This window comes from Chiloscyllium plagiosum, unplaced genomic scaffold, assembly GCF_037043375.1.
Source record: "Chiloscyllium plagiosum isolate Xiang-an unplaced genomic scaffold, Cpla_swu_hap1 HiC_scaffold_26, whole genome shotgun sequence".
Classification (NCBI taxonomy): Eukaryota; Metazoa; Chordata; class Chondrichthyes; order Orectolobiformes; family Hemiscylliidae; genus Chiloscyllium; species Chiloscyllium plagiosum.
The window spans coordinates 29,988,134-30,132,312 of NW_028270164.1; the positions used below are offsets into that span (position 1 = coordinate 29,988,134).

Below are 144,179 nucleotides of genomic sequence, written 5' to 3' on the forward strand. Positions count from 1 at the left end.
TCTGACCACACCATACATATATATGTGAGAGGAGTCGGGCAGCCCAACCACTCATGGGCCAATTATAGCCCTTAAGTGAAAAATTGATCCAGTTGCTGATGGCCATTTGATTGAATTTTCCTCTAGATAGGATGGAAGTCTTGCCTTCAGCTAACTAATGCCCTGTTGAACCTTAACAGTTATGTAATAAACCTGTCTGTCAGATCCGTCACTGAATCTTTCACCAGGAACATGTATCTGTGTTTGTGTGTGTATGGTTGGTAGGGAGACGGAAACCCTCAAAGAATGTAAAATGATGCCAATACATGTACAGCTACAAATGTTCTCTGAGGCTTGGTACTTGGTAGTAAGGAATTCATCTCTTGAATCTTCATGCCTTTGCAATATCTTCAAGAGGGCAATGGAGTATTTTATCGCTTGCCTGAGTGTTTGCAGCTCCAACAATTCTTAAGAAGTTTAATGCTACCCAGAAGAAAGCAAACTCATTGAATTACATCAGATCCACCCTCTAAACATTCACTTCTTCCACCACCAATACATCATAACTGTACTATCCACAAGGTGCACTGCGGCAACTCAATGAGTTCTTTTGACAGAAGGCTAAGGGCAGCAAGTACCTTCATTTGCATATTACCCTTTGAGTCACACGAAGCCAACTTCAAATATAACACTTCCTTTTTCATCACTGGCTCAAACCCCTGAAACTTCCCATGTAAACTGCTGTGTGAGGATATCTTTATCAGTTTGTGGCTCAATAATATGGATGACCTTACCTTTCCCATGGGAAAGATGGACAATAAATGATGGCTCAGTGGTTAGCATCGCAGCCTCACAGCACCAGGGTCCCAGGTTTGACCCCAGACTTGGGCGACTGTCTGTGCGGAGTTTGCACATTCTCCCCGTGTCTGCTGGGGTTTCCTCCGCGTGCTCTGGTTTCCTCCCACAATCCAAGACGTGCAGGTCAGGTGAATTGGCCATGCTAAATTGCCCATAGTGTTAGATGCATTAGTCAAAGGGAGATGGGTCTGGTTGGGTTACTCTTCGGAGGGTCGGTGTGGACTGGTTGGCCTGTTTCCACACTGTAGGAAATCTTAATCGTAATCAATGAAGCCTAAATCCCATGAATGAATAAAGATTATTTTTGTGGTAAAAAGATATTTACATTTTACATATATTTATGAAAAATACAGTTCTGCCTTTCCTAATAAAAGAGACAATGTAGCAAAGTTTTTGTTCTTGCACTTGACAGGATAAATGCAAGAATACCAACTTCCAAAGAGAACAGCAATTTATATTGCATGAGAAATAAGGTGAACATTGTAAACCTGACTGATAATCTTAAACTGAGAGTTAGCAAAATTCATTTTCACACTCCAGGAAGTGTGGTCCAATCATGGAATAACATTTAATATTCACAGAATCCCCACAGTATGGAAACAGGCCATTCAGCCCAACATGTCCACAGTAACTCTCCAAAGAGCAACCCACTCAAATTCACTCTCTTACCCTATCCCTGCAAACCCACAGCTAATCTGCCTAATCTACACTTCCCAGAACACTATGGACAAATTTAGAATGGCCAATCCACCTAACCTGCTCATCTTTGCACTGTGGGAGGAAACCAGAGCACCCGGAGGACACGCACACTGGTAGAGGGAGAATATGCAAAGTCCATATAGACAGTTGCCGAAGGTTGGAATTGCACCCAGGTCCCTGGTGCTGCAAGGCAGCAGTGCTAACCACTGAGCCACCACTTACCTTACACAGCCATTTTATTAATTCATTGGATGAAGGCATCACTGGCTGGCCAGTATTTATTGTCCCTTCCTAATTGCCCAGATGACAGCTTAGAGTTAACTACATTGCTGTGAGTCTGGAGTCACATGGAGTCCAGACCAATTGAAGATGGCAGATTTATTTCCCTCAAAGACGTTAGTGAACCAGATGGGTTTTTCCTGACAAGAGACAATGGATTCATGATCATCATTCGACTCTTAATTGCACATTTTTATTGAATTCAAATTCCACCAACTGCCATGGCAGGATTTGAAGCTGGGTCCCCAGGACATTAGCTGGGTCTCTGAATTGGGTGCCAAGAAATTGAATCCATGCAGGTTTTTGTTTTAAATATATTCCTGTGCTTTTACCCAATGTAGCAAAGTAGTGTTACATTTTCCAGAGAATTTGGCAATATACCTACGGCAAGGACATTAATTACTTCCTAAAATACATCAGTCCAGAGAAATATTGAAAGAGAAAAATGAATCAGCCTCATTGGAAATATCCAACTGGAGTCACTTTGAGCTGAAAATTCTCACTATGACAGACAATACAATATTTCTCCTTCCACAAATTAAAATGTTAACTTTGCGTTGCTCCAAAACTTCCTTAAAAATCAATTTTAAAATGTTTACAGCCCACCAGCTAAGTTTTTGCCTTTTACTAACCCCAGGTGATAAGATCAACTGCAGAATAAATTCTGATGAGCAAGCAATGACTTAGCAATTAGTTCCACTGCCTTAGCATTTCCTTGTAGCTTGTAGTGAATCCACCTTCCTCTTACCCACCAGTCCCCAACCCCCTTGCCAGTCAGCATCACTGCACCATTGGGTGTACCTTTGACTACTTTACACCATCCTGTTCAAATGCACTTTCAGACTCAGTCCATATTTGTCAGTGTAGTCCTGAGGGACTTTCACAGGGTGAGCATGAACACTATAATCTGAATAATTGTAATCTTCAGCAACTAGCTCCTCTAACATCCTGAACAACAGTCACTTTAACTTGGATTTTTACATTAAGTGCTGGTCTGGCTGCCTTTCAGAACTGGGACTAGCACCTGCCACCATGCAGGATGCTCTAGCAGGCACCTGATCATCCAGGCATCTATGTCACATCTGCTAACTGGCTGGACAATATATGATTTTATTCAATTGGCTGCAGCAGACTCACACTGGTATAGTGCTGCTCTCCTGTCGAGGTGTCAGGAGCTACAACACCACAATTAAATTCCACTCCACATTCTTGATGTTATTGAATGTCAGTGTGGGATCAATGGCCAAAATGGAATGACATCAGCTATCCCCCAGTCATCTGGTACTTCAACTGTGGCCAGCAAAGTATTAGTACTGCCTTAGCATCCTCAATTGGTTTGGGGAGGTGCCATGGGGATTGTAAGGGATAGGCAAGTGTAGGATGCTATCCATGGATGCGATCCATGATTCCATGGATTGTGTCATGAGATGCTGTTTCATGGGCAGTAACATAAAAGCTCTTCACAGCTGGCAGTGAGCTGAAATTACCAAGTATCCACTCTGTTATCTAATTTGTTTGGTGTTTTTAGTAAGATAGAAAGCTGCAAATTATTGAGATATGTTGTACAGTTAACCATCCATTCAACAAGCAATAAGTCTCCTTAATAGACAACTCATCAATTCCCAGCAAGAGTCTCACCTCAACACCGAGCACCCAAAGCCTTTCAGTTAGAAAATACTGGGCAAAGTTTCTTTGACACACTTTTGGGGCAATGACACCTTCCTGATACTTTTCTATAGAGATTCCCATATATCACTGCTGCATTACAGTAGAAATACTCCCTTAAATGCCTACCATAGTTATATTTATTTTGATATGTAAAGAATTTAAATTGGAGCCCTTGATATAAAATCTATTACTCCAATTTGAGCACTCAGACTCTCCATTACAAAGGTTGACTGCTTACAGCTCTCTACCATTGCTTGTTTTCACCCATGGCTTGGTCCATTTGCTACCGAAACCCATATCCATGCATTTGTTACTTCCAGGTTTGACTATTCTGATACACGCCTGACCTGTTTTCAATCTCTATGCTGTTAAATTTAGCACACTCAAAGCTTTGCTAGTTCTATACTATACTGGAATAAGTCCCACCTTGACCATGATTCCTGTCATTTCTGTTTCATTTCCTGTCATTTCCTGTTCATTTCTGTTCACTCTCAACCTCACGTTGCCTGCAATTTAAGATTATGATCTTGTGCTGAATTCTTTTCTTGTCCTGACATCCTAAACTCTTACAATCCTGACCCAAGAACTTTTTGTTTCTTAGACTCGGGCCTGCGCCCACTACAACCAGTTTCCCCTCATTGCCTTGCTTTCTGTCATCTGGATCCACATATGTTGGAATTCCCTCTTCATTTCACTCTCTTCTTTAAGATTCTCATTTAACCAATTTATTTAATGTAAGTCTTTGGTCACCTCCTCTTATATTTGTCTGAGTTTTAATATTGCCTGATTGCACTTGTGTCAAGTGCTTTGAAACATTTCTCGGAATTTATTGTCCCATATAAATGCAATGTTTTATTTGTAAGTAAGCATGACCAGAAATTTTGAAAAATGGAAGCAAGGTTTGCAGGCAGGAAATATATGGCCAATACAAAATTTCTAAAATAGTGTAAACTCACCTGTGTTCATTGCATGTTTTCAAAGATGGAGTTAAATATAGTTCTTAGGGCCAAAGGGATCAAAGGGTAATGGGAGACAGTGGGGACAGGGTGTTGAGTTGAATAATCAACCATGGTTGTAATGAATACTGGACCAGGCATGAAGACTGAATACCCTACTGCATCTCTTATTTACCAAGTTTCAATGAATGAATCCCAGTCATCTTAAGCCAAATTATTAGACAATACCTATATTGGAGATTAGTATACGCAGAAGGTTAGCAAAAAGTAGAAAAGTCAATTAAAAGGATTATTTCCACCCAAAAGACAAACATAGTGTGTTTATAATAAATATTGAAAATTCAGCAGTTTTGGAGTATTAATCTGTTGGAAGATAACAGTGAAGGATAAAGATACCAATTAATGTTACTGTTACTGCACTAGTTCTTTTTAATCAATGTTGTCTATTTACTGTAAGTATATAAAATAAACCATGGAAAGAATGTTACATATTGATATGGTCACAATACCAAGGTGAGTATTCACGAGACAAAAAGAAACTTGAGCTTATGCCGTAAATTCAGTCGAACCAAATGAGAAACCATGTTTAAGAAATTTCCGTGCCCTATGGGAATCAACTTTAAAAAGTTTAATACTTAATCTAATTATCCATATTATGATTTTATACTGCAGGATGTGTAAAGCTCCAACTCTAATATTCTGCTCTAATATAGCTCTTGGCTAACTAAACTGTTTACAGCTAACACCTTATCAGTCACACACTTTCCACTATCATGGTTCATCTAATTTTTGTTTATAAATTAGATATTTATTCTATTTCCTGACAATTACAATAGTGTTGAAGCGATATTATAGGGCTCTGATTATGCAGTGGAACTGTAGTGAAGAAACATTAAAAACAACCGTAACTTCGGTTCTTTAAAGCATTTTACTGTAATATTGAGCTGCATAGTGTCCGATTTGGAAATTACAAATATTCTTTAGGAACTGAAATGGCATGTACTGAGTGTATGCACATTTCTGCCAAATTTGTACTGGACACAATCTTAATGAAGGTGCAGCTAACACCAGACAGATACAGAACATTCCAAAACAAGGCCAGGTTGAGTGCTACCCCCATGGTTGTAACATCGCTGGTGAAAGGTTCCTTTGTTTCAGAGGAGAAGGTACAAAAGACCTTGGAGGAAAATATTGAGTATGACTGAGCCTAGAAATCCTGGCTTCAGATTGTAGCATTTCAATACAGACAGCAACGATCTGAGCTGGCTCGAAATCAAAACAACAGCAAGTGTTGACTCGCAGCATTGGGAGTACAGTATGAATGTTGTTATTCTGAAAGCAGACAATAGGTTTATGCCCCTTGGAGATTCTACCACTCTCCAAGACAGCAGATCAAGGATTCAAGTAACCTACTGTGATGTTCTGCGAGTCCCTTTGAATGTTGGTGGCCATCAAGATCAAGGAGATAAATATTGAGTCACTGCTGCTTCTTCTGTTTCTGGGCCCCTCATCTCTCCCTCCGCCTCACATCATTTGGGTGCTCAAAACTGAGAACCATAGTCACAGTTGGGTTGAAATGCTTTTTATACACACACACTCCAACTAGTCCATGCCAAACTAAACACCTCCCACCTTAAAAATATGCCTCCAAGTTTTTAGCTCCCCCATCTCAGGGAAAAGACCTGCTATTCACCTTATCTATGCTCCTCATGATTTTATCAGACAGTTACACACAACTTAGTTGTCCATATTATGCCACCAACCTCTTTTAACCTTATTAAACCTGGCTTAATGTAATATCTGGACAAAATCATCTAAAATACTTTGTCTTATACAAAATCTATGTTTGATAAACATGATAAAGAGATAAATATTTTCCCATTTTGTTAAGATATTAAGAAGGAGGAGGTGTTCGGTGTCTTGAAAAGCACTAAAGTAGATAAGACCCCCCCCCCCCCCGGGGACTGATGGGATCTATCCCAGGATAGAGGAGGACACAGGACAGGGATTGCTAGAGTGTTGACAGAGACCTTTATAGGAGAAAGTAAGGACTCCAGATGCTGAAAAATGTGGTGCTCGAAAGACAAAGCAGGTCAGGCAGCATCTGAGGAGTAGGAGAATTGACGTTTTAGGCATAAGCCATTCATCAGGACTGATCCCACATGGACTCCGGACTATATTCAGACCAACATAATTTGGACCTGAACAGGACAACCACTACTTACTACAAATCCGAAACCTTCAGCAATGATTCTCTTTTCAGATCCTCCGCTCTATGTTAGCAGCCATGCGCCACCACCTAATCTCCCTGCAGTCAGCCCTGCCTCAGCTCAGAACCAGACCTGCAATAGACCTCTGCTGTTCTACATCTTCAGAAGAATTCACACGCTCAACAAACATTTTTTCTCCACCATATCGGACATAAGATTCTGATGAAAGGCTTATACTCAAAATGTCAATTCTCCTGCTCCTTGGATGCTGCCTGACCTGCCATGTCTTTCCAGGATCACACTCTCGACAGAGACCTTTATAACCTCTTTAACCACAGGCAAGGTCACAGAAGACTGGAAATTAGCCAGTGAAGTTTCTTTGTTAAAGAAGTACAACTGGTATTTTCTAGGAAATTGTAAACAAGTGAGTTTACATTCATCATAGTGGAATTATTGGAAAAGATTCTGAGGAACAGGATTTGCTTGCACTTTGAAAAGAATTAGGGATATTTATTAGTTATAGTTAGCAAGGTTTTATGCAGGGGAGATCTTGTCTCACAAACTTAATTAAGTTTTTGAGGAAATGAAGAAGATGATTGATGATGGTAAGGTAGTTGATTTTGTTTACATGTACTTTGCTAGTACATTTGACAAGATCCCTCACAGTAGGCTGGTCCAGAAGATTAGGTCACATGGGATTCATGGTGAGTTGGTAAGTTGGATACAAAATTGATAATAGAAGACAGAGGGTAGTGTGGAGAGGTATTTTCTGAATGGAGGTCTGTAACCAGTGCTGTTCCTCTGTTGTTTGTAATATATATAAATGATTTGGATGAAAATGTAGATGATCTGATTAGTAAGCTTGCAGACAATATGAACATTGATGGAATTGTGGATAGTGATGAAGAATATCAAGGATACAGCAGGATCTAAATCAATTGGAAAGTTGGGTGGAGAAATGGCAGATGGAGTTAAATCTGGATTGGTGTGAGATGATGCATTTTGAGAAGTCAAGTATAATAGGAAATAATACAGTAAATGGTCAGACACTTAGAAGCATTCATATACAGAGGGATCTTGGGATCCATGACAATAGCTCCTGCAAATGGCAACACAAATGGATAAAGTGATAAAGGAGACATTAGGCATGCTTGTCTACATCAATCAGGGCATGAATTATAAAAGTTGTAGTTATGCTGCAATTATATAAGACATCAGACCATATTTGGAGTATCTTGCGCAGTTCTGGTCACCGCACTATTGGAAGGATTTGGAGAAATTTAACAGGATGTTGTCCAGATTGGAGTCTATTAGGTACAGAGAGAGAGATTGGACAACTTGGATTGCTTTTGTTAGAGTTTCAGAGGTTGAGGGGTGACCTGATTGAAATATGTAAAATTATGAGAGGCATGGACAGGGTGGATGATCAGAATCTCTTTTCCAGAATGGGAATGTTAAATACTATGGGGCATAGGTTTAAAGCGAGAGGGGTAAAGTTCAAATGAGATACGCGAGGTAAGTTTTTTTTATATAGAGGGTGGTAGGTGCCTGGAAGACACTGCTACGAGAGGTGGGAGAAGCGGATATGATAGGAACTAATGTGCAAAGGTCAAAAGGGTCTCTGATGGGTGAGGTGAGTGCTTTACATAAGCCCCCCCCAACACTATAGCAGTCTCCAGATAGGTTTACCAGAACAGTCCATGAATCATTACAGAGTAACAAGGGTAAGAGGGTCTAGAGAATCTGGCACATCCTACTTGTCCAATTATTGGGTGATGGCTTTCAAATAAGATTGGCTGCTTTAGATACTAATCAAGCAGATTGATGGCCTGGTCACCATGAGAGGCACAAATACTGATGCCCCACTCTGTCTGTCAGAGTGGCAGCTGTCTGGGCCAACTTGGCAACAAAATGAGCTTGTGAGTCTTCAGTCTGAACTTCCAGTGTAGCAGTGAGACCTTTGGTGGCAGCTTCTTGAAGCTGAGGCATGTGCCATTAGATGGTGAATCTTGGTTTGGTCCACAAGTGTTTTCATAGAGATACCTACCATGTTCAGGCTAGAAATGAGGATCCCCAAGTGCTATACAACTTCCTATGTTAAGTGGCTATTAGACTTCTCCAGGCACTTTGACAAAAAAAGCCAGCTCTGTAGCAGTATGTTGAAAATATCACACTTTGTTATGTAGCCTCATCAGCCACCTTCAGCAGCTAGAAGAATGTATTTTTTGCTTCCCCTTCTAATACACTATGCTTCCGTCCACCCAAGATACAGTGCAGTCTTACCTAGTCCCTCACCATGTGCAGATCCCACCTCTAACCTAATCTCTAGGACTTGTGCAATGTTAATGTCTCAGCTGCCCAGTCTGTGTAGTCATCAGCTGTGCATTTATCTTCACACTCTGTTGGTTTTCTTCCACTGTTTGGTCTGTTTGCAATTATTGAGTATCTGAAAAAAGAAAGGAAGGGCTTTGAGAAGCAAGAGGCCCATACTTACAATGACTGCAATGTATAACTCAGAAGTGATTGTTGGATGAAGGGGAAGTGAGCTATGAGTAGGTAGAGTCGGCATGACAATATCATCAACTTCATTGGTTTCTCCTCCATATCTGGCCATGGCTTCAGACATAACCATTGCAATAAGGCTAGCACCTACCCTTCAATTGGGTTGGGACTTGAATTGTGTCTGTCCTCCTCCAGTTAACTTCTGCTGTCCCTAGTTGTGCATCAGCTTGTCCCGTACAAAAAAGGGGAACATGTCAATCAGTGTTATGAAGTCATTTGAATGATGTGGTTGACATGTTTGAACATGGCAGTATGTGTCAGCTATGTGAGATTTATAGCATTGCTGTATTGTGAGGGTAATGGGGAATATGAAAGTTAGGTATGAGTTTTAATTGATAGGGATTATTGGTAGATAGATAATGGGGATGGGGAATTAAGGAATGTTTGGAGCTCGTGCTCTTATTGGTAGGATAAAGGATTAGAAGATTCACTTGATGATTTGCCACTTGTTTGAGGTCACTGAACTTGCAGGATCACGCCAATTTAAGAAGAGTGGGTTAGCTTTAAACCATTCCACTAAGTTATTTTGGGCTGTCTGCTGATGAGTGCAGCCAACATACATTGTGGGTAAGGCTGGTCGCATGCAGCAATCATGCTAATCAACAGACAGCACAAAAGGGTGATATGTTTCCTGAATTTCAATTAGCAAGGCTGGTTTAACGGTACATCACCCTCCTCGCATTGATTTTAGAAAACTATTCAATTTAGCTTCCTTGCTGTTCATATTTGTGTTTCAATATTAATCCAGCAGATTTATAATAAAACACTCTGTGGGTTCCAAGGCTCTGAAGATCAGTAAATTTGACAGTCTTTGGCAAAATAATGGCTGATATTGGAAATGTGTCAATTTAGTATAGTTGTGACTGTTGTTTTAAAGTTGTAATGTCAATACATTGTTAGAATAGAGAGACTTTTGCTCTACATCTAACTTGTGTTTATTATGATCTGAAGCCATTTCATATTGATACTGGCAGATAATGAGAAATATATTTCATTCTACAAATCTGACAGTTTCACCAGATGATCACAACACCAATGACTGACTATAACATTTCTAGGTCTTGTTTTTACAACCAAGTTTATTTCAAGATGCAAATAGTGTTTTGGATGTTAGGTCAAAAACTATTTCAAGAAGCTAGGACACAAGAGAATAGTAAATGTTCCAGTCTTAGTATCACAACATTCTATTTTTCAAAATGGAAATGTATCAGAACGTGAATTCTAAGGTGAAGCTGAAATATTTAAGTTCTTTAGAATAGGGTCCAACTATCAAGTTTTAAAGAGGACAGATGATTTTTGCCATCCAAATGCTTAGTTCATCTATCACACAGTTTGAAAACCAATTTAAACCGAATTCTTAAGGTTTACATTAGATTAGTCAGGGATATGGAGTTGTACCTTTTTATTGCACATGATTATAAGCTCTTTATGTGTTATGAACGGATTTATAGGAACAGTCACTGAACCACAAATATGAAGACTTTGTACAAATTGATGTGCTGTTCCTTCTTTTTCCTTAAGTTTCTCTCAAATTCATTATCAAAGCATTATCATGTTCAAATTGGACATATTTAAGACCTAGTCCACAATTATTTAATGATTTAAATCAAGGAAATGAATGTACTGTCATCAAGTTTACAGATGACACCAAAATAGATGGAAGGCAAATGATGAACGTAACTCTCAAAAATTTTACAGATGGACAAAGATGGGTTACGCAAATGAACAAAGAGCATGTGGATAAGACATCATGTAGAAAAATGTGAGGTCATGCACTTTGACAGGAAGAACAAAAGAACTCAGTATTATTTAAACAGATAAAGACTGCAGACATTTGTAACAAATTTACAGCACAGAGTTGGGAGTCTTCATACTTAAACCATAAAAAACTACCATACAGGTTCAGCAGGTAATAGTCAAGGCAAATGTATTGCTTATCTTTATTTCAAACTAAATAAATGATGAGGTCTTGTTCAAAGTATAAAAGGCACTAGTTACTCCACACCTAAAATATCATGAACAGTTTTGGTTCCCTTATCTACGGAAAGATATACTGGCATTGCAGGCCGTCCAGAAAAGATTCTCTAATTTGAGTGTGACGATGGAAGAATTTTCTTATGAGGAGAGGTTGAGTAAAGATACTGAACACAATGGAGTTTAGAAGAATAAGAGGTGAACTTACTGAAACATAAGATTCTCAGTGGGCTTGACAGGATAGATGCGGAAAGGTTGTTTCCCCTGGTGGGTGCATATAGAACCAGAAGGAATAATCCTAGTTTAAGGGGTTGACTCTTTAAGACAGAGATGAGGAGGAATTTTTTCTCTCAAATGGTGAATCTGTGGAATTATTTAATGCAGAAACCTGAGAAGACGGGGTTATTAAGTATATGCAGGTCTGAGATAGACCAATTTTTAAATTGGTAAGGAATTCAAGGGTAGGGAGGAAAGGCTGGAAAATGAAGTTGAGGCTTATCAGATCATTGAATGGCAAAATAGAGTCAGTGGGCTGTATGGCCAACTTCTGTTCCAGGGTCTTATGGTCTATAGTCTTCAGCCTTTAACAGGCAAAACTGCCTGAAGAGAAATTTCCATTTTGCCTCAAAGCTCTACTTCAGAAGGCTCCACAACAGGAGATAAAATCTTGAAATGGGCTCATAATAGATAACACAGGAGACTTCATTTTCATATTTAATTTGGCAGGACACAACCGTGTGTGACAAATACACTAAATATCTGGAATGGTAAGCTAGTCTCTGTACGGAAACTTGCAATGATTGTTGTTAAAATGCTTTGAGTTTACTAATGCCCTGTCGGGAATGGAATCTGCTGTTCTGCCGGGATTTGGTCTATGTCTGACACCAGGTCCAGAACAATGTGGCTGAATCTTCATTGCCCTCAGAAATAGTCTGCAAAGCCACTCAGTTCATGGGAATTTAAGGATGGGCAGCAATGCAGTCTTTGCTGAAAATGTGTTGCTGGTCAGGCTGAGCTTCAGGAAAGAAGGGCTCCTGAAGAAGGGCTCATGCCCGAAACGTCAATTCTCCTGCTCCTTGGATGCTGCCTGACCTGCTGCGCTTTTCCAGCAACACATTTTCAGCTCTGATCTCCAGCATCTGCAGTCCTCACTTTCTCCAGCAATGCAGTCTTTGCCAATGATGTTTCTATCCCATAAAAGGTGAAGGTAATGATTGCTAAAATAGCAGCCACTTTATAATGGAGAGTTCAGTGCTGCCATTAATGCTGGTCCAAGCCCAACCATAGAATTGACTTTTATCAAAGAAAACCTTAAAGGAACATTTATTGGGTGCATATTAGAAGCATTCAGCTTGAAATAAATGCGTGATGGTATTACCATTTTAAGACTTCTCTATGGTCATGAATGACAAACAGAATGCAACACTGCAAATTGTGAAAACTTGATCAATTATTGCACCAGAAAACATCAGTTAACAGATTAGCTGTCAAATACAGACTGAACCAAGGTTAATGATGAAAAAGCTATTGTTCCAGACTAAAGATTTAAGCTTGCAGAGCTCAACTTAACATTAAGCTCAGTGTAAACTTTCATTTCATACTCAATGATGCGCATTCTGGTATAAAAAACAAGGCACATTCTGTCATTAACCTCGTACAAAAAATTAATTAATCTTTATTAGTCGCAGGAAAAAGCCAGGTACAAGGTGATGAACAAGCATTAGTTATCTGTATCGTGCGGGAGCTGATTGATAAGGTACATTTACTCACAGTTTTGAGATGGCAGAGACATAGTAATGGAATCATCAAAGATCGATGCTATGTGGATTGTCAGAGCTACTCATTTGGTCCTTTGCTTCATCTCTGGAACAGCTGCAGCTACTGATAGTGCTTTGATGCAAGGATAACAAATCTCTATGTGCATGCATTACAGAAGACAACTAGGTACAAGGAAAGAGAGTTGTTCCTTGCACAAAAAGAGATTTCTGAACCTACATTTATCAATGTCTGCCTTAACCACAATACAGAATTAGAGAGTGGAATCTATAATTTTAAGATGGAAGATTTGTTATTTAATAGAAATATCGTATCAAATAATTTATGTAATAATCGTTCCTGATGTTAAGTTGCTTCACTTTCACTCATCATGAGAGAAATATGTATTCTTCAAATAACACAAATTGTGGAATTCAATGTTTGAGCTGAACTTACCACTCTTTACATTGATGTGAAATCTTAACACTTCAATTTCTTCAATAACTGCTTTTTTAGAAACAACTTGTATGAGTTGTATGAGTGTAAGGCTATCATCTGTGATGTGGAAGAGTGTCTTGTCTTTGAGGAAAAGGATGCTATCATGGGGGCGGCACGGTGGCACGGTGGCACAGTGGTTAGCACTGCTGCCTCACAGCACCAGAGACCCGGGTTCAATTCCTGCTTCAGGCGACTGACTGTGTGGAGTTTGCACGTTCTCCCCGTGTCTGCGTGGGTTTCCTCTGGGTGCTCCGGTTTCCTCCCACAGTCCAAAGATGTGCAGGTCAGGTGAATTGGCCATGCTAAATTGCCCGTAGTGTTAGGTAAGGGGTAAATGGAGGGGTATGGGTGGGTTGTGCTTCGGCGGGGCGGTGTGGACTTGTTGGGCCAAAGGGCCTGTTTCCACACTGTAAGTAATCTAATATCTAATCTAATCTAACTTGGAAAGGTATGCCAAAACTCCTGGCGTTAAGCAACCTCAGTTAAAATGTCAAAGGTTGGAAGTCTCAAACAGAGCTCAAAACAGAATTAGTTGTAACAACTATAGAAGAAAAGAGAAATAAATAAATGTGTGTCAGACCTGAAGGAGAACCTTGTTGCATAATTACTAAGCATTAATTATTCTGTTAAGCACCGTGAAAGAGAGAATATTATTGCCTTTTAAGGATTACTAGGCTTCTGAATGAAGAAAATTAGCTCAAGCTAACTTCATTAAAAATTTAGAACATCGTTTTCAAATTACTGAGATAAATTCCTATTAATAAAACCATCATAAAAGAACAGCTATTGCTGTTAAAAGTACAATGCTGTTTGAGTTGCATTTACAATATAAGAACATGTTAAATAGACAGTATTCAGCAATGTGTGACAAAAGACAGGCAAGATAAGTCAATATTCTCCAGTTACCTTGAAGAAATGGAAGCATATCTTTTCTGAAAGAATTACACGGCTGATCAGCAACTTGTTACTTCATCAGAATTAATGCAGATTGTAAACGAGTTATTTCTGTAATTTACTGCACAGTTCGAGAAATCACTAAGTTATTCACAGATGCAAAACAATCTGAAAATGTGAATGAGGAGAAAACATCCAATGAATACCCGGAAGAGAAAAGCAAAAGAACAGTTTGAGTAAAGCTATTAAAATTCACACGTGAGGAAAGAAGAATTAATAACTTCTCCACAAGAGACATCACCTGATTTCTTCACTTCTCTTTCCTTCTTGGACCCTGCTACTTTACCCAATCTTTTGGTCACCTGTTTTAGTGCTTTTATTTGGCTCAGTGTTATGTTTTATCTGCTTACAATCCCATGAGCCTCTTTTGCAACATTTTGTTCAGTGAAATAGCAAAAATGCAAATTATTATTGCTGATCTACTGTGCATTTCCAGCATTTTCATTTTTATCTATGTGGCATCTAATGGGTTTAATCACCTGTAAATAATTAATGCAAATTATAGTCTTCAACTCTGTTTGAACAGTCATTTCAAGTACATGCCCTTCCTTCCACACAACTTGGCCAGCCAAGCTGAAAGAGTTGTTAATAAGGTTTGCAGGATCCTTGGGTTTATGAATAAACAGGAAGGGAGGTGATGTCACACCTCTATAAATCATTGGTCAGACCACGTTTAGAGTATTATGTTCAGTTCTAGACACTTTATTTAAGGAATGGTGTTAAAGGCTTGGACAGAATGCAAAGAGGATTTATTAGAATGATACCAGGAATAGGGATTTTTAGACACAGAAAGTTTAGACAAATTGGGCTTTTCTCCTTAGAGCAGAGAAGATTAAGAGGTGATTGGATTGAAATATTCAAAATAGGGTAAAGAACAACAGGGTAAAGAAGGAAATTTTGTTTCCATTAGTTGGTGTGTCAGTAACTAAGGGTCACAATTTCATGATTATCAGCACGAGAACTATGAAATGAGATGAGGAGAAATTTCTTCATTCAGAGTTGTTAAGACTTGGAATGCTGGGAGAGTGCCTGGGAAAGTGATGGCAGTTTGCATAAGAGGTTTTGAAAGACAGCTGGATATTTTTTAAAAAGTGATGAATATAGAGGGCCATGGAGATAGAGCTGGAGAATGGAACTTTTTGTGTTGCTCATTTCGGAGCTGGTACAGACACAGTGGCTGAATGACCTCCTTCTGTCTGAAGAATTCTATGCTTGTACAACTTGCACAGTCATTTCATGCAACTAGAATTCTAACCATTCCTGTAACTTGAGGCCAAAAAGGAACCAAGATATTTTTATACATTTTATACATATTACTTCAAAACAGAAGTTTTATATAAGAAATAAAATCCTGATAGACATTTTGATTTGAACTATATGGAGAAGCTGAATAGGCTGGGATTATTTTCCCTGGAGCATCGGAGGCTGAGAGGTGACCTTATAGAAGTTTATAATCTCATGAAGGACATGGATAGGGTGAATGGAATGAAGAGTCCACGTCTGTGCTGTACAGCTCTATGACTCTATGTGCCCATGATATCATCGCTGTATCCTAGCATGGAACCTGATGGTATAAAGGGCTCAGTCTCCATCTTAACTGGAGACATCTGAAGCATACTACTGCTTATAGTCAAACTTACTGTTAGTTCAGATACTGAAATATCTGTGCTTGAAATATATGGAGTGGTGTTAATTGTTAAATCTTTCAGAGGAATGCTACTCATGCCTAGTTCTTGTGTTAACATAAGTTTTGCCTCATCAGGTACAAGTAGTCTGGTGAAGATGAAAACCGACATTGTGGTGGTAGATTATGGTGGCTGCACAGTGAAAAGCTGCACTGGCTATTTCTAAAAGAATCCAAGTTCTCAGTGAAAGACAATTGGAAATGTCACGGAAGATCGGTCAGTCAACAACTCTGGACTTCAAAACATTAGAATACTGACAACACACATTTCTCAGAGTAGAGATCTTCAGACTAAACAGACAGAGCATACAAGTACATTCTTTCTGTTTAAAGGTGAAGTTACATCAAGAGCCAAAAGCCCAATCTTTCTTTCTCTTTCAAAAAAAACCCACCAGCATGCTTTCTTAATTAAAAGTCAAAACACAGCAATCAAAAGGCTTCTTACAGTATTACATGTATCTTTTTAAATGTTACTCTCAGATTGTCTTGAATGAAATGTAATGTTTTAAAATACTTTATGTACTATAAAATAGTTTCTAAACTAATAAAGTTTATCTGTGTGCAGAGGTCATTGTTCTGTCATTTTCTCTCTCAAATTTGGTAGCTTGGCAGAGCAAATCTAAACATAAATGCCATCTAGTGGCTAAGATCTGCCCAGCAGTATATTCATTCATGAAGTAGTCTGAAAGTCATTAAACTTAATAAAGGAATGGCAATATTGAAAAGCAAAGTAAAATGTGAGCAAAAACAGGAAACTAAAAGGACAGAATAGCAAAACAAGATTTAAAGAGAAAGAAACAAACCCTGCACTCTACTTCAAAAAAGCAACAGACTCTCAACCAGAAAGGGAAGGCAAACAGTTAATTATGGATCAGGCACAAAATTATACCTTTACTGAATTTTGAATGTCAGTGGTTAATGATCCCTAGAAAAGATTTCTAAAATTCTTGCTCGCAGTTGGCAAAATTAATCCATCCAGTATTTATTTGGATGATGAGCATGATTCAGAAAAGAACTGGGGGGACAATGCTTGAAAGCCAATTCAAGATAAGAACTAACTTCAGGTTTAACAGATTGCAGGTTGTGACATAGAAACAGCAATCCCAAAAGTCTGTTGACATGCTAATACAAGATGTAGCAGCAAAGGGCATGAGTATGATTTATCCAAAAAAAAAGGCTTATCAAATTGATCTCTGGATCAATTATAGCCTTTGAGAAGGATCTTATGAACAGGACAAAGGGCCATGCCATTGAGATCTTACTTGAAGATTAACAGAATGATGAAGCCATAGAGGCACACTGATGACAATTACATATGTTAAATGCAGCCAAATCTATTTTAGTATTCAACAAAGTACACTAAATGAACATGGGCTCTAAAAGGTGTGGTTTGTTACAACTGCCCAAACACGGTCCATCTTTTCTTTCACATATGCAAAGCACGTAAATACATCAGACATGCCCACAAAATCTGATTTCAATGGCCAAGTCTGGCCTCAGACAAAACACAGGCAGTCAACAAGACTGTACAACACCACAAGAGAAGGTAAGGACTGCAGATGCTGGAGAGTCAGAGTCAAAAAGTATAGCACTGGAAAAGCACAACAGGTCAGGCAGGATCCGAAGAGTAAGAGTGTCGATGTTTTGGGCATAAGCCTTTAATTAGGAATAACAGGAATTACAATAACAAATATCATAACGTCTGAAGAGCTGGGATGATACACCCTAAAAGCTAAAACCAACATGGGAGCTAGAGCCAACATTTTAGCACAGTGCATCTTGAAAGACATGCACCTCAGGAAGTGGCCCTTTACAGTGCAGCCTACAAGAGAACATCTTAGGGGGCTGAGTTGAGTATTGTTGCCATTACAAAAGAGAAAGTGCTAGAAAAGCTAAAGGTTCTTAAAATTGATAAATCTCCTGGCCCTGATGGGTTACATCCTAGAGTTCTGAGGGAGGTGGCTGAGGAAATAGCGGAGGCGTTGGTTGAGATCTTTCAAAAGTCACTGGAGTCAGGGAAAGTCCCGGATGATTGGAAGATCGCTGTTGTAACCCCCTTGTTCAAGAAAGGATCAAGACAAAAGATGGAAAATTATAGGCCAATTAGCCTAACCTCGGTTGTTGTTAAAATTCTAGAATCCATCATTAAAGATGAGGTTTCTAAATTCTTGGAAGAGCAGGGTCAGATTAGAACAAGTCAACATGGATTTATTAAGGGGAGGTCGTGCCTGACAAACCTGTTGGAGTTCTTTGAAGAGGTGACAAGTAGGTTAGACCGGGGAAACCCAGTGGATGTGGTTTACCTAGACTTCCAAAAGGCCTTTGACAAGGTGCACACGGGAGGCTGCTGAGCAAGGTGAGGGCCCATGGTGTTCGAGGTGAGCTACTCGTATGGATTGAGGATTGGCTGTCTGACAGAAGGCAGAGAGTTGGGATAAAAGGTTCTTTTTCGGAATGGCAGCCGGTGACAAGTGGTGTCCTGCAGGGTTCAGTGTTGGGACCGCAGCTGTTCACATTATATATTAATGATCTGGATGAAGGGACTGGGGGCATTCTAGCGAAGTTTGCTGATGATACAAAGTTAGGTGGACAGGCAGGTAGCACTGAGGAAGTGGGGAGGCTGCAGAAGGATCTAGACAGTTTGGAGGAGTGGTCCAGGAAATGGCTGATGGAATTCAATGTGAGCAAATGCGAGGTCTTGCACTTTGGAAAAAAAGAATAGAAACATGGACTACTTTCTAAACAGTGAGAAAATTCATAAAGCCAAAGTACAAAGGGATCTGGGAGTGCTAGTTGAGGATTCTCTAAAGGTAAACATGCAGGTTGAGTCCGTGATTAAGAAAGCAAATGCAATGTTGTCAATTATCTCAAAAGGGTTGGATTATAAAAGCACTGTTGTGCTACTGAGATTTTATAAAGCTCTGGTTAGGCTCCATTTGGAGTACTGTGTCCAGTTTTGGTCCCCACACCTCAGGAAGGACATACTGGTACTGGAGCGTGTCCAGCGGAGATTCACACGGATGATCCCTGGAATGGTTGGTCTAACATATGAGGAACAGCTGAGGATCCTGGGATTGTATTCATTGGAGTTTAGAAGATTAAGGGGAGATCTAATAGAAACGTACAAGATAATACATGACTTGGAGAGGGTGGACACTAGGAAATTGTTTCTGTTAGGCGAGGAGACTAGGACCCGTGGACACAGCCTTAGAATTAGAGGGGGTAAATTCAGAACAGAAATGCGGAGACATTTCTTCAGCCAGTGAGTGGTGGGCCTGTGGAATTCATTGCCACAGAATGCAGTGTAGGCTGGGACGCTAAATGTCTTCAAGGCATAAATTGATAAATTCTTGATGTCACAAGGAATTAAGGGCTACGGGGAGAATGCGGATAAGTGGAGTTGAAATGCTCATCAGCCATGATTGAATGGCGGAGTGGACTCGATGGGCCGAATGGCCTTACTTCCGCTCTTATGTCTTATGGTCTTATGGTCTTATCTCAACATGCAAAGGATCACCAAATCCATGCTTTGGTGCAATCACATCACTATGCCTATGTGCAGGATCAGCTTGGCTTCCTGAAATCTTCAACATGGTAGATATCAATAGACCAGTAGTTACAGGACTACCTGCATGCACAGAACTCAGTATAGCCACAATTTTTATGATTCAAACCATAAACACTGTGTTGAAAGAGAACATGCTTGATATAATCAAATCAATCAACACTGAAAGTCTTCTTAATGTAGATCAGTTAAATTTTTCAAGAGCTGGTGCAAACCGTTGAAATCAGTAGCTACCAAAAATGAGCAACAATAAAAGTTGCAAATATTGCATCCAGAGATGACAAAAGAAGGCCTAACAGAATTAAAGTTCATTCATTTCTGCCATGCAGAGACAAACTTGGTGTATCACAGTAACTCATTTTTAGGGGCAAACAAATCCTAATACCAAAAACACTAACCCAAGATATTATGTCCTTCTTAAACCAGGGATATATGACTATTGAAAACACAAGCCAGCTTCACATAAATCTGCATTAGATCAGGGATAAATCAGGATATTCAATGAATTGTGATAGCTTGTGAGGCGTGCCAAATGTATCAATTCCTTCAGCAGCCTCTTAATCCAGAATACATTTAAACTACTCCATGAACAAAAATAGCAATAGACTTATTCATATAGCATTGGGAAGATTGCAGCATGATGAGTGATTACTTCTCCAAATTTCCCACTTTTTGCAGACTTTGCAGCATAAGCAGTGAAGGTAATGCTAAAATGATGATTGCTATTTTCAGTTTATTCAGCCCTTTTGGAACAGATAGTGCTGGATGCCAAACAGCAGTTCACAGATGAAGTATTTCAACACATGTGCGAAGTCAGGAATGACCCATATTGCATTGACATCCCACCAGCCCTAGCAAAATGTACAAACACAATCAAATTAATGATCATCAAGTATCCAGCAAGGAAACAAGATTTTTGCATTGCACTTCTGGAATTTTGTTCACCACCAAAGAGATAGGATTTGCAGAAGGCAAATGCTAATTATTTTGTCCAGCAACCAATTGCCTAACTATTCGGAGGTACAGGATGTTCTATTTCAATGACAGAAGAAATGAAAGAGATACAAGATCATGAGTAGATAAAGAAGTACCACAAGTAGTTAATGGAGAGATGGCTAGTCAGACATACAAATACTTGGATACCAGCAAAAGTTTCCAAAATGTGCCATCAACTCAAATCATACTAAGTTATTACTGATCAAGGAGTCACATCACAAGGGAACATAAACCAGCTCAGACCAATGCATGACATGTAAATCACACATAAAGAGGGGAAAACATTGATGATTTTAATAATGTTGAATGATAGCAATTAGCAGAAAGACAACTAAATTCTCAATCAAGAACAATTGAATACAATCCATACTTCTCTAGACAGTGTTGCACCTCACTGGGGTAGTGTGCTGGAAATGAAAGCTTATTATTCCTGGAGTTGTCACAAAAGTTAAAGTTTTTTATCAAAAATGTAGAATTTTGCATTTCTCCCATTTGTTTTACACCTAGGTTGACAGAAAGAATGTACCATGTTTCTGTACTTAACAAGAACTACTATTTATTATAAATAAATGATAAGCCGTTGATATATAACTTACTGGTTAAAACACCTTTATAAAACTCCCCCTACACACATATGCAGACAGACAAAAAAAGTATCAGTATTATGAGTAGAGGGAAAAACTGGGAAGGCATTTCAATTGTCACTATCTGGGGTTCTCAAAGATAATCCTTTTGGGCTTGTCAGGATTTGCTGCTTCTCCATCACTCTTTTCCAGACTTAAGACTCCTTGCAGGAGGCACAGAGCAACAGGTTCACAAACTATAAAGTCTCTGGCTTATTGGTTAAAAAGCAACTACAAGCTGTTCAGCTATCTGGAACTAAACACCTAAGTGTTGGCAAACAGAAGGCTTTTGTCATCAACAATTGGTCACCACTGCACATACCAATCAGCTACTGCTTGCTGCTGCTTCTTTCTTTATGCATACTCCCAGTTCCAGCTCATCTTCAGTAAACTCCTCCACCACTTGACCAAGCACAGAACAGCCCCACTCACAATAGGTGTTGGTTTTTAAAAACTGCAGTATTCCTCCATACAGTCTTTGGTTTTCAAATTAGTCCTTGTCCTATTTCAGTTCACAATCAAACATATAGAAAAATAAAATAGATCTGGTCTTTACAACAGGTATATGATCATTAGATCAGATTGAATAGTCAAACCTCCAAAGCATTATATTACAGTTTTAACGCAGTGAAATTTGATTCATTAAATTTAGGGGCTTTGTTTTACCTGTTTGTATAATTATCAAATTGAAAACAATGACCAATGTGCAAACATATATATCTGTTGGGCACTTTCTTTTTCTTTGGAAAAAGGACCATGTTCTGCTATCTCACAGAAAGTATGCAGTACACCCTTAAGAAACATAATTATTACATCATCACCATTTCATACTTATGGCCTGAGGGTACTAAGATCTCAGGCTCCATCTTAACTGAGGCCACTTGAAGCATGACATGCTGACAGAAGCATGTTACTCTTTGTAACCAAATTGCTGAAGTGCCTGTTATGTTAATGTATATGTCTATATAGGAACTGTAATTAATTTTTGTTAAATCTTTCAGTACCATGTAACCCACATAGCTCTTATGTTATGGCAGCTAATATAGGTATTGGCTTATCAGGTATAATACCCTCCTAAAGGCAAAAGCCTACATCATGGTGGCAGAACAATTTGCTTGCATTGTGTTCTTACAAGCGATTTTCACATTTGGTCATTCAAATTACTTATGTGTTTACATTATAAGTGACTCCAAGAATTTCAAATGAGATACTTTAAAGGGAAAGATGACAACTTCCCCTCAGGTAGTCCTGCTACACTGTGTGAGAAAAGGCACATAGGAAAGCTTTTTCATGTATATCTGCTCCACAACAACAGATGCTACAACCAGGTTGCTTGGCTACACTGTCAATGGAATAAAGAAATTTACCACAAGAAGTGGAGACCAATTGTTGATGACAAAAGCCTTCTGTTTGCCAACACTTAGGTGATTAGACCCCCTTTAGTCTTCCTTTGAAATGAAAAATTCAGTACTCTTAATTTTTTTCAAGTTCTAAACATTTTGAAGATTAATGCATTGCAGAAGGATGCAAGAAAAGGAAAGGGAAAATAACTTGCCATAACTAACCAGACTTTGCATCTTTTTGTTGATGCCCAACTCCCAAGGTACTGCCATCAGTGTGATGATAGCTCACACTGAAGTATCAGTCTTTTCTATTAATAAATCAGGGGAGCACTAAAAAGTGGGATAATAATAAGTAAAAGAGATTACTACCCTGCAAATAGCCTTCCATTTCAGACACTTGCAATCACAGCCTGTTGATGGCTCATTAACCATCTAGTCATTTTCTTATTATTAGCAGGTTTAATTCACAACTCAGTTTGCATTAATGAAGACAGCTGCACACAATCCTTTTGATGATTCTGTATATTACAGCTGGATTTTTTTCAATTGTTAAAAAAATGAATATGTTTCCTATTAAAGTAAATGTTCTGTTTCATATCTAAGTTTTCATGACTATAGCACTTTGTTTTTTCTTCAATGATTCCTTAACCTAAAACATTTCAAGACAGGAGGTAGCTTGATGTCAAATTGATATTTCGACTTTATAATCCAAATGTTTTACTAACAAAATGAGGTGCTGGAATGCATTTGATAAATAGGACATTCACAATTCTGAATCTCCAAGTACACAGAAGTAAAAGTACATATGCCTTCCTTGAGGGAGAATGCTATTTCTCAACAAAATTAACAATTTCCCTTTGTAGCACAAGTATATAGTGCGGTGAAGAAGGCATATGGCGTACTGGCTTTTATTGGTAGAGGAATTGAGTTCCGGAGTACTGAGGTCATGTTGCAGTTGTATAAGACTCTGGTGCGGCCACATTTGGAGTATTGTGTGCAGTTTTGGTCGCCATACTATAGGAAGGATGTGGAGGCACTGGAACAGGTGCAGAGGAGGTTTACCAGGAAGTTGCCTGGTATGGTAGAAAGATCGTATGAGGAAAGGCTGAGGCACTTGGGGTTGTTTTCATTGGAGAAAAGAAGGTTTAGGGGTGACTTGATAGAGGTGTATAAGATGATTAGGGGTTTAGATAGGGTCGACAGTGAGAATCTTTTTCCTCGTATGGAGTCAGCTATTACAAGGGGGCATAGCTTTAAATTAAGGGGGGGTAGGTATAGGACAGATGTTAGGGGTAGGTTCTTTACTCAGCGAGTCGTGAGTTCATGGAATGCCCTGCCAGTAGCAGTGGTGGACTCTCCCTCATTATGGGCATTTAAGTGGGCATTGGATAGGCATATGGAGGATAGTGGGCTAGTGTAGGTTAGGTGGGCTTGGATCGGCGCAACATCGAGGGCCGAAGGGCCTGTACTGCGCTGTATTCTTCTATGTTCTATGTTCTATGTTCTCTATATATTTTCAGAGAAGGTAAAGTAATACACTTTCATTAAGGGCTCCCCTGCAGCAGAGTATCTTCATTAAGGTATTCTCTCTCACCAGGTTTACTTAACAAAACAAAATGCACAAACTGTACATGTTGAATCATCTCATAAGTTACTGATAATCCTAGGTTCACAGGACCCCCTTTAGTCTTCCTTTGAAATGAAAAATTCAGTATTCTTAATTTTTTTCAAGTTCTAAATATTTTGAAGATTAATGTGTTGCAGAAGGATGCAAGAAAAGGAAAGGGAAAATAACTTGCCATAACTAACCAGACTTTGCATATTTTTGTTGATGCCCAACTCCCAACAGACTGCCATCAGTGTGATGATAGCTCACACTGAAGTACCAGTCTTTTCTATTAATAAATCAGCTTGAACTGGCAGCTCCTAACTTCTGTCAGTAATCTATCAGATGGAATCTCTTCCATTCTTTGATATTTGGAAATTGGCACAGGTAGAGGAGTTCACAACTACTGTCTACACTAGCTCCAATCAATTCCATTAAATGCTAATAACAACACTGAGAAGGTAGTGGCCTAGTCCTGTAAGGGGGTGTCTGTTATTAGGAATAAAACTGAGTTTGGGGTACAAGCGAAGAAAATCTAGATTCATAGAATGATTCATCATAAAAAGAGGCTATTCAACCCAGTGTGCCTGTACCTGAACTTTGAAAGAGCAGACTAATTTGACTTAACCTTCTGGTCTTTTCACACAGTCCTGTAGGTTCCTTTTCTCTCCTTTCAACATTTACCCAATTCCTTTTTGAAAATCACTATTGAATCTGCTTTGATCACCCTTTCAGGCAATGCATTACGGGATCACAACTTATGTTAATTTTTCTTTCCTCATGCGTCTTCAGTTTCCTTTGCCAAATACATTAAATATTTGTACTGTAGTTAGACCACAATACCATAAGATAGAACAGCAGAAACAGACTATTTGGCCCATCACATCTTCACTATTTAATCATGGCTGATGCATTTTACAACTCTGTTCTCCTGCCTTCTCCCTGTCCCTTCGATTCCCTCACTAATCAAGAAGAAATATATCTATGTCTTAACTACACTCAGTAACTTCACAGCCTTTTGTGACAATGAATTCCACGGATTAATCACCCTCTGACTGAACAAATTCTATCAGTTCTAAAGGACATTCCTTCACTCTGAGGCTGTGCCCTCGGGTCCGAATCTCCTAACAGTGGAAATAGCTTCTCCATGTCCACTCTATGTTGGCCTCTCATTATCCTTCTACCCCCATCCTTCTAGAGATGCCTTCTACCCCCATCCTTCTAAACTGCGTTGAGTACAGCCCCAGAGTCTTCAACCACCCCTCATATGACAAGCCCTTCATCCCCGGGATTATTCTTGTAACCCTCCTCTGGAATCCCTCCAACACCAGCACATCATTCCTTAGATACAGCGCCAACCTCTCTATTGCAGGAAAAGATACTCCTTATTTTATCTATCAGAACCTTTCATGATCTTGAGCACCTATACCACATCTTCTCATGTTGCAGCTGTATTAACCGTTGGTGCGGCTGCACTTCGAGTATTGCGAACAGTTCTGGATGCCACATTATAGGAAGGATGTGAAAGTATTGGAAAGTGAGATTCATCAGGATATTGTCTGGAATGGAGGGAAAGTCTAATGAGGAAAGTTTGAGGCACTGGAGGCTGTTTTCATTAGAGAGAAGAAGGTTGAGAGGCGACATAATTGAGACATACAAGATGATCAGAGGATTAGATAGAGTGGACAATGGGAGCATTTTCCTCGGATGGTGATGGCTAGCACAAGGGGACATAGCTTTAAATTGAGGAGTGATGGATATAGGACAGATGTCAGAGGTAGGTTCTTTACTCAGAGAGTAGTGAAGGTGTGGAACACCCTGCCTGCAACAGTAATAGACTCGCCAACTTTAAGGGCATTTAAATGGTCATTGGACAAACATGTGGATAATAATGAAATAGTGTAGGTTAGATGGGCTTCAGATTGGTTTCACAGGTTGGTGCAATATCAAGGGCTGAAGGGCCTGTACTGCGCTGTAATGTTCTATGTTTCTTCCCTGTTCTCAGGACCACAATCTAAGTTTCTCTACTCATTGATACAGCAGAGGTCTTTCTGCTTTTAAACAGACTTCTCAACTTGGCCTGCCACTTTTAAGATGTATCCTTCTATTTAAATTGTGTCATTCAGTTCCTATTGCTTCAATTCATTCTTCTTAACAACACACATCACTTAGCACATCTCTGATTTGACTTCATCTGCCATCTGTCTTTCCATGTCACCAGCTCCTCAGGTTTTAATATGTTTTCAACAATTGTGTCATCTGCAATTTTTGAAATGATGCCCAATATGCCCAACTCCAGGCCATGAATATATTTCATAAAGATTAGTGGTCTCAACATCAAGCCTAAAGAACACCACTGCACACTTGCTCTGACCTGAAAAACAATAATTCGCTATTCCTGTCTGCTTTCTACCCCCTAACCAATTTTGTATCCCTGCAGCTACTGCTCTTTGGGATTTGATTGTACTAACATGTCAATTGGGTGGTAATAGAAACAGAAATTAATTACAATGAATTGAGCTCAGTAAGCATTATAAAACCCACATCACTACCTGCAAGGTATATCTTTGTATACAGCTCTGCCAGTATCATACCGCTGGGGTTGTGCCTGCTAGAACCATCTGAGATGCCTTGTGTAAATGCAATACCACCCTTCTTTTATTAGTATTTGTCTCATTTACTAATACCAGTTGAGGAAGAATGCCCACACAAAGTCCTCAGCAAAAGATAGGCTCAGTCTTAATAAACAGAATCAGTTTATTATACAATATTTAATAGTACTTTGTTATATCTCCTGGTCAGTTGTGTCATATTACCTTTAATGATAACATCACTGCATCATATTACGTGATCTAAGTTCATAAAGGTCTCATAATTCATCTTACTCTGGGGATCACTTGAAGCATTAAACTCCACTGGACCATACTCCCTAATGTAATCTAATAGCCTAATTTTAGACAAAATATTTTTGTATTTAAAGAATATAACATTTATATATAATAATAGCGTGTAATACACAGCTGATAGATTCATCCATTGAATGATAGTCATGCCGATTTCTTATGTTACAGGAGATAACTTAGGTATTGCCTCATCAGATCATCTTGTGTGTGACAAACTCACACCAAATAGCTAGTTAAATTGTACCTGAAAATCCTTTATAAAATGTCAGGCTGGATTTAGGAATAAGTACACATTACAGTGAGCTACATTGATTTAGCACTTAACTGGAACTGAACTCAAGCACAACAATAATACATTGGTGAGCTCCTTCCAGCAGCAGAATCCTATGTCATGACAGGTAGAACTTATAAAGTTATAACAAAACACTATTAAGTACTGTGTAATAAACTGATTCAGTAAGGAAACAGACTGTCCAGTCCAACCAGTCCATGTCAACCATAATCCCAAACTAAACTAGTCTCACCTGCCTGTACTTGGCCTGCAAACATTTCATATTCATGTACTCATCTAAATGTCTTTTAAATGTTAGAACTGTACTCGCATGTTGTGTTATCAGTTAACCATATCAGGTACTATGTTATACAATATCTCACTCAAAGGTTTTTTTTATTACTAATTTATTTACACAATAATTTCAAACAAGTAGTTTTATTACTATGCCATCTTCTCCTAAATCTATGACTTCACACATAGCTGACCACTTGTATGAGTTGGACATCTGCTACATTCACAAGTAATTTGTTATTATACTGGAACTCTGCTGGCTCTTTAATTTCTTAAAAACCTTTTGAAAAGTACCAGTGTCATTTGTCATTTGTGGTCTTGATAAATTATCTCTCTTGGAGCATCTTTACTTTGCAGAAAAGATAGTTGTGTTTTGAGATTTTAGGGCAATTTTTACAATCAAGGTGACCTTTCAGAGATGAGTTAAGGATCAACCTCATTGCTATGAGTCTGGAGTCACATGTACCCTCAAGACATGGGGTGGCAATCTCCTTCCCTGGTGAATTTCCAATAATCAACAATTTTTAAAATTGAATTCAAATTCTGCTATTGGTTGTGATGGGATTTGAACTAAGGATTGTTAATAGAGTGGTAATACCACTTTGCTATCACCTTTCCTCTATACCTTCACACAGTGTGGCAAGAGAGGCTTCCCAAGGAAGTTGTTATCATGTCTTCATAAGGTACACGTCACCTAATCTAACTGAATATTGCACAACCAACATTTTCTCCATACATTTAGGAGAAAATATTTTGCCATTAAGATTAGATTACAGAGTGGAAACAAGCCCTTCGGCCCAACAAGTCCACACCGACCCGCTGAAGCGCAACCCACCCATGCCCCTACATTTACCCCTTACCTAAAACTATGGGCAATTTAGTATGGCCAATTCACCTGACGTGCACATCTTTGGACTGTGGGAGGAAACCGGAGCACGCAGAGGAAACCCACGCAGACACGGGGAGAATGTGCAAACTCCACACAGTCAGTCGCCTGAAGCGGGAATTGAACCCGGGTGTCTGGTGCTGTGAGGCAGCAGTGCTAACCACCGTGCCACCGTGCCGCCCCCATGATAGCATCCTTTTCCTCAAAGACAAGACACTTTTCCACATCACAGATGATAGCCTTACACTCATACAAATCAGTGTGTGCATGTGATAGATTATCAGCACCCTGAAGTGCTGTTTTCACAGTAATCATTTACTTGGTGACCCAGTCCAGTGAATCCCATCCCCAGACTTGAGATAAAGGATTGAAGTGGGGTGAGAATTGCACTGAGAGAAAGCATGATGATTTGGTGAGGTTGGTGTTATTGTCGATGCCAACAGCTGCAGACAATGGGTCAAGGAGGTAGGTGGCTGTGGAGGATGTAGAGACATTATAGTGAAGACAGAGTTTGATGAAAGCCAATCAGCCAGCTCCAGTGACCAGGTACCTGCTCTGACTTGCGTGTCAGGAATTTCTGCCAATATAGTTTCTCAGGAAAGGAGACAAGAATTAGAAGTGACTTAGAAATAATGTGAGTTGGGCTAATAATAAAGTGCAAATGCATAGGGATAAGGTAGCCCAAGGACAATAGCAGGATTCGGAAATTGCCATTTAAAGCTTAAGGGTAAAACTGGAAAACTTTTATCATGCTAACGAGATATTGAGGTTTTCATTCTTACTACATTTTCCCATTTTGATTGCCATTACCCATACTGCACTGGGGAGGGGAAAATTCTACACATTATCTTGATCCATATCTTATTTAACACCTATTCTCTCAGACAGCCATAAATCAACGTCAAATATTATTTCACTTTTGCAAATTTTTTCCACGAGAAATTAAGCCCCCCTCAGTGTGTGTAGGAGAATCATGGAGCTAGCAAGTCACCCAAAGGGAACAGAGGAGAGGTTTGTATTAAAATAACTAACATGATAACCTCTTTAAAGCAACTGATCTGTACATTTTGATTTCTTCTTTCTTAATGATTTTTCTTTTTTTATTATTTGATCATGCACCATTATTTGAGAAACATAAGGACATAATCTTGACATGATTACTCACTCTCTGTAACATAAGGTGAAAGATAAATTCCTGTGTACAACTCTCTATCTAGGTTTTAACAGTGGCTATTAAATTTGGAAATTCACCAAAACTGTATTATATAAAACCTTTCAGAGCACAAGCAAAACAACAACACACTTCAGAATGATGAATGCCTACAGATTCCAAACACAACAGAAGGTGCATTAAGCCTGGCAGATATTGCATTTATATTGTATTATATATACCATTACCTTTGATTAATGAAGCAGCTGATCGATTCTGATAAAGACTTTATTTAAAAGAATCTAAATAAACTGGATATTATCTGACAAACTGGAAAAACAGCTAAATAATATCTACAAAGGACTATTGTGAAAAGCCTCAGAAGTAAAGGTGCGAGCAAGCCTTTAACTGGAAAATAATAATAAGAAGAACATAGAAGCTGAAATCTGCTGGGTGTTTCTTCAAGGTAAAAGAAAATCTGGTTTCACAGTTTTGATTCGAACTATGTGAATGAGAAAGAAATTGTCCATAAATTGAATGCAACTCTCTACCAGTACAAAATACAATATTTCTCAAATAATAATTATCACTGCATGTGATAAATAAAGATAATCATCACAATGAGCTCCAGCTGCAGTCACTGACAATACAACTATACAACTGACAATGATGATAAAACAGAATATTTAGAACAGAATGAAATCTAAGTTATAATTGTATATTAAAAGCACAAAGTTTGAAAGAAATGAGATTATTTTGTTAGTCTATGCAGTATTATTGTATAGAGTCATATAGTCATAGAGCACGGAAACACACGCTTTGGTCCAACCAGTCCATGCTAATCATGATCCCCAAACTAAACTAGTCCCATCTGCACTGATTAGGCCCATATCTCTCCAAATATTTCCTATTCATTAACTTATCCAAATCATGTAAATAATCCTAAACAACGTCTGTAAAGTATGTTATCACATGAATACATGATGCACATTCATAGTAGGCACTGGAGTGGGTTAAGATGTGAAAGTCAAAAACACAGTAATAATTCAGCACACTGATTTCTTTCTCACTCTGTTTGCATAGTGACCTACCCTTTTGTGCAGAGAAGTAGATTATGCACTGGAAGGAAGCAGGCTCCTGTTTTGAGTATGCAGGTATGTTCCTGTGAAGTGCTTTCTGCTACCTCGTTGTGTTCCTGACTGCCAGTCAGACAATCACTACAGCTTGCTTTTGTGTGTGAGTCTGTGGCATTTCATTTGGCTGAGGTTTGATGTGAAGATTAACAGGCCCTCCACAGTCCAATACTTCTGAGTTTCCCCATTCTCCCATCACGCTGTCCACTTCCCTAGTAATATTGGACCTGTTAATGCTGATAAGATAGCACACAGAGGAACTTAATACAGTTTCATGAATTGTTTGTACAATAATGGCATTTAAAATCATCTACATCCTATAATCTATAAGCTCGGCGAACAGAACCACAACAACGAGCACCCGAGCTACAAATCTTCTCCCAAATTTTGAACCTATAATCTATTTCTGTGAGAAAAAGTACAGTTGAACTAGTTGTGGCCATTCTTGTTTTAAAGTGACAAATAACCGTTAATTAATATGGACTATGCAATTTGAATACAAAATTTAAGGATGTATTAAAATGGCTAAATGATCAAGAATTTAGGTTGAGCCTATTTTGTAGTACTAACCGTCAAACAATTATTTGACAGGTAGCTCTCCTATAACACTGTAGTTGCATTCCAGCAAAACCACGCTTAATAAAAAAATGGGGCCTTTGGGAAAGGTGGGGTGTGATGATGCAGCTACTTTAACAAGATTATGCTGTCCTTGGCAGTTTTTTCAGAGAGGTCGTGAAACAGCACTTTGGAAAAGTCTGGGTTTAACTACTTGACAATGTTTTCAAGTTTTTTAAATAAAACACTTGTACAATTAAAGGAGGTGGCCAGTTCTCCCAGCTCAGCCTTTCTCTGGTTTGGTTTGGTTTTAGCAGTCTGGCTGTTCACTGAAAGCAATCAGTTAATGAGGCTGCTCGTCCAAGAAACAGCTACATGGAAGAAGGTGTTCCACGTTGAATCTCTCTCCGACATCTCTCTCTGTCCTGTAAGACCCTATGTTGATTTTACCTTTTTTGCCAAGGGGTGTTTATGGGGTTTGCTGCATATATTTGGAATAGCAGCTTGAAATTGGGATAATCTGTTGGATTTTCAGATAAATTAAGTTATTCTATATTCTGATCTCTTTTATTTGTGCTTCATTCAGTAATCTTGTAAATAAATTCTGTTTTGTTTAAAACTAAGTAATTTGGCTAGCTGCATCACCCCTGGAATATCTGTTTTACACTTGCTTAAACAAGCAAAGTTAGGGACTGGGCTTATTTCTTGAAATGTTTTGAGGGGGTCTGGCCTTGTCCATAATATGGGTTAGGGACAGAGCAACAAAAAAAATCATTCATGGTCGCTCAAAAATCACCCAAAAGTCTAATGTAAAGTATAGCATAGCCTGAATGAAGGTTAAAATCATATTTATTAACAAAACAGAAGTAAATTTAACACATACATTGTAAAAATGTAAGAAAGCTGCTCTCTATACAGTACATCACACAAAAGGTTGCTCTCCCTATTGAAATTGCACTATTACCAACAGAGGTAATCGTTCTCAAAAATGCCATTCCCTAGTTCATCAGCAATGTTTATAGCCAAATCGCACTGACGAAATGCGCGTTATCTCAGAACAAACTGTATTTTTAAGCCTGATTTGAAGAAGAGATTTTCACAGTAGTTTTGTTTATTAACTTTAACCCTTTTTATTACTTAACTGAAAATTTGTAGATAGTTAGCCACCATTCAGTGAACAGATAATGTCCAGTGCAGTGGCACATACTATTAAATCTCATGCGACTAACAGATTGTTGGTGAACTGATATTTAAGTACATTTTCGATAGTCTCTGCTCACCCTGAGACTCGCTCTGCTTCATACGGTCTATTCTTCCTTTACTGTTATGTCTGTTATAGTTTATCAATAAAACCTTAATTAGTTTCTGATAAAATATGCAAAATGTTTAAGCCATATTTCCATCCCATGCTGACTTCTCTGACCTTTTCTTTATTGGTATAAAGGATTCCAGTAATCTTTTGAACATTTTATTTGAAACCAACAGCATGATGCTGTCACAAACTTATCATTAAAATAATGCATTCGGCAGAAAATGTTTTTATGAATCAATACTTCTATTGGTAGTACAATAATGATCTCACATGCTCCTGAGAGTAACAAATTGCTGATTGTTAACTCATCTTTAGTTAAATATCCTGGTAAGGTTTCATTGAAGGAGTAAGGAGCTCTTACCTGTGTTGCTAACATCCTATTCTGATTGTACCAACTGCATGTGAGGTTGGAACCAGAGTCACCAATTCATATAAGTTCAGACCCACATGATCTGTTCTTAACAATTGTAACAAGAATAAAACAGAAGTGCTATAGTACTACAGGTTGTTGTGTTAACTGAACTATAGGAAGGTCATGATTTTTGTTGCAATTTCCAGACTTGTTCAATTTATCAGTGAAACTTAAATAGTTCCTTGGAGAAATGATAAAGAAATCAAAAAACAATTCATCCTTAGCTTTGAATCCCTGTCATTTCATCACTCAGGAAAATAGGTCATGTAATTGAGCAACTTCATTATTGACATGTATAATAATATATGACATATATTATGAGGGAGAAATTGTTGCTTGCCCAATCTTAAAATGCAGAAGTAAAGATGACCATACCTATCATCTGGGTCCACATCCATAAATGTTATCATCTCGCCTTTTAAATGTGACATTATAAACATTATTTAAGGTCACTTTAATCAACAATGAGAGACTAGTCTAAACTATGTGGAAAAGGTCATGAGGTAACCTCACTCAGCTAACATGCCTAGTACCATTGTCTTACAAAATGGCTTTTTTTTAAATCATCTTAGATTCCCAAAATGCAAATTAAATTAATAACATTCCTGGACCTCAAGCTCCAAGGAACAACACACAAGCATTCAATACATGACAAGCAGGTGTACACTTAAATCAGACCATAGAGATTTAACCTTTCCACAAGCTTCTGTCCTGTCTCTCCCTCCTTCTCTCTCAGCTATTGTCCCTTGAACCCTTAGGTCAGGGAATTTACAGAAGAATGTTTTCTCTTACTCTCTCACTCTCTCACTCTCTCTCTCCGTCTCATGTATGAACATCTTCCAACTTTCTTACTATCTCAGTTTCAGCCTTTGTGTTTTCCTAGCTTGTAAGGGTAATGAGACATTCACATTCCAGGCAGGCAGGGACAAGGTAGGACTAATAAATTAAACTGCATTTATTTCAATGCAAGGGGCGTAACAGGGAAGGGAGATGAACTCAGGGCATGGTTTGGAACATGGGACTTGGATATCATAGCAATTACAGAAACATGGCTCAGGGATGGGTAGGACTGGCAGCTAAATGTTCTTGGATACAAATGCTACAGGAAGGATAGAAAGGGAGGCAAGAGAGGAGGGAGGGTGGCATTTTTGATAAGGGATAGCATTACAGCTGTGCTGAGGGAGGATATTCATGGAAATACATCCAGGGAAGTTATTTGGGTGGAACTGAGAAATAAGAAAGGGATAATCACCTTATTGGGATTGTATTATAGACCCCCTGATAGTCAATAGGGTAATTGAGAAACAAACTTGTAAGGAGATCTCAGCTATCTGCAAGAATAATAGGGTGGTTATGGTAGGGGATTTTAACTTTCCAAACATGGGACTGCCATACTGTTAAGGGCTTAGGTGGAGAGGAATTTGTTAAGTGTGTACAAGACAATTTTCTGATTCAGGATGTGGATGTACCAATTAAAGAAGGTGCAAAACTTCCCCTACTCTTGGGAAATAAGGCAGCGCAGTTGACTGAGGTGTCAGTGGGGGTGCACTTCAGGGCCAGCGACCATAATTCTATTAGATTTAAAATGATGATGGAAAAGGATAGACCAGATCTAAAAGTTAAAATTCTAAATTGGAGAAAAGCCAATTTTGACGGTATTAGGCAAGAACTTTCAAAAGCTGATTGGGGGCAGATGTTCGCAGGTAAAGGGACGGCTGGAAAATGGGAAGCCTTCAGAAATGAGATAACGAGAATCCAGAGAAAGTACATGCCTGTTATGTTGAAAGAAAAGGCTGGTAGGTATAGGGAATGCTGGATGACTAAAGAAATTGAGGGTTTGGTTAAGAAAAAGCATATGTAAGGTATAGACAGGATAGATCGAGTGAATCCTTAGAAGAGTACAAAGAAAGTAGAAGTATACTTAAGGGGGAAATCAGAAGGACAAAAAGGGGACATGAGATAATTTGGGCAAATAGAATTAAGAAGAATCCAAAGAGTTTTCACAAATATATTAAGGACAAAAGAGTAACTAGGGAGAGAATAGGGCCCCTCAAAGATTAGCAAGGCTGCCTTTGTGTGGAGCCGCAGAAAATGGGGGAGATACTAAATGAGTGTTTTGTATCAGTATTTACTGTGGACAAGGATATAGAAGATATAGACTGTAGGAAAATAGATGGTGACATTTTGCAAAATGTCCATATTACAGAGGAGGAAGTGCTGGATGTCTTGAAACAGGTAAAGGTGGATAAATCTCCAGGACCTGATCAGGTATACCCTAGAACTCTGTAGGAAGCTGAAGAAGTGATTGCTGGGCCACTTGCTGAGATATTTGTATCATCGATAGTCACAGGTGCAGTGCCGGAAGACTGGAGGTTGGCTAACGTGGTGCCACTCTTTAAGAAGGGCAGTAAGGACAAGCCAGGGAACTATAGACCAGTGAGCCTGACGTCGGTGGTGGGCAAGTTGTTGGAGGGAATCCTAAGGGACAGAATGTACACTTATTTGGAAAGGCAAGGTCTGATTAGAGATAGTCAACATGGCTTTGTGTGTGGGAAATCATGTCTCACAAACTTGATTGAGTTTTTTGAAGAAGTAACAAAGAGGATTGATGAGGGCAGAGTGGTAAATGTGATGTATATGGACTTCAGTAAGGCGTTCGACAAGATTCGCCATGGGAGACTGATGAGCAAAGTTACATCTCACAGAATACAGGGAGAACTAGCCATTTGGATACAGAACTGGCTCAAAGGTAGGAGACAGAGGGTGGTGGTGGAGGGTTGTTTTTCAGACTGGAGGCCTGTGACCGGTGGAGTGCAACAAGGGTCGGTGCTGAGTCCTCTATTTTTTGTCATTTACATAAATGATTTGGATGCAAGCAAAAGAGGTACAGTTAGTATGTTTGCAGATGACACCAAAATTGGAGGTGTAGTGGACAGTGAAGAGGGTTACCTCAGATTACAACAGGATCTTGATGAGATGGGCCAATGGACTGAGAAGTGGCAGATGGAGTTTAATTCAGATAAATGTGAGGTGCTGCATTTTGGGAAAGCAAATCTTTGCAGGACTTATACACTTAATGGTAAGGTCCGAGAGAGTATTGCTGAACAAAGAGACCTTGGAGTGCAGGTTTATAGCTCCTTGAAAGTGGAGTCGCAGGTAGATAGGATAATGAAGAAGGCATTTGGTATGCTTTCCTTTATTAGTCAGCGTATTGAGTACAGGATTTGGGGGATCATGTTGCAGCTGTACAGGACATTGGTTAGGCCACTGTTGGAATATTGCATGGAATTCTGGTCTCCTTCCTATCGGAAAGATGTTGTGAAACTTGAAAGGGTTCAGAAAAGATTTACAAGGATGTTGCCAGGTTTGGAGAATTTGAGCTGCAGGGAGAGGCTGAACAGGCTGGGGCTGTTTTCCCTGGAGCATGGGGGGTGACCTTATAGAGGTTTACAAAATTATGAGGGGCATGGCTAGGATAAATTGGCAAAGTCTTTTCCCTGGGGTTGGGGAGTCCAGAACTAGAGGGCATAGGTTTAGGTTGAGACGGGAAAGATATAGAAGAGACCTATGGGGCAACTTTTTCACACAGAGGGTGGTACGTGTATGGAATGAGCTGCCAGACGAAGTGGTGGAGGCTGGTACAATTGCAACATTTAAGAGGAATTTGGATGGGTATATGACTAGGAAGGGTTTGGAGGGATATGGGCTGGGTGCTGGCAGGTGGGACTAGGGGTTGGGATATCTAGTTGGCATGGACTGGTTGGATGGAAGGGTGTGTTTCCGTGCTGTACATCTCTATGACTCTATATCAGTCAAGATTGGGGAACTAAGCTTCATAATTTCAAATCTCCTCAGTGTGGTATAAATTAAAATGTATCAGGATTGTTCTATTACATGCATATTCCACTCAGCTTATTAAATTACAAGTTATTTTCCTATTGTGTATGAGTTTTGTTCAGTGCCTTCAATATAAATCAGAAATTCAGTCATCCAACATCCAACTGTAAAATATGTGCAGCTTCCAGCCTTTGGGATCAAAAGGAAGTATTGCCACCCATTCCACAAGTGAACAAGGTATTCACCTTATTTACACTGAACCATCGACACTAAGAACAAATATCCTTAATTCTTCAGAACAAATGCCCCCCCCACACCCCCTTCCAAACCTTCTGGTCAAGCGCTTTCCTGGATATCATGTTCAGTTCTTATGTGTGTAGTAGATGTGTCAAATGTAAGGTTACCAACCTTCTCAGTTCCACTTCCCAAGAAGGTTTCAGACAAGTTATTCAAAACTACTTTTTATACCAAAGTCACATAATATAACCACTGGAGACCTAAAAGTCAAGATGTTGGAAATAACCAGAAGACCAAGTAGCATGTGTGCAGTGTTATGATTCCAGTTGACATTGCGGGATGTTTCTCATAATTATTCATAAAGAAATCATCATGGCTACAGAAGTACTTATGTGATAGCCATTAAACTCCTTCGGGCACAGATCAAACCCATATACCACTAGTTCAAAATCCAAACTCTAAATGTTAAATCTCACTCCTTATATTATGACTGAGAGATTTGATGTTTCAGATTTAATTTGAAACATAGAAATGTATAAGGGAATAGGTTGGAAAAAATATAAAAAGGGAATGTTAGTATTGAGGTGAGTGGAGGAAGGATCAACCAACAAAGTTAATGCTACAAGGACAGAATGATGGGACAAGTGAAGATTTAAAAGGTGCGGGTAACTGACAGATGAACAGCCTGAAAACAAAATTGAGGATACAGTAAAGCTGAGACCGGAAATGCAAATAATTTGGTGGGTGGAACTAGATTGGGTTGGGATATCTGGTCGGCATGGACAGGTTGGACCGAAGGGTCTATTTCCATGCTGTACATCTCTATGACTCTATAACTATATAGTCATAGGATGGCATTGTGGCTCAGTGGTCCACACTGCTGCCTCACAATACCAGGAGCCTGGGTTTGATGCCAACCTTGGGTAACTGTCTGTGTGGAGTTTGCACATTCTCCTTGTGTCTGTGTGGGTAATCTTTTTGTGCTCCAGTTTCCTCCCATAGTCCAAAGATATGCAAGTTAGGTGGAATGGCGATGTTAAATTGCCTTTAGTGTCCAGGGATGTGTAGGCTAGGTGGATTTGCCATGGGAAAAGCAGATATAAGGTGGGTCTCAGTGGGATGCTGTTTGGAGGGTCAGTGTGGATTCAATGTGCCAAAAAGCCTGCTTCCATACTGTAGGCTTCTATGATAGATTTAAAATTGCCACAAAGCTACAAGATGTAGGGTGGATAAAAGTTTCTTGAATAATTTATATTCATCATTATTCAATTTCAATTCAGTGAACTGAATGAGTTACAATATTGTCCTATTACCACTGGGCCCTGGCTTTGAAGTTACCCAAAACTGAAGCGATAGAAGTCTCTTCTCTGATGGATTTGAAGATATAAAATTAAATTAATTTGGTTAATTACAACCCAGTTTTTCATTGGTATGGATCGCTACCCACAATTTGGCACAAATTGGAACTAAATTGACAGTCATAGTCAGATGCCCTAAGGATAACTAATTTGGAAAATGTTATATGTTGCACTGATGCAATAGGACTGTTCTGTTGAGGTTTGATGTGAAGGAACATTAGATAGAGTTTTATACTGCAATTATGATAGAGTGCTTGAAGTTAATGCCAACAGAAGGACAATATTCTTTGACATTATTATCCCTGATCATGCTTAATAATTTTGAAAGCATAAAAATACATTCTGGACTGGATGAATGTTAAAATATGTGAAAGATACTATAGATATATTCAAATTGGTAATTAAATGAAAAATGGATTATCAAACAATAGGTTGAATCCTACATTTTTTTGGCCAAGTCTGAGCTGCATCAAGTATTTTGGAGGGACTGTTGCCAAATAGTCCAGGAAATTTTGTAATGTATATGATCAAAGGCACCACAATAACTACCTACCCTGCCCTGTGGTGTCCCTCTCAATCAACTCTCTGCCCATCTTACCAAGCACTGTTCACGGAACAGCTCATCACACAGCAAATATCTGTCAAAGACCAGCAACCTTGGCACCCACACCTTATTTAAAAGGCCACTGTTCACAAGTGCTGCTCTTTCCCCATAGTCATTGTGATGAAAAATACTGACATTATTGAACATGGGAGAGTCAGATGTTGTAAAATCTTCAAACAGATGTTAACTTTAACCTTTGTTAGACAACAGGAAAAGCAAAGAAGGAACAAACAGAAAAGCTCCACTTGCTTTTCGGACTAAGCGAAAGTTGCTTGGCTTTGTAACAACAAATGTATCACAATGAATGCTGTTTCCACCCAATTCACATCTATTGACTCAGTGTCAATTAAGGCCTGTCTAGCTGGTTAAACCTGATGCTGCATGCTGAAGGTGATATTCCTCAATCTCCTCATCTTCCTGCCTGGAGTGGGTAGCTTAAAGTGGTGAGACAGGTGGATAAAGTGATTACGAAGACATATAGGATACTTGCCTTTATTAGCCGAGGCATAGGGTTTAAGTACAGGGAGGTGATGCTGGTACTACATAAAATGGTATTTAGACCACAACTAAAGTATTGCGTGCAGTTCTGAAATCCAGAATCTCCACCACAATCTGAGAGGACCTACTGCTGTGATATCTTCATCTGGACACAGTTTAGCTCCTGCTGGAGATTGCTGCTGATCCTGGATTTGCTGGTACTGTCATTCTTCCTCTGTTTCACTGCAGCTTTGTTGAACAGCTATCACAGAGAAAATAAATCCTGTCGTGGATGTATCCACTGGGGACAGTTGCAATGATCTTCTGTGGAGAATATCACACAGCGCTCTTTAGGTAATGGGACCAATCAGCAGACACAGCAGACACAAAGGAGACTTTACTACAAACCTCAAGATAGTAGTACATGGGATACCATTACCTGCACCTCTGACATATTAGTCCCTATTCAGATGTATGTTGACAAATACAGTCAGAGATCACAGTGCGGTAGGATTATTGAAACTTACACTCCCTTCCTCACACCTACCCAAAAAATGCAACACCTCGTTTCAGTTTAATGTCAGAGGACAGCGGCTATGCACCCTTCTACAGCCTTTGAGACCTTTCAGATATATTTGCGAATTGTCAGCTGCAGGTAAGACTTTAAGAGTCACCAATGATCACTCTTCTTCACAGATGTCCCATTCACTGGGGCAGGACATTAGAAATCAGTCATCACTAAAGTTCAATGTTTTATCAAGATACACAACGTTCCCAATTTATCTGCTGGATATGGCCTGTACATATGTGATTCTCTCCCCAAATATTTAAAATTTCAAAGGTCTAGATGGGGTGGTGATGGAGGAACTAAAGTATACTTTGCTGATTTTAAGAATTCTGTACAATCAGTTGTATGCGAACATGCGTGCACTAATCTTCTTCTTGGAATATTGCGTGACTAGAACAATGAACAGAAGCCACACAGAGTAAGATAAATTGTTCAATGAGGGTGAAGGACTGTTAGGGATTATCTGTCCAGATTGTTCAAGGAGCAATTCTCCAACCAAAACGACAGCAATGAACCAAATTATAGATGTCAGTACTTTACTCAGAAAGTCCTTACTGATTTTGGCAGCTGCAGCCTCAACTGCAAACTTTAAACAGGGCAATGACTCAACTGCGAACTTTATACAGGGACAATGCCTGTGGCTCTGATTCTGGCACCTTCCAAGCTGATGCAGGAGACAACAGTACCAGATCATGGCTTCCCTTCCACACTTGTACAAGAGAGCTAATTGAGACTCTCAATTCAAACAGAAATAAAATACTTTTATTTTGTCCTTTCTTATCAGAGATAAGCAAATTAAGTGAGTATTGAGGGTTTTGAAGGTTTGCTATCTACACTTTGGTTCTGAAGGCAATATATAGCTTACATATTGCTTTGTGAGTGTCACATGTTAATGCTGCCATGTATCAAAGCCAAAAGGATTTCAGCGCCTGCTGTCTCACTGGTTGTGACCACAGGTAAGTGGACCATGTTGGGCAGTGTCTAATACCCTGGCAGAAGTCACAATGCCTTCATTACATGATCTTAAGTGGTACTCAGTAGTTCAGTTGTATTTCAATCACCATGGCTACTGAGTGACAAGACCTATCCACTGAATACATGGATTATGACTTTAGTCTGCCACCAATATTCATGTTTCTCTCTTTGGGGTCTATATGGTTGAGGAGGATGCCTAACAGAGCTGAAAATGTGTTGCTGGAAAAGCGCAGCAGGTCAGGCAGCATCCAAGGAGCAGGAGAATTGACATGATTCGGGCATGAGCCCTTCTTCAGGAATCCTGAAGAAGGGCTCATGCCCGAAACGTCGATTCTCCTGCTCCTTGGATGCTGCCTGACCTGCTGCGCTTTTCCAGTAGCACATTTTCAGCTCTGATCTCCAGCATCTGCAGTCCTCACTTTCTCTTAGAGGATGCCTAACAGGAAGGGAAGGATCATATTTTGGGGGACTTAGCAACACTAACAAGCTGAGCTTGAGAATCACTGCGGGGCAAGCAATTAGAGTAAGTGTTTCCTTCTGCGAGGGAGGCAACTTCAATTTTGAGCAATCTGAGACCCTTCAAAGAGCAATAACATTCCATGAAGAACCACACACTAGAACAGAAACACACCAGTCAGAACTACTAGCTACGTACATCTTAGGTATGAGCCTACTGTCTTCAGTCCAAATCCTTGTCTGAAGCACTTGTCACCATATTATCCAACAGAATGAATGAATCCCACTAATGGCTGTAATGGATTAGCAATGTCTTGCCACTTGGAAAGATTGACCCGAGTTGCTAAAATAACAATCACCTACCATTTATTCAAAGCCTGCTCACTTCACAGCTTGGACCATCGACCTTTGTGCAGGGCTAAGGATGTCGGGAATCTGTGTTTTCAATGTGTAGTTGTGGCTAGACAAACATTCATACTAACAGCTGATGGTGAAATGTGAAAACATAGTTACAAATTTTAAAACGTATTTGCATTGGTGAGTGACCTGTGCTACCTCAGTGCCCTCCCACTGTGTCTGGAGCATGGAAGGTAGGAGCCTGCATTATGGTGGAGCCCATTGGCTTTGAAGGTTTAGTTGGCTGATCACAAGGGCATTTACATCTAGAGGACCCAGACATGCTGAGTATGTCCAACCCAGCAGCAGGTGGACCCAGCTCAACTTGACTTCCAACTGTCAGGCTGAAGATAGTCATTTCTGGAGTGTCCTAAAAAGAAACTTTTGCATTGACCTGTGTATGAGATTCTGCTTCTGTCTGTCTTCATTGCATCAAATATAAACTAATAATTGAGTCAATTGACCCTGTTCACCTCATTATACAATTGGCATATGGGCGCAAATGTGAGTTTCTTTAATATGCTGTCACAATGGTAGGATGGAAGGACCCTCTTTCTTCAAAGGATAGCCTTCACCAATCAGTGACACCATCAATCAGAAGGTAGAAACCCCCTTCCTTCCTCCTTGCATTCACTGTAAAACCTTACCGCCAACGTCCTTTTCTATGATGCCCAATCCCTCCTTACCAACACCCTCTTATCTTGGTCCTGGATCCAGGGCTACCTTCTTCATCGGCCTGCGTGCTGTCCTGCAGTGTGCACTGCCAAACTCTGAAGCTGCAAGGCAGTCTGAAGGCTGGACCTCCTTCCACTGAGAGGCAAAAGTCCTCCTACCAGCTTGTTAACATCACCTGCAGCCTAAGATCGCTGCAGTGTGACGGTAGTTTTGGTCAGATGATTTCTGACTGTTTTTTTCTGTCAGTGCAGATGACCTCCACCATGCCCCCACCCATCCCACCCTTTTATATGCAGTCCAAGGTCATATACCATGGAAGAGAATCAAACATTACTTTACAAGATAGAAATACTGAAAATGATAATAATCCTGTCAATAATATGTCAAGCTTGAAATTGTATCATTATATAATCAGCTTCAGTGTTGTGAATGTTTCTTGTGAAATTGGACATTGCTTTTTGAATTTTCTTAGAATGTCTCTTTTAGAATTTTAATCATACCATTTACATTAATCTCTATTCACAGCCAACGTGACTAGTTGTCATTCTGAGTTTGAAGATGAAAGCCACTTACTTCTCATTGAACATTTAGTTAACTTAAAAGTTTTAATTGTTGAACAGTAATTATTCTTACTTACAGATCAATGAATGGAACACCTGATTTAAGGACAATAATGAACTAAATTGTATGAGCACATCAAAGATTTTAACACATCAATGATTGTTTAATATTCAACTTCAGATCATCACTATTGTGAGAAGAGCTATGACACACATTTGCTTTCTTCATTATTCATTTTTGAGTATAACCTCGAACAATTGGATTTTGAACCTAGATGCTCTATAATTAAACATCAATTAAAGTCTAATTGTTCTGCAGAAAACCCAGCGAGATAACTCAAATAGTTACATTTTGCAATTTGGTGCAAAAAAAAATTATACCAGCATTAAAAATGGTTGGGGCCACAGGCTTAACAACTTTTCCACACTTATCAGAAATTTTAATTGTAACTTAATGAGTTTGCGCAGTAATTCATTAATTCACCAGCACGAGAATAGCCTACAACAGTCAATCTTTTAAAACTATTGATGCAATAATTGTAATGATGTCAGCCAGGTGCATCTTATAGAATATGAGTTTCCTGATTATGGTTGTTAACCTGGTTCAATCAAGGAGCCCTAGCTGACAGATACAAACAGGGGATTACGTTAGAGCCCGGGTGTCTCTGGAGAAGGAGCACGCGGTGTCCACCGACACCCTGGAGTTGTTCAGGGAGAGGTGGGCACTGCAGGGAGTGGAGTGCATTATTTCCCCCTCCAACTCTATTTTGATTTGATCCCTGCCCTCCCCTTCACTGTTTGATCACACAGCATTGCCCTTTGATGGGAAGGGCACTGCTTGTCACTGGCCACTCAGATGTTTCCTTTCTTCCTGGTGGTGGAAACCAAATAAAGATTCGTGCACCTTGTGAAAAAAAACAGGAGTGTCAAATATCCTGTTCACACTAAGAGCTGGCTCTGAGGGATCTGGACCTGTGTGTGTGCAAGGACTCTCCTCCAAAAAAAAACAAACAGGAGATTATGTTAGAGCCCTGGTGTCTCTGGAAAAGGAGTACGCGGTGTCCACCAACACCCTGGAGTTGTTCAGGGAGAGGTGGGCACCGCAGGGAGTGGAGTGCATTATTTCCCTCTCCAACTCTATTTTGATTTGATCCCTGCCCTCTCCTTCACTGTTTGATCACACAGCATTGCCCTTTGATGTGAAGGGCAGTGTTTGTCACTGGCCACCCGGGTGTTTTCCTATCTTCCTGGTGGTGGAAATTGAATAAAGATTTGTGCACCTTGTGTCTTTCATTGTGTCTCACACCTGCACACACACAACATGGGTGCTGGGCAAGAAATAAGCACTCCCGCAGTTAGGCGGTAGTGTGGGGGTTAAAAAAAAAGGAAAAAAAAAGAACAGGAGTGTCTGACATCCTGCTCACTTTGAAAGCTAAAATAAAAACAAACAGGACATTACGTTAGAGCCCGGGTGTCTCTGGAAAAGGAGCACGCAGTGTCCACCAACACCCTGGAATTGTTCAGGGAGAAGTGGGCGCCGCAGGGAGTGGAGCGCATTATTTTCCTCTCCAATTGTACTTTGATTTGATCCCTGCCCTCCCCTTCATAGTTTGGTCACACAGCATTGCCCTTTGATGTGAAGGGCACTGCTTGTCACTGGACACTTTCTTCCTGGTGGTGGAAACTGAATAAAGATTTGTGCACCTTGTGTCTTTCACTGTGTCTTACACCTACACACACACAACATGGAAGCTTGGGAAAAAATAAGCACTACCGCAGTTAGGCGGTACTGTGTGGGTAAATAACAAAAGTTAAAAAAAAAGCAAAAAAATAAACAGGAGATTACGTTAGAGCCCGGGTGTCTCTGGAGAAGGAGCACGCGGTGTCCACCGACACCCTGGAGTTGTTCAGGGAGAGGTGGGCACCACAGGGAGTGGAGTGCATTATTTCCCTCTCCAACTCTATTTTGATTTAATCCCTGCCCTCCCCTTCACTGTTTGATCATGCAGCATTGCCCTTTATGAAGGGCACTGCTTGTCACTGGCCACTCGGGTGTTTCCTTTCTTCCTGGTGGTGGAAACTGAATAAAGATTCATGCACCTTGTGTCTTTCACTGTGTCTCACACCTGCACACACACACACAACATGGGTGCTGGGGAAGAAATAAGGACTACCGCAGTTAGGCGGTAGTGTGGGGGTAATTTAAAGAAAAAAGAAAAAAAATAAACAGGAGTGTCAGAAGTTCTGAAAAAAAAACAGGAGATTTAGAGGTCTTCTCAGTTTAGGGGACTGGACCACAGTCGGTGTGTTACTATTGGTTTCTGCTTTTTTTGGGTGGTGGAAACCTATTCTTGAACTGGCTGAATTATTTAGCCAGTTTGTAAAGTTGCATTCCTTTAGTGAGGACTGATTTCTAAACTTCTGATGCACACAATGTGTTTCAGGTGTAACTCAGTTCTCATTAGGGGAATGTTGTTTCACTGGCTGGTTACAGCCTGTGTGTTACTCTTTGTCCTTTTCTCAAAAGTAAAAAAAGAGAAATGTTAATTTTGTGGTAGGGCTTAGCCCTTAGACTCTAACTTTCTTAATTTTTTGTATGTATTTTCACTTTTTTTGGTGTTTGGATTGAGCCCTTCTGGGAAAAAAATACATCTTGCCAGATGAGCTATTTCTGTGGGGAGGCCTAGCCCTGGGACTAGGCCTCTAAAGATTGAACACCTGTGTGTGTGCTGGGAGGTGAGCACTTGCTGTATCCTGGAGTTTGGGAGAAGACCTTACCTTCAGGAGTGGACCAAAACCCCTGAGAGTTAACTACACCTTTAAAATGTACTGTGTTCCTGTGAGTGGCCCTGGCTCTCCAAGGATGTGCCAGGGCTCCTTGGAGATTGAATACCTATGTGCCCTGGGACTAGGCCTCCTGAAGATTGAACACCTGTGTGTGTGCTGGGAGGCGAGCACTTGCTGTATCCTGGAGTTTGGGAGAAGACCTTTCCTTCAGGAGTGGACCAAACCCCTGTGAGTTAATTGTTCCTGTGAGTGGGCCTAGTTCTCCAAGGATGAGCCAGGACTCCATGGAGACTGAACACTTGGGTGCTGTGGGCTGCCTTCAGATGTGGACTCTGCCCTTGGTTGTGGACCCTGGTCTTTAGCAGTGGACTCTGCAGTTTGGAATGGACTCCATTTCTGACAATGCACCTCGTAAACTGGAGTGGACTCTGTGTTCCTGGGAATGGACGCTATATTTTGAAGACTTTATATTTGGACTCCGTGTACCAGAAAGGACTCTGTTTTTTGATAATTAACTGTATCATGTTGATTTTTGGGTCTATCACTTGCACTGTCTTGTGCATCCCTGGGTCTGGCAGGCCTTACTGTGAGCTGGGAGGCTCAGGGGTCGTCCTGAAAGCTGTCACCCCAAAAGCCAGAGTGTGGGTAGGTCATCCTGTGAACCTGAAGGTTGGTGGGCTGTCCCGAAAGCTGGAGAGTGGGTAGGCCACCCCGATGCCAGTCATCCCAAGAGCCAGAAGGTGGGTAGGCCGTTCTGAGCGTTGTCGTCCCGAGAAAGGGTGATCGGGACGAGCTGTCCTAGAGATGCTTGGAAGGTGTGTCAGAGTAGCCAGAAGGTGCATAGGGGCAGGTCGAGATCCAGAAGGCTTGTGGGCTGCCCTGCATGCAGTCATCCATGGGGAAGGGGACGGGCTGTCCTAGAGGTCGCCGGAAGATGTGTCGGTGTAGTCCACGGGCCAGATGGCATATTGGGGTGGGTGAGAGCCCAATGGTATGTAGGGGCAGACCGAGAGCCGGAAGGTAGGTAGGCCATCCTCAGCGCTGTCACCCCGGGTGGCTACTGGGGTAGGCTGTCCTAGAGGTGGTCGAAAGGTGTGTCAGGGCGGACTGAGAACTGGAAGGGGCATGGGCTGGACCAAGAGCCGGAAGATCCGTAGGGGCTTGCTGCCTTAGAGTGGCCGGAAGGTGGGAGGGACGGGGGCTTGCTGGGTCTGTATTATATGCACTGTTTATGTAATTGGATTGTCTTTTTATGTACAAATGTCATTGTTGCTGTCTTGTAATGTATGAAACTGGGATTTGAGGTTTGTCCTCGATTCCCTGTAAACTGGTTGAACAGTAGGGTTTGGAGCCTGGCTTTGCTGCTCCTTTCCCTTGTAAAATTGCTGTTTCTTTGAATACAGCTGTAAATGTTAACTTTTTTTTGTAAACTGTTTTGTAATTGTTTAATAAATTTTTAAAATAATAAACAGGGGTTTACTGTTCACTCTGAGAGCTGGCTCTCGGGGAGCTGGATAAGTGTCAAGGGCTCTCCATCTGTAAATAAAAGGTGACAGAACATTGCCTCTGTGGGGTTTTTCAGCATGAGTTCCTCAGAGTAATGCCCAATCACCTTCAACTGCTTCATCAATGACTTTCCCTTCATCATAATGTCAGCAGTGGGAATATTCACTGATGATTGCGCAATGTTCAGCACATCTCTTAACTCCAGATACTGAAACATGAACCAATGCAACATGGACAACAGCCAGGCTTGGCCTGACAGTGGGCAAGTAATGTCTGCACAACGCATGCCAGGCAATAACCATCTCAAATAAGAAGCAATCTAACCACTGCCCCTTGATGTTCAATGGAGTTACCATCACTGAATCACCCACTATCAACATCCTGGGGGTTACCATTGACCAGAACCTCTGTTGGGCTATGGTTACAAGAGCAGGTAAGATGCTAGGAAACCTGCAGTGTGCAACTCACCTCCTGATTCTCCAAAGCCTGTCCATAATCTATAAGGCACAAGTCAGGAGTGTGATGGAATACTCTCCACTTGCCTGGATACATCCAGCTCCAATGCTACTCAAGAAACTTGACATCATCCAGGTCAAAGTAGTTTGCTTGATTGGCATTAAATTCACAAGCATATACTCTCTCAACTACCATCACTCAGTAGCAGAAGTGTGTAATATGTACAGGATGCACTGCACAAATACACCGACAATACTTATACAGCATCTTCCAAATCCACAACTAGTTCCATCTAGAAGGACAAGGGCAATAAGTACATGGGAATACCACAACTTGCGAGTTCCCCTCACCATCATGACTTCAAAATATATGGCCGTTCCTGCATTGTATCATTGTACCAAAATGCTGGAATTCCCACTCAAAGAGCATTGTGGGTCAGCTTACAGCACATAGACTGTGGCGGTTCAAGAAGACAGCTCACCACCATCTTTTCAAGGACAACTAGGGATGGACAATAATGTGGCCAGCCAGTAACATCCACATCCCAAACGTGAATACAAAAAAACTGGATTGAGGTGTACAATGTTATGCATACGTAGGGCAGATGGGGAGGAAGCTTTCCTCTTACTCAAAAACCAAGGTAACATTTTTAGGGTCAGGAGCAAGAGGTTTACAGGGATCGGGGAAACATTCTTTCACCAGGAGAGTGGTGGTATCTGGGACTCACTGCTGAAAATGGTAGCAGAGGCAGAAACCCTCAAGATATTTAAGAGATGTTTTGATAAACACTTGAAATGACATAGTATGCAAGGCCACTGCCAAGTGCTGGAAAGTGGGATTAGAACCAATAGAAGTTCTAATCCCACAAAACCTCTGACTCTCTACAAGTCTACGTTGTCTCATGTCTCACAAAGTAAACAGCAAAGGATTTTCCACTGTTTTATTTTCCATTATTGAAATTAATAAGTGTGTATTTGGAATTATTGAATGCACAAACATTTCCTTAGGTGGGATCAATTGCAAATATTTACTGACAATTGTCACAAACTTAGTTGTAATACTGATTAATTTACTTTATTTCATATCCAAAAAACATGAACAAATAGCAGATCATCATTCATGTGAATTACAAGTTTACTGAGTTTAATATCTAGGATAGACAATGTGTGCACAAATTGATGTTGATTATTGCATTCTTTTTATTTTAATCAAAGAAAAATCAGGTGTCCTTTGATCCAAAGTTCAAATGGCTTCACATCTTTTATTTATTCTGTGATTAATAGGCAAGTGTTAGATCTATATATATATATATAGATGTTAATTTACTGTCAATTGTTCTGTGAATTCTCTGACTGTATGAATAATACTTGAGAGCTGCACAGATTAAAATGTGGTTCACCACCTGTGGAGTAAATTGTACCTGAATTTCAAACTTGCACATGTGCCAATGTGTTGCCAAATAAAGTTTAAATATTGTGAATTTTGATCCTATTCAATTCTTTGATCATCCACTTTTCAATGGGTAACAACATTAAAGCATTGAAAGCTTGATGAATAGTCTATGTCACACTAAATGACAGAAACGTCTATTTAAGAAAATGGCGTCTATTGGACTGTAAATTATCATGTGTTTTGTAGGATACACTTAAACTACGTCACTGAAAATCCAGTTGTTTATATCCACAAAAACGTAGTAACTCTTCATGATCTTTTCTGAGGGTTGTATCTTATATTATACCCTCCAGTACCTTTCCTGAATGTGTTGCATTTCTTATTTCTATTTACAATTTTGTAATTTAAATACATTCCTGTACTCTGTCAGTAAAATATCTGCTGTTACTGTACTGAAAGACATAGCATGAAATTTAACTGCCCTTGCACGTAGATTCTGCAAATAAATAAATCTGTACATTCTCTGACCAAGTGACTTTCTAATGGAAAATCATCAAAAAGATACAAGGAGAAATTTTAAACACTCGCACTCAGCAAAACAAAAAGCAGAACAGAAGGAAATAATCTAAGCAAAGCAATATGCTGCCCCTGTTAAAAATCTGAAATTAAATCTGAAAATGCTGATAACACTCAGCTACTCAGGCAGCATATGTGGACAGGAAAACAAAGGTCAGAATTTCCATACAGTTGACTTCTCTGCTTCAATGTTGATAGAGACTCAAAACTTCAGTATATCCCTGAAACTGTATAGTTGTCATTTTTTGCAACAAATGGAATAGGGGCTGTTCCATATGCACATCCTTGGTTCCTGGAGGCACCTGCCTTATGTATACCAGCAACTGCCTCCATTCATGGTGATTTTGTTTTGGTGGGTCTCTGACACCTTAATTGTGCAGATTAGATCTGGGAGGTGCAAGTAGATTTGTAGATTTGTTTGTGTATCTCAGTTGCACATTTAGACAGACAAGGTTTCACTTTTGATATGGTCAATGGATATCATGGAAGAGGCCATATCCCCCCTAAAACATCCCCTGGGGTTGTTAAAGGTAGAAATTAATGTGTTTAAGAAGTGCATAAATGTACTGGAAATGTCAACTCTATCAAAGATCTGCCAAAGTATTATCAAAACACAATAGAATGGTCAAAACTCATTGGAACTTTGAAAACTCATTGGAACTCTGAAAAGTATCAGGGGAATCAGCACTGTTGAACATTAAACATTTTGAAAAGTGTTTTCATTTTAAAGTTCATTCTGTTCATATGTGTGAGGGCTATCATTACAGGCGTTGTGCTGCATGACTTATTTTGCTACCTACTATTTTCACAGTGGGGTGACTATTAAGTGAACAATATGATTGGTCCCTTGGAGTGATTAATAGTCCAAATAGTTATATAATACAAATATTTGATTTGCATAAGAAATTAAGAACTTAAGAAAAATTAATGTTTTTGTTTTATAAATTCAAGTGAAATTAGATGATGAGTCTTCAAAGTAGTGTCATTTTATCATTTATTTTATTAAGTGGTAACATAATGAATACACATACAATTTTATTTTATTTCTGCATGATTCCTGAGGTCTGCTCACAAAGAATAGTAGGTGCGTTGGCATGAGAAAGTAAAGGAAAAGCTAATGAAAATGATCACCATGAAATTCTTGGTGACAAATCAAAACAGAAGACGACTTCAGAAAATGATCCATAAAGCATTTCAGACCTGACAGAAGGTATTCAGGTACAGAAGAAATCCATAACTCCAAGGCAGAGGTACAGGCTATATTGCAGAGAGGTGGTCTGTAGGACCAATCACAAGTCCAAATTGAGTTAATGAGTCAACCAGTCATTGAAGACTGCATGGGTTAAAGCCAAGCATCCCTTATACAAAAGAGAAACTTTAAACAGCTGAGTAATTCAGATTGAAAGCGCAATTTTAAAAAAATGTTGCAACTCTCATTAAGCATCAATGGATGCAACAAAGCAAACCTGGAAAAAATGAAATAAAAAGGATCATGACAGAACACAATCTCCAGTAATGAAGTGTTGAGAAAGTCACTAACCTAGCCATTCAAAGCAAATAGATGGCTAGTTCAAATTTATTTCTGGCAACAATTAGAATACAGTGGGAGTCTCAGCAAGATTCCAAAATGTAGGAAAACCTTTACATCTACAAAGCCTGTGGACAGCCTCCAATAGTACAGAAAAATTAAACAACTTCCCTTACTGCAGTACTAGCCTCTTCACAGAAGATACATTACCTAATCGGATTAGGAAGTAGTGGCATCAAAAATAGCATTGCCAAAACAAGTTTAACTTGGAGATCAGCCTAATAGAATATAAAATCACCCCTTGTGGAGAAAATAATTGCTGAGGTATAAAATATCATCCAAACTGGAACATTAAACAGAAGCTGAACAAATAAATACACTTCCGTATGTGACTGGAAGTGTAGCAAATGATATCATTGCTCACCAATTGATAAGTGAACATCAGATAAAATTGAAGGGTTCCTAAATCTTTCAAAATTATTTTGACTCAGTAATTTTGGAATTTTTCAAAGGGTAAGACTTAATATAGAGCACAATATACAGATATATTTGTGAATGATTTCATTAATGATCATTATGTGCTGGTTGAGAGATATGGCTATGGTGCCTTAACATCAGAATCCAAAAGAGACAGGATTGGTGTAGGAAGATCATAGAATATGATCTAAAGTCAGGCAGAATTTTTTTCTGAGCTTGGTAAACTCATAGTAGAACTTAAACAAAAGGCAGAATTTAATGCCATAAATGAGATGGAAAGCTGGGACCATAGTGTTCGGTTGAAATGTTTACTATGGTTATCAGAAGTAAAGAGAATTTAGATTCAAAGAGAAAACAATTGTTTTAGAATCAGTGCAAGAGATGAGGTAGCAGATGAATCATTGACATGATTCGTAAGGATGTATCATGACAGATAGGCAATGAAAGCATTTGCAATTATGTCAAATTATCAAATGAAAGCATTTGCAATTATGTCAGTGAAAAACTATCCACTCCAAATTCAAGTCTGCCATTAAGGAGCTGAGGTGATTAGGAAAGAACAAGGTCAAGCCAAGTGTCTGGTCTCCCCACCTTCCAAACAATAATAACTAGTATCAACTCAAGTAAGAATGCATCTCAGATAACACAGTTGAAGATATGAACACACTGGTTTCACCAATAATTCAATTATTGAGAGGAAAGGGGAAACCTCAAAATATTGAAGAAGTTGAAATGAGAAATCAAACTATTTCAGTACTGATCTCCAGGAAGAATGAGAACCAAATTCCACTGACAAAGGTTGAAGGTATGTTGCAAATAACTCTGTGAAAGACATCAGTATGTAGAGACAAATAATGTGCAAAATTCAAGAGCCTACAAAGAAAATATTACCTGCCATATCAGGGACCATACTGTTGGCTATCAAACAAATAGATGTGCATACCTTTGCCAAAGAAATAGAAGAGGTTACAGATTTCTCAGTTCAAGAGAGTACAGTCCTCAAACCATCAGGAGGACATCTCAAGTCAACTGTCTGCTTCCCAATGAACTACTCTTCTTCCAAGTTCCAAAATCATGTTCCGTGAGAATAATAAGACTTCCAGATCATCTGAAGTTATAATCACAAAGACATGGAGGAGATGGGGTTGAGCTAAATGTTAAATATCTAAATAAGTGTATAGTAATAATATGAGGAGAAAAATACTTGGGGAAGATGTTGTACATACATTTGACTACTATAGGCACCACCCACTGTGATAATGTCTCAAGTGTGATAATAATAGGACTTTAAGAGGTGCACTTTTTCCTTTTTTTTAATGAAGAGAGGTTGAGAAAGACATGCTAAGCAGTCTGCTCCTCACCATAAAGTCAACAGCTTGTGAGGTCTTGTTTTTAAAGTGGAGCAATAGAAGCAGCATGAAGGGGTGGGGCCAAGCTCCCACAGCACCAGGATCTTAGCTTAACGTCCAGTGGCTGTTGGGGTCTTGAAGCTGGATGTGGACACTGTTACTCCTCTCTTAGTTACAACTAAAAGCTGGAGTTCTCTTCCTGATGCTAGAATTGCATGTGAGACAATTCATTTTACTGGATTTGCCTTTGCCAACTGTAGTGGAACAGTTGCCATTTAATATTTAAGTAATCTATTATTCTGTTAAGTTTTCCAATAGAGTTAAGTTATCCCAATTTTTCTTTCTTTTGTTTGTATGTTAACTATAGCGTAAGAATAAAGTGTGTTATACTTCAAGCCTGGTAGTTCGACCCAACCAAATTGCATCCAGAATACATTATCTTATACTTCCCTTTAAAAATAAGAAAAAGTTAGGGCTTAGGCTGTCTTCTTACTATATTTTGAGGGGCTTTAGTTTGGTCCATAACATGAATGTGGTCAGAATAAAAAAGTAATTGTTAGGAGACAGACCTGATGTTATTGTGTTTCTAATGTTCTAAAAACCCTAATTACAATACTGTTATGCTGATCCCTTAAAGATGCAGTCAGGTCACCAATGGCAGAATTTGCCTTATGTTTATGGATTAACTCAATTTGTTTGATGGCTAGCCTATGATACCAATGGTACAGATTCAATTTTCATACAATCAGGGGTAGTCCATGGGGCCCTGCCTGGTGCTATGCTCTGTGCGGAATGGTGTCCCTCAAATTACATTTCACACAGAGTATAACACAAGGCAGATCTGGCATAACAGAGGCAGATGACTATTGTCCCTTGGAAACAACAACTAGTTGAATTGTTTACCACTGTTTTCGGAAATGAACAGAATTTAAATGAATTTTGCTTCTGCCAGTTTTGTAGTTTAAAACAATTCCATTAAAATAAAGTCATCAGTAAAATTCATTGGCTTTAATATCCTTGGATAATATACTAGCAATGTGATAAATCAGGTTGACAAAATTCACTAAACATTCAATAATAGAAATATTAGAAAAAAAGCTGCCCCCATTTGTATGTGACGCTTCACAGTTAAGTATTGTCAGTCAGAGTAGAAGTACAGCCCAGGAAATAAATTATATTTGAGGGTTGACTAAAGAAAAGTTTGGGGATGATAATTACTGGAATGTTAATTCTCAACTCTGCATTGCTGATTTATTACAAAGGTTAGCTCTAACACATAATGATATAATTATGGTTGCCTGTCTCTCAAATTTAAACAAATAGCTAAAAATCAATTTTCCCCCAGAAAGGACAGGGATATGTAAAGATAGATCTCAGAGGATCTTACAAATTGGAAAATCTTTGGAGATCCTTAGAAGGAATCTCAATTCATTGGCAGCCTCCTAAAAAGTACCAAAACAATTGGCAGAACGCAAACCCTAGAAGAAGGCATGAGCTACAGGCACACAGTTACCAAAGCTGGGGTCAGCTCGAAAAGATACCTTTGCAAGAGGAGTTGTCCTCAGTGCCATTCCATAGTACCACTCTCTGGGTCGGCTTTGGGGAATACCATGGAAATGGAGTCAGTTGTCAGGTCTCGCTGGCCATTTGCACCACTGAATATACCATATCAGCTGAAGTGGCCTGACAGGAGATGACATTACAGTACATCTTCACAAAGATTGTGAAGATCATTCCTTTTTGTCACTGCCAGGTCGCTGAGGCAGGATCTCCAGCTGCAGAATGGTTGGCAAACGTATCTAATCAGACTAAAAGGTTTCTAGATGAGCCTGGTCTTGGCATGGAACTCTTTCCTAAAGTGTCATTAAGACATGACACATGGTGATTGGTGTTTTGATTGGCAAAATATCTGATAATGAGATCAGGCAGGCATTCACAGTCTGAAGAATTAGAATGTATTGTATTGCTCAGGCATCCTCTTGGCAGAGAAAGCTATATCAGTGTTAACCATCTGCCAGAAAAAGATTCAGCCATTTCTGTCTGAAAATATGAGTTGGCAGTCCTTGATAAGTGAGTACATACATATAGTTATATTAGAAGCTAAATTGCATGGCACCTTCACTTCTTCCAGAAAGACCAATCAGGGAAGTTTTTCATAGAACTTGTAGTGTGGGATAAAGAAGTAATTTTCAGTAATAACTTTCAACAATTGCCATTAAAACTGAAGTCTCAACACAATAGAATAAAACATATTTATGAAGTACCTAAAGTAAGCATAGCTTTATATTAAGAAACAGTATGCTTCCCACAAACCTTTGCTTTCCTATACCACCCAACAATCTATTTGAAATTAACTGTATCAACATCTCACATCTGTGTGCCAGAACAGTAGGAACTTGCATGCAAGGTTGGCACACACTGCAAATGAATGTTGAAATTAAGTACCTGCTCATCTGAGGCAGCTGCTTCCTCTGCCAACAATCTTGCCCGGTCAAAATGCCATAATGTTTAATGTAGATTGCATTCCAGCAAAATATTTTCTACTTGCAGCTGTCCAAAAATCAGAAGCAAATCTTATGTCACATTTTGATGCCATGAACATTCCATTGGCCTCGAGAATCCTGTCATCTTAATCAAAGCAATGACTAAGTACAATGCAGAACATTGAGGGAATTTGCAAACAAATGATTTGTGTGCATCTCCTCCTGGTTTTCTCAATGCTTGAAAAACTTTCTCTAAAACCCTGTCTCAGTCATTAATGTCGATATTTTGTAAGGTGCAAAATTGTGGTTGGGGAAACATTTGAAGTTACTATCAATCTGACACTTTAAATTTAAATTTACAGACAAAATTATAAATACAACACAACCCATTGTCATATTCATTTATTGTTTTCCTGAAGCATTCTTTTTAAATCGCCTCATTGAAATGTGAAATGTTTTTCCTGCATCTTTAAATGATTTTATGGTATTGGATGATTTGCAATGAAATTGACAAATTGATAAGATTGCAGTTTTCATAAACATTCCATGCCTTAATTGGCAGCTTGAAGTCGTCAAACTTTAATTTTCATGCAAAACAAGGAATGATAAGTTGTTCCTTTTCCTAGCCTCTAATTGTTTTCACTGGTCTTTATTTTGTGCAAGTTTTTTACTTTCCAACATATCCTAAAAGGATTTGCAGGAAACAAATTTGGTGTAACCCAGCATACTCCATGCGTAAGTTCTGGACAATGTATTGCAAAAACGATATAGAATTACTGCAGAGAGTGTGCATAGAATTAGAAGGCATTTAAGAGAAATATGTGGCTATGTATATCAAAGAATGATTGACAGGATGAGGTTCTTTTGAAAAGAGAAGGCTGAAGACTGACCTAATAAAGTCTTTAAGATTATGGTTTTGCCAGAGTGCACGTAGAGAGGATATTTCCTGTTGTGGACAAAGGTATAACTGGAGGCAATCAGTATAAGATAATCACCAAGTAATCCAATAAGGAATACAGAAGAAACCTCTGAGTGGCAAGAATGTGGAACTCAATACCACAAGGAACGGTCAAATTGAATGGATTAGTTGCTTTCAGGATAAAATAGAGAAGCACTTGAGGGAGAAAAGAATACATAGTTACTGTTGTAACTTTGGGTAAGAAAAGAATAGGAAGAGGCTGGAGAGGACCATAAATACTGGCACAGACTGGTGGAGCCAATTAGTGTGTGTGTAACATACATCAAAGAACTGCAGGTGCTGGAAACAAAAACAGTAATTTCTGGAAAAACTCAGCAGCTTTGTCAAAACTGAAAAAAGGATCACAGGACCTGAAACATTGACTCTTGCCTTCTCTCCACAGAGGCTGCCAGACCTGCTGAGTTTATCCAGCAATTTCTGTTTTTGTTGTAATTTGTGTCTATGCTGTGTATTCTGTGTGGTCCTATACTGATTGTCTGATGAGAACAGCAGTATAATTTTCACTTTCCCTTGTCACTTATGTCAGTTCAGGATATTCTGGGTCAATGTAATGTTCTTTTAAATCAGTGTGATATAGAGCTCTTCACTGATATCATTTCACACTGTGATTTTTTCCATTTAAATAAAAGTAATCCCAAGTATGCCATAATATATTGTATTAAATATATATTCAAAAATGGCAGTATTTTTAATTTTGGGATAACTGTTAGAGTTGAGAGAGTGTTGCTGGGAAAGCACAGCAGATCAGGTAGCATCCAAGGAGCTGGAGAATCAACATTTTGGGCATAAGTTTATGCTTGTCGGATGCTGCCTGACCTGCTGTGCTTTCCCAGCAACACACTTTCGACTCTGATCTCCAGTATCTGCAATCCTCACTTTCTCATAACCTTAAGAGACCTGAAATGAGCTGAGTTCAGTCTAAAGACTCAAACTGGGATATCTTTGCATCTATGTGACAGAATACTCATTGGGGTCCCACTTTCACATCACTGACTTCAATTACATTGTTCACTCAAATCTTACAGAAAGCCAGGGTGTTATTATGGATTTTCACAAAGAACGGTGATTTAAAATAATCAAATACTTCACACCACACAATAATTTTTAATAAGATTATGAATCTAAGTAGCTACAACTATACCATCCAAAAAACGTAATGGTATGATCATTGAAAGATACCTATGTCTTCAATTCTGCATCCTAACGTGACAAAAAGAGTATATTTTCCCATTCTTTGTTATATCATATAGTATTAATTATGTAAATACAATGATCAAATTACCCTAAAGCTACAATTATAATCTTTCTGAATTAGATTTGCATAAATATACATTATAATAACTCAATAAAAGTTTGCATGAATGGAACTATTCCACTGTGTTTCAGTCAACCTTTTCATTCTACTGAAAATCGATCTCTCATCATTCTCATGGGACTCTTCTAGCAAAAACTGAAGAAAGCAATCAATTTTAAAACATGATAATAACTATCATTGATGCAGGTGGAAAGTGCCTTCTAAAACCATAATGAAATTACTGTAAGAAGAAAATGCAGATAAAACCTTCGATAAATCTGAAAGCAGTTTAGAAAATTCATCTACTTTTATTTTTTGAGATAAATGATGCAAATGTTTACTATGCAATGGAGTCGTAATATAATCATGTGGTAAACCATATCCCAAATGAAAAAGACATTGAATATTATGGACATTGGGCCAGATTTTCCAGTCTCCAAATGATCAGAAACCAGACATATAACCTGACATTTGAGTCAGTTCCTCACAGAATTACCAAAACACTAAATGCCTACAAAGTGTGAGTTTACTTGCTCCCTTGTGACCCACTGTAAAAGTTTTCAACTCTGATGGAGGCTTTGAGACCTCAGACAGGTCTGTAATATTCTCTTGACTAGTTAGTAAAGAAACGATAGATGAAAATAAACCTAATCTAATTCCTGGATGACTGCAAAGCTGACCCCACCTTTCACTAATAATGACCCCAACTCTCTCTCAAACAGGATTCTGTCCCTGGATGCTGAATACCAGTTCCCACCAGACCTGACTGGCACCCACAATAGCTGACCACTCTCCTGACATCACCCATCTTACCCTACCGATCCAAAAAAATAAACTGACAACACTTCCTGGCAAGACCCAAAACCCTTCAATCTATCTATCCACTCATGCCCCTACTCACCTTTCTTATCTGTCAGCTTACCTACCTTCTATTGTACTAGCCTGACACATCACCCTTTTGCCACTTCACTGACCTAACTACTTGCCAAACTATCCACTTACCATCCTACTCACATTCGCCCTACCAAATAACTCATATACCTCACTCACCCTCCGTGTTTGCCTCACTAATAGTACCATCTGATCTATTCACTCACTCACTCACCCACACATCCCACTCACCCATAAACACTAACATACACCCATTCACTAACATACACCCATTCATAAGTAAGACATTTAAACTTACCTTACAGCAGCTAGTGCTATAAAACAGGCGCTGATGTAGTTGCTTTGCTGACTCTATAGCACCTATGAAGCTCATAAAGGACTGTACACTCCATATTTCTGAAGAAGTCAAGCTTGAAAGACCCTGCCACAAATATAGGGCAGTGTTGGTGTGGACAAAAATTTGAATGAAGTGGCAATCTAACAATGATTTCCACCGTGAAGATAATATAAATCAATTAGTTTATCTGCAAGCATAGGATTCTGATCAGTGTTCAAAATAATAACCAGGTGCACTGAGGAGTTAGTCAGACTAACATATGATTATGTGTCAGTGTGTGGCAGCAAACTTTAGTCTACTTTTTGAAAACCAGCTTGTAAAATTCCTTTGTAAAGTTCATGTCAAACAAAACTCTCAGCGGAATCTTACAGCAGGACTGAGCAATGTGGATTAGGACACGGTTAGGGATGGAATCAGATAAGAAGTTCAGCAATGAGAAGTCCAGCACCAGACTCTCGACTCGGATCTCCAACATCTGCAGTCCTCACTCCAGCAATGCCTATCTAGACATTGGGGTCATTTTGCTCCATCTTCAATTCTTTTGCTGATTGATGAGATAAGTTTCTGGTTAGGTAATGGCAAGTTGTCAATTGGAGGGATTATAGATTGTTCAACATCTTATTAACTCTGCAACCTGTCTCAACTTGCTTCAAATCTTAAATGCAGCAAACAGGCTAAACACCATGAAATCTCAAATGGAAATCAGAGTGGGGGCTTGGCAACTTCAGCTCCCCAACAGCTGTGAGGATCCTTCAAGTTGGTCAACACCAAACATCATCTCAGGGCGTGATCCACAGGCCCCAGATGCACACCACCCCATGGATCTTAGTATCTGTAATTTCCAACTCCTATGTGACCATCATGCCATTTCTTTGATTCACTTGGAACTGAAGCACCGATTTGCATTTCAGGGTGCACCAGCAACTAGAAGTGAAAAACTCGACTGGAGCACTGTGCCAGCAGAATTGGCACACAGCTTGCAGATTGGACCAGGTTGCATCTCAGGGTGACTTGTTTGCTCTCTTGCTGCCCACTCATTTAGCATAATCTACATGCTCTACCTGCATGCTTGCACCATCCATGCCATGCATTTTCTTGCCATGCCTGTTCCTGCAATGACATTTCAGCCAGTGCCAAAATCTATTTCTTATGTTGTATTGATGTGATCTTCAGCACAGACACACAGGCAGGATGCTTGTCATACTTGTCAGTAGGGAGCTGTCGGAGGTTGGGAGGATTGAGATCTTTCTTTACAACACACCGAGAATGTAACATCTACAGCAATACCACCTGCTTGCACACAAACGACATTGCATATTCATTCAGTCAAATGGCCATGTTGGATACTGGTGTGGGGTGCTCCTCAGTCTAATCGGGATAGCCTTCTGTCTGCCAGGGTGTCTCAGTGCCAGGCACAATCTGTATGCAATCCAGGAGCTTCACAGTGCTCAAATGTCCATTTGGACAATTAATTCAGATGCAAGTGAATCAAAGAAATGGCATGATAGTCACATAGGAGTTGGAAATTACAGATACTAATCAAGGGATAAGTTTGATGAGTGAAAATATGGGATCCATGTATGCAATATATTAGGATATTGAAGAGACAAATACATGAATCAGGCAAATTAAAACTTCAGACATATTTAATTTGCAATCATTTGCAATGCATGCAGAGTGATGTGCTTTGGATACTAATGCTGGAAAATGCATTTGCACTATACGATTGGTCCTTGCAAATTGAACACTGAAATCTAATGATGATGAAGTTAACAGCATTGATTTAAAAAGAGGGCAATGCTGGCTAAAGGTGAACTATTATTTGTGAAATTTATAATGATACTGTGGGCGATGCAAACCATCGTTTCATCATCTGTTATGTAAGTTTAATGATGGTCTATACTGAATGCAATGTGAAGATTCATGGTTGACATGGATCTGGGATGGGAAGGGTTTCCGAGTGCAGTGGACACAATTTTTTGATGTAGTGTGTTGGTTCCTCAGCTAGTACAGCACCTTCCCCAAATTGGTTCACATGCTGGGGCTGAAGCTGAATAAGTGATGGAAACCTGGCCCTCCAGAGTGGTGAGCCTGTCGAATTCACTGTCACTGAAAGTGGTTGAGGCCAAAACATTGACTGTTTTCGGGAAGGAGTTAGATATACTTTGTAGGGATAAAGGGATCAAAGGTCTGGGGAGAAAGCAGGAACAGGATACTGAGTTGGATGATCAGCCATGATCATGTTGAATGGTGGAGTCTCAAAGGTGAAATACTCCTACTCCTACTTTCTATGTTTCTATGTTATTGGGTTGCTGCATATCTCACTATATGGAGAAGAATGTTCAGCCTTCTTTACAGGGTATGCTATCAAGAACTGAGGTTAGCTATCGTCTTTACTGAAGTCTGTAACATGAGGAAAGGGAGAAAGAGAATGAAGATTGGATGAAGGCTTGGAAACAGCAAAGGGAAGATGACAAAGAGTTGTGGAATAAGGTTTGGGGGCATGGAGGAGTGGTAAGAAGAACAGCTTTGGGGCAAGGGTAAGAAGAATGACATGGGAAGGAACTGGTGTCCACATATCTTTTCTTGGGGGTGTTGCTGAATGGCAGCAAACAAAATGATAGAAACAAAGAACAAAGAGAACAAAGAACATTACAACACAGGAACAGGCCCTTCAGCCCTCCAAGCCTCTATCTAAACCTGCCGTCGATTTTCTAAGGATCTGTATCCTTTCACTCCCTGACCATTCATGTAGCTGTCTAGATACATCTTAAATGATGCTATCGTTCCAGCCCCTACCACCTTGGCTGGCAACACTTTCCAGGCACCACCACCCTCTGCGTGAAGAACTTTCCATGTAAATGTTTCCACTCTCACTTTGAACTCATCGCCCCTAGCAATTGAGTCCTCCACTCTGGAGAAAATGTTCTTGCTATCCACCCTGCCTACACTTCCCATGATTTTGTAGGCTTCAATAAGGTTCTCCCTCAACCGTCTTCTTTCTAATCTACGCAATTTCTCCTCATATTTAGTGGCCTCCAAACTTGGCAACATCCTGGTGAATCTTCTCTGTACCATCTTCGAAGCATCTACGTCCTTTTGGTAATGTGACGACCAGAACTGTATGCAGTATTCCAAATGTAGTCAAACCAAAGTCTTATACAATTGTAACACGATCTGCAAACTCTTGTACCCTGTGGGACACCATTGGTCACATGTCTCCATTTTGAGAAGCTCCCTACCACTACTACTCTCTGTATCCTGTTGCCCAGCCAGTTCTCTATCCATGTAGCTAGAACATCCTAGACCCCATGCAACTTCATCTTTTTCATCAGCCTACCACAGGGAACTTTATCAAATGCCTTACTAAAGTCTATGCATATGACATCTACATCGCTTCCCTCATCAATCAACTTTGTCACTTCTTCACAGAATTCTATTCGGTTTGTAAGACATGACATTTCCTGCACAAAACCATGCTGCCTATCACTGATGAGCCCATTTTCTTCCAAATGAGTTTATATCCTATCCTTTAGTGCCTTCTCCAGTAGCTTCCTTATCATTGACGTCAGGGTCACAGGTCTGTAATTACCTGGATTATCCCTGCTACCCTTGAAAATTGACGGCAGGTTTAGATAGAGGCTTGGTGGGCTGAAGGACCTGTTCCTGCGTTTTAATGTTCTTTGTTCTCTTCGTTCTTTGTTTCTATCATTTTGTTTGCTGCCATTCAGCAACACCCCAAGAAAAGATACGTGGACACCAGTTCCTTCCCATGTAATTAAGCAATTCTCCAGGCCCCTGTTTTCAAGGATGCTGCAAAGATATCTGTTAAGGCCCCAACTATTTCCTCTCTTGCTTCCTTCAGCAACCTGGGATAGATCCCATCTGGTCCTGGGGACTTGTCCACCTTAATGCCTGTTAGAACACACAACACTTTCTCCCTCCTTATGCTAGCTTTACCAAGAGTAATCAAAGATCTATCCCTAATCTCAACATCCGCCATAAACTTGGCCACTGCTTCCTTCCCCAAGTGAACCATCTCCCCCAACAGTATCCAAAACGGTATACGTGTTTTGGAGGGAGGTGACCACAGGGGACATTTGCACTGCCTTCCTACTCTTTCTCTACCTTTTGGTCACCCATTCTCTTTTTCCCTCAGCAATCTTAATGTGTGACCATTTCACTAAATGTGCTATCCATGGCCCCCTCAGCATCGCGAATGCTCCAAAGTGAGTCCATCCACGCTACAGAGCCATCATGCTGGCTAACAAGAGCTTCAACTGGACACACATCTTGCATGTGAAGGAACCAGGGCCACCAGCTGTGTCCCTGAGCTCCCACATTGAGCAAGAGGAGCATAACACATGTCTGAGATCTCCTGCCATTTTTAATCTTAAAATTTACCTAAATTGGGACTAAAATTATGAAAAAGGAAAGAAAAAGGAAACTTACCAAAATCCTGACCCTATCAGCACACCACAGAGTCCTCTATTTTGATTAGAGGAGGATGGCAGTGGGCAACACTACATGGGTAGTGTCTTAGGTTCAGCCGCTGCCCAAATGGAAGTGATGGGTGAGGGGGATAGCTGGGATGGGGCAAGGTAGAGACATTGGTCTGTTGAACAATAAACGAAATAATGTAACTGAGACAATTATGTTAAGCAGGAAAGTTGCTGCTATCTTGCAGAACATTCCTATTTGTCCTGGAAGCTGCTTTCCAGCCGACCCAGGCCTTATCATTGCATTGTGGGTTTCACCATTGTGGGTCTCCCATCACTTGATAATAAGTGTCTCTTTTGCCTGCTGCTGGTACTTAATGTTTTAATCAGAATTGCATGGGAACCAGTTTCCAACCTTCAGTTCTGCTGTTGTGAGTAGCATGCCAGAGATAAAGTCCCATCTGTTGTATTTCCTGACAGCAAATGAAAGCCTTCCTTGTGTCTCCACAATGAGGTCAGTAACACCATCTGAACAATGTCGGGAGCTTGGACCAATATTCTGCTTTTTACACTATTTCCCATGCCTTATGTCCAAAACTAACACACCAATAAACACAGCTTATTGAATTAAACATAATTTCAATATTGATGTTAATTCATTTATCAATTTGATTGTGAGTGAAGAGAGCATCAGGAGTGCTTGGTGTATAAATTATCTATGAAAAGTATCAGCATGTCGGTTGAATATGCAAGGTGTGTTTAGCAAATTAGATAATAAATGTTTCAGTTTCTTTTTCTTTCTTCAAACATTATTTTATGTCGCAAAATTAAATGATACGTAAATTATTACAGAGATTCTGAAGCATTTTATCAATTGCAAGAAGCCATGCACCTAGTTGTGCAATGTCAATGGAGGCACCAAACAAACATAATACAAGAAATATCAACAGGTCAGGTGTAGCTGTGAAGAGAGAAAGGGAGATAAAGGGTTGGATTTCTGTAGAGCTACACCCATTCCGGAGGTCTTTAAAAAGATGTGTGGGACACAGATGCAGACAGCCTGCCCCGATTCTGACAGATCCCAGTTTACAGGCAGTAGAAGGGGACAGGTTTTGGATCCCATAAAACGAACTCTGCAGGTACATTTGAAATTAGTATCCCAAAGATAATGAACCCACAGCAGGGCAATCACAAATCAATGGTGGAGATATTGCTACTCTTGAAGGTTGAATGAGGTCTGATTATGTGTCATAATCTTAAGTAATTTAGTTCCCTGTCATTTAAACATACAAGACAAAAACAGAATCAGCTGTCAGTTAGGTGAACAAAACAAACACATAGTGCTGGATGTATTACTTGACAGATCGACTGAAGAAGTTCCAAAAAAAAAATTACTATTAAATTTCATTGGTGGCATTTCCCATTGAATGTTACTACAATCGAGTCCATTATGAATTATTGGCTGAGTTTCAGCAGTTCCAAAGCTAGTTACATGAACAGGCAGGGCTTACTTCCTACTTTAATTGACTAGGAGAAAGTGAGGATTGCAGCTGCTGGAGATCAGAGTCAAAACGTTTGGCATTGGAAAAGCACAGCAGGTCAAGTGGCATCCGAGGAGCAGGAGAGTCGATATTTTGAGCATAAGCTCTTCATCAGGTATGTGGATCAGCCACATTTGAAACGGCAACTCTCCTGCTCCTCAGATGCTGCCTAACCAGCTGTGCTTTTCCAGCGCCACACTTTTTAACACTTTAATTGACTGGTTTGAAAGATTATTAAAATATCAGCTGTTATTGATGTAATTACTGAAAAATGAGGTTGTTTGTTTTCATAATAGATTTAGTCCTTGAGGAGATGTAAAATCGTTCAATAATTATGAATGAGAGTCATTTTCTTTTACATGTCAAGGGTGAGAAATGTTAGATTTTTTTTTAGTTTTACATTCTGCCTATAGTGGATATTGACTGAGTGGCTAAAGTGATGGTATATGGATAAAATGTAGAAAAATAGATCACATGGAGGTGGAACAGGGGTTGAGAGAGATGAGGAATAGAGGCCCTTAAGGTAATTCATAAAATTGGGTCATTCTTACAGAAACACACTAGGCCTTCTAATCAGCTCAGCTTGGTACTCATCTGTCTCAAAGTCAAAGTCAAACTTGTCTACACTACAGAGGAAGTGAAAACCGTGTGCACAAAGGTCATTGCTATGGAGATATGTCTGCTGAACGAGGATATTTCCCAACCTGAGCTTCCCAATTCCATGGCAAAATTCTGGCCCAAAACCTCAGGTTGGTGGCCTATATTGGAATTTGTAAAGAGGGAAATCATATTTGAAACATTTGTTTGGTATTTTTTATTAAGTTGGATGGAAGGATGGATAAGAGTAAAACAACAAGCAGAATTTTCGAGCCTCACTAAATTTGTGAAAGCTGTGAGGCCTAAAATCCTAACTGTCAGTAAACCTATAGTTCTCCATCTTCAAGGGCTCATTCATCACCTTTGATTGGACAAGGAACCTACCTCCAAGTTAATTAAGGATCACCTAATTTAGCACCCTAAGAATGTGGGTTTAGAAACCATTACTGCTTCAGTTCCCAAATCCTGAGATTCTTATGATCCCAGATGATATCATTACTGGACAAGTCATTTCACAGACTGAAATCTACCTTGATATTTTGTTTTGGTTTGGTTTTAACAAGGCAGACTCTCACTGAAACACAGGCATATAACATAGGCATAGGCTTTGCAGACTTTATTTTAAGAATAAAAATAAACTTATTGTGCAAAAGCAGTGAAGATAAAATAGAATAAAACAATCTCTTTACTTATGGTACAAATTCAAAGTTTTTATACACTATAAAAATGTAATCTTACTAATCCCAAAATATTTCATTGTCACTTTCAAAAGGAAGAAAATTCCTCATACCATACCAAACAGCACACCAGAATCCCTCTTTCTAACACCTCAATGAGTTTAAGGTAACTGTGACTTTAACTCTTAGGCCAGAATTCCTGATAACTTACTCCCTGAACCTAAACATACTCAGATTTAAATAATCTCTTCAGGGTTTTACTGAGACATTTCTAGTTTTGGACTATCACTACCTCCTGAGTCTAAAGTAATGTAGTTTTGTTGTCTTCTCCCTTTCTCAGCAGCACTTCATTATCTAGGCATCTCCATGAAAGGATCTTACAGGATTGTAAAACTGAAACAAAAAATATCTCCCTTTAAACTATGGCTATATTCTTTAAGTTTAAAAGCAATCGCACAATCCAGAAATTTCTAACAGATGCTTTGAAGTATAGTTTTCTACTGCGCTAAATCATAAAATCCAGAAGAATAAAAACCTGATAGGCTATTAAAGAAGTCCTCACAAACAGTTTTAAAATAAATCACAATGGCTAGAGAAATATTTGCAAGTTAATTATTAACTTGAGACACACAGAAAACCCGTATGTCAATAACTCAAAATTCCAAACTCAAACTTAAATTAAATGATATTAATATATACAGTTTGATATCACACCACTGCCTCAAAGAAATATGAAAATATATATTTTAAAACCATTTCATTACCCATCAAAGGTTATCTTACCACTAATGCAAAGTCATACTAATAGTAATAGCATACTCCCAAAAGAAAAGGTCAAAAAAAATCTTGTCCATGATGTTGAGACAATAAAATATTGCAGCTGTTAAAGTGGTTGATTCCTGTTGAGCTGACTTTGGTGGTTGAGTAAATGTGTCGAGATTCTTAGTTCGGCAGTTCACTCAAGGGAGCTTCCTCCAATTGTGGCTTTGTTGGCTGAACACATTTTCAGCAATCAAAAAGAGAGACACTTTATCTCTTTTTAACTGTAAATCACATTGCAAGTACTCCGCTGTGCCTTTTCAGTGGACCCTGAACCCCAGGCTAGCACACTAACATGCCACCACTCTAGCACACAGAAGTTCAAAAATTGTAATATATCTATTACTAATTTAAGGTTATGATTTGTTGACATGAAAAATTACCTGTATAGCAAAGTTTACTAACATAACATTTTTTATTACTTTCTTTCTTGTCTTAAAAACCTTACTGATATTAAATGAACTAAGATTGTCATGGGGAAAAAGAGTGTTTTAAGTGGGAATATTTGAAAACAACACCCAAGAGAAGGAATGTGCATGATGGGCCAAATGTCCCACCAGTATTATATTATTTCATGTTTCTTTGGCTCTATATTCAGCTCATATTTATATCCATAACTGAAGGCTGTTCAACCATTGGAAATGTCAACATTTTAGTAAGTCACAACAGATACACTAATATATTCAAGGAAAGTATAATCAGTCCTCACCAACAAGAATATTGTATTAGATAAACTGGAACAAATATACACCATTGTATCACAAGCACAATGGCAATGATATTTATGGGGACCAAGGGAGGGAGAGGAGAATGTTTGTTGGAGGAAAAGGGAGCAAACAGATCTCTTCAGAATTAGCAAAGCAATCTTGAAATTACTCTTATCCTAGTTTCGCACCCAATTGCTGGCCATTTGACAGACCTGCTGATTGCTGAGTGTAAAAGTTAATAATAGTTGACAATGGAGACTGTTAACAATGTACTTCAACAGTGTGTTTGCCCTTTCCCACACTCCCTAACCCCATCCTTCACTTTGATGGGTTGCATTGCCGTTAATGGGCTTTGCTTGTAAATATCTAACTGTCTACATGGATGTTTTACTGGTGATGTTGGTTAGCAGTTTAAAAAATACTGTCACAGTGACTTGGTGTTGGGAAAGTCACTCAGTTGTGTGTGATAGCATTTCTGGACATAAAAACAAACTACTCTGCTCCCAGGGATCGCATGGTGCAGTGGTGCTGTCCCTACCTCTGAGGCAGAAAGCCCAAGTTCAGTTTCAACCTGTTCCAGAAGTGTGTCATAACATGTAAGATTCAGCACCAAGTCCACTCTGCTCCTCTTAGCCCACAGGCTGTGCGACAAGAAAAGCTTGCATGCTGCACATAGTTATTTCCATCTTCCTTTAGCTACTGTGAATCCAAACACAGGCAGTAGATTTTAATTTTAAATCACTGCCAAACTTTCTGGAGTTCAGGTCTCATTTAAATATTAACAATGATGAACCCTGCACTCCAGAGTGGCTTATTTAAATGTTGCAATATTTACTGAGCTTAAAACAGAAATGTGGAACGTTTCATGAATATAGCAATCTAACCCCTTTCTCCAACCCTTTCCCGATCTTCACTGGAGGGGATTACAATTCTTTCACATATCTCAGTGAATAAAATTCATCTCAACCAGTATATATTTTATCATGAATCACTCTTTACTGCAAAAGGAACTTAATTTGTTCAGGAGTACACTAAAGTAGAACATTATTTTGCTCAAGTTATCCAATAATATGCGTGATGTTGTGTTGCACAGAATCCTGTGAGAAGATTTTAAGTGACTGAAACATTTTATTGTGAATTTCAAGGCTTTGGAGATTTGGATATTGTTGATTTGGCTGATCAGCTCTTGTTGAACTAATTAAACTCTTATTTTTTTCACTTCCAGTATTTGTATTTTGATCTTTTCTGAGCAGTATTTCCAGATCCATTCTTGCGAGATGTTGTTTCCACTACTTAAAGCAAATGTATTGGTTATAATGTAATTCAGCAACGAGTGGTAAAACCATCACACTAGCTGCAATAATCTAGCAAATTCAAACATAATTGTGCCTTCAAGTGTAGTTTGTAACTTTATTCTCCAGCATCTTTAGAAGCTAAAATTGAAATAGTCCTTTGTCATGTATTAAAGTTTATATAGTAAAATGAGAACTAAGTGTCCATTTTGAATTAGAACATAAACTGCAAAATGAATAAACAACATAAACATCACATATGAACATATCAAAGTGCTTTGATTACAAATCAACTGTCCTCTCTTTTATTTCATATGAGCTGAGCATATTCATCACTAGGAATCCAACAATATAAGCTGGTCAATTTAAAATTTATACGGCCCACATCACTAGAGTAATTTAAATTACTAACCGAGTTAAGTGCCTGTACAAACTTGTTCCATCATCTCATCAACAGTATGCGGCATCTTTAAATGTAACACAAAGAAAAACAGGAAGTTTACTGTATTGGTAAATGCAGACCACTGCAGAGGTGCAATGATCCTGTTTAACTGCATGAAATAGCCAGAATGCTTAAAATATTATAAGTGGCTTTGCAATTGGCTTCTATGGTACTGTTGGCTGCCTCTGATAGTCTTGGACTGTATGTCCATTAGTCCAAACTTCATAATGCTCTAAGTTTGTTATGCATACGATGCTTGATTAACTTGAATCCCTTTCACTTTCATTTCACTGAGTGAAAAACTATAGAAATCATCACATAATTAGCACTAACCTGGAGCTGTCCTCCTCAATTTATTCTGTACACAAATTCCATTACAGCCATCTCAGGGAGGAAAATTGCAAACCGTCTTTGACCTGTAGGACCTTGGTTTTCAATACAACACAGACTGACAAGATTAGAATTTCTCTCTCCACAAGCTAATGTGGAATCTTCAACATAAATTGTCTGGACAGTGGGAATCTAGTTGCAAGCAGGACAAGACCAAAATTGTCAATCATTTAGCACCAATTGAAATTCAGACTAATTCAAACAGGTCACAAGGATGGCAGACATGGGAAATGGAACTGTCAAATGGTTGCAGTAGGGAATGTTCTTCTGAGGCTTTGATTGAGACATATTGTTGTTCCAACATTGAGTGAAATGTACTCTTCATTTAACTATTGGATACAAGACGTGAGAATGCTTAATGTTGACATTGGGTGCAAGAAATAGAAAGAAATATCTTCTTTTTCCTCAGGACTGAAATGCCTCTCCTGAACAGCAAAGACTTATTTTCTTATTAGTGTGTCATCACACTGCCCATGACATAACATAAGCTGAAATGCATTGTAGGTAATAGTTACAGAAAATAACAAGTTGTATACCATCACAAGATGTACACTGAAACACTACAAAAATTATTTCTCTGGCTGTTGATTGCTAGCCATATTTTACCTTCCATTAATCAAGTTGTATAAAAAAAACTTGCAGAAAATTACACAATATCTGTATACAATAAATTCCTCAAATCTGTCAATACTGTGAAGAGGGAAATAAAATTCCTTCTGAATAGCCATTATTTTATTTTCTTACAAACCACAGGTCTTTTGGCATAATAATCAATCTAAGTGAAAATAGAAATAGCACAAAACTTCTGTTTTCAAACTATATCAAAGCAAGAACAGCATACTAAAGGAATTTCTAGAATGAGATTACAGAATACTGACTCACTCCAGTAATTTTTTTTTGTTTGTTTGGATGACCGATTACTTCATTGCCACTCTGTTCAACTTAGATTTCAAAAAATAATCTACTTTGACCCCGGTACGGTGGCACAGTGGTTAGCACTGCTGCCTCACAGCGCCAGAGACCCGGGTTCAATTCCCGCCTCAGGTGACTGACTGTGTGGAGTTTGCACGTTCTCCCCGTGTCCCCTCTGGGTGCTCCGGTTTCCTCCCACAGTCCAAAGATGTGCAGGATTCAGATGAATTGGCCATACTAAATTGCCCGTAGTGTTAGGTAAGGGGTAAATGTAGGGGTATGGGTGGGTTTCGCTTCGGCGGGTCGGTGTGGACTTGTTGGGCCGAAGGGCCTGTTTCCACACTGTAATCTAATCTAATCTAAATCTAAGAATGACTGAATAGGAAAACATAGACTATTATTTATCGCTTTCAGCAATCATTTTAGCTATTTGTTTTTTTTAGACCTGTTAAGAATATGAATTGGAATTTATAATAAAAGTCTCACCATTATTTTGTTGTACTGTTGGACACATAGGCTGGAACTTGCAACTTGAGAGCTAAGGTATGATGCCAAGCGAGTAAAATATGACCACTTTCGCATGGCCTGGTGTGAGCTATCGTCTGAAGGCACCTAGGATACAACACAGAAAAAGGGACTCTGAGGATAAAGCCTGTGAACCTTAGAGGATTCCTTAGAAGATTGAGTTGCTATTCAAGTGGATAAGTTTGTTAAGAAAGCATATGGTGCTTTGGCTTTCATTAACAGGGGGATCGAGTTTAAGAGTCATGAGGTTTTGCTACAGTTCTACTGGTGATACTGGTGAGACCACACTTGGAATATTGTGCCCAGTTCTGGTCGCCCTACTATAGGAAAGATACAGAGGCTTTGGAGAGGTGCAAAGAAGGTTTACCAGGATGCTGCCTGGACTGGAGGGCGTGCCTTATGAAAAGATGTTGACTAAGCTCGGACTTTTCTCTCTGGAGACAAGGAGGAAGAGAGGTGACCTGATCGAGGTATGCAAGATAATGAGAGGCATGGATAGAGTCAATAGCCAGAGACTTTTCCCCAGGGCAGGATTAACTGGCACGAGGCGTCATTGTTTTAAGATATTAGGAGAAAAGTATAGAGGGGACATCAGAGAAAAGTTAGAGGTAAAAACAATGACTGCAGATGCTGGAAACCAGATTCTGGATTACTGGTGCTGGAAGAGCACAGCAGTAAGGGCTTTTGCCCGAAACGTCGATTTCACTGCTCCTTGGATGCTGCCTGAACTGCTGTGCTCTTCCAGCACCAGTAATCCAGAATCAGAGGAAACTTGTTTACACAGAGAGTTGTGAATGCATGGAATGCGTGCCAGCGGTGGTGGTGGAAGCAGAGTCATTGGGGACATTTAATTGACTGCTGGACATGCATATGGACAGCAGTGAATTGAGGGGTGTGTAGGTTAAGTTATTTCATTTTACATTAGGATTAATCCTCGGTACAACATCGTGGGCCAAAGGGCCTGTTCTGTGCTGTACCTTTCTATGTCCTTTCTTTGTTCTATGATTCACTAGCATAGTGTTAACCTGCATCCTCAACCAACACAGAGACAGTCACTTTATTGAATATTTTGGCTAAATTAGACCTGGGAGCACAAGGTGGTGAGTACATCACTGACATAGATCTACAGCCAGTGGTGGACAAAATACCTGGGGTCTCTGTATTCAGCCATAAGTGAGATGGTCAACCTGTAGATAAGGAGAAGGGAACATCTGGCAGGTGTGCAAAGGCCCTCAGTGGACTGAAAGATGAAGGATATCCTTCCATATTCTCACTACTTGGTCTCTCCGGATGTGGCACTTGGCTGTCTCCATGGAAAGGATGGTGGGCACACTGGAGAATATTCAGTGCCTGCCGCATATGCACTTGGGCCTGCTTTAGCTGTGGCTGCTGTAGCATCAAAGGTAAGGGGAGGAATGGTTCCAGGCACCTTGACCTCACTCCAGGTGTCCCTTCTTCTCCTGGGGACAGCTTGGTGCCAACAGCTACAAGGAGGGTAATAGAGAGACACTTCACCAGCTTCTACTCTGGACTCTCCAGAGGTGTCCTTCCCCTCCCCCTTCCCCTCTGCTCTCTCCCAGTGATCCCATTGTCCCCTGCAGCTAAGGCCAAGGAGGATGCATCTGCACTTGTGCAGGACACAATCAGTAGGTCCAGGCCTTCAAGATTCTTCACTGAGGACCTCATTCCTGCTAAACTTGATCTATCACTTTACCTGGTAGTCCTTTAATCTCTTGAAATTCTTTCACTAAGGATTCTTTCCAACTAGATCAGATATTTGCTCTGTAAATCTACTGGGGGTCTTACAACTATCTTCAGCATTATTGCTTTGAGAACCTTTGCCTACTACAACATTACAAGTTTGTAAATGTATATTTACTTGCACGATTCTAGTATTATTATAACAACTGAAGCTGAGAAAGTTCTCAGCAGTGAAAGATGTGGAGCATGTACCACCAGCAAAAGGATGGGATCCTTTACAATCACCAGGCCTTGGAATCACTCTGCTACTCGGCAAAGTGAGTATTTAGAGATCACCTCATCCATCACAGAACCGTACATCTATTAGTTGGGGCTGATGGTCGAGATGCTTCAGATTATTCTCAAGGACACTGGTGCTAACAATAAAGGTTAATTAAGAGAGTAACCAGGGTTTGGGATGTCCAATAAATGGAACCTGGACATACACGTTAGCGGGTCAATGGAGGATCTGTCATGCAACTATAGACTCCAGGAAGGAAAAGTCAAGAGTGCTTTGATATATCATTGCTTGTGCAGCACTGCAGAGATAGTGAGGGTGTAAGGTACACAAGAAGCAATCTCATAGTATGGAGCAACTTTGTGGCATTCACCTGGGAGGGCAATTACTAATGTGATTTGTATGCCTTTGAAACAAGGACCACCTCAGTCTAACCATCATAGAAGATCACAGAACTGGTCAATGCAATACAACTGTTTAGTGCTAATGTTGGTCCTGTATAAGGTTTGCACACATAGTTTAGCTTTGACAGAGTTGAGGATATTAGAAGAAGGGCTGAAGAAGGGCTTTCCTGAAGAAGGGCTCATGCCCGAAACGTCGATTCTCCTGTTCCTTGGATGCTGCCTGACCTGCTGCACTTTTCCAGCAACACATTTTCAGCTCTGATCTCCAGCATCTGCAGCCCTCACTTTCTCCTTGAGGATATTAGAACCAAAATAGAAAGTAAAAATCATTATTTCAAATGAAGTAAGTGATATCCAGCTCAGTTCGTGAAGAGTTTTGCATACAGCAAGGAGAGTACTGACAACCAACTGTAGAAATTAAAGCATAAACAAAAGAATGTATCTAGACAGATCATTCATCCTGCAAATGGGTCATTACAAAATTGTTTTTGGCCTCGATGTCTCAGTGAAATATTGCCTTGCCTCCTTCAACTCTTTGATGGTTTTCCTTGCTCATCTGATGATCTCCACATTCATCTTCTTCCTTAGATGTTTCCTCCTGTTTCTGTGGCTCCTCTTCCACCAACACATTCCTCCTCTTTGGCAAGTGAGATTGTGCAGGCAAGAATGAATCACTAAGATGCAGTAATCTCTGCCTGGGTATACCATATGACACTGCTTGAATAGCCCAGACATCAGATTTTCATCTTCAGGAGGTCTATGGTCTGTTCTACAATGGCCATTGTTGAAGCATCAGCAGCACCTCGGAGTCAGCTTAAGGATTTTTTAGAAGTGTCATTGACTGGTTGTGGATGGAGTGTCCCTTATCGCCCAACGATCAGCCTTGTATGGACCAAAGGTTTTTTTTAAAAGGCTGAATACCTGTTAGTGTTCCAGATGTAAGAGCCATGGAAGCTCCTTGGATATCTAATACAAAACTGCATTAAATGGCTGTTGTGGTTACAAAAAATTGTACATTAAATGATGGAAAACTTTACTGTTGGCAAGGACTGTTGGTTAATGACAATGCACTAAGATTGTCTTGAAGTGCATTGCTTGCACTCTGAACTTATGGGAAGCTACTGATGGCTGACAATCCTAATACCCTCACTATTTGTAATTAGCCAGTGGGTCACAGTCAGATTAAAACTGTTGGACTCATTTCCCTGAAATCACAAGAGTTTCACTTCCCTTGGTAAAAAGCAGAGTGTCCAAACTAGTGCAGTAACTTCCAGTTCTGCATGTTGGTCAAAAATATAGCTGTACTCCCAGGAAAGTTTGTGATGGTTTCAAATCTTGACAGTGTAAAGCAATGACACTACAACAAGCACCAAGGATGAACTGGCCTCTTTCTGTGCTTGATCATTCTTTATTGGCTAGTGCAATGAGTATAGGAGATTATGTTGTGGTTGTACAGGACATTGGTGAGATCACTTTTAGAATACTGTGTGCAATTCTGGTCTCCCTCTTAACAAAAGGATGTTGCAAAACTTGAAAGCGCTCAGAAAAGATTTACTAAGATATTTCCCAGGGTTGGCGGGTTCGAACTACAGAGAGAGGCTGAATAGGCTAGGGCTGATTTCCCTAGAGTCTTGGAGGCTGAGGGTGACCTTATAGAGGTTTATAAAATTATGAGGGGCATGGATAGTGTAAATAGACAAGGTTTATTTCCCTGGGGTGGGGCACAGGGTTAAGGTGAGAGGGGAAAGATATAAAAGAGACATAAGGGGTAACTTGTTCATGCACAGGGTGGTGTATGTATGGAATGAGCTGCCAGAGGAAGAGGTAGACACTGGTAAAATTACAACATTTATAAGATATCTGGATGGGTACATGAATAGGAAGTATTTAGAGAGATATGGGCCAACTGCTTTTAAATGGGAGTAGATTTATACAAGATATCTGCTCAGTATGGATGAGTTGGACTGAAGGGTCTATTTCTGTGCTGTACATCTCTATGACTCTATGGCTCATCAAGGAGGAAAGAGATTATTTTAGTGCACTCTTGAGAATACAATAGTGACTTCCTAGATGCACTTACACATTGACATCAATTAAATGCCGTACGGGTCTCTAGTGGCTCCCCAAAATGATTTGCCATCCAGGGCAAAGCTTGACACTATCCAGGATAAAGCAGCCCACTTGATTGGCATCACACTCACAAATATTCACCCTCTCACCCTAATGCTCAGTAGCAGCAGTGTGTACTACCTAGAAGATGCACTGCAGAAATTCACGAAGACTGCTTAAAAAGAACCTTTTAAACATGACCAGTGTCATATAAAAGAATATATGGTAACATCACCGTCTGCAAGTTACCCTCCAAATTCTGAGCCCATACGGTTGGGACATTAAATCATGTTCCAAGTGCACTCCGTTTCAAGGAGTTGTATATATTATCCGTTCTTGAAAATTTTAGCTGTCAATGCACTCTCTAAAGAAGATGTTATGTCTTTCCATGCAAAGTGGCTCCTGTATCTACTAATATCGTAACAGGTTTACCTGCATCATTTGAGTAATACAGGGTGACTTTTCCTCTTGACCAAAGCCTTCATATCTCTGATCTACCTCAGTCACCTGTCCTGCACTCACAGCTGTGTTCATCTCAGGTCTCACATTTGCAGTTAAAACTACATATTGATTTCTGTTTTCACTCTGGGCTCCTTTACTTGGAATCATTCTTATGAACCCATTAAGCCACATATTTTTCTACACATCTTCCAGGATTTTGAACAAAGCTGTCTCATGTTATTACGATGCAAATGCCTAAGCCTTAGACTTTCACTTCCACAGTCAACCTTCCTTTCCAATCTGAGAAACAATTCCCTGACAATTTCTATCCCTCCCCTCATTACCCTGGTTAATTGCCTTACTCTTGCTCTCCCACTTTATATCCTTTTTGAATTGTGGAACTGATGGAGAAAGTCTTTAATCTTATGTATGAGCTTGTAATCACTAGCCATCTCCTTGCTTGACTTCCTCTTGCAATGCTCCGGTAGTCAACATGAGTTCTAATTATTGGAGAAAGTGAATTTTGAAATATTTCATTTTTCCCTGAGAATTCTCAGCTATAATTTCTCTGAGAACCTTATATGTAGCATTTACTCCTAATACTCATATGCAATGGCCAAATTACTTTGCTTTGCCCTTTCAAACTTATGCTGCTTCCTTCCGTTTCAAATCTTTTGGATGTATACTTCAGGAACAAATATTTGTGCAAGTAGAAGAGGCTTCTTTACAGCAGCAAAATCCTGCAAGTTAAGATCTTGACCTGTCAACTTAGTCTGCATGAACTGTGTCCAGTTTAACTCGCTGGCCTTGACTGACTGCACTGGTGGCCCATGAGAGTTCTCATTGACTTGACCAAGGATGACTCTCCTAACATTTTGAGACCTAACACTTTGCTGGAGCACATTCAGTGTGTCTGCTGTTGAAGCTGCTGGTGCATTGTATAGATGTGACATTGAAATAGCACAGTGCCATACATCAACATGTCCATCCCCTTGATTGATCACTGCTGACAGCATGTCAAGCTGACTGGCTTTGTATCTGCGTTAAATAGCAAGGTGAGACAGAAATATTTTGAGACTTTACATTGTGAATGAGGCAAAAAAAGCCACAGTAATGTTAAGCAAGGAGAAGTATGGCAGAAATGCTGTGAACAGCCAAATAGGTGGAAAATGAGTGAGCACTAAGAGAGCAATCGATCTGCTCTGAGGTGCACCCTGCATTGGTGTTTGTCCCATGTGTTTACAATTAGTGTGGTGCTGGAAAAGCACAGCCGGTCAGGCAGCATCGGAGGAGCAGGAGAGTCGACATTTCGGGCATAAGCTCTTCATCAGGCCGTGTTTTTCCAGCTCCACCCTTTTTTGACTCTGATCTCCAGCATCTGCATTCTCCGCTTTCGCTGCAGCTTTACAATGAAAGATGCCAGTATGCACCAGTGTTCACTATTGAAGTGGAGAAGTATATTCTAAGTGAGTTGAAGATGTGCAATCTGGATGTGGTAAGGCTAATGCATGCCTGATGCCAACCTTCATGGGCTGAGGTCCAGGCAGACTGTGCCCATGTAGCATACACTGAGATGTTGTGGACTGCTACCCAAGGCAGAGTCCCCAAAGGAGCAAGTGGTGAGCTGGACCACCAAGAAACTGTTCAAACTTGCATGTTGGTAATTATTACTATACAGAAAAAAAAGTGAGATTAAGTACTATTGGCATGTTAATGGATGAGTGTAGGCTTCACACTGCTCACGAGTGAGATTCTCATCTCACCATTCAAAATGTGGTTGGAAAACTGATTTTTTTTATCAACAAAACTCATTTTTATAAATCTGTTTTATTTTCCCAAATGACTCAGCATTGCCCATGTCCTTCAGAGGCAGTTCTTTGATACTTTACCAATTATTCATTAATTTACATCCAATCTCTTAAGTCTGAGCACACAAACTATGCTAATAGCCCTAACTCTAGGTTATAATCCAAGGAAGAAACAGTGCTTTGAAAGTTAGTGTTTCCAAATGAACCTGTTGGACCATAACCTGGTGTTGTGTGATTTTTAACTTATTAGTCCTAGAAATTGTGAATGCTTTCGTAGTCATCCTATAAAGTTCTATAGGCTCTGGAACAGTTCCTGTAATTGGACGGTAGGTAATATAACCCCACTATTTGTAAAAGGAGGTGTAGAAAAAGCAGGAAATTATAGAGTCTGGTGTCAGTTGTAGGGAACATGCTAGAGTCCTTTATAAAAAATTTAATAGCTAAGCATTTAGAAACATGGACAGGAATGGACAGTGTCAATGCGAAAGGAAAATCATGTTTGATAAATTTACTGGAATTGTTTTTAGGCTGTAACTTATAAGGGGAAGTCAGTGGATGTGGTTTAGTTGGACTTTCAGAAGGGTTTTAATAAGATCCCACGTAAGACACTAGCATTTCAGATTGAAATGCATTGAATTGGGATGGTGTACCGACATGAACAAAGAACTGGTTGTCAGACAGGAGATTAAAAATAGGAATAAATGAGCAATTTTCCAAGTGGCAGACAGTGACTATTGGTGCACAGTATTTGGACCCCAGTTATTCACAATATATGTTAATGATTTAGACGAGGAACTAAATGTAAATTCTACAAGTCCGCAAGTGACACAAAATTGAATGGGAGGGGGAGGTGTGAGGAGGATGCTGAGATGCTTCAACATGATTTGGATAAGTTGAGTGAGTGGCCAAATGCATGGTAGATGAAGTATAATATGGATAAATATGAGGTGATCCATTTTAGTAGCAAAACAGAAAAGGTGCTTGGATTTATTGCACAAAATTAGGGGGTGGCAGAGAAGAAGGGAAAAAATCCCTCAAGAGTAGTAATATGGCTACAAAACTATCTCTCTCTATCTCTTGGGTGAAGTACTTGGGAATCTGTTGGTGTTTATACATTCCAATATTTACTTGCTTGTAAACCCTGGGTGTCCATCTGTTACTAACAGTAAGCATATAGTTGCAGCAGGTGGTGAAGAAGGCAAATTGTATGTTGGCCTTCATAGTGAGAAGATTCAAATGTTGGAGCAGAGATGTCTTGCTGCAACTGCAGGCATTGGTGAGACCACACCTTTAGAACTGTGTGTAGTTTTGGACTTCTTATCTGAGGAAGAATGATCTGGATGTGGAGTTAGTGCAATGAAGGTTTACCAGACTGATTTTTTGGATGGCAGGACTGATGTAGAAAGAGAGTCTGGATCAGTCATTATTGAAATTTAGACGAATGAAAGGGGATCATATAGATATGTCTCAAATTCTAATAGGACTAGACAGGGTAAACACAGGCAGGATGTTCTCAATGACTGAGGAGTCCAGAACCAATGGCCACAATCCATTGACATGGGCTAGGTAATTTAGGACTGAATAGAGACAAAACCCCTTCACCAAGAGAATGGCGAGCCTGTGGAATTCTCCGTCATAAGAAGCAGTTAAGGTTAAACCATTGAATGCTTTCAAGAAGGAGATAGATCATCTCAGTCCTTAGAGTTAAAGGGTTCATAACATACAGGGAGAAAGCAGGAACATTGTACTGAGTTGGATAATCAGTCATGATCATGTTGATAGACAGAGCAGGCTCAAACAGCTGAATAGCCTGTTCCTGCTCCTATTTTCTATATTCTATGCTTCCATATTATAAGGGCAATGGGAGGAGTGCACTGATAATCAAGCCCCACTACTTCACTAGTCCCATCATTAGTTTAAGTGTTTTGATTCAGTTATCAAAATGGTCAAATGTTTCCCTTTCATACTGCTATTCAGAATAAAAGAGACATTCACCAGACGTTTTTTTTAATGAACTCAAAGTAATCAGTTTATTATTTAAACAAAACTCATCATTAAAATAAATGGCAAAACTTGTTAGCATCCAATCTACAATCCAAATTTTGAACTTTATCTCCATTTAATTCCAAAGCATGCACTTTCACACAAAAGATAAAATATTCTGCAGGGATGATATTTTATGAAAGAGACACTCCTATTGACTCATGATCTGAAAAACAAAGAATAGAACTGAATGAATTCCCATAGCCTATTGGGTTTCTTGTTGAATAGCTGACAGCCATTAACTACTGAAATATCTTCAACAAAGTTTCAGTTCAATAGAAATCAGTCTACACCGAAATCTCTGGACATCAGTTCAGCTTGTCATGGTTTACAACCAAATAAATATTGAAATGTAAAAATTCTATCAGACTCCCAAGTACTTCAACTGAGAGATAGAGATAGTTTTGTGACCATACTACTACTTTTGAGACTTTCTTTTCCTTCTACTCTATCCCCTAATTTTAATAAATGAGTCCAAGTTCAGAAAGGGTTGTTAAGTAACCATCAGATCAGGAGCCCAATTATCTCTTTGGCATATTTTCCAGTAATGAAGAGTTATAACTCCATGTCTCCATTCCCTAACAGGAGTTTTTTTTTCTGAAATCACTCAACTCTCTGTAATCAGCCCACCCTAAACTATCAACCTCATTTACAAGAAACCATATTTTCCCTTCTCCTCTTTATAAACCCTTTTTGAACCAGAGTGTTCAAACAGTTCAATTCTTCCAGTTCTCCATGTTGTCCATAAATATAGAGGTAACGCGAAGAACACGTACAATATTTTGCTGGAGGCCAAACACCAAATGACAGTTACTTTATGCAATCAAGTATTTGAAGCACTGGGGATTTCAATTGAGCAGAAGTAAATTGGGAAGGTGAAGGTAATTCTAGCAGATGTGCCATGAATGAAATACAAATGCATGCGTACTGGTTTCTCACCAACTGATGGTACAAAGGTTGACATGTCTTCTGAGAAGTGAGGACTTAATTGATCTGCTATATCTTGACGATGAGAATCTGAATTTTGTACTCTCACCCATTTAAGCCATTAAGTCACCTATGCCTGTCATTATTCTTGTCATCTCTGACAGCAGAAAATCATGTCCCATAGCTTCGTGCATTCTTGTGCAGTGCAGTCAGAATTTTATTTCACTTTCAGGTCAAACTTTGAATTGTAATGCAATGGCAGTGTTCGAAACAGAATGCCACTGTAACAGTTCTCTGAAAGCATATGCATTGATGTGTCAATAGGACAAACAGAACATTAATAGAAATGTAAAGATTATGAGACTGTAAATACTTGGGCTGAAATGAATATTTCTCTATTTTTGATCTGCATATTAGTAATTAATCCTTGAATGAACAGTACTATTTTGTATTATGAAAGTCCTGTGATTTTGCCTTTTATCCAGCCCTTGTTAGTTTTTTTTTTCTACTTTTATTCCTTTACAGAGGAAATAATGAATGGAAGCAGTAATCTCCACTGGAAGGTCATTAAAAAAAACCTGAAAAACTGAAGTGATCATCACCTAGTAGAGAGAAAATGGGAGACTTAGATCCACATGCAGACACAGCTTACATTGGAAAATTAAATGGATTAGGGTGTATCTGGAAATAAACCTGCTCATTTTTCTTACCAGGGTCATGTAAATAATCAGGATCAGGCATTCCATGATCATGACCTTCCAGGTGTAAAATGAATGCAAAGCAAATCAAATTCTATCTAGATTTGTTTCAACTACAGGAAATTCTAGTTTATCACTCTGTTTTTGCACCGGGTGTGCAATAAATGATGCTTCAAATTGATGTTTGACTGTGATGTGGCAGCTGAAGGAACATGATATCAATAGGGGAAGAAAACATAAGGATAAAATATATGGGAGAGCAACAAAACTAGTGATCAAGATGACGAGGTCAAATGAGAAAAAGATAAATGGAGTGAGCATAGTGCAGAAAAGCAGCTTGTGTAAAGCGAGGACAAGACAGAAATTAAGCTTTCAAATGAGTGCTGAAAAATGTTATTTTATATTAAGAAGCCAATAATTAGACATTTTTCACCTGCAATATACTCTGTTTGATATATTGAATATTTTCAGATAATTAATTGAAAATGGAATACCGATTCATGAATTGAAATGCATTTTATGTAATAGAAATTACTTAATCTGTTTCATTTGTCCCAGACTCAGCAAATAATTTAAAAATGACTATTAATCAGCACACACTTTGTAGGTTAGAATAAACAAAACTGTGCAACTAAGAGTTGTTGGATGTTTATATTTTCTGAACATGAATATTTTATACAAATATATCACATAAATCAAAAGCAAATTTATGTCCTAGCAAGGGAAGTTCCTTTGAATTCAAGAAAGAAATCCATCACTACTAATGGCTCGATTTTTGTTATTATTTATCTAAGATGTTGCGACATATGGTTAAAATGTCATCAAGATTAATTGCAACTGTACTGCTGAGTATTCAGGCATCCAGTCATTTTCCTCCTTCAAATGTGTTGCACTATGCATATATCCTAAAGGAAAACATATTTTCATTTTTGACAAAGTTGAAAGCTATAACATATTTTCCTTGCAAGGGAATAAAAAACATGCATCCAGTTTTTACTAGCATTAAATGTAGCTTCGTAATGTTTGTTGTTCTTGAACTAGATGAGAAACATATCATTTTTTGTAGGTAACACAAATACTTTTGTAAATTTATTGTAAAACAAAATTAGCTGTCATTACTTTATGCAGGAAAGTTTAATCTGTGTTTTAAACTCTTAATATATTTAGCAGGACTGAAAACAAAAAAAATTGCTGGAGATCACAGCTGTTCAGGCACATCTATGAAGAGAGAGCAAGCTAATATTTCAAGACAGCAGGATGTATGCACAGATCTATGTCTGGAAGTGTCCCACTCACCATGTTAGGAATACTCAAAGAGAATTGACTGACACCGAAAACTGGCATTATCTATTTACTTATCTGTTCTGTGTTGTGAGTGTCAATGTCAAGGTTAGCATTTGTTGCCTGTCCTTAGTTGCCTTGCGTTGAATGCTTGACGGTTCACTTGAGAGGGCAGTAAAGAACCAACCACACTGTTCTGGGTCTAGCATCACATGCAGGTCAAACCACATGCATATAGCAGACGTTCCTTTCTAAAGTGCATCATTGAGCCGGATAGTTTTTATGGCAATTGATAGTGATTTCATAAGTTATGTTCAAATTCAATTCAAATGTCATCATCTGCCATGGTTGTTTTGAAACCAAGTCTCCAGACCTTTACGGTGAATGGTACTCCACATCTCACAGCGAATGAACATGGTCTGCCCTTCCCGACCTAGCATCCTAATTTTGGATCCACCGTCCCACCCCAGTCGCAGCCAAAGCCCCAACCCAGATCCAACTGCCTGGGGGCATCCAAACACAAATCAGTCTTCAATCACTGGGTCTTTATGCCTTGCTGCTTTGATGGACATGAGGCAAAAGGCCAAAAATCAATGTGATCTCAGGTTTCATCATTCTGTCACTGTAACCTGCCTCTCTATGAATGTAAACACCTGTTTCATGATCATCTCCATGATCACTAAAAAAGTTAATCACTGATTTAGAATAAAAACTAAAATTTCTTCAAGGGGAACTTGTGTAAAAAAAATGCATTGCTCCTAACCAGGCTAATGCAAGAATTTGAAATCTATTAAAAGGACAGATGGGTGATATGATCCCTTTAGTCTTCTAAGATGCATTTCAGACTTGCCCCACACCTTGCAATTCTCCTCAACACAAAGATGTTCTTATCATTCAGGCATGCACATATAAATAGCTGTCCAAGTTTCTGCATTTGGAGGTAATCAATGTCACCTTTATACAAAATGCAAGCAGTTTTGTTTGTAAAAAATACTTTTTTATTATGGATATTGATCTTCTTGAACATGATATACAGCTCATGTAGATCAACACATAGGAAACAGAGTTTGAATGAGCAGCTGTGCTCAATCTGAAATTTCTTATTACTTTCCTTTTGTGTGATATTTGTGAAGATTGATTTTTTCAGCTTATTATGCATAGAAAATTGTTTTGTCGTGCTGCTAGGTAGACTTTCTCTTCTCTACTTGGAGTTCCATACGAAATTACTAAAAGTGCAATTAAAATTGAAACTGGGTACTATTAAGTGAAATACAAGGTCAATATAACCATGGAATTAGAATAATGTGGTAAAGAGTCACTTGTACTGACACAGCTCTAATCTTACAAAGAAGATAATGTTGTTTGAACACTAATTAAATCATATCTTTTTAACTGAAAATACATCCTACTAAGTATACAATAAGCAACTAAAATAAACTGACATTTTTTTACAAAGTACTCTGAATGTTTTAATGGTGCTGAAAAAATATTGACACTTAAACTCTGTATGTTTCACAATGAGAGATTTGCAGATGATCAGCAACCATCGTGCAAAAATATTCCTTTTTGTAAAAATAGTTTATACAATATTTGCAAATATGCTACCCTAAAATCTCTGTTCTTTTACATATTAAGATGATTTTTCCATAGCAGTGAAAATGTAATTCATTGTGATTGCTAAGAGCTCTAGTACTGCAGAATGTTTTGTCCTTTTTTTTAACAATATCAGCACCAGATTTACGCAATGCAAGACAGATATAATATCCAATCCTTGAGAAGTTGCAGTGTAGACCTGATTGTCAATGGTGACAACTTGGGGAACAGTTTCTTAAGTCCATTCACACTGTGGGGGAATGTAATATGTAGAATGGTGACATATTTCCAAACCAGGATGGCGAATGGCTTCGAGGGGAACTTGCAAGTGCTAGTATTCTTATGTATCTGCTGCCCTTATCCTTATAGATTTAAGGATGTTGCTAGGACTGGAGGATTTGATTTAAAGGGAGAGGCTGAAGAGACTGGGGCTTTTTTCTCTGGGACGTTGGAGGATGAGAGGTGACCTTATAGAGGTTTATAAATTGTGAGGGGCATGGGTAGGGTGAATAGCCAAAGTTATTTTCCTAGGGTGGGTGAGTCCAAAGCTAGAGGGCAGCAGTTTAAGGTGAACGGGGAAAGATATAAAAAGCACCTCAGGGTAACTTTTGCACCTAGAGGGTGGCGTGTGTATGTGGAACAAGCTCTCAGAGGAAATGGTGAAGGCGGGTACAATTACATCATTTAAAGGCATCCAGATGGGTATATGAATAGGAAGGGCTTAGACGGCTATGGACCAGGTGTTGGCATATGGGATTCGGTCAGATTGGGATGGTCTGGCACATACAAGTTGGACCAAAGGGTCTGTTTCCACACCGTATGACATTATAACCTTATGGTCGTGGATTTGGAAAATGCTCTCTAAGGATTGTCGGTGAATTTCTGCAATGCATCTTGTAGGTGAGACACACTGCTGCTACTAAATTTTGTTTTTGGATGGACAGGATGATTGTGACTGTGTTGCGAATCAAGCAGGCTGTTTTGTCCTGGATGGTGTTAGGTTGCTTGAATGTTGTTGGAGCTGCTGTTGGAATGTTAAGATCAAAACTGTGTCTAGCTTAATCCTTAATTTTTAGGGGCAAAGTTTGAATTGCTGCTAATAGTTCTGGTTTTATCAATATCCTTTTAGGGTAGCTAAGTGTTTAGGCATCAGGTATAAATTTATAAATATAAATGATAAATGCCGATATATTTTTCATGAAAAGCTGCATATCCTTCAAATCAGTTAGTTGCTTTGGAAACTAGAGTCACAGGTAGATAGGATAGTGAAGAAGGTATTTGGTATGCTTTTCTTTATTGGTCAGAGTATTGAGTACAATTAATATAGTATAACAGGAGTTGGGAGGTCATGTTGCAGTTGTACAGAACATTGGTTAGGTCACTTTTGGAATGTTTTGTGCAGTTCTAGTCTCCCTCCTTTAGGAAGGATGTTGTGAAACTTGAAAGGGTTCAGAAAAGATTTACAAGGATGTTGCCAGGGTTGGAAGGTTTGAACTGTAGGGACAGGCTGAATAGGCTGGAGGATCAGAGGCTAAGAGGTGACCTGATAGAGGTTTATAAAATCATGACGGTCATGGATAGGGTAAATAAAGAAGGTCTTTTCCCTCATTTGGGGGAGTCCAGAACTAGAGGGCATAAATTTAGGGTGTGATGGGTAATATTTAAAAGGGACTTAAGGGATAACTTTTTTCACACAAAGGGTGATGCATCAATGGAATGAGTTGCCAGTAGAAGTGGTGGACACTGGTACAATTACAACATTTGAAAGGTATCTGGATGGATACATGAATAGGAAGGATTTAGAGGGATATGGGCTCAAGTGCTGGCAAATAGGACTAGATTAATTTAGGATATCTGGCCGGCATGGACAAGTTGGACCGAAGGCTCTGTTTCCATGTTGTACATCTCTATGACTCTCTGACAATAGTTTCAAAACTTAGATATCCTCGCTTTTCCTATAATGCAGTCCCTTGTCACATATTTCCAAGAACAAATCGAGAAAAGGCAAAATATGAGTTTCTCAATGAATACATCCTGGGGCCATCATCAAATCCTATTCCATGAAAGGTTCCTTTAGAAAGTCATCGAAGTGTGCAGATGGCATGGACAATTAATATAGTATAACAGCGTTAGTTCTGTTCAGTCGTTGCAAAGTTATCATGCATCTATTGTACTTTTGTGATTAGTTTAAATTCCCTACAGTGTGGAAACAGGCCATTGGCCCAGTAAGTTCACACCGATCCTTCAAAGAGTAACCCACCCAGACCCATTCCCCTACATTTACCCCTGACTAATGCACCTAACACTATGGGCAATTTAACATGGCCAATTCACCTGACCTGCACATCTTTGGATTGTGGGAGGAAAGTGGAACACCTGAAGGAAACACACGCAAATATAGCGAGAATATGTAAACTCCACACAGACAGTTGCCCAAGGCTGGCACTGAACCTGGGCACCTGGTGCTGTGAGGCAGTTCTGCTAACCACTGAGCCACTGTGCCACCAACATGCTGCCATGTATTCTCCATGAGAGATTGGTGGCAGGATTGGCATCATTACCAATCCTATGCAGAAGGGTGAAGCTAACTCTGCGTCTACCTGACCATCACAATTGACTTTTTATAAACCAGAATAGCTCCTACCAACCTGGAGTTTAATTGCTAATTATATTAAATATAATGTGCCTCCAAACTTGGGCAAACAAGAGATTGACACTAGGTAATGATGTTTAATTAATGAGCTGGTGCGGGCATGATCGGTCACATGGCCTCCTGCTGCACTGTCACACTTCTGTGATTCTAGGAACCTCATTTACCAGAACATTCAACAGTGAATGGAAGCTACTCCACTGCATTATCACCTTCTTGGGAACAATCAAAATGGTAGAATCCAGCACATTGTTTATAAGACCAATATCCTTAAAATATTTCAAAGTATGAGCTGTAAATGGGAACATTTGGGAAGAGAAACCATGCACAGCTCATAAGTGTCAACATTTGGAATATCAGTCACAGGGAAAGTAAACGCAACAGAGTATACTAACGCTTCAAAATATATTCTTCTAATCCCCTCTGAAATGATTGCAAATGCAGATAAATTAAAAGAGTTGCAGGGATCAGACAAGAAAGTTCATTTGTACTCCTGCAGTCATATAATTTGAAACCACAAATAGAAATTGAATGGATTTATGAGCATTCTTCCACTGCCTATATCTCCTTTATCGATGCAATCTTTCGACAGTTTTTTTTTTATTTACACTGTGTAGGAGTTGACTAACCTATTAAGCAAAATCAGTATGTTAATTGTGTTACTTCAGCCTCTTCTTTGGAAGTTTATATTTTCACCATGGCATGAGTTCAATCATCCATTGATAAGTCAATGGAAATGAGCACAATTCATTGCGTTTATCAAAGATTTCACAGGTTCTTCTTCAATTTGTCATTTGAAAAAATATTTCTATGAATTTTTAATAATTACGTTGTTCCATGTATTAAACTTAAGCATAATCGAAGGAAATGTTTAATAGTTGTGTTTCACTGTGGTGAATTTATTCTATTTTACTTAAAAGGTACAATGAACAGATCAATCTACAATTGTTTAACAATGCATTCTTTGAGCAGTATGTTTATCTTGAAAGCAAAATTGTCATCTTGTGGAGATGTCCGAGGATTAATTGTGCCATCTTAATTAAAATTAAGCAATTTGTCACAGGAGTGAAAGCTGTTACTTTCTGATAATATATTAAACAGTGAAATGGGTATATTAGTCACAGGCAAAAAGAATCTTATGATAAATGACTATTAAAATATAGAATGCAACAGGGGTAGCATTAACAACTTCCAATAGCAAAGACAAAAAAAGCACAATTTTTGAAAAGGTAAATATAGTTACTCTTTTGTAAACCTTTCACTTTATTACAGAATTCTTGGTTAGTGGCAGGTTAGTTAACAAGGCAGTTAATAAAATATGCAAGATCTTGGGTTTTATAAACGGAGACATTGACTACAAGATTGAGAAATTCTGCTGAACCTCTATAAACAGCACAGTACCTCCTGTTTGAATAATGGGGCTGAATTATCCTGGGCTAGCAGCAGCAGCTTTGGGCATGGCAATTTGAGGAAATTTGTAAAGATGGCTGTCAGTTTAGTTCCTCAGTGCTTTCCTGCCACTAAGTGCTTTATCCAGTGGTGGGCTAGCTAGTTTCTTGACAACATGTCCAACAGCAGGTTATAAGACGTTTGCCACATTGTAAGAGACTTTCTCAAGAGTGCACGTCATCTGTTGTGTCAGAAGTCCAAAATTGATCAAAGCCAAATTTGCAGTGAGACAGGCAAGCTTTGTCTCATTTGAGGTTTTACATGTATTTACTAGGAGTAATTCTCAAAAAGGATCTATCCACGATGCATTTACTACATAGTGGATACTTCCACTAATGCTTCTCTACCAGACCCACTGAAGGAACCTCTATGGTACTGCTTCCATTCTTATTAATGGCCAAGCATAGCCACTTGACATATTTTGGTCGGTAACGATCCTCATGGGCAACCTTCATTGTACCTCCAACACTGGAACTCAGCCAACATCTCTAACTAGAAGGGGCTTCTGAAGGCACCTTATCAATTAGTGTCATGGAGTCATACAGATGTACAGCATGGAAACAAACCCTTCGGTCCAACTTGTCCATGCCGACCAAATATCCTAAATTAATCCAGTCCCATTTGTCAGCACTTGGCCCGTATCCTTCGAACAATTCCTATGCATAAACTATCCAATGTTTTTTAATTGTACCAGCCTCCACCACGTCCCCTGTCAGCTCATTCCATACACGCACCACTCTCTGCTTGAAAAAGATCCCCCTTAGGTCCCTTTTAAATTATTCCCCTCTCACCATAAACCTATGGCCTCTAGTTCTGGACTCCCCCAACACCAAGAAAAAGACTTTGTCTATTTATTCTATCCATGGCCCTCATGATTTTATAAACCTCTATAACGTTACCCCTTAGCCTCCGACACTCCAGGGAAAACAGTGTCAGCTATTCAGCCCCTCCCTATAGCTCAAATCCTCCAACATTGGCAACATCCTTATAAATCTTTTCTGAATCCTTTGAAGTTTCACAACATCTTTCCAATAGGAGAGAGAGCAGAGTTGCACACAGCATTCCAAAAGTGGCCTAACCAATGTCCTGTACAGCAGCAGCATGACCTACCAACTCCTATACTCAATGCTCTGACCAATAACAAAAAAGCATACTAAACGCCTTCTTCACTATCCAAACTATCTGCGACTCCACTTTCAAGGAACTATGAAGCTTTACTCCAAGGTCTCTTTGTTCAGCAACACTCCTAGGACCTTACCAAACAGTGTATAAGTCCTGCTCTGATTTGCCTTTCCAAAATGCAGCACCTTACATTTATCTAAATTAATTTCCATCTGCTACTCCTCAACCCATTGGCCTATCTGATCAAGATCCTGTTATATTCTGAGGTAACCTTTTTTGGTTATCTCCCAAAAAGATGCTTTAATCATCCTGCCACGGTTACCTTGAGTTTCCCAGCACAGAATTCATCCCAACGTCAGGATCACAATCTACCCAGAAAAATTCAGTCCATCTGTGTCTAATTCTGAGATATGAAGATTTTGGAGATTTGTTCAAATGGTTATAGAGATGAGGGATTGCAGTTAGTTTGGTGGATTGGAAAAGCTAGGGTTGTTCTCTTTTCAGCACAGAAGGGTAAAGGAAACTTGATGGAGATGTTTAAAATCACAAAGGGTTGAGATAAAAAGAAACAATTTCCTCTGACTAGCAGCTCAAGAAACAGAAGGCCCAGATTTAAGATGACTGGCAAAAGAACTAGATACAAATATATAATCATCTGCATATTGCTGAAAAAAATGTTTTTAAGCCTTTCATCTTTTACTCAACAGGTCATCACATGAAATGTCAATGTAAAAGGAATTATACATTATGACAGGATAGCATCTCTACCACTAGAGTCCATTGCCAACCAACCAGACTCAAAGAACAAAGAAGAACAATACAACACAGGAACAGGCCCTTCACCCTTCCAAGCCTGAGCTGACATGTTTTGCACTTCCATATTAAAACTTTCTTCACTTACAGAATCTATATCCCTCCATTCCCTTCTTATTCAGGTATTCATCCAGTGGCTTCTTGAAAGCTGCTATTGTGTCTACTTGCACCACCTTCTCTGGCAGCACATTCCAGACACTCGCCACAATTTGTGTAAAAAACTTGCCTCGCACATCTCTTTTAAACTTCCCCTCCCTGCACCTTGAACTTGCATTCCCTAGTAATTGACCCCTCCACCCTGAGAAAAAGCCTCATGCTTTCCACTCTATTCATGTCATTCACACTCTTGTAAACTTCTATTAGGTCGCCACTCAACCTCCTGTGTTCCAGTGAAAACAAACTCAGCCTATTCTAACTTTCTTCAGAGGTAAAATCCCCCATAACAGACAACATCCTGGTAAACCTTTTCTGTACCCTCTCCATCCTTCTGGTAGTGTGGTGACCAGAACTGTACACAATATATCAATGTGCGGCCTAATTGAAGTTATATCAAGCATAACTTGCCTATCCTTATACACAATGCCCCTTTCAACGAAGGCAAGCTTTTTTTACTACCTTATCTACCTGTGCTGCCACCTTTAGTGATCTGTGGGCCTGTACACCCAGATCCCTCTGCATATCAATATTCTTAAGGGTTTTGCCATTCACTGTATAATTTACACCTGTACATAACCTTCTAAAATGCATCATATCACATTTGCCCCGATAAAACTCTATCTGCCATTTTTCTGCCCATGCCTCCAACTGATCAAACCTTCTCACTATCCATAACTCCACCAATCTTTGTATCGACCACAAACTTACTAATTAGACCATCTATGTCTTCCTCCAAATCACTAATGTAGACTTCAAACTGCAGAGGTACCAGCACTGATCCCTGTGGAACACCACTAGTCACAACCCTCCATTCCGAAAAGTATCTTTCCACCACTACCCTCTGTCTCCTGTGACTAAGCAGTTCTGTATCCATCTTGCCAGCTCACCCTGATTCCATGTGACTTCACATTTTGTGCCAGTCTGCCATGAGGGACCTTGTCAAAGGCTTTACCAAAGTCCATGTGAACAACCTCAGTTGCTTATCCCTCATCAATCATCTTCATCACCTCCCCCATCACGTTAATGAGGCTCACCTTCCCTGTACAAACCATACGGTTTATCACGAATTAGTCCATTTGCTTCTAAATGCTTATAGATCTTGTATCTGAAAATCTTTTCCAATAATTTCCCTACCATTGATATGAAGCTCACAAGCCTGTATTTTCCTGGATTATCCCTATTACCTTTTTTTTTAACAATGGGACAACAATAGCTATTCTGCAGTCATCTGGGAAGTCACCTGTGGCCAAAAAGGATGCAAAGATGTCTGTAAATGCTCCAGCAATTTGTTCTCTTTCCTCCCACAATATTCTGGGTTGAGATCCCATCAGGACTTGGTGACTTATCTATCTTAATTCTTTATTAAGAGGCACAACACCTCTTCCTTTTTAATAGCAACTTGGCATCGAAATTCAACACTGAGACCATCCTCCACCAATTGTTTTTCTTTGGTTAATAACAATACAAAGTATTTGTTTAAGACCTCACTTACGTCTTCTGGCTCCACACATAGATGCCCTCCTTTGTCACTGAGTGGGCCAACCCTTTCCCTGGCTACCTTCTTGTTTTTACATATGTATAAAAAGCCTTGGGATTCTCCTTAATCATGTTTCCTAATGATTTTTCATGACCCCTTTTAGCCCTTCTAATTCCTTCCTTAGGTCCGTTCCTATCTCCCTTATATACTTCAAGGGCTTTGTCAGTTGCCATCCTCCTAATCCTTACATATGCTTCCTTTTCCTTTTTGACCAAGGTGAAAACATCTCTGGTCATCCAAGGTTCATGCGACTTGCCGTACTTATCTTTCATTCTTGCAGGAACATGCCACCCCTGAATTTTTATCAACTGCCATTTGAAATTCTCTCATGTATCCAATGTGGATTTACCCTCAAACAGCCATTTTTAATCAACATTCTCCAGCTCCTGCCTAATATTGTTGGAGTTCGCCTTCCCCCAATTTGACACCTTCACCCGAGGACTGTTGTTATCCTTGTTCATGTGTAACTTTAAACTAACGGTATTATGGTCACTACTCCTGAAATGCGCCCCCACCCCCAACTGAAATTTCACTCACCCGCTTGGGCTCATTTCCCAAAACTAGATCTTGTATAATCCCACCCCTGGTTGGACTGTGTCAAGAAACCCTCCTGAACCCTCCATCCAAGTCTCAAGCATGAAGTGAGTCCCAGATAATATAGGGGAAGTTAAAATCACCCACCACAACAACCCTGCTGTTTTTGTATCTTTCTGATATCTGTCTGCATATTCTCTCCTCCTTATTCCACTGGCTGTTGCGAGGCCTGTAGTTCATCCCCAGCATTGTGATTTCACTTTTCCTATTATTAAGTTCTACCCATACTACCTCATTGCATAAGTCCTCTGATGTATCCTTCTTCAGCACAGCTGTGAAATCCTCCTTTAGCAGTAATGCAATTCCCCACCCTTTTACATGCCTTTCCATCGCACCTGAAACATTTCAATCCCGGGACATTCAGTTGCCAGGCCTGTCCCTCTTTCAGCCAAGTCTCCATAATCGCAAGAATGTCATAGTTCCAAGTATAAAGCAATGCTCTGTGTTCATCTGCCATGTCAATTATACTTTTTGCATTCAAAGGCATCCATTTTGGAACACTCCCCTACTCTTTTCAGGCAGCATTTTCCTGCCTATTCTTACTCATGTTTGCTCTGGTTTCTACTCTCCCTCAATTTCTGCATCTACTTCCCTACTCCGATTTTCATCTCCCTGCCACACTAATTTAAACCCTCCTGAACCACTCTACCAAGTAACCCCCCCCCCCCCCAAAGACATCAGTCCTGGTCCTGCCCAGGTGTAACCCATTCAGTTTGCATAGGTCCCACCTCTCCCAGAACTGGTCCCAATATGCTATGAAACTGAAACTCAAACCCCCCCTCCCCCCACAATCTTTTCAGCCATGTGTTCATCCTATATATCCTGCTGTTTCTACTCTGACTGGCTCGTAGCACTGGTAGTAATCCTGAGCTAACTACCTGTGAGGTCCTACGTTCAACTTTCTTCCTAGTTCTCCATATACAATATACTCTTATACAATATAAATGGAAAAAAACACAGCATTTGTACTGTCCAAGAGTCAGGTTGGTTGGCAGATGGCTCCTGATGGTATAGGAACTATTCTATCATCCAGTTTAAATGTTACTTTGTCTTCACACTCGCATTTCTCGCAAATTATCCGGATGAGTGCAAGATGAAAAGCTTCAACAAAATATTTATTTTTTTCAGCAACATTCAAAACCTAGAAACGGTACAATGAGAAACATGGTTACCCGATGCAAGATTTGGAATTGTATTTCTTGATGATGTAATGGATATAAATTCAAGACTAGAATGAAATGAGAGCATCTTTCTGCACTGTAACATTTTGTTCTGGGAGCATACTGCCTGAATTCCTTATTTCTGAAGGTCAGAAAATTGTGCAGACTGGACTCAGCCCCAGCTGCAGCACTGTCTTATCTTACAAAATCCCACTGGTAGGGGAATTGAATAATTTCCTTTGTTGAATCTTTTCCCTGCGGGGACCACGAGCAGAGACAAGCTTCTGTTGGAATCCCTGCCAGTTCAATTTCCATTGCAACCAAAGGACTGATTTGGGAAGAAATAGGGCCTGCTATCCTTTAAAATGCTGATATTCAAAGGTAATTGATTGATGACAGCAAATTTGAAATTATGACACCTTTTTGCTTTTTTTATTTTTTGCCTTGTGCATATAGTGCAGCGAAAAGCTATAGTGTTATGAGTGAGATTCGCTAAAGGGCTCTTGCCCGAAACATCAATTCTCCAGCTCCTCGGATCCTACCTGACTGGCTGTGCTTTTCCAGCACCCCACTCTCGACTCTGATCTCCAGCATCTGCAATCCTCACTTTGCCTGAGATTGACTAAGCCTCACTGAGGCCTCTGGAGCATTGAAAACAACAAAATACTCATCCAAAAATATATTAATGCCTCAGCCTTCAGATAATATGATTTGCTGGGTCACCCCATAGGATGGAGGATTTTCCAATCTAAGAGCCAGAATAATGGTAAGGCTATTCGCATTTGTTGTTATTTATGGACAAATGACACAGCGTTTGCCATTGAGGAGCCAAAGTGCAGTTGCATACAATTATAGTATCTATAAACTGTCCAAGGTGCATCATGGGAACCAACACAAATGGAAATCGTATCACATAAGGTGTTTTAAAGCATATTTCCAAAAGCTTTGTCAAAGATATAAATTTTTTTTAAGGAGTAGCCCAAAGGTGGAGAGGCAGAGAAATTTATGAATCAAATTTCAGAGGTAAGGACCTCGCGAATTAAAATCACAGTTGTCAATGGAGATGCAGTTAAAATTGAGTGTGCTGACAAGGTATTACATGGAAAAGCATAGTTTTGAGAGTTTTGAGGGCATGAGGAGGTTTCAGAAATATGGAAGAGCCAGACCAGTGAGACAGCTGGAAGCTAGGGTAAATATTTTAAAATTGAGTTTCTGTGTACATATCAAGGCATAGAGGCGATAGCTGATTTAGAGATCACTTCAGTTTGTGAAGAGTGCAAGTTGAAGGTTGGACAGAATATCCAAAATGTACTTTAGAAGTTGTAACATTATATTGCAAGCTTCATGAAATCATCTCAATCTCCCTTTGCTTTACTTAGAAACTTGTGGTATTTCCCAAAAATTGTCCAATAACTTTGTCAAAGGTTTTGTCTTAACGAATATCTGTACTCTTGTAGAATTTTTAATGACAACAACTCTCATCAACATCCCCAGCATCAAAAATGCAACTGTTCTAAGTATGGGTCCTCACTCCTTGGGTCCTGAAGTTGCTTTTCCTGGTCCACAAGCAGCACTTTAAAGGCACTTACCTATTGGATCTAGTCCTCTCTCCTTTTACGTAATGTTTTCCCCAGGGCACCAGAAACCAAGTAAACATGGTTACAAACAGAAATCTTTTCACAGCAGACCCGAGTCAATAACTTTACAGCTTCTTTAAAAGACCCATACGGTGACAATAGGTTTGTTGTCCATGCCTCCCTGACCATTTAGCAAGAAGTGACCGGTTCAAATGTGAATTGGATTTGGATTTGAAATTTTTCAACTTCCCATCTGCCCCAAATCTCACTGTTTTAAGTCGATAAAATTAACCTCTTTCCAAGACAACATATTGAATGGCAACATGTGTTAATTGGAGAAGTGGTGAAAGTAGTTTCAAAGAATAACATATAATTTGGAGAGAATAAGAGAAGAAAACTACAAGGAAGTTATTCCCATTGTAATAATTTCATTATTACATCCCATTATTTTTATCCATAAAGAAAAGATTTACAATTTTTAAAGTAGATGTTATTTTATTAAGATAAGGTAGAAACTTCATGAAAAGTTTATTTTCATTGATTTTAATCATTTACAGAAGCTTATACTCTTTGCATTTGTGTAATTTCATTCATGTAACATTGTATTTTGATTTACCATCCTGCTGTGTGAACTGAAAAGCCTTGAAATAAAAGTCATGATTTAGTGGACAACAACTACCTGATGAAGGAGCGGCGCTCCGAAAGCTAGTGCTTCCATTTAAGCCTGTTGGATTATAAACTGGTGTGATGTGATTTTTAACTTTGAAATAAAATGTTAGTGAAGAAAAACTGTTATGTCCTTGGATCAAAAGTCAGGGAGAGTAAAATGTAAAGATGAAGGTTTGTTATTTATTAAATTATGAAACTTTCAAAAACAGAGAGCATTTCTAAATTATATATCACAATTAGATTGAGACGTTCTGTTTATTCAAAGAGAAATGAATATGCTTACAGGTGAAATCCTTCACATACATTTATTTTTGTTTTATCACAATCAGCAAGAGAATCTGAAGTTTATTTTGGACATTTTTACAGCTATATTTACATGACACTGAAAAGAGGTTTCAGCACTGTTATAAATAGTTAATACTGTTCGGATCAAATCTCTTTGATACCTAATTTAATGGTTTTGACATTTGATTCACAGTGCATGAAGTCCCTTTCAATTTGTTTTGGTCAGTCTGGTTGAAGTGTTCAATCACAGAAATGTCAGAAATGCAGATAATGAAATATTTATGGCTTTTGAAACATAATTTGAGAACCTTATTTCAAATTGTCACATGTATTGTGCAAAGCTTTCATACAGAGGCAGAGAGCAGGAGTTATGATTGTTTTTGAGTTAAGGCCTCTGAAGGGAAAATTGTTAAAATTCAGATTTTGACTGTGGTCATACATTAATTGATATGGAGACTGATTTGCCATCCAGTTAGAGTTAGTTGTGTCAGGAGCAGAGATGGTCAGATAAAGGGGAGGACTGATTTAGACCCCCCCCCCCCGGCAATCATCATTGAGGCTGCCAATTGTCCATGAAAGAATCTGTTCTCTGTGCCAACACTTCTATAACATCAGAGAGAAGTGAGTTGTCATTGGAGAGCAAGAGATCTGGCACATAGGGTGGGACCACTGTTCACTTCATTAATGCTGACCTGGATCTAATGTTGGAGGCCATGAGAAAGAGATTGGGTGTCTTCTGCCTGAATGGTGGCTGCAGAAAGCTGCCACATTGCAGCAGTTAGTGACTAATGGAGGTGTGATCTTATAGAGAACACAACAGGTCAGATCAATCACCGATACCCTGGAGTCAATGGAGGATGCCACCTGACTAGCTCAGACACCAAAATTGTATGAAGCTAAATAGCCTGCTCAATTGTTTATATCAAGAGATATTCCTTTTCCTCCTAATCCATCCACACACTTTAAGGGTTTGTCATGGTGACCTTCGAATAAGGCCAGAGTATTTCCATGACTTGTTGCCAATTCGCTCCCCCACCTCCTTCAGTTGATCTACAACAGGCAGTAGGTAAAATCTGTGCATTATCCATTCAAAACCTGAATCTACCCTTCTAATAAATTTCAAGTACTTTTCTTGCTCTCAACAGGGAGGTGAAGAGATCAATATCTCACCTGTACTCTGTCTTGGTGAATATTACTGATCAAATCTCAAAACATTGCATTCTAAACAATGCCATGATTGTTGCCAACCACAGTCCCCCATTCCTGACCCCAGTAACCCAAAACTTTAGCTCATTATTTCTCTGGCAGGAAATCAAACACTTCATTTAATGATGCACTTTATATTTGTTTTTATCCTGTATTAATCTTTATTACTTGATTTAGATGTGATTTGATTTGATTTGATTTGATTCAATTTATTATTGTCACACATACCTAGGTACTGTGAAAAGTTTTGTTTTTCATGCAGTACAGGCAGATCATACTGTACAAAGTGCATTAAGATAATAGAACAGAATGAAGAATATTAGGTTATGACTGCAGAGAAAGTGCACACAGAGGGAGATTAACATTAAATTTAAAATGTGAGAGGTCCATTCAACAGTCTAACAAAAGCAGGGAAGGAGCTGTTCTTGTATCTGTTGGTATGTGTGTTTAAGCTTTTATATCTTCTGCCTGATAGAAGAGGTTGAAAGAGATTACAATCAGGCTGGGAAGGGTCTTTGATGATGTTGACTGCCTTCCTGAGGCAATGGGAAGTGTAGATGAAGTCAATTTATTAGAAGGTTGACTTGTGTGATGGGCTGGGCAGTGTTCACAATTCCCTATCGTTCCTTACAGTCAAACACTGAAGCAACAAGATGTGGGCAATTATTAACTCACAATTTTAATAATTTGGTTTTATTAATTATTCATATCCTTGTAAATCAACTTTTTAAAAGAAATTGATTCTGAGCAAAATTTAAGTTGTATTATCATTGTTACAAACAAGTGGATGTGGATTATAACTCTGCTCTTTTTCAGCATCCCCTTGATCAGTCACAATCATTTTTAAAATTCTTTCCTTTTGAGCACAAAACTCTCACATTTCAATTATACCTCATTAAGCAAGACAAAAATCAGAGAGACTAAATTCCAAGTTTTTCTTTAGTGAAAGGATGGACTTTTATTAATTACTACATAATAAAACACAATGTCAAATGCACAAATAAATGCAGGTAATGAGCTACAAAAAGAGGAGTGGGGAGTGGTGTCTATGGCATAGAGGGAAAGGCGAAGGCAAATGCAGTTAGAGATCTTGAGACCCTTGGGTTGTGAGAATCAAAAGGCCTGAGTCCAGCTATGTGGTTACTGTCTTGTTTCTTCTACAATGGCCAAGTTCCAAGGACCCTGGAACTCTCAGTGAATCATTGTTGTTGTAGGTTCCAAGTTGCTTTTCACCAGTAAGATTCTGAGCTTGCGTGAGATTGGAAGAGAGACAGACAGACAAAAGAGCTTCCGGTATTCTTTCTGAAACCAGCCTTCGTTGCTTTCTCTTCCTTTTTGCTCAAAGGATCGCTTTGATGTTGACAGTTGATGTATTGTTTCTTTGTGGTTTCTGGTGTCTGTGTCATTGGGTGGAATCTTTCCAGTTACTGAACAATGTGGGCATCAATGAAAAAGTTGGGAGGATTACTTGAGAGCAGCAGTAAGGAAATTCCCAACATCAAGTGCAAAGTGTCCCATTTTCCAACCAAAAGTTGAAAGATGAGCAGCAAAAGGCATATTTGCATGTTGTAGCTTCCTTATTTTGACATTATCTTACCTCATTGATATGCTATTTTCCATTCTCCCACCTGCTGGATAGAAACTAGATGCAGCAATTCTCAATATGAATGTCAGAGCGGGTACCTCACAATTCCAGCTTCCCACTTGCTCCTTCAGCCTCCATCTTGGACAGCAGGTACTAATATCTCAGGTTATAGTCCGTGGGCAGCATTTGATAGGGACCATGCAAGACATCTGTGGGCTGCCCAATCTTAACCAGATGTATGGCTGGGCTTCAAAGATGGTGCCATTCAATATGAACATGAGGCAAGTAGGAGTTAACAAATAAATCACAGTCAAACAACTCATAGAGAACATCAAATAACAAATGCAGTGAAGACAGACTCCACTGATTTCTCAGCAACCTACCTGGATGTAAGTGAAACGGTTCATCATTCCAATTCTTCTGTTTCAGAAATTTAGTCTTTGAAGCCCTCAGAAGTTAGGCCTTCACATACTCTCACTGATTGCATATGCCCTGGTACTTAATCACTTCACAAGACTGTGTTCCATTGCACTCTAGTACCTACTCAGGGGAACGATCTTTGGGAGCTTCACTAAGAACTGGTTCTGCCCCGGGGCTCCCCCATGATCTGAGATGTTTTAGCTGCCTGTGGGCTTAATGTTACCCCACTCTCTAGTGCACCGAATCATCAATGGATCCAAGGACTTCTTCTGACACCTTGCTTTCTCCAACACATTCCGCCATCTTCTTATCTCTTTCAGAGTTCTCCTGACTGGCTTGTGACTGTTAACCCAGCATCTCTCCTGCATGGAGCCTCTTCATTCTGTTTCTAACATTCAGAAAAGTAGTAACCTTCTGCTTCAATTACTTACCTGACTGAGATCGGTGGTCTCCTTGCTGCACTCTCGCTGGTCCTTTAATCTCCCTTTTATGCTCGTCTCCATATTATTGGTACACCCGTTAGCCCTTAAAATGGCCAGGTCTTTAAGCAGTACAAAAAAAAACTAATTGGAGCATGGCTAACACGCCTGTTAGGGCATGCTGGGAATTGGAGTTCCCAATCACCTTAGCAATGCCATGCTAAACCTCTTAATTAGGCCTCCCCAGAAAGGTAAGCTAGCATTTCTTCACACTACACCAACATGGAGTATGCACAGCATACCAAGTGTGTATCCTTCTTGTTGTATACAGATCCAGCATAACTTTGGTGATTTAGAATCATAATCCATTAGATATGAACCTTGATGCTTTGTTTATGTTTTCAGTTAAATGTTGACTAGGTCCAACACAAGTAAACATAATATTGGCTGTCAGTGTTGTCTCTAAATTCTATCACTTTCAGATACCACTTCTGCATCCAGGAATGTCTTTTGGATGCAAAATGCTTGAAAATGAACAAGTTTGTCATAAAACTGTGCCTCAAGTTCAGAACGTGATAATCTTCATGTTTTTAGTTTGGAGTTGAACTATATTAGTAGTCTGAGACTGGTAACTGCTGAAAATGTGTTGCTGGAAAAGCGCAGCAGGTCAGGCAGCATCCAGGGAACAGGAGAATCGACGTTTCGGGCATAAGCCCTTCTTCAGGAAGGGTAACTGTAACTGTAAAGTGCCAGAGATAGTGATCATTACCTACGAGCTGTAGTATGAACTGTTAATCACTCACGTTTGCGGCAGTACAGAGCTCTATACAAACATATGAACATGCAAGCATACTGTTCTATTCCAGTTTTAAAATGATTGCAGATGAGAGTATCCTCTTTCCCATAATATGAAAAGAACTCTGCAGGTAAACATGTAAAATAACCTGTCCATCTGCTCCCTTGAACTTCTAAGCAGCAACTTCATGTTACACAAGGAGATTTCTGTCACATAGCATCAAGCCAAACAAATGTATCGTAAATACCAGCAAGATTGCTTTAATTGTCTTTTAGATTGGAATAAAAGCTAACTGTGGCCTGAACCTGCAAAGATTGGTTCAATGTTTGCACACAGTTACAACACAGCTAGCATTATTATGACAGTTTTAATTTGTAATTCTGAAGTTAGTCCTGCCACTTTTTATAATTTTTTGGCAATATAGAGAAGCATGTGAGGTAATTTTTACCTTTGCTGCTGTGAGGTAACGTGAAGGAGCTGTTGGCTCATCTACCAGGTAAAAAATTATCCCACGACTTTTTTCTGTCAGATTACTGTACAGGAGAAGATTTTGAAGATCATCCCTGTTAATTCCATTGGTTGAGTTTGTTCTGTAGAATGTAATTAGTTTTCTCAACAGAATCAGGACGTGTACATGTAAATGATCATTTAATGTGCTTAAATAAAAGAACAGCTATTTCGTTAACGAGCCAGATTAATTTAGTTCTAATCAGTTGAAATGTATTGAAAATTAAGCAGAGGAAAACAATCGACCTAAGAATGTAAAAATAGAAGTAGGAGAAAGCCATTGATCCTTCAAGTGTACTCTGCCATTTTATAAGATCATGGCTATTTATTTATCACAGCCTCACTATTCTGCAACATTCTCATTCTCATTTCATTTTTAAATACCTTACAATAAATGTTCATAATAGATTATTGTTTGAGAGCTTGGATTCTAAAATGAGTGGATGATGTGTTGCTTTAAGTTTGATTGTATTTGTAATTTGTATGAGTCAAAAAGAGGAATACATAGTTCTTAGTTTTAAGTTGGATTGGCTCTATGAGTGGAGATAAAGTGTCCAAAGATTTGTTTTTTCGACTGCATACATTTGCATGAAGGATTTAGAAACTACTTAAAATAGAAATATTATATTCAGAATAAATATTTATATTTAAGCTCTAACTGGGAAATACTGGAAGATTTTAGACTCTGGATATTCTCTGGAGTGATAACAGCAACCATGTGATTTCTTCAAATGATACTAACAATTTAGAATCTACGTGAGCTAACTGCTGTTTTATTTTACTGGAAATAAAATGACTTTGAAGTAGCTGTTGAGTAAAGTTGAGGGTGTTATGAAATTGGGTTTATTGCTTTAATTACTAATAAAATCTAGCTTTGAGAGGAAGTCTCTATGCCAATTGTTTCCCAGGAATTGTCTCTGGATTTAATGTTCTGTTTTCCAGAACCAAAAGTCAGAGAATAAAGAAGACACTCCAGAAACTCCAGTTTTCCCCTGAAATCCTGTTTCCTCAAAGAAATCCCTGGGAATTCAATATATTTTCCAAATACCAGTATTTCTGTCAACCTGGTAAAACCTGAGCAGTAGCCTGTGACTAAATCTTAAAAATTTAAATCCAAGTTAATTGGAATCTGAATTGGATATTGATCATTGATTTACAGCTTTCACAATTCAGTTAACAGGAAATTCAGCAGTGAAAAGTTATCACATTTCATCCATATTTCCTACCTTTGGACCACAGACATTGTTTTCCCCTCTAAAACAAAAGTTCAACTCTGCAGAAACTTGTCTGTTTATTGTTGTGAGTGTGTCTGCATGTGGGATTAAAGGAAGGTAGTTTTAATATATGTGTTCACTAAATCTTGTCACTTGCTTTAAGGATAAGTTTTGTTCAAAATAAATTCATGATTTTCTGTTTATTAAAAGGTGCCTGATGCTATTTCTTTTATTTTTGATAACAATACGAAAGAGAAGCAAATGGCCATGTTGGCAATTGAACCAACAAATGTTCATTAATGTGACTAATAGAGTCGTGGGAAGTGATTATCAGGGCATTCCTCCTTTCATAATCAGAACAGTTAACTAAAGAAAACAGTCATCAAGTCAATGCTGAAATTGTCCAAACGAGACCAATTGCAGCTGTGCCAATTGAGCAAGGAACTGAAACATCTAGACAGGGTGAACATTCACTGAAGTTTGGTTATCGATAAGGTTGTTGGGGGGGGGGGCGATAAAATGGGTAGAGTCATAGAGATATACACTTTGGAAACAGATACTTTGGTCCAACTTGTCCATGCTGACCAGATAACTTGTATAAGTCTAGTCCCATTTGCCAATTGAATATTTCTTTCTGATATTTGTAATAAGACTATTTTGAATTGTTCTTGTAAACATTAAGCTTATGTTTTTTCATGTACATTATACTCATATTCCTTTATTAAAGATACATTGGCAATTTCTTGTAAATCTGTTTAGTGTTTGATAACATTTATGATGATCTGATGAGGCTGGTGGTTTGTTGCTGTTGATTTACTTGGAGGGGGGCAGTGCCCATGGAGCATGTAGGTGTGTTGTGATAAAGAGAGAGTTGGATGAACAACTAGAGAAGCAAGCGACAAGGTGCTGCTGTCGGGTTATCCCTCTGTCTTTCATAAATGTCAGGTATGGGTCCCATCTAGTTTGTTGAAGAAGGAGAGGAGAATTTGAAGCTGGATAGAAATGAGTTATTAATGAAGTGCAAATGCATGGAAATAATCTATGTTCATTAACACAATTCTGAATCTTAAGGCAAAAATCAGAAAATATTGTTCTACTACAATCTTCTGAATTTTTTCATGTTTGCCATCTTCTCCTACATTTCTCCCATGGCACACAATATTTGAGGAAGTTGAAAAATCTACCTGAGGTTTTACACCTATAGAATTAGTCAGCAAGAGAAAAAGGGTGATACAGGAGTTAGCACTGCTGCCTCACAGCATGAAGGATTTAGGTTCAATTTCAGCCTTGTATGTTTTCCCCATGTCTGCATGGATTTCTACCAGATAACTCAGTTTCCTCCCACAGTCCAAAGAAGGGCAAAGTCATATTAAATTGTCCCTAGTGTGGAGCTAGGTGGATTAGCCAAGGTAAATGTGGGGTTATTGGAATAGGGTGGGATCTGGGTGGGATGCTAGTCAGAGAGTTGATGGTGATTTGATGGGTTGAATGGCCTCTTTCTGCCTTGTAGGAATTCTGAAGAAAAAGCCAATGCAAAAGGGAGGGCTCCTCTGAGGATGCCTTGCATAGTGGAGCAATAGTAGTGCTCTTACCTATGAGTAAGAAGACCCAGGTTCAAGCCCCACCTACTCCAGAGGTATATCATAACATCTCTGAATAAGTTGAGTAGTTAGTTTAGATACTATGTCAGAAAGGATAGTCAGGACAGAAATATAATACAGTGCTGAAAGAAATCGAGAGAGAAACAAACATATCAGAAAGATTTGAGAATAAATGAGAAATTGAAAATTCTAAAGTCAAGCCTCCAGTAGTCATCTGAGGAATTTTCAGCTTGTAGTTTCTATCCAGTGGGTGGGAGAATGGGAAACTCCATTCTGATGAGGTGATAAGCAATAACCCATGCAACTAGTTGCGTTCATTAGTGAGAATCTCACCTCGCCATCAAACATTTGTTAGGAAAATGGGACTGGTTAATCTTAATGCTGGGAAGATCCTCATTGGCCATCTCACCCAATTTTCCAAAATTTCTACTATGGCCTGGGATTGGGAAGAGTCAGCACTTTGTGTCTGTAATTACAGATGGAGGTACAAAACAACAATTGTCCAGTTTGTCAAGATCCTCACAAGGAACTGATGGGCCTTGATGGATTTGGAAGCAACTCTCTTGGTCCTGATGACCTACATCCCAGTTTGTTGAAGGAGGTGACTGTAGCAGTAATGGATGCATTAGTGGTCATCTTCCAAAATTATATAGGTTCTTGAAAAATTCCAGCACAAGGGAGGGTTGCAATTTTAACCCCAGTTTTTGAGAAAGGAGAGACAGAGAAATAAAGGAGAACCACAGGTCTAAGGAAAATGATTGAATCTGTAAAGAATGCTATAACTGGATGCTTACAAAACAATGATTGGATTGAGCAGAGTCTATATAGATTTGTAAAAGGGAAACCATGTTTGATAAACCTGTTGCTGTTTTTCAGGAGGTAACTCACAGAGGATACCTGATAGAACCACCAAATGCATTTGGATATTTAGAAGGCTTTTAGTAAGGTCCCACCCAAGAGATTAGTCAAGTAAATTACAGCCCATGGGAGTGGGGGTAATATATTGGCATGAATTGAGAATTGGTTAACAGATAAGCATGCAAGAGTATGACTAAATGGTTGTTCTCAGGTTGGCAGGCTGTACCTAGTGTGGAACTGCAAGGCTCAGTGTGGACACCAAGTATTCATAACTTCTATCAATGTGGGAATATGGATGTGGGATCAAATCTAATATTTCCAAGTTTGCTGATGAAAAACAAATAGATGGAAATGTCTTATCAGGAGGAGGCGAAGAGACTATGAAGGGATTTAGACAGCTAGTGAATGGGCATAAACATGGCATACATGGTTATCCACTTTGGTAGGGAAAATAGAAATGCAGATTTTTATTAAATAGTGAGAGATTAGAAAACATTAATGTCAAAAGGGACCTGGGCAGCCTTGGACATGAATCACTGAAAGATAAAACATCATGCAGCATTAGTTAGGAAGGAAAAAGTATGTTGGTCTTTAATGCAAGATACTTTGATGACAGAAGGAAAGATGTCTTGCTTCAATCATATTGAACATTGATGAGGCTGTACCTGGAGTATCATGTACATTTTTGATCTCCTTACTAAAGGAAGGATACATGTGCCAGAGGAGATATACATGCAATGGAGGTTCACCAGTCATCTTCCTGGATTGTTGGAAATACCCTAAGAACAAAGATTGAGGAGATTGGGCCTGTATTCCCTTGATTTTTGAAGAATGAGAGGTGATCTGATTGAAACACAAAATTCTCACAGGACTCAATAAGATAGGATGAAGGGAAGAGTCTCCCCAGGCAACCAGGGACTAGAACCAAGGAATCCTTAAAGACTTAGCTTAAGAGGCAAGCCATTTAGGATTGAAATAAAGATGAATTTCTTCACAGAGAGGGTGGAAAATATTTGGAATTCTCTACTCCAGAGGCTGCAAAGCTCCATCATTGAGCCTGTTCATAACAGAGTGTGATAGATTTCCAGATATTAAAGAAATTAGAGATAATGCAGGAAATGACAATGAGCTGGATGATCGGTCATCATCTAGTCATATGGCAAAGTACACTCAATCCAAATTGCCTGTATTCTTGCTCCTATCTCTTATGTTACTAAAGCCCACCTTGACACGGACTGTCTTTCTCAAATTTGCTTCTAGACATTTCCACCACTGTGGTAAATTGCCTGGAGGCATTCTCTTTATTTCATGTCAATTAAGTTAGCTGAACTGACATTCCTTCGATTTGTTCTAGTCCTGGTTTCCTTATCAGAGCTTCCAAGAAATATTTACACAGGTGTAACAATCTGACTGCCTTTTACCACATCATTCTGCTTCCCTGGCCATTTTTTACAGCTCCCTATAACAGACACTTCCAGTTTTCATGCTATCCTCATTGTTTGTATTGCCTGTTATCAGCCTGTTATACTCAAGAGCTGTTCAGAATTGCTATCTGGATTTGTTTCTTATCAGCTAGCAAACATAAAAGGCTTAACACAGTTTTTGCAGTTCAGCAGCAGTAATGCCCCTTCAAACACCACAACTGGTCTTCATGTTTGGAAAAGGCAAGGTTTCGTTTCAGCATTTTTCACAGCAGGAAGTTTGAAAGCATCTCTTCTTATTAGCAATGTAGCTCTCAAATTCTCAAAGCTTGCTGCTTAAATTAGGTCCATTTGTAAGTATCTGGTCAAATTATAGCAAAGCCCAGAGTAGCACCTGTCAGGACAGATCACTAATTCATTCAAAACTTTTGGAGCCAACCAATGCACTTTGGTGGACCACCTGTATTTTGTTCTCAGGAACCGCTCTTACCACCTTCTGCCACCAGGCTTAGTCTGAGAGTTTGTGTGAGTCCTAGCCCTGTGTTTGACTCAGTAAGCAGTCAGGGAAAAAGTGAGGATTGCAGATGCTGGAGATGAGAGTCGAGAAGTGTGCTACAGGAAAAACGCAACAGGTCAGGCAGCATCCGAGGAACAGAAGAGCTGTTTTGGGTATATGCCCTTCATCAGGAATGTGGAGCGGGGAAGGTGGCTGAGAGAAAAATAGGAGAGTTGGGGTGGAGGTGGGCAAGGTAGCTGGGAAGGCATGATATAGATGTAGGTGGGGTGTGAGTGTGATAGGTCAGAGGGGAGGGTGGGGCGGATAGGTGGGAAGGAAGATGGACAGGTAGGACAGGTCAAGAGGGTTATGCCAAGTTGGAGGGTTGGATCTGGAACGAGGTAGGAGGGAAGGGAGATGATGGAACCGATGAAGTCGATGTTGATGTCATATGGTTGAAGGGTCCCAAGGTGAAAGATGAGACGTTCTTCCTCCAGTTGTCAGTTGGATTGTATTTGGTGGTGGAGGAGGCCCATAATCTGCATGTCCCTGGCGGAGTAGGTGGGGTGTTGAAGTTGTTAGCCACAGGGTGATGGGGTTGTTTGGTGCATGTGTCACAGAGATGTTCCCTGAATCATTTGATGAGTTGGTGTCCGTCCTCCCCGATGTAGAGACCACACTGAGAGCAATGAACACAGTAGAGGAGTTGTTTGGATATGCAGGAAAATCTCTGCCTGATGTGGACGGATCATTTGGCGCCTTGGATAAAGGTGATGGGGAGGTGAGGCAGCAGATTTTACATCTCCTGCAGTGATAAGGAAAGGTGCTGGGTGTGGAGGGTGGGTTTTTGGGGGTTGTGGACCTAACATGGGATTTACGGAGAGAGTCATGTCTGCGGAATGCAGATAGGGGTAGAGAGGGATATATATCTCTGGTAGTGGGGTCTGACTGTAGCAGGCGGAAATGGAACCAGCAGTCACTACAGCCAGCACAACCACTATGAATAATGATGTCACTTTCACCTCCGCCACTCCAAGGACAGCGGCCCCCACTGACCATACCACCTCTGCGGTCACCGCCAGGATGACCATGATCACCCCCACTACTATCACCCCCGCGATCACCCCCAGAACCACTGCATTCATGATCGCTATCATGGCTGCCACCCCCATGATCACCGCCAGGACTACCACCTCCACAATTGCTGCTAGGATACCAGCTCCCCACTCTATTTCCAACTCCAGCTCTACACTAGGCCATAGCCCCCAGCCTTTGCACATTTTTACCATCCCTCCGGACCTCCCCCTCACCTGCAACCCATTACACTCCAGGATCAATGAATTATGTATGCATTGCAACATTGATCTTTTCTTCTGCCACCTCCACCCTTTGTGCTAAGTTTTTCCATCAGGTCATTCGCCCACCCTCCAAGGACCCCTTCTCCCACCTCCAACAAACTCCATTCACTTAGATTTCCACGCTGGTCTGTAACCCGCCTTTGACCTCTTTATCTCCAACTTCCGCCGTAACATTGACAGCCTCAACCTGTCCACCCATCTCACTCAGTTCAACTCTCTACCTCTCAAAGCGTAGCCCTCCACTCTCTCCACTCCAGCCCCATCCTCACCTTTAAACCAGCAGACAATGGAGGGGCACAGTGGTTGTTTGGCACACAGACCTCTACATTGCTCTGCAGGTGCCAACTCCTCCTACCACCCCTTCGACCACAACCTCACCTTCTATCACCATACCTCATCACCTCAGGCACTGCAGTTGAAGGGCCTCAAGTTGTGCAGAATCTAAAGAAGATCCAGAGTAAATCAACTTTGATATAATTTCTTCCAACTGAGCGAGGCGCAGTGTTACTGTCACAACTTGGCCATCTGTTGGATCAAGTCTTGCAATGTGAAAGAATGGATGGTCACCCTGTCCTAGCAGACATCAAGGGGACAGCTGAGCTAACCTTTTATACAGCTGGCTACTTGCATTGATCCACTGGAGATCCATTGAACTTCATAACCTTCCATCCACAAACATGTCATTGATGCAATTCGTACCAAGCCACGCCACTTTATCTAATTTCCCTGTGAAGAGATCAGTGCTATAGCCTGGGCAGTCAATTTTATCAACATAGCTGGCTTCCGCAGGTGTAGTGTACTATAGAATCTGCACACGTCATCTTAAGAGTACCATATCATCATGCAGCTGACACAATAAACAGAAAAGGAATCTATTCCATCAAAGTGCAAGTTGTCTGTGATCATCGGTACCATAGCTTAGAAGTCTGTGCCAAGTGCCCTGGCAGCTGCCATGATGCCTGTATCCTTAAGAACTCTCATGTTGCCACTTCAGATGGAAAATAAATGATGTGATGTACACTGAAGAGCTGAAAGAGGAGTTGCAGTTTTTCACGGAAGAAGAGGAGAACGTTGAGCAGGAGGAACATTACCTTCAGCATGATAGAGAGCAGCAGCGTCATGCAGAACAACCCAATCAGAATTTAATTCACATGCACTTCCAATAGATAAGAGGAAGGCATAATGATCACTCATTAATTGTTGCTGCTCTAAAGGAAAGCAGTCTCTCTATTACCCTGAGTAAATCGTAGCTCCTCTTTGTTTCTCTTCACTTTTGCTGTGGCTGAATAAAAATGAATGTTTTCAACCATATGAAGCCTTTCCAACATGTGATGAGCTCATATGGAACAATACTGGGCTACATTGGGCATTGAGAAAGGAGTAGCCCTCCTTCAGATGGTTCTCAGATGGGATGATGCTAAAGATGGATTACTTATGTATCTTTAAATCATAGAATTCCTTGTACCTAAAATAACAATATATTTATGAATGGATACTTGTATTTGCAGTGAAGTGTTAGTTGTGCCACCTACGTTCCCCTAGAAGCAATTGTTTTTGATTCCCTTCCCACAGTGTGCACAGTGGAGGGCTGCTCCATACCGATACCACAGGATCTAATGCACAGTTGGGCTTTAACAATGCTACTGGTGAAAGAAATCCAGGGAAGTCCCGATGGTGTTGAATACTTCTGCCTATGGCAAGAGGGAATATAGCATAAAGAGGGCACCATAGAAACAGGGGCATTGGAAACAAGATAGATTTTGGAGAAAACCTCGCAAGGCTTATGGAGAGGAAACTTCCATGAAACTTGCTAAAATTGTCACTTAGCTGATTTCTGATACAATTTAGCCCTGGGATTCAGAAGAGCCAATTAAATAATGAGGAATAAGGTAGAGACTTTGCAGGAGGAGTGTGAATAATTTTATGCCAAGGAATATAGACATTGCTGGTAAGGTCAATATTTCATGCCCTAGCACGGAATGATTTATTAAGCCATTTCAGGGACTGTTAATAATCCACCACATTGCTGTGGCCTGAAGTCATATATAAGTCACACCAGGTATGGATAGCAGATTTGTTTCCCTAAAAGTCTACAATTTATAACATAAATTGTGATTATCACCATTATGTTCTAAAGATTCATTAACAGTATTTAACTTTAAACTAGCTGCCATGGTGGGGGTTGAACTCAATCTAGACCAATAAGGCTAGGCTGTTAGAAGAGCACAGCAGGTCAGGCAGCATCTGAGGACCTGGAAAATCAATGTTTCGGGCCAGAGCCCTTCATCAGGAAGGGCCAAAACGTTGATTTTCCTGCTCCTCAGATGCTGTCTGACCTGCTGTGCTTTTCCTGCAACACACTCTCAACTCTGATCTCCAGTATCTGCTGACCTCACTGTCTCCTAGGTCGTTAGATGACTAGTCTATTGACATCACCACTGCACCAACATCTCCTCTCAGAATAACTATATTCCCAAAAGCTATTTTCTTTTTAAAATGTGTTTTAAAAAAGCATAAAAAGATATGTTGTTTAACATTTTACAGCTATCACTCACTGTTATCACTAATTTCTACTCCTAATCATAGCCTTCAGAAATGGCACCAAACAAAATATATGACACAAGATATTCTAGCAGAAACCATTAACAATGAGCAAAAGAAATTGTTGTCTAATTATTTTTATCCATTAACAAAATCTGAAGCTATTCTCTTAGTAATCTCTATTTAGTAAATAAATCAGACATTGCAAATGCTTTGTCATGTTCCTGTTACCTTTGTAATATTTGGTCATGTAAAGCCTATTCCTCTAAATTCTAATCATTTTGGTTCAGTTGTTCTAAAAATCCACAATTTTAGCATAATATACCTACTTTGCAGTGTGGTTGCATTATTCACTTTAAATAATTCAAGTTTTAATGCAGAAATGAACATCATATTATCAGAGGTTTGTGCACAACATATTAGCAAGTTTCTATTTGAAACTGAGATAACAAGGCAATGTGAATTTGATTCAATCATTTTACTGAATCACTCAGAAGGGAATACCCACACTGGAAGAGAAGGAAATTGAACAAACCAATCCCTATTCCCACCTACCAGCACCCAGCCCATATCCCTCCAAACCCGTCCTATTCATATACCCATCCAAATGCCTCTTAAATGCTGCAATTGTACCAGTCTTCACCACTTCCTCTGGCAGCTCATTCCATACACGTACCACCCTCTGTGTGAAAACGTTGCCCCTGAGGTCTCTTTTATATCTTCCCCCTCTCACCCTAAACCTATGCCCTCTAGTTCTGGACTCCCCGACCCTATGGAAAAGACTTTGTCTATTTATCCTATCCATGCCCCTCATAATTTTATAAACCTCTATAAGGTCACCCCTCAGCCTCCGACGCTCCAGGGAAAACAGCCCCAGCCTGTTCAGCCTATCCCTATTGCTCAGATCCTCCAACCCTGGCAACATCTTTGTAAGTCTTTTCTGAACCCTTTCAAGTTTCACAACATCTTTCCGATAGGAAGGAGACCAGAATTGCACGCAATATTGTTGTAATCTGAGGTAGCCCTCTTCACTGTCCACTGCACCTCCAATTTCAGTATCATCTGCAAACTTCCTAACTGTACCTCTTATGCTCGCACCCAAATCATTTATGTAAATGACAAAAAGTAGAGGACCCAGCACTGATCCTTGTGACACTTCTCTGGTCACAGGCCTCCAGTCTGAAAATCAATCCTCCACCACCACCCTCTGTCTTCTATCTTTCAGCCAGTTCTGTATCCAAATGGCTAGTTCTCCCTGTATTCTGTGAGATCTAACCTTGCTAACCAGTCTCCCATGGGGAACCTTGTCGAACGCCTTACTGAAGTCCATAAAGATCACATCTACCGCTCTGCCATCATCAATCCTCTTTGTTACTTCTTCAAAAAACTCAATCAAGTTTGTGAGATATGATTTCCCACCCACAAAGCCATGTTGACTATCCCTAATCAGTCCTTGCCTTTCTAAATACATGTACGACCTGTCCCTCAGTATTCCCTCCAACAACTTGCCCACCACTGACATCAGTCTCACTGGTGTATAATTCTCTGGCTTGTCCTTACCACCCTTCTTAAACAGTGGCATTACGTTAATCAACTTCCAGTCTTCTGGCACCTCACCTGTGACTATCGATGATACTAATATCTCAGCAAGAGGCCCAACAATCACTTCTCTAGTTTCCCACAGAGTTCTCGGGTACACCTGATCAGGTCCTGGGTATTTATCCACCTTTACCTGTTTCAAGACATCCAGCACTTCCTCCTCCGTAATATAGACATTTTGCAAGATGTCACCATCTATTTCCCTACAGTCTATATCTTCCATATCCTTTTCCATAGTAAATACTGATGCAAAATACTCATTTAGTATCTCTCCCATCTCCTGCGGCTCCACACAAAGACCACCTTGTTGATCTTTGAGGGGCCCTATTCTCTCCCTAGTTACCCTTTAATCCTTAATATATTTGTAAAAACCCTTTTGATACTCCTTAATTCTATTTGCCAAAGCTATCTCATGTCCCCTTTTTGCCCTCCTGATTTCCCTCTTAAGTATACTCCTACTTCCTTTGGTTGGACAATTTGTGCTCAAATCCTGCAATATCAATTGAAAATTTGAAACTCTTTTGCTTTCTTTTAATCACATCTTTCTTTGCCTTTCTTTCCTTCTCAGAGTCATAGAGGTCTCCAGCACAGAAAAAGGCCCTTTAGCCCATCAAGTGTGTGCTGGTCAAAAACAACTACCTGATTATTCAAATCCCATTTTCCAGCACTTGGCCCACAGCATTGCATGTTTTGACATTGCAAGTGTACGTCTAAATAGTTTTTAAATGTTGTGAGGGTTTTTACCTGTACAATCCTTACTGGCAGTGAGTTCCAGATTCCCAGTTCCCTCAGGGGAAAAAAGCTTTTCTTCACAATTCTTCTACACCTTCGATTTTTATCTTAAATCTCTGCCTCCTGGTTGTTGATCCTTACATCAAGGGACAAAGTTTCTTCCTGTCTATTGTAATACACCCCTCATAGTTCTATACATCACAATTCTACCCTGTCTCAATCTAATCTGCTCCAAAGAAAACAATCCCAGTCTATTCGACCTTCCTTCATAACAGAAAGTCTCTAGCCCAGGCAACATCCTGGTAAATTTCCTCTCCACCCTCTCCCTCATCTTTTTGAAGAGCTCAATCAAGTATCATCTCAACTCTCTCTTCTCCACTGACACCATCTCCAATCCAATTATTGCAAGAATCTTAATAATTGTAATCATTTTAAACATTGTATTAACTAGCAATTCCTCTTCATGTAGTCATTGACTCTTTCAGGCTTTCAGGATGATCAGAACTCAATTTAGTTGCAGAAGGTATTAGAAAGCCAAAAAGTAGGAATGATTGAATATTTTGTTTGAGAAAAACAGGGTAAAAACAAAGACTGCAGATGCTGGAAACCAGAGTCTAGATTAAAGTGGTGCTTCAAAAGCACAGCAGGTCAGGCAGCATCCGAGGAGCAGGAAAATCGTCGTTTTGGACAAAAACCCTTCATCAGGAATAGAGGCAGGGTGCCTGCAGAGTGGAGATATAACCACTCTCTCCACTCTGCAGGCATCCTGCATTCAATACAAAGTATAGGTGATTTTCTTCTCCTCTGTACTGCAGTGTATGTTGGCTCATTGAAATAACGTTCTGATGCAGCTTCGTTTCTGGGTGTTGGGATGATTGCTTCTGTAGTTCAATATTTAGTCTGTATGTGTTGTTTTTCTGTAGTCACTGGTTTGAAGTTCCCCATTGGCTGTTTGCTCTACTGTGACATCTAGGAATGGCAGTTTGTTGTTGTTTTCCTCCTCTTTAGTGAATTTTATACCAGGAAGGGTATTATTGATGGTCTTGAAGGCTTCCTCTAACTTGTTTCGCTTAGTGATGACAAAGGTGTCATCCACGTAGCAGACCCAGATTTTTGAGTTGGGTGGTTGACAGAGTTGTTTGCTCAAGTCTCTGCATTACTGCCTCTGCTAGGAACCCTGATATCGGAAGTCCCATGGGTGTTCCATTGGTTTGTCTGTAAGTTTTGTTTTTGAAGGTCAAGTGGGTGGTAGGGCATAGGTCCATTAGCTTAATGATATTCTCCTTGTTGATGAAGTTGGTCGTGTTTGGTGTATGTGTCTTTTGGTCTTCTAATAGTGTAGTCAGTGTTTCCTTGGCCAGGTTAATGTTGATTGAAGTAAACAGGGCTGTTGCATCAAAGGAGACCATTATTTCATCCTCTATCTTAGTGTCTTTGATGGTCTTCAGGAATTCTTGGGTGGAGTGGATGGAGTGACGTGAGTCTTCTACTAAATGTTTTATTCTTTCTTGTAGCTCCTTGGCCAATCTGTAATTGGTGTTCCAGGTAGCAAGACTATGAGTCTGAGGGGGGCTCCTGGTTTGTGAATTTTGGATAATCCATAGAAGCGTGATGTGTTAGATCCGTCTGGTTTCATTTTTTGGAAGTCGGTCTTATTTATTTGCCCAGATTTCTGAAGTTTTGAGTAGGGCTGTGATTCGGTTCTCTAGTTGTGGGGTCGGGTCTATCGCCACTTGTTGGTAAGTGTTGGTATCTGTAAGTAGTGCGTTTGCTTTTTCAATGTAGTCTCTTCGATTTAGAATGACTGTCAAGCATCCTTTGTCTGCAGGCAGGATAACAATGTTTTTATCTTTTTTTAGTCTTTCCAGTGCTTTCCTTTCTTGTGTATTGAGTGTATTTCCTTCCTTTTTTCTGCTAAATGTTGGTGCGACTACTTGTCTGATGGACTGTTGGGTTTCTTCTGTGAGTTGGTTGTCTTTTAGTGATGTTTCTAATGCTGCTAAGAAATCTTTCTTGTCCGCATCCTGGCAGTTGTAATTTAATCCTCTTACTAAGATGGCTTTTTCAGTGTCTGTTAGGGGTCGGTCAGATAAGTTTTTTATCCATACTTCTGTGTTGTCATTGTTGTTACTTTGTGTAAGTTTGTCTAGTTTTTTTTCTGCAGGTCTAGTTTTTTTATTTTCTGTGTTTGTCGCTGTCTCATACCTATGGCTTGTTGTACTGTGTCTGTCCATTCATGGTCTGTTGCATGACTGATTAAAGATTTTTGATGCAAAATTTCCCAGTTGTATTGATGGACTCTGTTGTGGGCATCGTTAATCATTTCTCTAAGCATTCTGTGGCTGTTTTGCTTTACTATTCTTATGGCTAGTGGGGTGTTAAGGGGAGGTTTGTATTGAAGACATTTAGGTAGTACCTGTTTCCTTAGGCATTCGTGCAGGAAGTACAGTTGTTCGCAGGTGGCACTCTGTCAGATGGCATTCGTTTCCCATTTTTGGGCCAGTTTTAGCGTTTTGTGCCCATAGGTTTTAGTGAGTTTTGAGAAGACTTGTAGCTCAAGTTGAGGTTGTTGATGCAGGTTTGCTCGCTGAGCTGAAAGGTTCATTTCCAGATGTTTTGTTACTAGGTAACATCTTCAGCGGACTTCATGCAAAGCAATGCTGAAAATTCCTGCTTTCTATTTATATGTTTGGGTTTCTTTGGGCTGGTGATGTCATTTCCTGTGGTGATGTTATTTCCTGTGGTGAAGTCACTTCCTGTTCCTTTTCTCAGGGGGTGGTAGATGGGGGTCTAACTCAATGTGTTTGTTGACAGAGTTCGGTTGGAACTCCATTTGAGGAAATGACTGCCAGACTACTCAGACCCCTTAGCATCATGGTAGCCCACAAACCCACCAACACACTAAAACAGCAGCTAATGAACTTGAAAGACCCTATACAGACAATGAGCAAAGCTAACATCATTTACAAAATACTACAAGGACTGTAACAAACACTACATTGGACAAACAGGCATCTTATTCATTTATCCACATTTTAATGGATGCTTTACTCTGTTCATTTTCACAATGCTAAACCCTCATTTAAAATGGTGGCGACAGCAATTTGACACCAGTACATTAAGCATTTATACAAACTCCAAGCTTAGACCACTTTAATTCTGGTGGAACTGTGCTAAGAAAATCCAAATTTCTTTAATCCAGGATGACTCAGTCTGCTGAAAGAAAATTTATTCATTGAAGTGTATTTTTTTCCAATTCAAAAAGTGGTTTCCAATTATGGAGCTTTGATATTTACATAGAATTTTTTTTAAAGTAGAATCTTAACCACAATGATACGTATTATTATCATTCCAAGGTCTTTTCAAGCCCAAAAGTTCTGACCTGTATAAACTACAATGAATGTCTAAGCAAAGCGTAAAATGTGACTTGAAAATTCAAGTCCCCAATGATTTTCTAACAAATTAGAACTGAAATGTTATAAGTAATCAAGAAGCTGCAAAATTCAAGTGTTCTTTTAATATTTGGTTAAGAAACTTTGCTACAAATATCTTCTACAATTGTTTTTCTATATATTCATTAATTTACATGATTGCGGTTAGGATTTTTTTGTATATTCCATCACAATAGCATACCTTAGACACTGTAATATGTTCAATGGAAGGATGAAGCAGTAAACAGTTGAACCACAGTGATGTCTAACATATTTCTGCAATATCATATCTTTTCACGGTTTAGCAATATTTACAACATTTATTATGTAATTGAACAATGCAATTGTTTCCAAAATTTACACTGTAATGATCCTGGGCAAATAAGATCTACAAATGCAGCTTGCTGGCTGTTATTTTTCCACATAACCGCTTGATTGACATTTTGACAGCTTAGCGTGTTGTTTTCTAATGCCTGGTGACTAGGATATTTCACCAAATTGATACACATGCTTCTCACGTTCCAGATAAGGAGACTGAGAAAGCAACAGAGAAATAAGTGCCAACCTAAACAGTAAAAGCTAAATTTATAGTCAGCACTGAATGTTTTTGCCATCTCCCTAGATACCTATTCCATTTGCGCATAAGGCATTAAGCTGTATCCTGGAAAAAATCACTATGAATAATTACAGAAGCTTCCCTTCTCCAGCCAGATGGCACAAGCAAATTAATTCACAGCAGGTTTTGAAAGAAAAATCCCTTGTCAGTTTCTAGTGAAATTTCTTAAATTGATTTCCAATGTATTTCCCACTGTAAGTAATGCATTTCATTTTCTCCTGAACAAGTAAATGTTTATCAGTCACAAACCCTATAATCACTGTCAACAAAGAGTGTAGCAAGAGTTTAATATTTAGATAATGGTTTATAGTTAACTGATTTTGAGTTAATGATTTTCAATGGATACATTTGTGGTACTGCAGTTTTTTTTCAAAAAAAGAATGTTCTAGAGACTTCAACATTCCAAACTCCACACTAATTTAAGTTTTAGTAATTATAGAACATGATAAGAGAAGGTTTTTCAGGAAGCTACCCTTTAATAAAATTTATTCTTCCAAAAGCATTCATACTTAAAAAGCATGTAGAACAGTAACCTTTTGTTCATAATTGAATACCTACACACATTGCTATGAAACTATGCATCAAAAATTTGAAGCCAGATATTTAAAACTGCTTTAAGCTTGATATAAGTCAACTTTGAATACAATCAAATTGATGGTCGGCGCATATCTGGCATTTTCAATTTCTAGTTTTTGTGAGACTCCACGAGAAATGTATTGCAAACCCCATGTAGAAGCATGCTAATGATGCACATCTACCTTTCCAAAGCCATTGCAACTGACAAGAGAATTTGAAACGTGATTTCCATTATCTTAGCAGCTGCAAACTGCCTATATTTACAACTGAATGTCATTGGAACACTCACCCCGTAACTTTGTATAAGAGATCGAGATAATATTAGTTAGAGCAAGAGTGCGAGTTTCAGTCTGGGATTCAGAATCCTTTCACCCAGACAATTTCTGGGTCCAAGTTGCATCATTGTCAGTGACACAATAGGCTTTTCTTTTCAAAGTTTGTGAGAAGATTTGTAGCTCGGGTGCTCGTTGCTGTGGTTCTGTTCGCCGAGCTGGAAGTTTTTGTTGCAAACGTTTCGTCCCCTGTCTAGGTGACATCCTCAGTGCTTGGGAGCCTCCTGTGAAGCGCTTCCGTGGTGTTTCCTCCGGCATTTATAGTGGCCTGTCCCTGCCGCTTCCAGTTGTCAGTTTCAGCTGTCCGCTGTAGTGGCCGGTATATTGGGTCCAGGTCGATGTGTTTGTTGATGGAGTTTGTGGATGAGTGCCATGCTTCTAGGAATTCCCTGGCTGTTCTTTGTTTGGCTTGCCCTATAATGGTAGTGTTGACCCAGTCAAATTCATGTTGTTTGTCGTCTGCGTGTGTGGCTACTAGGGATAGCTGGTCGTGTCGTTTCGTGGCTAGTTGATGTTCGTGGATGCGGATCGTTAGCTGTCTTCCTGTTGGTCCTATATAGTGTTTTGTGCAGTCCTTGCATGGGATTTTGTACACTACATTAGTTTTGCTCATGCTGGGTATCGGGTCCTTCGTTCTGGTGAGTTGTTGTCTGAGTGTGGCTGTTGGTTTGTGTGCTGTTATAAGTCCTAGTGGTCGCAGTAGTCTGGCTGTCATTTCAGAGATGTTCTTGATGTATGGTAGTGTGGCTAGTCCTTTGGGTTGCAGCATGTCCTCGTTCCGTTGTCTTTCCCTTAGGCATCTGTTGATGAAATTGCGAGGATATCCGTTTTTGGCGAATACCTTGTATAGGCGTTCCTCTTCCTCTTTTTGCAGTTCTGGTGTGCTGCAGTGTGTTGTGGCCCTTTTGAATAGTGTCTTGATGCAACTTCGTTTGTGTGTATTGGTGTGGTTGCTTTCATAGTTCAGGACTTGGTCTGTGTGTGTGGCTTTCCTGTGTACCTTAGTGGTGAATTCTCTGTTTGGTGTTCTCTGTACCCTCACGTCTAGGAATGGGAGTTGGTTGTCCTTTTCTTCCTCTCTCGTGAATCGGATTCCTGTAAATGTGGAGTTGATGATCCGGTGTGTTTTCTCTATTTCAGTGTTTTTAATGATTACAAAGATGTCATCAACGTATCTGACCCAGAGTTTGGGTTGAATTTGTGGTAAGACTGTTTGTTCTAACCTTTGCATTACTGCTTCTGCTATGAGTCCCGAGATCGGTGAGCCCATCGGCTTTTCTTACAAGGCTTTTCTTTGTAAGGCACCTAACTGAGCAAGCAATGAGTTTGGAATGCAAGCAGTACTACTAGGTATTGGCTGGAGGCAGAAACTAGTTCTGTAGGGTGATTTTCAATGGCCAGTGACGGCATGACTGGATTTACCATTGCATAGTGGATTGGGGCAGGCAGGAGAGCTGAGGAATAGCAGCCTCACAATCCAAATGAATGCTCCAGGACACTGCTCCAGTAAATATACCTTTGTGGCATCATGTAAGCACCTCAGTTTGGCTTTCTTTCTCCCCCAGAATTTCAAATCAGCAGCTACAATAAATAATGGCTCTCCATTGTGCTCCAGACAACATGTTGTGATACAATCATGTGTACTTTCAAGAAAATATACATGTCAAGCATTACTACTTTAAACAGGGTATGTCATACGGAGTCTCATGACATATATCAGCTGAAATCATATTTACATACCCAGCCTCTCAATTATTATCATATATATATATAATGTATATATATAGTCTTAGCTTCAAATATAGACAGAACTGTTTTACCAAACCTTGTGTGTAATAAGTATATTTATGCAAAAATATTACACAACCATGCGATAATGTACACAAAACCATTTGTATTTCCCATTCTTACCTTTGAAACTTTGACTCTGGCCAACTTCAGTCTGCTAACAAGTTCTTCATGGAGATTGATAGCAAGTTACTGGGAGGCATGTGAGTTGCCAACTCCTCCCACCCCATTACCTTCCTCCCTCACACAAACCCTCTTTGTAAATGGTGGTGCAGGCCCATTGAAAATCCAACTCCATATCACATCAGTCATTTTATAGTGGAAAAAAATATTGCCTCCAGTGAATGAGAGTAAAATACTAACCTGGCACCTCAAATAGACAGACACAACATTAAAAAACTCAGTTTTTTTTTGTTTCTCTGCTCACTGTTAACAGATTCAATTACATAGTGAAATCTATGTTGTAAATGTGTAAAAGAGGGTGAGGACTAAAAGCTAAAATAACTATTCCAATGATAAACCTAAGCACATGTAAAATCTCTAATCTTCACCGATGGCAATATATTGCTTATGCCCACAGTCAGTTGATACATATACGGGTTTTGTAAGTACAAAATATCAGCAGAATTGGAAGAATTGAGAAACTCATTCCACAATGCAATTTATTGCCTAGGAATTGTAACTGCTTTATAACAGTCAACAGTTTTCATACAAGATCTCCATTATAAATGTAAAATGTCGACAAGAAAATATGAACAAAAATTGTGACAACAAGTTGAGAAAGAAATACATGCATTCACAAACATTTCAATAATTGGCATAATGGTGGGCATGCAAATGGCTATTGTAAGTAAACATTGCATTAGTGTAATGCTTGGCTACTTAATAGGCTAAAAATGTAATAGTTTTCTAAATCAACTTGAGTCGTTATCATTGATGCAAATGCTGTAGGGTGATTGTTATTCTTTTTCACTAAGTGTCAGTTGAGTTGAGATTTTCAGAGGGCTTTTTTGCCATGAAAACCAACAAGATCTCTTGCTATATCTTACTGAATCTGACTCATTACCTACCTTAACCACCCTTAGGCATCCCACTTGTCTGATGGTATCCCCATCTTATCATACGTTATTACCAGAACAATTAACCACTCACCAATAGTTACTGAAAGACCAGCATCTCTGGCTCCTGTGCTATCTTTAAATAGCCTCTGTGCACTCAGACAAGTATTGTCAATCCAGCATTGCCTTGCATTGCATATGATGGCATAGTAGCAACAGAGCCAAGCTTTCCAATGCATATAGCTGGCATGGCCGACATTCCTCACACACACAACCCCATCCTCTCAACCTTGTTTCTGTCTAACCACCAGGCAACAGTTTACCTGTCCTGAGAGACATTTCATCCAAACATCCTCTCTAAGTAATTGCTACTCTGTCCCCAATGTCCACTGAAGAGTACAGTTTGTCATTATCAAATAAAGGAACATAACATACAGACAGCCATTAAGACAATTTCAAACATTATCTTTTTTTTAAATTTATATCCAGTCAAACAGTATAGAGATGAAATGAATATAGGCTGCATGTCACCCCCACCCCCACAATGCAAACCAAAAACTGGCATTCTGACCAATAACTGTTTTATATTTCATGATTGTCTGCTGACCCAATCCTCAGCCACTAGAGCCAAGTATCAGTCAGGTTCGTAGCAGCTGCACACAATTGTCCACAAGGAGAGCTTGCTTCTCCTCAGGGTCCTTGTCCTTCCTTCTTGGAAGGCTGCTCCCATTCTTCCGGTTTCTCAACACCCAGTACGCTGCCATATTGCTGGTTGTAACTGTGCAGAGCTCAGCATGCCAAGATGATGTGGCACACTCTGTTCAGTTTATACGAGAGACCCCCCACCCCCCACCCCCACAATACCAGTCCAAGCAGCAAAACCAAATGTCAAACTGCCCTATCATCTACTCCACCCTGACCCATGTAGCAGCATGTACAGTAACCTGGTGAAAGTGTCACACTGGCTGAAGGATCAACATATTACATCAAAAAGGAGTGCTGGTTGCACTTTCAACCCATTGCCATCCCTGAGCCACATCAACCTTAAACTTACTGAATTCAGTAGAATCCGGTGTTATGCTCACACGAGATATGATGAAACAATGTTTCCCTTCTTCCACAGCAACTTCCTTTTGAAGTTTTATAAGTGATGGGCACACGTTTGCCAGGCTTTTTTTTAAGCCATTGCTGCTGACTTCTGCTTTATTAAGATGTCAATGTTAAATTTACAAGCACCAATAACCTGGTACAATTCAATTTTGACCAGCATTTGAACTCCAAGCATGTTCACTCTGCATGCAATGCAAATGGGTGAAGAATTAATTGAAAATTGCATGTAGGATGTAGGTGTAGTTTGCAAATGCCTGTTTTATGTACTTGCCCTGTCAATCCCACAATGTCCTGCACTTTTGCCCATCAAACTGACACTGACACTGACACTGTCCACCCTGGGCATTTCCCCAGCCATTTTCCAGTTTCACTTAACATTGAGAGAATGGCAAATGATGACAGGGAGCGCAGCTGACCTTCAACATTGCCGTCACTGGGTCCCTTGGTTGCTAAATACCCCCAGAGCCTCCATGTCCCACAACAGCCCATTTCCACACATCCACCCCTCTTATGTGGAGACCAACCATACTGAACTTACATCATCACTGTATTATAACATTTGACACAGGAATATAAAAATCTCATACTCCATCTTCATTCTGATCAGTTGAAGCATAACAAGCTTTGTAAACATGATGATCTGCTGTAAATAATAACACAACGTTGGCCCAGGCACTTTGGGGTCAGAAAAATGTGCTATTTTGCATTTAATACCTAGTTGTAAGAAATATCAATATTGTGTTAACTATGCTCACTTCCTTATGTTATAGGAGATTAAAAAAGCATTGCCACATCAGGTAAAATATCCCACTGATGGAAAACCCCCCATATCAACCACTCTGGAATCTGACCTGCCCAGTAATAGCATAAGCTGGAATCATAAACTGATCACAAACTGATGTGCTACCTCTTTAATATCTGCCCATAATGTAAAATTCAGTCATGATCTATAGACAATAAAAATACTGCAGACCTGCAACGTAGCAGCAAAGAACATAGACAAGGCTGTTTTGTAAAACAGATTTCAAAAGTAACTTGTAAAGAGGCCAAATAATTAAATAATGATATCATTAAAGTAAAGTCTTCAGTTCCAATTAACTTGCATGGGTATTGAAGTATCTTAATGGAATTATTAAACTGGCTCAACAACCAGATGTGCAAGTGTGAGAATTAACGTAATATAAAAAATGATATACATTGTAAGTTAGAACTAACTCCGATGCACTTCTGAACATCGGAGTTAGTATTAGTAACAAGTTGCTAAATTACAGAACTGGAATAATTATAAGTTTTTTTTAAATAGTGTCATAAGATTTTCTTTCCATTTTTTACAGCAGCAGCTTCACTAGATTGTTTTCCTGTTCATTTTGTAAAGTCCACTACTTTCTGTCGAAAGCACAGAATTCTATTTTCATTTTTACTTCCTGTGATTCATCTCAGTGGAATCTTTGTTACTTGCAGTGACATGTTGGCATGTTTGTGCTAGATATGTTTGCTAGGTTCAGTATCTTTAACAGGGGTTAATTCTTTTTACCAACAGGGCAGGGGCTGTCTTGCAAAGGGTGGGCCATGGATAATACAACACTGAAGAAACATTCACAGCTCTCTTACTGAATTTATCATTTTCTCATATAATCAGTGCATTCCTGATCTCAGACTCTGCTAGTTATGGCCCAGAGTGATTTGCTCAAAGAACACAATAAATTGTCCATACCCAAGAATCAAACAGAAAACCTTAATGCAATAATTGTGGTTACTGATTATCTCATTTACCAATTTATGCCATTCTTGACTTTGGAGTTGATGGAATATAAAATTTCAGAGACTTATGATAGTAACAGCCATTCAATTTTCCAAACACTACCTTTATCTTCAATATCATGGCAATTGAACCAACTCATTTTGTTGATGTCTGATTTCTCTATTTGCAATTGTGGATCTGGATGCTTTGAAAGTTTTCAATCTATGGAATGGATTTTGCTAGAAAATTGGCTAAGTGTCAATTTTCACAAAGAGATTTTCTCAGTAAGTCCTAACGATCTCACAAACTCACCATTGCTTTGTGCCCTTGTGGCACCCCGTTCATCATACCCTCCCACTCACTACAGTATTTGCCACTGCTGGGACTTCTTGACTTACAACACCAACACCATGTTTAAAAGGCAGTTGTGCACCAGGTCAATCTCTGTCAATCTGCAGCTCCCCTCCATACTTCCTGTCAAATGCTTCAGACCTGTTAGATTGTGGGAAATTGGCACCCACTTCGCCAACAGGCACTTTGCCAACTCCCAGGAGTGACTGTGGCCCACTTTCTGGAAAGATTTGGATGGACAGCCTGACTGGCGGGTGACCAGAGCCCTCATAGATTTAGTGCAGCTCCCTGGCTCACTTTCGGCAATTCTCAGAAATGGTTGCACTCGACACACAGAGTTGACTGTGGCCCACTTCTTGGAGTGTAGAGGTGCTGATCCCATGATTCTGACTCCCAGTCCCTCAAGCAATTAACCATCCATGCCTAAACCCCTGGACTGATATCAGAGGCTGCCCTTGATGCAGAACCCACTAACTATAGAATGTCTCCATGAATTTGACTGAAGATTACTCCCCTGAGGCTTTGAGACATGGCCATTTGGTTTCTGCACATGCAGTATGTTCACCACATAATCTGCTGATACAGTAAAGGTATGAGATTGATGTAGCACAATAATGTTCAGCAACATGTCCACACCCTTGAGTGATGATTGTTGACAGCCGTGACAAGCTGTCTGGCTTTCTGTCTGTGCTAAAAGACATCAGGACAGAAGGACTCTGAGCAGTTAAGCTCCGGTTAAGGAGGCACAGATTCTGGAAAATGAGACCTATTGCTCTCAATGTCGAGAATCTCATTACTCCCAATCTCATATGATATTCCTAACTTTCTTAGCAGTGCACATGATCAGTGGGAAGAGAATTACTCCCTCAATATCTTACGTGGATATGATCTCCAGTTAAAAGGCCTCCTAAAATTACACTGCCTTCTCTCTCGTCCAGTTTTGTGCAAATTATGCCACTTCTTCCAGTTATGCTGTATCCCATTCTTGCACTTATGTCGGGGAGCAACATGCCAAATTCTTCAATTTAGCATAAATTGCTTCAGCACCTGGTATACCATGTACATAGTTTTCTGTCATTTGAAACAATGAAAAGTACCAAACACTTGCAGAATTATACTAAGAGACAAAAAAAAATCAACCAGCAACTAACCTGGAAGTAGTTTACAATCTCCTTAAATCAGGCTGCTAGTGACATGATGGATCCTCTTGCTTCTTGACACTTGTTCAACTCTGCATGTTTAAGCTTGGGTTTGACTGGAGCACTTGCAGAGTAGTCATACCTAGCACAAAAGAGCTTTGTTGTAGTTGTTGGAGGCCATTAATTTCCACTCCACAACATTATTGCAGAAGTTACTCAGGGCAATGCACTAGCTTCAACTAACACCAATAACCTTCCCTCTATCATAAGGTCAAAAATTGTTTGCTTATAATTGTTCTGCTTAGCTTCATTTGAAATTCAACGAAGCAATCCGCGCTCTTATGTTGGACAAATTCCAGATAAAATGTCAGTGAGAAGATTGTAGATGCTTCAGACAGGAAAACAGAAGGAAAATTAGTTGATCTATATAAATATTAAAAATGTTTAATGAAACTGAACTTTAATGACTCACCAGGCCTGGATAGTTCAAAATCTATTCCAGTTGATTTGGAGACTTGTGTTGCTTGGAACAAAAAATCTAATTATTTAGTGATTATAATTAAGTTATTCAAATAACATTGCAGAGAATGCTCTATTTAGCTGGGGAGAAACATTAAACCAACAGATAATTAAGCAACTTTAAATTAAGAGAAATAGACTGCACCGTACAGAATACTGGAAGAGGTTAATGATTAAAAAGAAAATGTCATCATAATTTTCTAGAATTCTTTATTTATGAAAATTGTTCCAAAGGACTGGAGGCTGTTAGAGGTTGTACTCCTGTTCAAATAACAACAAAAGGCAGCGATAGATTAGTTAGCTTTGCATCAGTCATCGGAAAACTGTTAGCTACCAGAATAAATGATAACATCAATGGACATTTAGAAAGGTCATGGGCTAATTAAGGATATCAGCACAGATTTGTGAAAGACATGTAATGCTTGACTAATTGATTCATCAAGGAAATTATTAGGAATATTGACAAAGACAATTCGGTGGATGTGATATGTAATACATATTTGGATTTTTAAAAAGCATTTCTTAAATAGTTACATAAAATAATTGTTGTAATGGTTAGTCCATGTTTTTGAAGGTAGTGATGAGGTGGAAACACGATTAGCCGAAAAAGAGTACAGGCAGTACAATAAAATGGATAGCATGAACTGTAAAAAATCCTGCTTGTTTCTCACTTCTGTCTTCACAAATCTATGTAGACCCTGCTTGATTTTCAATCCAAGGTCAGCAAACCAACACCCAAGATGTCTCAACTCACTAATGCCTACCAATTTCAAAATAAGAGGGGTATAATTTTTCTTGGAGTGAGATCAATGCTCAACCAGCATTACCAGGAATTATCCAGAGCTGGGACTCAATAAACAGAGAGCCCTTAGAAAAGGCAAAAGGCAGCCAAGACTTGGCTTGACATTCACTGAAGCAAAGAAACAGCTGAGATTGCATGATCCACCAGGACAAATGTGCTCATTACACTTGGACATCTGTTGGGTGTTATTACAGAAGAGCCATGTGGCCTCCACTAAGGGAGGTAGGGACAACAAATGATAGCTGACTAGGTGCAAGAAGAATGCACTCGAGGAGTGATTTTACTCTGAAATGTACGAAAGAATTTATGTGTTTATCTAAAGGAATGGGGATAAGGGAATACGCAGAACTGCACATTTGAGTTTAACATGGAAACATCAACATCCATTCTTTCTTTTGAATTGGACTAATGTTAGATCACTGCTGAGGCAGAACAGCTTGAAATAGATTCAGCTGTGGCCAATCCGTCTCCAAAGATGGAGGACAGGCACAGCAAAGCTCCTCTGGGTGCCGATGCTCAGTCTCAGATGTCTCACAGAAGCACGATCATTCCAGAGCATCAGAGATATCCAAGTTCCTGAATGTTGGGAATCCCTAAATTTGTCTTCATGGAATAAGATGAAGAAACTCTTCTAGAAATATGAAGAAATCAAGCAACTTTTAAAACTGAGGAATCAAAAGAAATTAGTGTTAATAAAGAGATATCACTTGAAAAGTTAACTGGGTTGAAAGTTGATAAATTCACTGTACTCCAGAAAGTTGAAGGATGTGCATAATGGATGCATTGGTAGTTATCTATCAAAATGTTATAGATTCTGGAAAGATTTTTGCCGACATTAGTAGTAGAGGATCTATAATAAAGGATGTGATAACTGAATGCAAAGAAATTAATGGCACAGTTGGGCAGAGTCAACATGGATCAATGAAAGGTAAATCATGTTTGACAAACCTGATGGAGTTTTTGAGGGTGTAACTTGTAACATAGATAAAAGACGGCCAGTGAATATGATGTATTCAGATAAGTTCCCACACAGCAGGTTAGATAACAAAATTATGGCGTATGGGCTTGGGGGTAATGTACTAGTATAGATTGAGAATTGATTGACAGACAACAGAGATCAAGAATAAACAGGTTATGCTAAGGATGATAGGCAGTTATGAGTGAGGAAACATAAAGATCCGTATTAGGGAAACAATTGGGGGGCCCAGACAAATGATTTGGATGTGTGGATTGTATTGACTCCAAATTTGTTCATGGCACAAAATGAGATGGGAATATAAATTGTGAAGAGATGAAAAGAAGTTTCAAGTGGACTTGGACTAGCCATATGAATGGGCAATAGCATGGTCCATGGGATGGAACATGAATAAGCGTGAAGTTATCCACTTTGGTAGAAAATGCAGAAAGACAGATTATTTTTAAATGGTGAGAGCTTGGGAATTGTTTTGTCCAAAAAGATTTGGATGACCTGGTTCGTAATTCACCAAAAGCTGACATTCAGGTGACATAATAATAAGGAAAGCAGGTGCAAATATTGGCCATCAGTTCAAAGAGATGAGATTACTGGAGTGAAGTTGTCTTGCTGCAATTGTGTAGTTGTGCTGCAACTATCCCCATTCATTACACCATATGCCTAGAACATTATGTAGTTATGGAATGTTTATCTAAGGAAGGATATACTTGCCAAAGAAGGAATGCAATGGAGGTTTATCATATTAATCCTTTGGATCGTGGGATTGTTTTATGAAGAGAGATTGAAGATATTGGGACTGCATTCTCAAGAATGGGAGGTGATCTTACTGAAACTTACAAATTTCTTACAGAGAGTGGCAGGTTGAGTATAGGTAGGGTGTCCTGATGAAGAGCTTATGCTCAAAACATCAACTCTCCTGCTCCTCAGACGCTGCCTGCCTGGCTGTGCTTTTCCAACAACACACTTTTCGACTGTTTTCCTGGTTGGTGAATTTGGATCAAGACGATATAAGCTCCGAAGAAGTGGTAGACTATTTAGAACTGAAATGAGGAAGGGAGAATTTCTTTCCCCCAGTGTGTCCCCGTCCTTCTGTTTTCCCTGTGCTCTCCCAAACTGAAAATCCAAAACTGCTGCTCCAGGGTCTATGATGAGCTCCACAACATGTCCAACATTCAGTTAATTGGGGACATGTGCATTGACAACTCCCTTTATCCTTTTAAAAGTAGCATCACATTCCGAAGACACTGGGATACAACAGCATCATCTGAGAATGTTACTTTCAAATAGATTCATTCCTGTACTCATCCTCATGACCATCTGAAAATCCAGCCCCTCTTCCAAAGAACTGAAAGAAAACTTTCACTGGGTTTAAATATCTCTGCATCTTTACATGACTATAGTCTCCACCAATATTATAACCAGATGAATTTTTAACAACTATTGATGATGGTTTCATGGTACCATTACTGAGATAATCTTTTGATTTATTATGTAAATTTAAACTTCACAAGCTACTATGGTAGGAATTGAACACATCCCCAGAAAATGTTGGCCTTGACATTTGAATTACTAGCCCACTGACATTATTATGAGTCCATCAAACCCAACTTACCTGTGAATGCAACAACCTTTTCCCCCCTCATTTTTAGTAGAGTTTTCTTCTTTGCAAGCTCCACATTCCCAAAGGCCCCCACCTCCCCCCCCATCCCACCACCCCGAGTCTCTGTGCCTTGTTAACTCCCTCTTCTCCCACAAAGAACTACTTAAAATTAAAACTATGGTGGTATGGATGCTAGAGATCTGAAATAGTGCTCAATAAGTTCAGAAGGTCTAGCAATGTCTGTGTGGACGGAAACAAAGTTCAGATTTTAAATCTTTGAGGTAACATCAGAACAGTAAGCCAAATTCAGCTTATTTGTGGCTTTCATATATTTTTATATATACAAACATTATCATAGGATATACAAGTAATGAATAGACATTGGAAAAGCACCCACAGAAATGGATAAATATATAAGTATGGCTTTCAGATTACAGACCCGAGGGAAATTCCATTCCTTGTTTTTTTCAAATTCATGGATCTGTTGTATGTTAAGTGCGTTTCAGCAATTCATGACTGCTGCTCAAAATCTTCCTCATCTCCTTTAGTTCTTGGCATCATGAAAGCTATGCCATGTAAATTGATAGTGTGTAATTGATAGTTAATAAGAACTTCTAGATATAATGCTAATACGTCACTATCAAAGTAACAAATGCAGAAATTGCTGCAAAATGTTTCGGATCCAGTGACCCTTCCTTGGATGTTCTGAGGAAGGATCACTGGACCCCGAAATGTTAAATCTGATTTCTCTCCACAGATGTTGCCAGACCTGCTAAGCTTTTCGAGCAAGTTCTGTTTTTGTTTCTGATTTCCAGCATCAGCAGTTCTTTTGGTTGTTATTTACTAACAAAGCAATATTGTTGTAATGTTTCAAGGGTATTATTCCTTTTACAATAAGGCCATTTCCAATGCAACTGAAAAAATGTAATATAAAATATAATGTTCTTGCAGCAGCATGAAACAGGAATGCTATTAATATGCAAAGTATTTGAAGTATGAATGAGTACACATCCATTGAACAGCACCACATGCATCGTTTTAAAGCATCTGGTGCATAACAGTGATGTTAGTAAAACAGTTTAGACATCCCTCAGTGTTTGTGGTCTCGACAGATTATTAATGCTTGTTAAATACTTGGCAGGGACTGGAGAGGGGATAAGCATCAGCTAAACAGAACATTATGTAATGAAAGAGGTACAAATTTAAATGCCTTTAGTCTACAAGTGCAAATGCACCATTTTCTCTGCATAAAATGGAGGAATATAAGTCTGAATAAATTAAAATATAACACTATAGGCAGAGAAGACAGATAAACTGAAACTCACAATTCCACTTTCCTTCTGACAATAATCAGTTAAATAATTAATTTTTGACAAGTTTAATATATGTATTCCCAAACATTACATCAATCACATATCAAACACTAAAAAAGATACAATTATTAAAGATAGCACGCATCAACAAGTACTAATATTAAATTAAATAGATAGCAATTCAATTATCTTTGAGAATCCAGTAAATGAAGGAGCTTTTTCTATTCTGGCATTATAGTTCAGGAAGTTTAAATTGCTGGGTCAACTGCAAGTGAAGACTGTTCAGGAGGTTATAGAGAAAGGTATGGGTGGCTATTATAAATACAGGTCCAACTTCATTCAGAAGATAGGGAGAGACAACTAGTTGTGAGTTTAACCTGAGGGTCACCACATCTCAGGCAAGGCGTTAAGTTGAGAAGTTGGAATCTTCATGATGACCTCAGCCAGTTCAGGAATTGAATCAACACTGTTGATAACATTCTGCATCATAATCAGCCATTCAGCCAACTGATCTAACTGACCTCAGATAAGCCTATAACCTCCCCACTTTTACTCAACTTTGATTCCACCAGAGTGAAAAAGTGTGGTGTTGGAAAGGCACAGCAGGTCAGGCAGTATCTGAAGAGCATAAGGGTCAAATTTTGGTCATAAACCATTGGATTCCACCACGGTCACTCAGCTCCTGATATCATTATAGTCTTAGTCCAAATCAGGACAAAAGTGCTTAACTTCAGAGGTGAAATGGGAGTGACAGCTCTTAACATCATTTGACTCTGTGCAGCCTCAAGAATCCCTCACAAAACTGGAAGCAATGGAAACTAGGGGAGGCTCTCTTGAGGGGGAATGTCACACCAAAAATAAAGGAACATGGTGTGGTCATTAGAGATTAATCAGCTTAGCCCCAGGACATTACTACAGGAATTCCTTAGGATAGATATTTTGTAATTAACATGTTTGGAGATGTTCGTACACATCTCTGGTACAGGTAGGAACTTGAACTTCGGTCTCTTTGTCCAAAGAAGGGACACTACAACTGCACCACAAGAGCCCCATTGGGTTCCTCAAGAAGAGTCATAGGCCCAACCATTTTTAGCTTTGTTTTCAACAAAGTCAGATAGAGGGATTTCCCATGATGATTGCACAATGTTCAGCACCATTTATGACTTATCAAATATTAAAGCAGTCTGTGTTCCAATTCAGAGGACCCGGACAACATCTGGGTTTGGGCTCATAAATGGCAAGTACATTTGTAACACCCAAATGCCAGGCAATAATAATCTCCAACAAGAGAGAGTCTAACCATCATCACTTGATATTCAAGAGCATTACCATCGTCAAAACCCCCATTATCACTAACCGGGAGGTGGAGGCTACTGTTGACGAGAATGTGAACTGTTTTAGCATTCCCATTGTTCTAGCATTCTCACATTCTGATCACTTAATCTGAACTATCAACATCTATTTTCCACCAGCACTCTACACCCCACCACCCCCATACCACCCCCCCCCCCCCCCCCCCCCCGCAGCCCCTCAAACTATAGTATAAATGCTGCCCCCTCCAAACTTCGCTTCAGTTTTGATGAAGAATCATCTTGACTTGAAGCATTAGCTTGCTCTGTTTCCATGGATGCTGTCTGACTTGCTGTGATCTCCGGCATTTGTTCTTTTCAGTGCAGATTCCAGCATCCGGAGTCATTTGCTCCTACAAAGTTTATCGGCATTGTTTTTGAGAAGTGGATGGAAATATACTTTGAGATGCACAGTGATCCGTTCCGCTGCTAAACTGAGCTACCTCATTTTAAGTTTGGAACTTCTAGTTGATTTGAATACTAGGGTGAGTTCAGAGTTAAATTATTTATTATGTTGGTCTAAATTATTTTCTTATTATTTTCAAAAATCCAATTGACCCATTGATAAGACATTTCTCTGGATTATGTTTTCATCTTTCCAAAGCTGTAGATTTTGTAGCAAAGCCAGGAATGAACAGGAAACTCTTATTATTGTATTTACTCATGAAGTATTGCAATCCCTCACCAGCTATTCCTTGACTAGGGGATAGATTAAATATTTTCTAAATTTTGGATTAAGCTAGAACCTTGCAAGTGCATTAATCACCAATAAACTTTCTAAAAGAATCACATGTGGCCATTATTTTATCCACATGCCTTAATTTTAGCATGAACCACCAGTAACATCACATAATGTCAACCATTATGATAATTCCACTCTCTATTCAATATTCCTGGTACTTCCAAGGTGCTGAACTGTAGCATTTTTGCCAGACTTACACTAGATTTTAGATGAACTCACCAAAAAACAGTAACTGTGAGAGAAATTAAACAGCAATGTTTAAAAAAAACCACACGTTTTGTCTCTACAAATGCATAAAAAGTGCATTTGTATGATCAATGCATCTATACTATAACATGCCTAGTGATGGTGTATTTTACTATTCTTTTCTGATCAAAAATGCAATTAGTAAGAACTAGAATTCTATTAACTATGTGTAACTATTAGTGAATATATTGGATAATGCTGTTCAAATTTATAGAAATTATAAGCTTGTCCTAAAGTTTAATTCAAAGCTAAATTGGCAGAATATCCCAATATCTTAACTTGCTACCCTTCTGCAGAACCTAACTATGGAAACAGGCATAAGAACCTGCTTTGTCTGTCTCTCGTGTCATGAGGCATAGAAAGAAAAAAAAAAGGAAAACCCATCCAGAGAGTTAGGTCTATTCATTTTCACAATAGCTTCTGATGGACAACTTAGATGGAACAAGACAGGTTGAGATAAAGGTACAGAAATCAGAGTAAACCCAATAGCATATATAAGCTGCCATACAAAACACCTAAGTAAAAAGATCACACCAAATGGACATCTGCGTGACATCAATGTGCAATCAATATGCAGGGATTGCATTCACTGCCAAAAGACAATACACAGTTGCAAAAAGGAGAAGGTCATTTTGGTGCAGGATTTGCTACTGTCAGATTGAGACTGGGGATAGGGATCAAGAGAAGTGACAAGGAAAGATCTGCAGTTTTAATCTGGAGGAGGAGGAACAGACACTGCTAAAAATATCAAATTTGAAGACATATTTGTTATTACAGATGATTGTTACAATTTGACTGTAAATTTAGTCTGCAATTTTAAAAAGAATATTTTTATTTGATACTATATGCTAAATTACCTGCTTAAAGAATAGTTGCATTGACACAGAAAACAATATGGCTTACAAACACATTTGTTTGATTGGTCTAAAGGTAGTGGATGTTAATCAAAGCCCAGCCCTTTAAGAGAAAATGATGTGAAATGTCTGTCTCTTGTACAAACATCATTGTGCTGCTCTCTTAATTCTGCAAGACTTAGCTTTGAGTAAGTCAGCACAGTGACTCAGTGATTAGCACTGCTGTCTCAGCACCAGGGACTCGGGTTTGATTCCACCCTTGTCTGTGTGGCGTTTGCACATTCTTGCTTTCCTTCCAGAGTCGAAAGATATGCAGGTTAGGTGGATTGGCCATGCTTAATTGCCCGTTGTATCCAGGGATGTACAGGTTAGGTGGATTAGCCATGCACCTAACCTAGGGAAATGCAGAGTTATGGAGATAGGTTAGGGGATGTATCTGGGTGAGATGCTCCATTTTAGAGGGTTGATGTAGTCTCGAAGGGCTGAATGGCCTGCTTCCTCATTGTAGGGATTCTGTGGTTTCTATATCAAGGGATCTGTCACAGAGACATTTTCCCAGTGGCAGTCTGCAAGTCCATTGGCTTGCAGTCTAAGAAGGCAGGCAATTGATTTGCAGACAGCTCTGCACTTGAAGACTCTTGGCAAGCTTAGGACATTCCTTGTCAGTGATGTGATATCAAACCCTAAAGCGAAATTCAGCCCAAAGTGTGTAAACTGAATAATGAAGTGAACAAAACTATTCTGTTAAGTGACTTTGTTGTCACAGCACATTTAAGTGACTAGAAACCTCAAATAAACAGTACTGAAGCACCAGAATAGATCTGATTGGTCTGGACCTGTGTTACAGTTTCCATTTAATAATGTAATGTTCCATTTCTTCCAAAAACATGGCTACAGTCATTAAGAGATCCTCACAAAAGGCACAATAAAACTGAAGTTTTATCCACATGCATAGAAATTATCATATTAAAACTGATCTCTGAACTGCTTCTGTCACAAAACACAAAACTTTAACCTTGCCTTCAAATTAAAGTAAAATCCTGTGGATGTTGAACATTTGAAATAGAAACAAGGTGCTGGAGAAAGTCTGGCATCACTTTTAGTTGTTGGACTTGAAACACAAACTCTGTTTTTCTCTTCACTGATGCTGCCAGACCTGCTGAATTTCTCCAGAGTTTTCTGTTTTCTCTTATCTCTATTGAGACAAACTACCTGAGCTATTGAATGTTCCTATTGGACTCACCAGAACTCTTGAAGCAAGAGATCTGTACACAGACCATAGAAATAAATAGAATCACAGAAATAAATGTTTAAAAATCATAGTAGTTAAAATGAGTCGACTGGAGCACGAAGAGGCAGGCAGTCACACAGCAGAACCAAATAACCTTGGCCTCCCCTTTTTCCGCCCACTTCATTGAGTTGCCATGAATCTCTGCCATGTTCTTGTGGACAGGTGCCAAGATGAAACCAAGCGTCTCTCGCAGAGGCAGAGAAAATCAGCTGTGCATCATTACCATTCCACCTTCAGTGCTTGACACAAGAGTTGGAAATGCAGTGGTCTGAGAACCAGAGACAACATTTTTCTTCAACTGACAATTTGAGAAAGGTTTATGAGAAAAACGAGCTCAAACTTTAATATAAACAAGTCTCATCATTATACATTTGAGCGACACAGGAAAATACTTAATTAAAAATTATTAAAACCAGATTTCTTTTCACTTTATGGTTTGCACAGATGATGCACCTCAGCGCTATTAGAAAACATAATTTATAAGCCTGTAATTGCATCTTTGCTCCATTCAACCATTCAGGCTGCACATCACAAGGTACCATCGCTATGTTTCACTTTCGAACATCTAATGAATTCCTTCAGCCTGACTTTCCATCCTTCATGATTGTAAACAATGGCATTAAGACAATTAAACAAAGCCCAGTTTGTGTCAGGAACATGTGGAATATAGAAAATGTTCTGAGTTAAAGAATTTAAGACAGTTTCATCTATTTTGCAGTTTATTTGACTATGGCTATTATAAAACTTTATTTGAATGTGGTTATTGTAAATATGAGGATTATCACTTTTTGGGCCTTAAAACATTTGTGCTATTCCCTGTGAAATGTCATGACATACTCCCGAATCAGGTTTATCACAGATTGTATAGAAGGTAAAGTTCACATTTATCCAAATGATGAACCCAACTTTCCAATTCCCAATCCTGATTTGGGTAGACAGTGTCAACAGTGGAGTCCAGCCTTTAATCCTGGTGTAAGTCTTTAAGCCTGGTCTTAGTCTTTAATCCGAGTGTAGGTCTTTAATCCGGGTGTGGCTCTTTAATCCTAGTGTAGGTCTTTAATCCTGGTGTAGGTCTTTAATCCTGGTGTAGGTCTTTAATCTGGGTGTGTCTCTTTAATCCGAGTGTGGGTCTTTAATCTTTAATCCAGAGTTTTTGAATCACTGTGGGGTACAAAGGGGTTCTTTGGATTTAGTGCAAGAAGATGGCCCTTGGATTTGACTGTTAGAAATTTGAACTCCTGACAGGGAAGAAGTTTAGTTTGATGGATTAGAAAGGGTATTAATCTTTCATGAAGGGGTCCTTTCATTGCCAGGCTAACCCTGGAAGCTGCTGAAGTATTAGGCTGCAGTTACAGTATGAAATTTTATAGAAATCCACGTCCTGAGACTGAGTTGGTCGTCTATCTCCCATACCATCTTTGTTCAAACTGTAGGTGGGTGTTCTAAAGATAGATTGGACTCGATGTGGTATTTGTAAAATGGTGGGCAGCATGGTGGCACAGTGGTTAGCACTGCTGCCTCACAGTGCCAGAGACCCGGGTTCAATTCCCGCCTCAGGCGACTGACTGTGTGGAGTTTGCACATTCTCCCCGTGTCTGTGTGGGTTTGCTCCGGTTTCCTCCCACAGTCCAAAGATGTGCAGGTCAGGTGAATTGGCCATGCTAAATTGCCCGTAGTGTTAGGTAAGGGTAAATGTATGGGTGGGTTGCGCTTCGGCGGGGCGGTGTGGACTTGTTGGGCCGAAGGGCCTGTTTCCACACTGTAAGTAATCTAATCTACTGTGTTGAAATTTTTCTTATTTTAAAAATAATCCCCTTTATTTTCATATCTTTTTGCTATAAATTTGATTCTTCACATTTAAACTTGTTCCTAAGTTTCATTCAATTAATTGTAAATTTCTTTTTCAATTGTAACATTCAACTTTCATCAGACTCTGCATTTGTCTAACAATAATTGGAACACATTGGCAACTCCATGCAGGTTTTTAGTTTCATTTAAACATAATCTTGCCCATTGGAATATTTTACAATGAGTTTTATTCTTTGGCTTTGGAGACCACATGTTGTAATCCAAAAATATATCTTTCTTCACTTGATCCTTCAAGCAAACAATAGAATGGCACGTTCTGACCATAAATAGAATTCAGCATCATAGTTTTAACATCAGAGATTGACACTTGGTCTCTACAGTGGGATCATAAATGAGTCACTGGAGCTAGTATTTCAGGGCAGAGCATCAGAAATGTAATGTGATGGGTGATGAGAATGAAATAAGCAGTACAGCCTCATATTTCACCTCAATTTGCACTAAGTTGTGGTACTCTGCTACAGCACAATAGTGGCAATATGAACAATAGCTCTTGCAAAGGAAAGAAAGAAAAATGAACATTAAGTGATCATGTTCAATTCTATAGATTTTGATTACTCAAACCTCATACCTGTTCCTGTTTATTTTAATTGCTTTGCAGTCAATACCGTGCACAAAATTTTGGTTAATTTAATAACTTGAGTCATATGTTATTTAATCATAGTCATTACGAAAGCTAACAATGGGCAATATCATAGATTCTCAGTTTGTGTTCGAAGACAGAGCAGGTTTCATCTGCTTGCTACTTGAGGGGGCAATCTTACAGAAGTGTATAAGATCATGAGAGACATGGATAGAGTGAATGCACTTAGTCTTTTTCCCAGGGTTGCGGAATTGAGGACTAAAGGGCATCAGTTTATGGTTCGAGGGGAAAGAATAAAAGGGAAACTGAGGGGCAACCTTTTACACAGAGGATGGTATACATCTGGAATGAGCTGACAGCTAAGTGGTTGAGGTAGGTTCATTAACAAGATTTAAAGGGCATTTGGACTAATACATGGATAGGTCAGGCAGCATCCAAGGAGCAGGAGAATCGACGTTTCGGGCATGAGCCCTTCTTCAGGAAACGTCGATTCTCCTGTTCCTTGGATGCTGCCTGACCTGCTGCGCTTTTCCAGCAACACATTTTCAGTTCTGATCTCCAGCATCTGCAGACCTCACTTTCTCCTAATACATGGATAGAAAAGGTTTAGAAAAATATGGGCCAAGTGCAGGGAAATGGGGTTAGTGTGGAAGCACATTTTGGTCAGCATGGACCAGTTTGGGCCAAAGTGCCTTTCTTCACGTTGTAAAGTCTATGACTCTGAGTCCAATAACAAATTATCAAATAATAAACTAATTTGACATTGATTAAAATTAAAGTTTGCAACTTTATAGAACAGATCTAATGCTTTAAACATCTGTACATTTTCTATACTTTTTTCAGCACCAATTGTTCTCAATGATTGCTGGATTATAATAAAAAACAGGCTACAGAGTATGAGGAAAGTGGTGAGGTCTGGTTGGCAACTAAATAAAAGTTTACTAATTTGGATGTAATTAAGGATATAAGGGTCTCATACAGTTTTTTGACTTGATGTGACAAAACTATTGCCAATCAGGAATAAACCATAAAAGAAATACACTGGTCTTGGAGTAAAAAAAAAAGTAAGCACGACAGGGAAGCTGCAGGTTCATTTTTGAGGATTGATTGGGGCCTTGTTCAAAATGGCAATTTTTTCAGTTTTAAATTTTGCTATAGTTTTCCTGATTACATATGGTGTAGTTCTAAATGCAGTTTGATTTTATTTTTGTTTCTTGAACTTTTGGAGATATGTCATGTAAGCTTTTGAGTTACCAATTTATGAGGAGCAAATTCAGAACTATCCCTTGTCCAAATATTTTCAACAAAATTCAACTTATTCAGTAAACAAAAAATAAATTATCAAACAGAGATAAAGGTACAAAACTATAGAATGAGAAAAAAAAAGTTATTGGACCCATCATATACCATTCATCTAACCCTGTACTCTGCCAATCCTAGTGAGTTGAATGAAGAAAGTCACCCTAGTGCAAATCTTGCAAAGAAAACTTTAACATTTGTCTTCTTCCCCAACCCCCCCCCCCCCCCCCCCCCGAGCAGCTGAATGCAACTTCTAGATGTTAATATTAGTTTATAACCCACAATTGCAGATTTGACTAATTACATTCCAAATGTAATATTCACATACAGCATTGGAAATTAACCATCCTTACTGCGTAATATTTGACCGTTCAGATCTAATATTATGTATTTACAGCTGTTTTTGAGCACGTATCCAGTTCTGTTTAGGAGATTCTATTGAAAAATCAACAATGTTAGCTGCAAGGGCTCAGAATTTATCCCACGTCTTTTGTGACTCATTGGGAATATGTTAATTTTGTTTTCAAATTTGCTTAAAATAACTGGCAAGAACTTAGAAGGAAATATCCTTGAGCCATATTCAATATGCTGAACTAATCAAACTGATAATAACATCACTTTTAAAAGAAAAGAAAGGTTATTAGGTTCAAGCAAATCAATCCCAATTTCATAGATCAAATTATTTTGACAACTTTTCACATTCTCTCTTCGGAAATGCTTGCAATTTTAATACAACTGCCTAATTCAATGGCTTTCGTTAACATTGACTAAGATTTAAGTGAATAATGGATGCTGTTATAGAATTTCCTAATTAGTGATCCAGGAACATTATAAAGCTTAGTTAATGGATGGAAACCAAGTCATTAATCCTTACAAATTCAACCCCAGACTTTGGACCAAATCCCTCTAAATTCAACCAAATTTACCATGTAAACTTCTATTCAGTGACAACTGGGCTGCTGCTTCCAGACCTTATTTCATGCTCTTTAGTCTTTGGAAGCAATGAAAAGATATGGCCTTTAAGTTAATAGTCTCGTTACATTTTGCAAAACTGAATCTCTCAATGAAGGTCAACACCAGGAACCACTATTTTAATACATTATTGCATATGATCAGGATTAATTCTTTGACTATCATACAGTGTCTATTCACACTCAGAGATTATCCCATAAGGAAGTAAATGCAACTTATATTGTCTGGACATTAAAAGAATGTAAGCTAATCATTAAACCAGCCTCAAAGTAGGGGGATAGTCTATTTGGTTTGAGATGAAAAAATGCCTCTTCACTCACAGAATTGTGAATATTTTGGAATATTCTACCCCAGAGAGCTATGAATACTGAGTTGTTAGATGTATTCAGAATTGATGATTTTTCAATACTAAGGGAATAACATGTCTGGGGTTCATATGATGAGTTAGATTTGACAGAGAGCTTAGCTATGATCTTATTGATTGGTGACATATGCTCAAAGGCCCAAATAGTCTAATTCTGCTTCTATTTCTTCTGTTATTAAAATCTGTCAAAAACCTTTCACAGCAGCATCATTAAACATTGCAAGTGACATAAGCAAGCTCTGGATATTTGTCTCAGGCTGGGAAATGTAAGGTGGGCCCTTTTGTAGCTTCCAGAAGTTGAGCTAACCTCTGAAAATGACCCATGCAGCAGATTTCTGATTCTGAGAGATGTAAACAGGAAGGACTCAGGCCTTGCAAGCTGTAGAGTAGTATGAAATGATCGCTGATGCCAAGGTAGACTGGTTAGCTCTCCCTTGTTTACCAGGGACAGCTCTGCTCCCAATTTTGTTCTTTTGCTCCCTTAATCATACTCTTCATGTCCACTCATGTCTCCTGTGCCCTCTCATACTCTCCATGCACCATATGCCAAAATCATTCATGATTTCCATGATCTCATGTATCCTACATCACCACTCAGCCAGTATCTACCAAGACCAGACATTAAGATGTATTTGTAAAAACTTCTAACAATGTAATGAATCTATCATTCAAAGACACCACACTGAAAGACTCTCAGCTATAAAAAAGATTTTAAAAATATATATCTCCTCAAAGGATCAATCTGTTGTTAAAAAAAAAGTTGGTTAGCCACAAAACACATCAGTGCAGATAATCCTTAAGTAGCCTCTTAAATCTGTTAATTAAAATGTGAACAAAATCCACTGCTCAGCTATGTAGTTCTGAACCTTTTCAAACTCAGCCAACTCAGCTATCAAAACGATGGAAACTCTTAGGAATGGAGTCTATTGAAACTGAACAAAATTGATTTTTTTTAAGACTCAGGTGGTATTTCAATTTAATTTCAAAGCAGACTGCCTGCCAATAAATGTGATACAGCAGTATTTTTTTTTCTTTCAATGCACTGAACTATTTCTTTCGAAGTTTCTGATATTTAAATCACAATTCAGAACCTGACAGTTTTCCCACCACACTTTTGTGCATTCCTGCAAACATGATGGCAATATCTGCAATGGGGCAAGTATTCTTGCGTGTCAACATTCAAATAATATTGATCAATGTAATAGTCAAATTATGTTTTTTAAGACAGAGCCCTGTGATGAATTGTTGCAGTAAAAATAAGATCACATTAAAACAGAGCATCCAAGGGTTATACTTGAAGTTGTTAAAACGTTTAATATTAGAACAAAGAACAAAGAAAATTTACAGCCCAGGAACAGGCCCTTCGGCCCTTCAAGCCTGAGCCGATCCAAATGTCATGTCTAAACCTGTCGGTCAATTCCTAAGCATTTGTATCCCTCTGCTCCCCACCTACTCATGCATCTGTCCAGACGCATCATGCCTGCCTCTACCACCTCTGCTGGCAATGCGTTCCAAACACCCACCACCCTCTGTGTGAAGTACTTGCCGCGTGTATCCCCCTTAAACTTTCCACCTCTCACCTTGAAAGTATAACCTCTGGTTATTGAATCCTTCACCCTGGGAAAAAGCTTGTCTCTATCCACCTGGTCTATACCCTTCATGATTTTGTAAACCTCAATCAGGTCCCCCCTCAATCTCCTTTTTTCTAGTGAAAATAAACCTAACTTACTCAACCTCTCTTCTATTTATGTCAGAGTACTCCTGACGCCTCAGCAGCCTTATCCCAGTGGTCATGAACTCTCACTTGCAACAGAGCAACATTTTTTTCAGGACTTGCAAAACTCACATGAATGCCTGAAAATTGCAGCAGAGATGGGCTGAGGGGAAGGTTTGATGATAGAGATAGAGATTTCAAATTTCCCATGGCACGATGAATAGAAATCCCAAACCCAGAAGAGTGCAAGGTCATAACTCAAAGCATTCCAGAGTTAATAATGTCACACAAAAATAGGTCAGAAACGGAGAAGAAGTCCATTTTTCAGTCTTCATGATCCTTTCCCACTTCCATTAGGAGAAAGAATTTCTAGCTATACAAGTTTGAACAATGGGCTGGGTTTGAAAAAGAGTCTTTGAGAGTTGGAAAGGCTTAGAGGGAGAGTTCCAGAACTTAGAGTTAAGATTCAGAAATAAATAGTGAAGAGATACTGCCAAAATAATGGGACTTACCAACAATCCAGTTAATCTTACTGGAAACTTGTGCATCAGAATAGCTGCACCTCTAGGTTTTCCAATACAACTACAACTCTAGCATCAACTCAGAAACATGGAAGATTGCCCAGGTGGGTTCTATCTACGAAAAGCAAGAATAATCCAACCTTGCAAATGCCACCTCATCAGTTCAACTCATTATCATCAGCTAATACATTGAATGGGTCAATGACATAGCTATCAAGTAGCACTTATTTGGCAATAATCTGCTGTCTAACACTCAGTATGGCTTCTGCAAGGGCCATTCGGCTTCTCAATAGCCTTGGTCCAACTGTTACTTCATTAACGTTCACATGAATACCATCATAACACATCTCCCCCCTGATTTTTTCTGCTTGGTCTACAATGTACTAGTTGTTTACATGCTTTTACTGTAATCACCAACATCATGATTAACATTATGATGATCATCACTGTCGTCATAATCTATAACCCCTACTCCATCTCCATTTAGGAGTGAGTTTCACAGGTCAAGACAATCTGATTATGATGTAACTGATGACATGACTCCGTGACTCCGAGGTCAGCAAGAAAGAAGGTGCCAGACTTGAAAGATCATGTAGAGAGAGATGTTATAGACACAGAGCTAGAGATATGTATTTGGTAATCTACCGATATAGACAATATCATCGGAGTGGAAGAACCTTACTTACAAATGAGGAATATACAGCCTCAGGGGTAGTGCATGTTCAAATACTCAGCCCAGAGATGTTCCAAACTATTATCTGAATGTGTAGGCAGCTGTATTTGTTTAAAACACAAGATAAAGCTTAACAGCACTATGGGTGCACCTATATCTCATGAACATTTCAAGATTGTGGCTCACCACAAGTTAGGGATGGGCAATAAATGCACTAGCCAGCAATGTACAATCCCATGAAAGATTTAAGAAATAAAGATAAAGTTTGGAGATGCTCATGGGGCTAGAATTGGAGGAATGTAGAAGAGGTTATAAATATAATGAGGTTGAAGATCATGAAACAATTTAAATAGAAATGTTAAGATCAAGATGTTGCTGATCTGAGAACCCATATAGGTCAACAAGCAGAGAAGAGAAATGGGCGAGTGAACTTTGCACCACTAACAACATTGGTAGCTGAATTTTTAGGTCATCTTGAATATGTAGAGAGTATATGGTAGGGCCTAGTAGCAGAGTATTTGAATAGTTGCATTCAACAAAGAAAGAGATGACAGTTTCAGAAGCAAATGGGCTGAGGCAAAGAAAATTATGGCAGATATTATGGAAGTAGAAGTAGGTGGTCTGTGATTAAAGCAATTATGGAGT

At 39.4% G+C, this 144,179-nt stretch overlaps 1 long non-coding RNA gene across 2 annotated transcripts; it reads right to left on the reverse strand.

Moving 5' to 3' along the window:
* Positions 1 to 13,875: 13,875 nt before the first annotated feature.
* Positions 13,876 to 68,805, reverse strand: LOC148145124 (uncharacterized). Of its 2 annotated transcripts, none has more exons than XR_015750998.1 (3): positions 68,642 to 68,805; positions 14,345 to 14,500; positions 13,876 to 13,979 (listed from the first exon to the last, which is right to left on the reverse strand). It is a non-coding gene; the product is annotated as an uncharacterized LOC148145124 (long non-coding RNA). The 2 variants fall into 2 exon arrangements; XR_015750999.1 differs by lacking the exon at positions 68,642 to 68,805 and adding an exon at positions 30,805 to 31,026.
* Positions 68,806 to 144,179: the final 75,374 nt, after the last annotated feature.